The sequence below is a fragment of the Rhea pennata genome, chromosome 23 (genome assembly GCF_028389875.1).
Source record: "Rhea pennata isolate bPtePen1 chromosome 23, bPtePen1.pri, whole genome shotgun sequence".
Lineage (NCBI taxonomy): Eukaryota > Metazoa > Chordata > Aves > Rheiformes > Rheidae > Rhea > Rhea pennata.
The window spans coordinates 3,993,703-4,119,200 of record NC_084685.1 but is presented as its reverse complement, the minus strand read 5'-3'; the positions used below and the strand labels follow the sequence as shown (position 1 = coordinate 4,119,200).

Below are 125,498 nucleotides of genomic sequence, written 5' to 3'. Positions count from 1 at the left end.
TCGGCGCTCGAAGCGGCGGCTTCCTGGGGGCCGCGGCGAGCGCGCGAGGGTTTGCTCGCGGCGGGTGCCGCGCGCTGCCGTTCGCTCCCGTCTGCCTCTGCCCGTTAATAACCGCTGCGGTTAATTACGAAGCAGCGATTTTGCGCTGCATTGAGTCGAGCGATTCCCCCTCGGTCCCGTCCGGGAAGCGAAAGTGCCGCCAGCGAGGCGGTTGATGCGTTCGACGCCGCTGCCAGCGGCCTCGGCCATCGCTGCCTCCCCCCTTCTAATAAAAAAAAAAAAACCCCAAAGCGAGCGAGCCGACGCCGGGCGGCCAGCGGCGAATTGAGGAGAGCTGATGCTTCGCCAAGGAGAGGAAAAAGGCGGCTTCATGCAGCTGCATAAATCAGAAAGAGCGCGAGGCTGATGGCAGTTCCGGCTGCGCTGTTACCCACCGACTCTGCCTGTTGCAACAGCCGCCGTGAGGCGTCACCCCGCATCCCCGGCGAGGGCGGCCGTGACGCGTCGCCCAAGGTGCTGCAGCGGAGCCGAGGGCAGAATAAAGCCCCCAGACCGCAGGGTGCTGCTGGCCCCGTGCTGGGAAGCAGCCGCCTTTGGTGGCCGTCTTGCAGCGTCGCTGCCGGGGGGAAACCGGCTGCTGCAGAGCGACGCTCGGCATTCGGGGTCGATCCGGAGCTGGTGCGACTCAGCACCGTTCCCTGGCTGTGCTGGAGCGCACGCTCATGCACGTGCACAAGGGCACACACGTGTGCACGCACACATTCATAGTGCACACAAGTGAACACACACATGCACACGTGCGTATGCATAATGCACACATGCACAGAGATGCGCAGAGGCACGCGCACACATGCACACACATGCATAATACACACACACGCATGATGTACACACACATAATGTACACACACAGTGTACACTCATGCGCACACATGCACACACGCCCATGCGTGATGCACGCACATGCCCATACGTATACATGCACGCGTGCGTGCACGCACACGCACACGCACTTGCATGGGTGTGCGGGGGCCTGCTGTCTCCCCGCCCGCAGTTGCAGCAACGACCGGCCTCGCAACCAAGAAAATCTCAGGATTTTCAGAGATCAAATGTTTTATGGTGGAACAAACCAGAAAATCACGTTGCAGAAAAGCAACTAGAAAATGCTTTAAAGTCAATAGATTTCTTCAGAGCTCGGGGCCTTAAAAGCCACCACGCGAATTCACTGACTAACGGGGTTTTCTTTGTTTTCCTCTTGCTGTTGCTTTTCCCCCGTCCCTGCACCTTCCTCTGCCACTCACATCTGGCTTGTGCAGAACCCAGCCACATGCACGAGCCCGGGCTCGCAGCAGCGATTAATGCAAAATTCATTGAGCCTGGGCACGTGTCCGGGCAGTGCGGAGCCGGTGCCCGGGGTTGGGGGTCGCTGCTGCAATGCCCGCGAGCTGCCGTGCAAACCCCTCGTGCCTTCTTTTTTTTTTTCTTTAAAAAACTTTTTTTTCCCCTTTCTGTTCTGCTCTAGGGCTGGAACGGCTGGAGCTGTTTGGAAAAGCACCAAGCCGGAGCCGTCAGCGCTCGGAGCAGGACAAACGAGGAGGAGGAGAGTCGTCGCTCCCGCCGCGCGGGAACACGGATAAAATAAAACAAGCCGTAAAAACGGCATCTCCCAAAATGTAAGGAGGGGGGTGTTAAAAAATAAATACTTAAAAAAAAGAGCCGGACACGATGTTGCTCCGTCCTGCGGCGCCGGCTCAGCTGGGAGTGCTGCGGGAGCTCCCGGAGCACGGCCCGGCCGCGCCGCGAGATTTGAGCCCTGTCCAAGGGCCGGGCTGGAAGGAAACCGAGTTTGGACGCGTTCACAGAGCGAAAGCGCAGAGGCGGATTTACAGCCGGGGATTTATATCCATTTCCTCTTCCCCTGCGCAGACTAAATCCGCCTCCTCCCTTAAAAAAAAATAAATAAATAACATAAAAGTTGCATTTTGGCAAAGTGCAAAACCCCGCTACGTCCTGACAGTTACATCCGGCAGGGATTTCCAGGGGAGAGTGGGGGAAAAAAAAAGGCGGAGAGTCTTTTGGAGGCAAAAAAATGACCCAAAACGAGATAAACAAGAGCACCTTCCCGGCTCTGCTCCTCCGGGAACGCTCGTTGCATCGAGCGGGAACGCGGGTGGCTCCGGCGCTTTACCCGGAGCGAGGCCCGGCGGTGACTTTGCGCCTTCGGGCCGCGATCCCTCGTCGAACGGGGCTCCCGGGGCGGGCGCCGGGCCAGCGCGCCTCCGCCAGCTCGCCCGTTCTGCCCCCTGGGGCAGAAGAGGGTTCGGGGCAGCAGCGGGAGGCAGGAGACTGGAGAAACCGCCAAGCCTTGGGGCCCCATCGCAGGGCCCCCAGCCTTCCTCGTCCTTGTCCTCATCCTCGTCCTCATCCTCGTCCTCATCCTCATCCTTGGCGGGATCCGCCCTCCTTCCCTCCCCGGGCCCCCATGGCACCTGGACAGGGCAGTGGCTGTGTGTAGGGGCCGTGCTGTGCCATGCCGTGCCGTGCCGTGCCGTGCCATGCCATGCCATGCCATGCAATGCCGTGCCATGCAATGCCATGCAAAGCCGTGCCATGCTGTGCAATGCCGTACCATGCTGTGCCATGCTGTGCAATGTTGTGCTGTGCCATGCAATGCTGTACCATGCCGTGCCACGCCATGCCGTGCCATGCTGTACCATGCAATGCCATGCAATGCTGTGCCATGCTGTGCAATGCCATGCTGTGCCATGACGTGCCATGCAATGCCATGCCATGCTGTGCAATGCCGTGCTGCGCTGTGCAATGCAATGCCATGCCATGCCGTGCCATGCTGTGCCATGCCGTGCAATGCTGTGCCACGGACCAGCATTGGTCACAGCGTGGCCCAGACTCCTGGCAGGACCCCGGCATCCAGCGACAAGCCCCAAGAGGTGTCCCCACCCTGCCAAGGCAGTCAGCTTGGTTCCACGGCCCCCAGCGTGCCAGCTGACTTTGTTACCGTTATGGTTAATTAAGCATCCATCTCGACAGGCCTGCTGGGGGTGGGGGGAGGATTTTAAACCCCCAGAGCTTCATTAACCTGGACGTGGGCAGCACTCGCTGGGCGGGAGCCACGCACGCCACACCGCAGCCCCCAGATGGGTCCATCCAGACCCACGTGGTCCCTGGCAGCGTGTCCTGCCCCACGCGAGGGACCTGCCTGAGCAAAGCTGCCCCTTTGGCACCGAGGTTGGCCCGGGTCAGCTCCCCACCAGGCCCCTGGGCGCCAGGCAGGTCTCTGGTGGGTCCACAGCGGGTCCGTGGTGGGTCTGTGTCAGGTCCATGGTGAGTTTGTGGAGGGTCCATTGCAGGTCCGTGGGGGGTCCGTGGCAGATCTGTAGAGGGTCTGTGGTGGGTCCCTGGCAAGTCTGTGGTGGGTCCAAGGTAGGTCCATAGTGGATCTGTGGTAGGTCTGTAGAAAGTCTGTAGTGTGTCCATGGGGGATGCACGGTGGGTCCATAGTTGGTCTTTGACAGGTCCATGGTGGGTCCATGGTGAGTCCATGGCTGGTCTTTGACAGGTCCACGGTGGGTCCATGTTAGGTCCATAGTGGTCCATGGCTCGTCTTTCACAGGTCCATGGTGGGTCCATGGTGGGTCCGTGGCAGGTCCATGGTGGTCCATGACCGGTCTTTAACAGGTCCATGGCAGGTCCGTGGTGGCAGTACGGGGCTCCCTGTCCCCCACCTGCCGTGAGCACGCGACACGGCCGGGTCACGTGCGTTGGCCCCGGCGCTAACGCGGCTCCTCAGGCTGCGGGAACAGAGCGCGGGAAATTCCACTCGTTCCGTCCCGCGCTCCGGGCCGGGCACCAAATCCCCAGCTGCAGCCGGCGCAACCGGGACCATTTTCCCTCCTGTCCGGCTGTACCCGCTTCCTGGGAATTGCGGCCTTAATAAACACCGGGGCATCGAACTCGCCCGCGGCTTCGCTGCCGGAGAGGCAGGAGGCCGGCGGCTCGGGGGGCGCTGAGCCCGGGAGCCTCCGCCGGGCCCTTGACTGCCGTGGGGGAGATTTATTCCTGGAGGGAGTTCTGTCTCTCCGTGGTTCGGCTCTCTCCTGGCACGGCTGCCGGCGAGCCCAGGTTTGCAATGCGCCTAAGCGGCTTAATTCCTTTATCGGGCATTATTTTAACAGGCTTTCGGCGGCGTCGGAAGGGGATTTGCCGGGCTCGCGCGGCGAGGGGCACCGCAGCCGCTCCGAGCAGCGAGGAAGGGGCTCGGCGCGGAAGCCGTCGCGCGGGACGAAGAAAAGGAAAACGTTTTCCTCCGCAAACAGGGCTGGAGAGGATGTCGGCGAACAAGGAGGCTTTCATAGCCCTTGGCACCCGCGCCCGGCGCTGCGCCGTCCCCGCGCTCCCTCCGGAGACGGCGCCGTGCCCCATATTCCCGACGTCTGTGGCAACCGGGGGGCCCTCTGCAAGCAGGACCCCCATGCCTCACTTGGGGACCCCTCTGCAGCCACGCACCCCCCCCCAGCAGCCAGGCACCCCCTTGCAGGACGGATGCCCCTGCCACTGGGTACCCCCCCCCCCCCGCAACTGGGCAACCCCCTGCAGCCATGCATCCGTGGCAACGAGGGACCCCCCGGCAATTGGGGACCTCTTTGCAATGTGGGACCCCTGTGCAACATGAACGCCCCCAGAACCGGGGACCCCCTGGAACTGGGGACCCCTGTGCAACACGAGACCCCTCTGCAACCGGAGTCCCTCATGCAGCCAGCCCCCCCCCGTGCAACGCGGGACCCCCCCAGAACCGGGGACCCCCCTGGAACTGGGGACCCACGTGCAACTACGGACCCTTGTGCAATACGAGCCCCCAGCCCCCGCAACCGGAGCCCCCCCGTGCAGCGCGGGACCCCCTGGCACCGGGGCCCCCTGTGCAACACGAGACACCCCCCCCACCCCGCAGCCAGGGCCCCCTGCGCAGCGCGGCCCCCCCCCCAACCGGGGTCCGCTCTGCAACGCGGGACACGCCTGAAACGAGAGACCCCCCCCCGCCCGCCGCCGCGCCACCGGAGACGGCTCTGCAACGCGGGACCCCCGGGCAACCCCCCCCCGCCCCCGCGCGGCGCAGCCCCGGGGCGGGGGCGGCTGCGGTGGCGCGCGGCGGCCGGCAGGGGGCGGCGCCGGCCCGGCCGAGGCGCCGCGGCGGCGGCGGCGGCGGCGGCGGCCCCGCGCGGCGCTGACGTCACGCGGAGCCGGTCGCCGCCGCGCGGCCGCCGCTATTTGAGGCGCGGGGCGGGCGCGCGTGCCCCGCTGCGCCGCCGCGCCGGATCCGCGGGCCCGCAGGCGGCGGCGGCCCCGCGCCCCCCGCCCCGCGCGCGCCCCCGCGGGCTGCACCATGCGAAGCGCCCGGGCGCTGCTGCTCGCCCTCGCCCTGCGGGTCTGCGCGCTGGACACCGAGACGCCCGCGGGTGAGCGGGGCACCGCGGGGGGGGGGGGGGGCAGCGCCGCCGCCGCCGTCGGGGGAGGCGCGGAGCGGCGGCGGCGGGCGGCCGCCCCGGCGGGACGAGTTCGCCGCCGGCGGGACGAGCCGCGGCCCCGTCGGGGCTGGCGGAGCGGCCGGGGTGCGCGCAGGGCTCCCGGCGGCGTCTTGGGGCTCCCCGAGGGCTGGGGCGCCCCGGCGTGCCCGCGTGTGCGTGCACTCGCGTGCTTAAACGTGTGTGCGGTCGCACGTTTGCTTCCGTGCACGTCTGTGCTTGCGTGTTTACCCGTGTGTGCATGCACTTGCGTGCTTGCACACGCATGCATGTGTGCCTGCCTGCATGGGCACACTTGCATATGTGTTTTCTTGCGTGCTTGCACACGCGTGTGTGTGTGCGCGCGCCTGCCCGCACGGGTGCACCTGTGTGTGTGTTTTCTTACGTGCTTGCACATGCATGTGTGCGCACTTCCCTGTGTGTGCGCTTGCACGCCCACGCGTTCTCCGGGCCGTCGGGGCAGCGGGGCTCGGCGCCCCCCTGCCCCGCGCAGCCCCCGCGCCTGCTGCCCGCCTCGGCCGCCGGGGCAGGTTTGCGACCGGGATTTACCGCGGGGGCAGCGTCAAGCCCCCGCCGCCGGGAGCGGGGGCCGCCGGCGCGGCCGGGCCGCTTTCGGGGCGCTGCCCGGCCCTGCCCGCTCGGCACCCCGAGTCCCTTCCCCGGCGGTTCTTGGGAGCGTGGCGAAGCGCCGGGGGCCGCGTCCCGTCCGCCAGCCCGGCGCGGGGCGCCGCGCGTGGGGGCCTTTGCCCGCTGCCCCCCGGGCAGGGCTCATCCCGCCTCTGCAGCTCCTCCCGCTCCTAAATCCCCCCTGCTCGGGGGGGGGGGGGGCCGTGTTGCTGCAATCCCAGCTGGAGGGGACTGACCCGGGTCCCCCCTCCCCGCCGCGTCCGGGGCCATCGGCCTCGGCGTCCCGCTCGCTCCCAACTCGGGCTCTCGCTGCCTCCGCCATCGCTCCCTCTTCCTCCTTCCCCGCAGCGCAACCAGGAAATAAAACTTTATTCCAGCAGCGGCGGCGGCGGCGGCGGGGGGATGTTCGCGGGGGCCGGGGCGGCGGCGCCCGACGGGCCGGCGCTGCGCTGCCGCGGCCCCGCCCGGGACGGAGGGAGCCCCGCGCCGCGCCGCTCCTCTTCTCGGGTCCGTCGCGCCTGTTTTGCTTTCTTTTTCTTTTTTTGTTTTCCGTTAGTGTTATTTTTGGAAGCGCCTCTTGCGCCGGCGGGAGCGAGCAGCCGGGATCTGGGATTTGGGGGGGGGGGACGGGGACAGGTGGCGTCGGAGGCCGCGGCAGCGTCGCCCCCTCCGGCAGGCCCCTCCGGCTGCAGCCTCTCCCCCGCGTGCTGCTTTCTTTTTTTTTTCCTCTTCATTTTACTGAGATATAATTAGAGTTTTGCTAAAGCGTCATCGATTTTTTTTCTTCATTTTTTTCCCTCCTCTCGCCTTTATCCCCGGGGGGGGGGCGGGGATGTTCACGGAGGCAGCAGCGGGGCGCAGCCGGAGCCCCCCCCGGGCTGCAATTTGGACCCCCGTAGGGATTTTGTGCGTTAACGAAGGCGACGCTACAGCTGCTGCTGGCTCGAAACGGCAGCGCTGAGAGCCCCCGGCAGCAAACGGCTTCTGGCGGGGCGCGCTGCTCCTTTTTTTTATTTTTTTTTTTATTTTTTTTATATATATATAATATATATATACACACACATATATGTATATATATTTTCCCCCTTCTTGCTTAAGGGGAAAATTGCTTAAAAATGAAGCAGCTCACCTGCATGCGGTGCTGGTGCATTGATTTATTGATTTTATTATTAATATTATTCCCCCTGCTTGGCTTAGCCTATGGTCCGGATGTAATAAGTGCACATCCCAGGAGGGAGCTGGCAGGGCGACAGCAGCACCTGTGGGTGCAGCTAGCAGCCAGCCGGCTTGCAGAGGCGCTCGGCCCTCCTTCCCTGTCCCCAGCCGGGGAAACTGGGACCCCGGCCCCACGCGCGCCCTCCCCTCCTCCCCGTGGCGGGCAAAACTTTTTTTGCCCTTCGTTAAAATGCGTTTGGAGAAGGAGCTGCAAGGTCCCCGGCAGGCGGGTGGGTGCTGGAAGCAAACGTCGACGCTCCAAACCCGCTCAGTAAAATGCAGCGGGCTCAGACCTCGTTGCGGCCGCTGGAAAGCTGCTCTGTCGCCTTTGATTTCAAAGAGCGGTGCAATTTTTTTAAATTTTATTTTTATTATTTCCTCCCCCCCCAACTCCGCTGCAGGCGACCGGGTGGCATCAGCCTTGCAGCAGCTTTTGCTGCCCCAGCTCCGTCTTCCCCCCCCCCCCGCCTCCGCGCCTCGGAGTTTTATTTATGTTTTTATTTCTTTATTTATCTCTGTCCCCGCCGTAGCGGCGAGACTTGCTGCGTTGCGCCGATGCATCCCGTGAAACTTCAGTGCGTGCGGCCTTTCTCCGAGTCTCTGTCCGCTCTGGCTCCGTTTCCCTTCCCCAGGATTTGGGGGGGGGGGAGGCGGGAAAATGCCCCCCCCCGGGGCTCAGCGCCCGGCCGCGTCTCGCCCCTGCGAACGGGACACGCCGCGTCCCTTGCGCCGTGCCTGGGCACGCGGGGGGCCGGGCGCCTCTTGCACGCTTCTCTCCCCGGCGCTGGGGACGTTTTACGCCCCCGAGAGCCCCGGGGGTGCTGGCGAGCTGCAGGGTCCGGTGTCCGGCGCGCCGTCCCGCGTTTATTTTCCTCCAGCCTGGGGGAGGAAAGCTCCATCCTGCCGAGGTGCTTGAGGGTTTTTTTTTTGTTTGTTTTGTTTTGCTTTTCCCTCCTCCTCCTCCCCTCGCCCCCAGCCCGGTGGTCGCGCGGTCTGTGCCGAAGCGTTGCGTTTTTCCCGTCGGTCGGCTCCCTGCCCGGGGAGGGCTGCTCCCGCACCGCGCTGGGGTTAAACGCCCTCGGTGCGGCAGGGAGCAGCGGCCGCTCCCGGCACGGACAGACGGACGGACGGATGGACAAACGGACGGGCTGTTGGGCCTGCCCCGGCAGCGGGGACCGGGGATCCTCGTGAGTCACCTCCGTGGCCTGCAGCGAGCTGGATGTGTTTTTTTTTTTTTTTCTTTTTTTTTTTTTTTTCCCTTCCCTCCTCTTTGTTTTCCAAACTATCCAACCTCCGGCTTCCCCGGGCGTTTTGCCTGCTCCGGGCCGGCAGCAGCGGCGCGTCCCGGCCGCCGTCCTTGCAGCACCTCCCCGGGGATGTCGCCGTGGGTCCCCCCCGCCCCCCATCTCCCCAGCCGGGAGGGAGCTTTCCCGGGATTGGCGCCGCGGGCGAATCCCCCTCCGGCACGCGCGGAGCCGGGAGCGACCGAAGCGGGCGCTGCCGACCCTTAGCGACGCGGCCCTGCCACCTGCCTGCTTAAACCTCCGTAAATAAGCTTTTAAATAATGTATTATTAACGTGCACTATAATTGTCTTATTAGGCATGTCTGGGAACCTTTAGTTATTGCTCGATCTAAACGCCGACCTCCCCGGCGGCAGAGCTTCATGGCGCTCCGTGGGCGCCGTTCCCGTTTTCGCTGCTAATTTTTGTTTTTCCCCCTGCTCCGACCTTGCAGTCCCTGCTGGGACATTTTTTTTTTTTTTTTTTGTGGGTGTTTTGGGAAGCAATCCGGATCGCAGCGTGTCCCGCTCGGAGGACCGGGCCCCGCCGGCCGCCCCGACCGTCGTCCTGCTGCCGGCAGAGCCGAGCCGCCGGTGACGCGCGCGAGGAGGAGCCGGCCTGGCGACGGGGAGGGTTTGCGACCACCTTGAACGTCACCGTCCCGTGCCTCAAGTCGGAGGTGCGGAAAATGCCCTTTGCAGAGAGCACGAAGGAAGTGTTGGGCTTAAATTGCAGCGAGAGAGATTTAGATATCAAGAAGGTTTTGTTTTAGCTCTTACAGTTGTAGAGTTTGGTCACGGGTCCCCTGGGAGCCAACCCGCACCCCGAATGGGAGCTCGGGGGGCGGATGGAGGATTTTCCCGTGTCCTACGTGCTCCTTGGTCGCTGCTGGGCTCGTTAGGGAGGGTGATGCGGTTGCCTGCTCGCAGGGGAAGGAGCTGCTGGGGTTGTACCCAGCTCTCAGCTTGGGGCCTGGGTAAGACTCGAATAACCTGTTTTTATTTGATCCACTTCCCGTAGCCCCTGGTTGCACACGGCTCGGGGTTGTCTCCTCGCTCCTCTGCTTCCCAAGGCTTTCGGAGCTCTGCCTCCAACGCTGTCTCAACCAGCCGCTGTCCCTCCACGGGGACGACGCGCTGGCCAACGTGGTCTTGTCGCTGCTGGCGTGCTCCTTCTGCTGTCCCTACCCGCTTAGTCCCGCTCCAGTGCTTTGCATAGGGCACCTTGCACGTGGGAGCCTGGCTGGTGGCCTGTGGTCCTCGGCATCGCTGCTGCGGGTGCTGGAGTCAGGAGTGGTGGTGCTGTCGGATGTGGGTGAGATGTTGGAGGTGGTGGTGCTGTCGGACGCGGGTCAGATGTTGCTCCTCAGACCTGCGTCCGCAATGCGCATCTCGTGTTAGCTGAGGCTGCCTGGAGGTATTGGAGATGTTTGAGGATCCAGCTGGTGGGATTTGCTGCTCCTCTGTGCATCGTCTGCAGCACGTCCTTTCCCATCAGCTCTTCCCACCCTGCTCCTAACACTTTTAATAATGTCTTAAGCAAACATCGAGAGCAAACCTAGGTGTAGTAGCCTTCATTGCAGCTTATTTTGGGGAGAAAGGAAGCGGAAAGTGCAGGGCGACGTTCTCCGTGCGATCGCCCCGATGGGCTTTTCCATCAGCGCCGTGCCAGAGACGAGGCTGTGCTGGCGGCTGGCGCCTGCAGTGCACGGCGCTGCACGTGCCTGCAGCAGCTCTCGCCCCTGAACGCCCGCGCGCCGGCCTCTGCTCCCCGAAGAGCCCGACCGCTTTCTTTGCCAACTTTCTTATTTAAAGATTTTGAGTTATTTAATGCGGAATCGGTGCGATCGGCCCAGCCCTGCGCGTCGTCCCTGCGCGGAGGACGCTCGGCCGCCTCGCGGGGATGCTCCGCCGGGGCAGAGCGGACGGGCCGGCGGGTCTGGGCGGGCAGTGCCCGCGCGCTCCCTTCCTGCTGCGTCCGCTGCCTTGGGCTTTCACCGCGTCTGTGGTTTATTTTATCTTTATTTCCCCTCTCTCCCCTCTCGGGGGCTTTGCTTTGCAAAAGCAAGAGGGTGGTGGTGGTGGGAATAACAGGTTGGAAGGGAGATTAAGCGAGTGGCTGCGGGAAGCCTGGAATCGCAGCGGAAGCAGCAGGACGACGGGGAAATGGGCTCCGGGTTTGAGAGCCGTCGCAGCGAGCCCGGGCGCGGGGGGAGCCCGACGGCGTGCTGCGTTTGCAGCCAGGACGATGCCTTGGCCGGCCGCGCTGCCTCGGTCGCGCTCCGCCTGCGGGCACCAGCCCCTACGCGCGTCGCGGGCGCGGAGAGGAAAAGCTGGAGAGATGCAACAGATGGAGGAGACGAGGAGGGGAGTTAAGTTCGGCGGCGCTGCGGTGCAAAACAAACCTCCCGCCTGACGGAGCGGCGATGCTTTCGGCACCGCGACCGAGTCGCTTCTCCATCTGGGCCGCGTCTTGGGTGTTTTATCTTCGCTGGAGCGCGTGGCTTTTCCGCTGGGCGCCCTCCGCTGCGGGCTCGGCGCTTCCCCGCGCAGGCTTCTTCATCGAGGAAAACGGTGTTTTTTCCGCTCTCAGGGCGTTGGTGCAAATCTAGCGATGCTGGGCACCGAGTCACGGGGTGGATGCCCCGGGGGTGGTGGCCGCCCGAGAGCTCGTTCCTATTCCGCAGGAAAGGGGGAAAACTCAATTTTTTTGACAAATGACACAGGCCGTTTGCAAAGCAAACGTAGCTTTGCAGGCGATGCTGGGAGCAACGGAGGAGAAGTATTAAAAGCAGTAAATAAGGCTTTTGAGGAAAGGCATCCGTGGGCTCTCCAGATTTACGACGGCCCCGTGCGACGGCTGCTTTCGGACCCGACGTCCGCCCGGGCGCTGCACCCCGGGGACCCGAAGAAATCCTCCGCCGGGTTGAAGGAGCGCTGTTGGAAGCAGAGATGGGGGCTTTTGCACCCTGTTTACCGGATGGCAAAGCTAGTAGCGCCAAAGGGCTGCGGAGAAGGGGAATTTGGAGTGTGCTGCAGGGCACGGCGCCTTAGGTACCCCGAGACGAGGTGCCGGCGCTCGAGCCGAGCCAGGCGCCCGCCTCTTGCTCGCCTCCGGCCGAGTTTTCCCGGTGATTTATCTCGGCGGGAGCCCAGGCTGAGCGGGGCCAAGCTGGGTGCCTCTACACCGGGTCCTGGGGGTACGGGGGCTGCCTGGCGTCACCGGTTCCCCGGGGGCTTTTAACCTCCTGGCGCAGCCTGCGGTGCCTTTTTGTTTTTGTTTTGTTTTTGTTCTTTTTCCGTTTTAAAAACGGTGTGCCTCGTGCAAACCTCCCAGCCGGGCAGGGAGACGCTGCCCCGCGTTTCGCCTTGCGGCGAGACCTGCTCCTCTGCTCTGTCCCGACCTTCCTCCTGCCTTTCCCTTCTCCGTGCTTTTGCTTTGGGCGCTGAGCTCCTGCACGCCGTGGCCTTTTTCCCGGCTTCTGTGGCCCCTTGCAGCGGATCCATTGCTGCTGCACAATGTTCCCGGAGTGCCGGGCTCTCCGCTCGGGAAAGCCAAGGGCTTCCCTCCCTCTCTGCCCCCTTATCCCCTGCAAAGGGCTGTCTTTTTTCTTTCCTTTAGAGTAGAGGACGCAGCCCTGAGTGCATTAATTAAATGAAAGTTAATTATTAAGCACTTGTATTGCAGGTCAGCGGCTTCACAAGCCTGGTGTGCAGCCAGGCTTGTCCGGGTTGCTCCGGGGGGGGGGGGGTTTCGCTGCTCCGGGGGGTTTTGCTGCTCCGGGACCTCTCTCCGGGCGTTTGGTATAAATAACGAAAGCGTCGCAGATCCGTCCCGCGGGGACAGCGGCTGGCTGGGGACGGGGCGCTAAACGCGCGCGTCCGCCCTCGGCGCCACGGCCGGCGGCATCCCGAGGCGTTGCGGGCCCCTTCGGAGCTGCGTCTCCGAGACTCGGAGGCAGTCTGCAATGACTCCGGAGCGGGGCCTTCCGGGTGAAAACCAGGGATTTATGCCGTGCGTAGCCGCCGATAGCCCAATGTTGTTCCTCCCAGTCTTGTGCTTTGAAAACACGGGGGTTATCGGGCATAAGTGACTTATTATGCAAATCCTCTCTCTTAATATCTGGCTCCTCTCTCCCTGGGATTGCATTGGCTAAACCCCGCGTCTTTTTGGAGCCGCTAATGTTTACACATTAGCGTCTTTGGCTAATATACAAGGCTTCAAGTTGCAAATTGATGTTTCTTACGGCCGAGCAGATTATTTTTCTATTAAATGCAATATTTAGAATGAGTTGGAAAAGCAAAACAAACTACTGGCAAGAATTTTAATGGAGCTGCTTTCCATATTCTTCAGATCCGCTTATACTGGGGCTGGGAAATGAGTGCTTTTTAAGCATTTCTAGTTTGCAAAAGTGGGGAAAAGAGAAGCTCGGCAGCCTGGAAAAAAACGTGAGGATGCGAGCGATTCGCTTTTCCCTATTGCTAGGTCTTTACCTATATATAGGGAGACATATATTTTTTTTTTTTCTTCTTTCCCTCCGTGAATCCTCGGTTCCTCCCTCTGCTCCCCGCCTCGGCGGCGGCATCCGAGCTTTTGTGCCAGACCCGTCCCGGGGCCGTGCCTGGCCGCAGCGAGAGCCCTGCCGCGTTTCTGCATTTGGCCCCGCTCGCCCCTCGCGGAGCAGCGGCGCCTCGCGTTTCGGGGTGATTTGTGCCGGTTTGAGGCGCCCGGGCTTTCTCAGCCGCGTCGAGCCTTGCGGGCACCAGACGCTCGCACCTTGCACGGTATTTTTATCCGCGCTCGCTGTTAGAATCGCACCTCCTCCGGCATCTGCCGCATTTATCCCAAGCGTGCGGATCTCCCTCTCCCTCTCTATTTTAGTCCGTGCCGGCCGTGGATGGCCGCGAGGGGTGGAAGTAGCTTCCCTCCTGGGCAGAGTCAGCCTGGCTGTGCCCTCCCGGGCTTCAGCGGCGCTTTCCCACGCTCGCGGGCACGCGGCACGGCTGAAAGGACGCGGGTGGACATTGGTAGGGCTTAACGGTGCCTTGTGCCGGTTGTACTCTTGAACCTACTGACAACGGGCCACGTGTGGGGCAGCGGGTCCCAGCTCTGCAGGTGCTTTGGGCAGCAGCAGGCTGCTGGAAAAGGGGGTAGGATCCAGCAGGAGCGTAAAGGTGACATATCCCTTGCTCTGTCTGATGGGGAAGCGCTCTAAAAGGCTACCTATATATGCATATACTCCTATAAATATATATAACATACATAAATGTAAATACAGACGCAAATTGTTGGAGCGCCCTGCCGAGCCCCTTTGCTTCCGAGATCAGGGGAGCAGAAGGGAGGAAAGGCCCCGCGCCCAAAAAAGCAGTAACCGTAAACCTGTCCGAGGAGGGGAGACGGGTGGCTTGGACAGCTGCGCATTTGCCAGCAAAACGTCCCTTCTGCCTAACTGTGTTTTAAGCTTCTGCCAGTCGCTAGCAAAACAATAAAAAAAAAAAAAAAAAAAAAAAGATCGTTTCGTTGTGGCAGCGACGGCCAAGCCTCAAAAGCCTCAGATCTGTTCTTGCACTCGCAAGCGTTGGCAATCGTGGTTTTACATGCACCTTGCAATCTCGCGGGTTCTTTCGCAGCCTTTGGGCTCGGGATGTTTCGGGGATGCAGGCAGGACGAGGAGGGATCCCTGGCGTGGGAACAGCCCCAGCTTTCCCGCTGCGCTGGGGGAAGGTTCAGGCTGGGCTGGTCCCGTCGCCCCCAGATCCCTTGCGGGAAGCGATACCCGGCACGGGTGGCTTTGCACCCCTGAGCATCTCTGTGCGTGGCGGGCCGGGGGGAATGAACCTGTGCGGTGTTTTTGGGGGGATAAAATCCAGAAAAGGAGTGGGGGGGGGGGGAAAGAGACGCGGGCTGTGCTCCCATGCTGACCTCTTCGGGGATATTCGCCTTTGTTCTTTCTGCTTGCTCAGGGCTTTCTGCCCGCGCCCGGGGGTCTGCGTTAATTATTGCCAAAGCCCCGGCCCCGCTCGTAATCCGTGGTTTTAAGGGGACAATAGGTCAGTGTTTAACGAGGCGGCTCGGACAGGCTATACGGACAAAACGAGCCCACGCGGAGCCATCGGCTCTGCCTGCTGCCGCGGTGCTAACCAGCCGGCCCGGCGCTGGGGCGGGCAGTGCGTGCTACAGCAGGCTTTCCCTCGCTGCAAAGTAAAAATAAAAAGAAAAAAAAAACATAATAATAATAAAAAAAGCGAGCTTCACCATCCTGGAAGGTTTAGCGAGGGGATGGCGAAGGAAGGGCTATTGCATCCTTCCTCCTCTGCTGCTTCGAGCCCTTTGCCAGGTTCCTGCCCTGTGCCGGGAGCTGGACGTGCCGCCCCGGGGATGGGGGTTCCCTGGCACCCCAAACCCTCCCGACCGGGGAGGCGAGGAGCTCGGGGCCGGACCTCCCGGAGGTTTTCCAGGTCCGGCTGCCTCTGGCGCCCGCTCGCGCATCGGGCAGGCTGCCGCTGGCAGCGCCAATCCTGGACTGCGCGGAAAGCCGTCCGCGGCCGGTGCCTGCGCTGCTGCGCCCCGCGTCCCCGGCCGCTCCGCTGCCTCCCGGCCTGCGCCGGAGGCTTGGGGGCGTCCGGGCCTCGCGCAGGCCTCCCCTCTCCCTCCCTGCCCGCCCGGCTCCGGGGTTGGTCCGCGTTTGCTCCTGGGCGCTCGAGGTTTCCCGCCGGGGCTGACGCCTTCTGCCTCCCTCCTGCAGCAGGCTGCACCTTCGAGGAGGACGGCGACCCGACCCAGTGCGAGTACAGCCAAGGCGAGGACGATGACTTCGGCTGGGAGCTCATCCGCAGCTATATGATGCCTCACTTGACTGCGGACCTTCCTCACGGTGAGTCCCGTCTCCCCGGCGGGCTCGCGCTCGCTCCCCTCGGCCCCGGGGCGCAGCGACGCCTCCCCAAAAGCGTCGTTCTGCTCCGAGGCTCGGCTGCAGCGTGGCGGGTCCGGCAGGGCTGGGACAGGGCTCGCGTTAGCGGTGATGCTCTGAGCTTTGGCATCCTTCTTGCTGCTTTCTTACACCCCGGCCCTGCGATCGCCAGCTGCTGCGGTCAGAGGGAGGAGAAGGGATTTAACGGCGCGGTGGGGAAGAGCCGCAGCCGCCCGCTCCCGGTGCCTCCGGCCCGCTGCGCGGATGCGCTGACTTTGCCACTGGCGCAGCCCGCCCTGGCGCGCGGGGCTTGGGTGAAGGAGCCCAAGCATATGGTTTCTTGGTTTTGGGGTTTCCAGCTCCTCTCTGCCCTCACCTGCCTTTGACTGCTGCGTGGAGGACGTTCCCCGAGGCTAGACGCCCGGGATCTCCCTGCCGGGAGCGGGCTCCGGTCGGCTGCTGGAGCGGGATGCAGCATCTCGCGCCGCTCCCCCCGGCTTCCCGCGGGCCCCGGCAGCAACGCGGGCAGCAGTGTGCGGGTTGCCAAATTCCCCATCTGTCGCAGAGCGATGCATCTGCAGTGACTGCTCCGTCTTGCCAAAAAGGGAAGAACCCCCAAAAAAATTTTTTTTTTTAAGGGATGTCTTCAGAACGGTTATTCCCGTTGAAGGATCTGGCACCGGCCGCTTGCTCTTTTCTCGCTGGCATGTTGCTTGTCCTAGCGTCGTCAGCTGGTGCCGGTTTTGCCCAGAGCTCAGTGTTTGGTAGTTTGTGTGTAATTCCTGTCTCCTGGAGTCATGTGAAAAGGAAAAGGGTGTTTCTGGCACTTGCGTGTGTGGAGAAAGACTCGTGGCTGTGAATGAGAGGCATCCCCAAAGCTGTAAGAACGCGAAAATTACAGATTGACTTTCTGCAATTTTTTTTCCAAATCTCGTGGCTTTTAAGCCAGTTTCCGTTGTTTTCTGGAACCAGCTTGTCACCCCAATAGCCAAGAGGTGTCTGTGTTTCCAGCTCTCCGGTTGGGGGGAAGAGTTAGCCTAGGCGCTGCTGGGAGCTCCCGCTCCCTCGTGAGGATGGCGTGGGCAGTGGGTCCGGTTGGGATTCGGCGGTACTGCTGGTTCCCCAGCTCCGGTCCTTGTCACCGTGCCGTATCGCTCCTTGGCACACGTCCGGCTTTGTGGGGTCCCCTGTTTCCGGGGTGCGATGGGACAGTGTCGCTGGATCCCACTGCGCTGCCCGGTCCAGGAGCTCCAGCTCCTCCTGCCCAGCTTGGAGGTCACGTCTGACACTGAACAGAAAAGCTGGTTTATAGCTTGACAGTAAGAATGATTTTTTTTCTTTTTTTTATTAGAGCATTAACTGCTTTATAGAAAGCTCTTTACTGCTCCATCAATCTGCCTCTAGGTGTTTATCTTGCTGCTGTGCTCGTGCTGCTGCTTTATTTGGCTTTCCTCTCTGCTAATCTCCTCTTCCTTTATCTTCTCCCCTTCCCAAGACCTTTTCCCTTCTTGCCTGGAGAAGGGCCTTCTTCCGGGGTCCGTGGAGCGCATCCCCGAAGGCAGCAGCCACAGGCCTTTATTTGCCTTCGAAGAGCAGCCCTGCTCTCCAAAGCTGAGGAACCATGTGCGTGCATCATGCTTATAGCCTGCCTCTAAATAAATACCCACCTGAGAGCTGAGCGAAGCAGGGTATGGAGAGGTCCAAAATGATGGAGGGGAAGAGAAGCTGCTCCCGTGCCCCTGGGTTTGGAGGTGGCTGCTCTCCATTCTCCCTCCTGCAAGGCCGGCAGGGAGTCCCACGGCAGGAGCTGGTCCTTGGGGACCAGTGGGAGGATGAGCTGTGCCAAGCACGGAGGGGCTCTTTTGGGTCTGGGTGGTCGGAGGCCACCACTGAGCCCAGGTCCTTGTTGTCCCCAGGATGGCCCATGCATGCACTGTGGAGTGACAGCAGGGAAGGTGGATGGAGATGGGGACCACGGAGGGGAGTGGGCTGTGGAGGACACAATGTCTCTCCATACCCTTCTCCTACATGCATGGGAGGAAAAAGTCCCCCTGGAGCTTGCTGGTGTGGTACAGCTCTGCTGAAGTTCCCACCACACCGAGGGGTTCATATTCTTAGGAGACACCTCAGCTCTGTAGTGTTGTGCATGGGTTGCCAGTGGCCCAGCCACAGCATGATGTGCTCAGTGGAGGTTTTAGCCTGGATTTGGCTCCCACTTCGCTCGCTTGGGCAGCTCAACCTCTCTGGTGGGTGCTCATGGCTGCATGTCTTCTGCAGAGCTGATAGGGTTTTTTTTGGGGGGGGGGTGGCTGTATATGGAGGGCAACTCATAAGAAAATTAGGAACTTCCAAAACAAGTTGTCACCAGCATCTCTAGATGCAGCTGAAGAGTTTGCCCGTGCAAGTTGTCCCCCATGAAGGTCGTGCTCTGTCCTCGGAGCTAACACACTGCCCTTGGGGGAAAAAGCTTCCCGCCACTGCGGGCGCGTTCAGCATCTCTGGCCGTGCAGGAGCCTTCAGAGCGGCAATTAAATGTATTAATCAGCAGCGGTCTGACATGCTGGGGGCTGAGATCAAAGCCAGGAAAGGCTGGCACTAAATAGGGCTCATCAGAAAATCAAACAGCTCTTTCCTAGTCGATTAATCATGGAAATTATACTATTACTGTTGTTTTTATTTTCTTTTCCTCTGGAGGTAAGAAGTAGCAGCAGCTCTGCGCTGGAGCACGGTGGGATCAGGGCCTGGGGGTGCCTCCACTGCCCCCATTTCAGCCCAGCTCAACTTCCCTGGGCTCAGGGAGATGTGACAGCATGGTGGGGACTTGTCACAAGGCTGAGGGCAAGAGAGCTCCGAGCTGCCCGCCTGGCCTTGCAGAGCTGCTGACAAATCAGCGCTCCTCAGCTGATGATTTTCCAAATAATTGCTTTAAAATGAACTAACCTAATTGGAGTCTTTCTCGAGGAGGGGGAAAAGGCAGAGAGAGGATTTTCCCAGGGGCAGTGTGCTGAGAGCGTGCCCCACATGGGGGAGCAGAGCCAGCAGAGGGGCTGCTGGGGATTGGGACATCTAATGATGCAGGGTCTTCAAATCCATAATTAGTTGGATTTTCTGCTCAGTTTTTGACTATAATTAAAGACTTGCAATGAAATGCCTGAGTTGAAAGCCCGCTGTCCCTGGAGGGGTTTCCAAGGGATTGAGGGGTCAAACTGGGAGCGGGGAGATGCCACCACCACCAAGCCAGGCGAGCTCCCACCTGGGAGCCCGCAGAAACCCTGTTTAGACACAAAAACAGGGCTGCTTTTTCCACTCAAGGAAATGCACTGGATTAGCAAGAGGTCTTAAATGAGTGTATTTACCGGCAGGCGCTGGGGCAGCAGGAGGGCAGGTAAATGCAGGATGAATGGACCTAATTTTTACGTGGTTTCACACCGATGCGGGGAGGGTGGGTGGGAAAGCTGGCGCGTGCGGCTCCTCCAGCCTTATCGCACCTCTCCGGTCCACTCCAGCCGCTGGGTAGATGAATAATATTTCACATCGCTGTGGCCTCTCCAGGGAGCACTTTACAAAGGAGTCTCGTGGTCTTAGATTAAAATGAGTTTTTATTGGAGATCAGCCAATTTCAAGGAGTGTGGAATTTATTTGAGCAGATGCTGGCTGCTGGCCACCCACCTCTACCTTTTCTTCCCTCTTTCTTTTTGTTTTCGTGTTTTGTTTGTTCGTTTTTTTTTCCCTCTCTTGAGTTGTCTCCCTCTTTCGCATAAAGAAGATGGATGGCTCTCTCCCATGTTGCAATCTTGCTTTTTCAACTCTTTATTGTTGGTTTTTTGTAAAGGGATGGTTGCAGCAAGCTGGGTAATGCAGAAGTGAGACTGTGCAGCTATTCTGCTTGCGCTAAAATTGTTCTCCCTGGATGTGTGAGATGGTTTCATACGCTCTCCTTGTTAAAACTTTACCTGTACATACAGCCTAGTCCGTGCTTGCCTCCACCTTCATCCGGGGCATCCTGGCTGAGGTTGAACCACAGCCCTGGGTGAAATGGTGGAGGACAACTTGGTGCTGGAGGCGCAGGGTAGCGGGGATGGTCTAGCTGACATGGACAGGGCAGGTGACTCGTCAGGAGTTAAATCGGGCAGGTTTATTGAGCGCTTGAGGTGAAATACGAATTGGAGTTACTTAATGGATGTCGAAATGGGAGAGGGCGTTTGGATGTCTGGGTTTGCTTGCCACCGGTGAGCAGTTGGCCAATGACCTAATTTTTATGCGGTTCCGCACCGATGCGGGGAGGGTGGCTAAAAGTAGAAATCCAAACGCCTTGGCAAATGTGGAGCGAGAACAGGCAAATCCAGCAGGAGCAACGCTGATGACCGCTCCCTTTGCATTTGCCTGCCCGCAGAGTGTAAAATATAGATGGGCTAGCTCGACGGAGGCGAGCGATACTCGGGTTTGCTGCAAGGTCGCTCTCGGGAGCGTCCAAGAGGGGCTTGCTAAAATGCCTCTGCCCCCTCGGAGTGGGAGGGACACCACTTCATGCTTTCCCGTTTAAATCGTCCGCGGGGAGGGCACAGCAGCAGCTTGCACGTGGCTGCTGCCGCCTGACAAGCCGGCACCTTCCTGACCCTTTGGCGCTGCTCGCTCGGCTTGAGTTCAAACCTTCCCCGATTCCAGCCGAAGAGCTGGAGGAAGCCCAAGGAAGCGCTCGCGGAGCAGAAGCGCCGGGCCGCATTGCTGGCTTGCAAAGCAGCTGGATGCGCGGCGGTGGTGCGTTCGGAGGCGAGCGCGAGAGCCGCTCCCGTCCCCCGCGGGACGAGCCGCGGGCCTGCCCCGTGCCCCGGGCGCGATGGAGAGCACGGCGTCTTCTCCCCCGTGGCGCCCACCGCTGCACGGGGTCAACCCCGAAGTGAATATTGAGCGGAAGAGATTTTTGTTGCTCTTTTTCCGAGGCTTTGATATTCTCTGGCGGGTTCTTAGAGCTGCTCAAATGCACTCTGGCATAATCCATCTTGGCATGCTCAAGGTTTCACTCTAAAGCTGGGCAGTTTTTGGGAACGCTTTGCTTTGCTGTGCTGCTCACAAAGGTTTTCAGAGGTGCCAGGTTATTCTTGGAGACCTAATTTGACTCTATAGAAGGGTTGATCCCCCACTAATCAAAAAATTAGGCTAGAGACCTTGCACAAGGACTTCACTCTGGCAGGCTCAAGGTTTTCTGTGTACAGCCAGAGCTGATTTTACAGTTCAAACTTCGAATGAGCCTTGCAATCAACTTCTGCATAGCAAATTGATGCCTTTCCCATAGGAAATGTAGCCAGAAACTTCTGTTTTCATTAATTTTAGTCAAACACTATCCGGCTTTTTTCAGTTTTTGGTTTATGCATTGAGCAGTTGGCCTCTGCCTCAAAAGCCCACCTCAGAATTAAGTATACTACTGATCTCAGCTTTCCTGAGCCAAGCAAAGTGGGGAGAGGAGATCTGTTCAGCAATGGCACTGGGAGCAAGCCTGGCTTCTCGCTCACAGTGACGAAGCAGCGTGACGGCACGCTGGGCTGGCCCATCAATTAAAACTGACCTTAAATTGGATTGAACACCAGAGGAAGGAATTAACAAATGAAGCATGGTGTTGATTGATCTGTCCGTGCTAATGGACTCTCCTCGGCCGGGGAGAGTGGTGGTATCTGTGCGCAGGGGGCAGAGCGGATGGAGGGAAGTTTCTTTCCCCTTCTGCAGTGACTTGGGTCTGGGGAGGTTGATGCCTCCGTGGACTCTGCAGCTTGAGACAATATTTGGACCAAATCAAAGCAAAGTTTGGGCAAAACCTCTGTTTACACCCAGACAAGTCCATATTGTTATGCTTGCGGAGCTTTTTGCTCAAGACCTGGTGAAGCTCTCCCATGGCGTCTTCTGCCCTTAACCCTGCTGTGTCCTCCTCTCTATCCTTTCTGCACCGAGGAGCCTGTGGAAGGGGACGTGTTTCTCAAACGAGCCCTTTTGCAGCCGCTGAGCCGCTTGGGAGGCGTTTGCTCCCGCGGGATGACGCCAGCTTTGCCTTGGGCCAGGTCATGCTCTGACTTGCGCTGCGGCGGTGTTGCGAATCTCTGTGCTTTGCTGCAAGGCTGTACCCTCAGGAGGCTGAGGATGCTGTTTTTTGCCTCTGCTCCTCTGATTTTCCAAGGCCACAGGAGATTTTAGGCAATGCTGTTGCTTAAAAGCATAGTATGTCCAAATCCCATCCTTTACCTTTGAAATCTCGACAGAGCGTGTCCCCAGTGGCTGGTTCGGTGAAGATGGCCATTTCATGGTGGGTTCAGAAATGATTCCTCTGTCGTGATTTTTGGAGCAGATTAATGGTCATGTCAACATATGGGCAGGACTTAAACAGCTTGTGCTGATCAGCTGCAATATTGCATCAACGCCCCTGGCTGCCTTGAAATGTCCTGTGTGTCCCCCCAGGCTCTGTCGGACCTCTCTGGGACCTCCCCAGGTTGTAGTGCTGGGAAGCAGCAGCCCTGGACGCCCAGTGGAGTGGGGCAGGGAGGCAGCCCCCTTCCCCTTGCCATCTCCTGCTCCGTTTGCAGGAATTGAGGCAAGCTGTAAAAAGCTGAATTTGGCAGCTTGCAGAGCTCTTGCTGTGACTCTGCTGTCGCCCCGGGTGAGAAGGCTGGCTGATCTTCATGGAAGCTGGCACAAGAAAGAGGCTGAGCATGCAGTGGGATGGATGCTCTCTCATGGGAAGAGAGTTCCCAGGTCGGAGTGGCGCCTCGGCAGTGGTTGTGGATTAACAGGGAACAAATCCAAGGGGTCTGCAGTCATTTGCATTGCCTAGCGGTGAGCGCTCTGGGCCACGCCGTAGGGGATGCTGTGAGCCCTCCTGTTCCACTGGGGCTGCGTGTCATGCCGAAGCGTAGCGCTAGATGGCTTAATCATAGAATCAGTAAGGTTGGCAGGGACCTCTGGAGATCGTCTAGTCCTACTCCCCTGCTCAGCAGGGTCACCTAGAGCATGTTAGACAGGGCTGCATCCAGGCAGGCCTTGAATAGCTCCAGAGAAGGAGACTCCGCAACCTCTCAGGGCAACATCTTCCAGTGCTCCGTCACTCTCAGGGTGAAGAAATTCCCCCTCACGTTCAGGAGAAACTTCCTGTGGTTCAATTTCTGCCCGTTGCCTCTTGACCTGTCACATGGGACAACTGAAAAGAGTTTGTCCCCGTCCCCTTGACACCCTCCCTTCAGGTACTTGTACACATTGATAAGATCCCCCCTCAGCTGTCCCCTCATCCAGATCGTTGATGAAAAAGCTGAACAGAATGGGAACCAGTACTGAGCCCTGGGGGATGCCACTAGCCACAGGCCTCCAATTAGACTCCATGCCACTGATGATGACCCTCTGAGCTCTGCCTTTCAGCCAGTTCTCAGTCCACCTCACTGTCCACTCGTCTAACCCACACTTCCTGAGCTTATCTAGGAGGATGTTAGGGGAGACAGTGCCAAAAGCCTTGCTGAAGTCAAGGTACACAACGTCCACTGCTCTCCCGTCATCTGCCCAGCCAGTCATTCCATCATGGAAGGCTATCAGATTGGTTAAGCAGGATTTCCCCTTCGTGAATCCATGCTGGCTACTCCTGATCACCTTCTTTTCCTCCACATGTCTGGAGATGACATCCAGAAGGAGCTGTTCCATTGCCTTTCCAGGGATGGAGGTGAGGCTGACTGGCCTGTAGTTGCCTGAGTCCTCCTCCTTGCCCTTTTTGAAGACTGGAGTGACACTGGCTTTCTTCCAGTCCTCAGGCACCTCTCCAGTTCTCCATGACTTTTCAAAGATGATGGAGAGTGGCCTGGCAGCAGCATCCGCCAGCTCCCTCAGTACCCATGGGTGCATCCCATCCAGGCCCATGGATTTGATTTGTTTATTTATAAAGATTTATTTATTTATTTATAATGATTTATTGCAGTTCTTATTATGGAACGCTATTGATTTACCCCAACGTAAGTGTGATCTTCCCACTGTTCAAAGACCTAGAGGGCAAATAAATGTATGAGGCTAACAAATAATCTCCTGCGGCTCAGAGAGCCCCAGCTTTCCCATGGCTGCTGCGTTCTGGGGACGGTCAGTGAGCAGTAGAGACTGTGCATCTCCCCTTGGCTCCTAGTTATCCGTATTATGGATCTGGAAGCTGTGGTACCCAGGGCTTTGGGAGCATGCCAGTGGAGTTTCACAGCATTGCCTTGGCTTTGGCGAGAGCCTGAGGAGGAGCGGGTGGGTGCCCAGCGAGGTTCTCCATCCAAGGGGGTGAGTGGTCGTGGTGTTCATGCTGGCTGTCACCCTGTTGACACCTGCAACCTGTGTGCTGCTGTCTTACTGCCTCGTTGGGCCTCTGTATGCTGTTGCTCTCGGGAGTGCCCCGTCACACAGCCTTTCTTATCAGGGTGCTTTAACAAAAAAATCCAAAAGACTCCTCAAAAAATATCAGATGAACCTTCAAACTGGCTTTCGGGCAGCTTTGCCACCTGCCCTGCACTGTGGGTTTGTTCCAGGGCGTTTGGCTGCGTCCTTGGCTGGAGATGGCCAAGAAGAATAAACTGCCCTTTACCCGCTGGGTGCCGGGCTGCCTCCCGGCGTGCTGCTTGCTTGCAATCCTCTCTTTTGCTCGGAGAGGCAAACCTAACCCTCACGCTTTCAATAATTCCCTGGGGCCGGAGGATGTATCACTTCGGCCAGAGCCCAGGATGCCTTTGCGATAACCGGGCCTAATTAGCAAGCTGAAATCCAGACGGGTGTTTCGCTTCAGCATGCTGTGACCCGAGGATGGTGCCTGGAGCAGGATGATGCTCAAGATGCCTGCTTGGAGCTGGTTTGTTAGGAGCCCGCCTGTCCCTTCGCTCCATCCATCCGTTTTAAGTGGTTAAATACTCCTGCAGGCGTCTGGCAGTGAAAATGCCTGGCTGTTATTAACCTTTTAGAGATTAAAAGTTGGATGTTGGCTTAAAGGGTGTTTGTATATCCCGAGGAAGGGCAGACCGTTGCCAGCTGAGCCTGGCCGTTGTCTTTCAGGTTCGATAGCCAGCTCCCCGTGGTCCAGGTTGCATTGGACAGCACTGTGGACTGTAGCGCTTGCTCTTCCCTAGGAAATTATTTTTCTTGCTATCTTGCATTAAGAGAAAAAAAACCCAACCTGTAGCCTGAGGCTTAAGGTGAAGTTGAGGCTGGGAGTTAGCAGCAGTAATTTGCGGGGAAAAAGACATTGCAGGGATGACATAATTACTGCAAAACCGAGCAGCATGAATCTGGTTTCTCAGTTACGGCAACGCTGGGAAGAAAATACTTAAGGGGAAAAATACCGAGCGCGGGAACCATTTTGCCGGCTTGGCTCTGCCGCCGCGCTGCACGAATAACTGTGGTGTCGGCGTTAAGACCGAACAGACGCGCTCGGTTATTGGAAAACAGCTTTCCCCTCGGTGGCGTCACCCTGAGGCGTAGTTTCCCCCCGATATTTTCCAGCGGCTCGGGACCGCTGTCCGTGCCGGGGACCCCCCGGGGGCGGCCGTGGGGTCCGGTCCGGGAGAGGGGGCGGCCGCGTCCCTCCGCCGCGGCGCGTCACCCCTTTGAGGGCCGTTCAGCGGTTTAATTTTAGCCTCAATCTTTTCCTTTTTTAATTTTTTTCCCCTAGCTTTTTTTTTTGTTTTATTTTATAATTTTGCAGAGAGGGGAGGAAGAAGGGCCTCCCCTTTGGGAAGGGCAGCCCTGGCGACGGGCCGGGCGGCGCTGGCTTTCGTGCTCCGTCGCGTTAGTGCGGAAATAATATTTTCCCAGGGCGGAAAGGGGAATAAAAATAAAAAAAAAAGGGGGGGGGGGGGAAGAGGGAGAAGAGATATCCGCGTGCTCGCTCCCGCCGGGGCGGTTTTGACGCCCGTCCTGCCTCCGGGCCGCAGGTTCCTACCTGATGGTGAACGCCTCGCAGCACGCGCCGGGCCAGCGCGCGCGCCTGCTCTTCCAGACGCTGAGCGAGAACGACACCCACTGCCTCCAGTTCAGCTACTTCATGTTCAGCCGCGACGGCCGCGGCCCCGGCGCCCTCCGCGCCTACGTGAAGGTGAACGGGGGCCCGCTGGGCCGCGCCGTCTGGAACGCCTCCGGCTCCCACGGCCGCCAGTGGCACCAGGCCGAGCTGGCCGTCAGCATGTTCTGGCCCAACGAGTACCAGGTGAGGAGCCCCGCGCCCGGGCCGGCGGCGGGCGCCGTCGGGGCGAGCTCCGGCGTGACCCCCGCGCCTTGCTTGGTGCCCCAGGTGCTGTTCGAGGCGGTGGTCTCCAGCGAGCGCAGGGGCTACCTCGGCTTGGACGACATCTTGCTCCTGAATTATCCCTGCTGTGAGTACGGCGGAGCCGAGGGGGGCGGCGCTCGGGGAGCTCGTTGCCCCCACGGCGCGCTGCTGGCGGGGGGCGACCGAGGCCGGTTGCTCCTTCCCGGGGTTCGGGGGGGAGCGGGGCACGGCCGGCCGGCGCCCGGCTCCGGGGCCCGGACCCTGCTCCCTCCGCCTCTTGGGCTCGGACCTGGTGGTGGCACCTGGGTGCCCGGTTGTCAGGTGGGGTCGCGAAGCTCTGGTGGTCTCGCGTAGCCCCCAGGACTCCGGTTTGGGAGCTCCAGGGGACGCGTCCTGCGCTCGACGCGGAGCCCCGATGCTGCCTCGGCCCCTGCGCGGTTGACGCGCGAGCTTGGACGAGCGCAGGCCCGGAAACGCCCTTCGAGAGGGGCAGCCCTGGCGGGTCCGGGTGGGCCCCCCCCGAAATCCCCGCCGGGAACGGGGAGCTCGTGTCCGGACGGACAGACGGACCAACTGCCGCGTCCCGCCTGGAGCTCAGCTCTAGCCGCCGGCGCCCCGGTCCCCGCGGTGGCTTTTCAGGCCCCGCGGCGGGGTTTCGGGTGGAAGCGTTACGAGACGCGCGCGGGGTTCCCGACGAGCCTCGGTCGCCCGGTGACTTTCCCGTTTCCGCCTCTGCCGGCAGCGAAAGCGCCTCATTTCTCCCGCCTGGGCGACGTGGAGGTGAACGCGGGGCAGAACGCCACCTTCCAGTGCGTGGCCGCCGGGAAGGCCTCCGAGGCGGAGCGGTTCCTCATGCAGGTAAGCGGGTGGACGGGCTGGTTCCCCGCAGGCTGTCTCCGGCCGTGGATGAGACCTCACTAACCTTTCTTTAGACCCCTTCCTACGGGAGAAGATAACGAACGAAGGGGAAATCTTCCTCCTCTAACCAGATGTTCTTCAGAGCCCTGTTTCACGGCTCTGGAGGTCGTGTCGTGCCTCCATCTAACATCTTTTCTCTCTTGCCGGCGGGCAGCGGCAGAACGGAGAGGTGGTGCCAGCCGCCTCGGTGAAGCACATCAGCCACCGGCGCTTCCTGGCCGCGTTCCAGTTGGACGAGGTGTCCAAGAGGGAGCAGGACATGTACCGCTGTGTTACCCAGTCCGTCCGGGGCTCGGGTGTCTCGAACTTCGCCGAGCTCATCGTGAAAGGTGAGCAAGGCGCTGGCGGGGGTGCTGGGCTGCTCTCCGCGGCCCTTGTGACATGGGGAAACTGAGGCCCAGCGGCAGGAAACGACTCGCTGCGAGGCAGAGCCATGGGCTGGGAGTAGGGGGTCGTTGCTGTGTTTAATTCTGGTCGTGGCTGGTACTTTCAGCAAATCATTTCCCCTGTATGGGCCTCTGTTTCCTGAAACTTAAAACGTGGATAATTTCCTCCTGGTGCTCTCAAGCTTGAGTCTGGATCGCATCTGGGGCATGAACTTGGTTGTGTGGTCTGTTTCTGCTGCACTGTTTGCAGAGGAGGAAGGAGTTCCCCTTAAGACAAGGGATCACACTTACTTGCTCTGACCAGCGTGTATGAATCAGTAAACACAGACAGATGAACTTAAAGCAAGGAAACTACCTTTCCCAGTGGCCTTTTCTCGTTTATTTTTAATTGTAGTATCTGGGAATTAATAATTACCAGGAAACTTCGCAGTACCTTAGTGAATGCTGTGCAGTATATCGTATAAAAATAATGAAGGTTTGATCAGATGAAACTGGATTGCTGCCTGGGCTGTTAACCTTCACTAAAAATGATGTGTGCAGGGACTCGTCTCACAGGCTAAAATTTAAGGACTGAGTTTGGCTCTCAGACACTTCAGTGCACATCCCCATCTTGGCTTCACTTGTACTCTGTGCATGAGATCCGAGTTTGTCCTGTGTCCTGAGGTGGAAAGGTGGTTAGTTTGTGTGAGAAGAGAGACTGCGAATGTCTTGACTGTAGCCAAGAAAAAGATTGTTTCCAGTGGTGGAAATCCAAATGAAGTCAAGGGGGCTCCTCTGGTTGAGAGAGACTCTATCTGACCTGGTGTTAGCGAGGCTCAGATAGACAAGGAAGAGAGGAGTCTGAATATTAGTTGATTATGGGATTTCAGGTACTTGCACTGCAGATGCACAGCAAAAGGTACTTCTTCCCCAGAGATGGTTTAGAACCTGCAGCCGAGAGATTGGTGCAAGGGGTCACCTAGGGAGATAATTCTGCTTGTGCAGGGTGGCTTGGCTTGGCTTCCTAGTCCTTGGGCCCTACAGCAGCAGGAGTGCTGGCTCTGGTTCCATCTGCTGCCTCTTCCCTCTCTTCCAGAGCCGCCAACACCCATTGCTCCTCCGCAGCTGCTCCGCGCGGGCTCCACCTACCTGATCATCCAGCTCAACACCAACTCCATCATTGGCGACGGCCCCATTGTGCGCAAGGAGATTGAGTACCGCATGACCTCGGGACCCTGGTCAGAGGTGCATGCAGTCAACATGCAGACCTACAAGCTCTGGCATCTGGATCCCGACACAGAGTATGAGATCAGCGTGTTGCTCACTCGCCCTGGGGAAGGAGGCACAGGCAAGCCGGGGCCCCCTCTCATCAGCAGGACCAAGTGTGCAGGTAGGCACTACTCTCACTTCCCTCTGCCCCACGCTGCCAGCTGTGCTTCGCCTGAGGTTGTGTTGCCCGAGGTCAGCCAAGTGGCGTGAGCAGAGCTCACTTGGCATCTTGAGGGGCGACTGCAGGAAATTGGGAGTGGAGAAGTTGTGGGAAGGCTTATTTCAGACCTCCCACAAGTCCAGGGAATACCAGCTGATTCTTAAAATTCACATCCTGCTTTTCTAGTCCATGTGCTGGCTGGGAGAAGGGACTAGGGCCTCGTGGAGAAATGCATGTTGCCAAAATATTGGGTCATGCGATGGGTCATGCAATGGGGCTGAGCAAGGGGTAGAGCTGTGAGCCTTGCGTTGCTGTTGGACATGGCTAGGGATGACATGCTTCTTCTGAGGTGGCCCCTGGAGACTTTCTCCAGGCTGCTTTTATACTAGGTTTATCTAGCCTGAAGTCTGTTTGAGGAAGCTAGAGGTAGATGGCGGAGGGATGATGCTGCAGCTTCCTGCAGCATTCATCCTGCTCTGCTGTTCCTCAGCTGAGAGCCTTTTGGGGAGCTGGCAGGGCTGGAGGAGCCCAGTGCAGGGGCGTGGAGTCAGTGCCTCTGAAGGTTGGGCCATAATTAGCTAGACTGTAAAAGCAGCAGCCCAGCCTGAAGCCATGCCAGCGAGCACAGCCTCCAGGTTGGGAATTCCATCTCCCCTCTCCCAGCCTGGCAGAGCCGTGTCTTCGTTAGCCGTCCCTTTCTGCCTGAAAGCTCTGTTGCCTTGCTCTGTGAGGAGGTGCGGGGCTGAGCAGCCCAATTTAGCAGCTGTGCGCAGCGTCTCAGGAGGGACCTCTAATTAAACCAACTTCGTGATAGGGCTGGTTGGAGGGTAGAAGGGTGCGCTGGCGGGAGCTAAGTCTTGAGCTGATGCCAACAGTGTGTACGAAGGGGCTGCGAATGGGCACTCAGCCTGAAAATGCCAGCTCGAGTCCAGGAGCTCTGACTGACAGCGGATTTTTGCTAATCAGAGTCAGATAAAGTAGCATGACCTTGATGCAGAAATGCACAGCAACGTGATGCACAAACTTATCAGCTGCATCTGCTGCTAGTTTCAGTCCCTGGTGGTGGGAGAAGGCCAGGAGGAGGAGGGCAGGAGATGCAGCTGCTAACCCTCCAGGCTGAGCTCAGACCACAAGATCTGGGCCTGATCTAGCTTGGGGCATCCCTAAAGCCAAGGACTGCTGGGAGGGAGCGATGTCACTGACTGCTGTCTGTCTCTTTTTGGGATCTGCTTGCTCTTGGAGGATGTGGCTGCTGGGGCACAGTGGTACCCAGGCTGCTCTGCCCCAGCTGTGCTTCCAGCCCAGAGAGGAGCACTGGCCTGGGCATACAGCTCCATTTTAACACTGAAATACCCTCACAGCTAGATGAGTGGGGTGATAGGGGAAACAGCTGCGAGATACTTTGAAATGTCACCTGGCCCATTGACAAGTGATGGTCTGGAGTTGGTGTAAAGATGTATTTGAGAGCATTCCCTCTGCCCTTGTGGTCCTGCAGAGGCAGGGGACCTGGTAGGAGTGCAGTTAACTAACATCTCATGGATATTGCAAGCGTGGGTCCCTGACTGAGGCTGCTTCCAAATGGTGGAAACATCCCTGAGAGTCCAAGGATATGCCAGGTCCCGCTGTGGCAGAGCTGGGAATGTCTACCCGAGTGCCATGTCAGGCTGGACGCAGCATTCTGGATGGTATTTGCTAATTTGGGGCATCCCGTGTCCCTGCCAAGTCTCCTTGCTGTCATCCCTGAGGATGGCTGGTGAGGAAGGAGTGAGCTGGAATTTTTCTTCTAGCACGTCTGGAGCTCACTGCTGTTGAAAGTGCCCTAGCAGAGCCTGCAGTGTGACTTAGCGCGTTGTGTCTGGTGTCCCCACTACTGGATGACAGCGGTAATATTTCTTCAGTGACATGGGTCTGCTGGTGAACCCATTTCTCCCTTGGGAGTTTGCCCTCAGATTCTTCCCTGTGGCAACCTCAAGGGGATTGCCCAGGTTCAAGGACATCCTCTGCTCTGGTTGCCTTGACAATAGGTTGCACAAGGTCTCGAGATGGCAGGAGGTGTCCCGATGCTGGAGCTTCAGACATGCCATGGCAACCGCCTTCCTTTATGTGCTGGAGGTTTAACTGCTTGGTAATTGAACAAAGTCAAAGGAACAAGGAGATTATTAAGGATGGACATGATTGTTGTGCTCCTCAGCCCTTTGCAGGAGCAGTTTTTATGACAAGGCCCTTAACTGCCGTGGGCTGGGCAGTGATTGCAGCCATAATGACAGGCCAGGATTGCGCTCTTCGGTTGCTCTTCCTACTTCAGCCCTGGGGTCCATTGGTGACTTTAACTGAGACGTATAAATTAAATACTCAAAAATCAGAGATCCTTTACTTTGGAAGCAGTGGAAATGGGAATTAGCATTTCTGGGAATTAGCTTATTTTTTGCTTTTAACTGACAAAGCCTGACTGCTGTTTCCAGAGAGATGAGAGCTTCCCTGTGCCATCCCCGGGGGCGTGAGTGTAGAGGGTTGCTGCTAGTCGTGGGGCTGCGTCACAGCGACTCGTTTAGAAATGGCTGCGGAAAGGCCAGTGCTCAGCTTCACTCAGAGCTTTGCTGCTGTTGGCCAGAAGCTCAGATGATCCTTGGTGGCATTTGTTTCTGTCAGTGGGCAATGCCCCTGAAGCCCTCATTTGGCCGTGCTCGGCTCCAGGTGCTTGTTCTGATGTCCGATGATTTGGGGAAGAGTGAAGATGCTCTTGGAACAGAGTGAGGCATGGGGTTGCCATCTTCCCATTCCCGTCTCCAGCTCCCTCATCCCGTGGGTGCTGTGGGCCTTCTCTGGGGAGGTTGCATGGGCAACTCCAGTTCTCTCCAAGAATCACAGCAGCCTCCCTGAGCTAGGGCAAGGGAGTGGGCTTGTTGCTACATTGATGTTGCATCATTTACAGCATAATAACTCATTCATCTTTGCTATGTGATACATGGAAATTGCTGACTATCTGTGCGCCTCATGAAGTTAGTGAGCTGAGACTGAGCCAGTAATTAGACCTGGCCCATGGGTACATCCTCCTTAGACTGGGGCTCCAGCAGCTCTTGTGAGCTGGGTGAGATAAGTCCAGGTCTGGAGGGCTCTGAGTGGTCTGGGCTGGAAGGCAGTTATTCTGGCTGTTTTGCTGGGAAGTCTGAGCAGGTCACCCTCTGCATGGTGTCCACTCACCCCTGGGGGCATAATCAAGAGTTCTACAGCTGCTCCACAGATGCATGTTCAAGTCTTGCTCTGCATTGGTCCCAAAGGCTGTCTTCATTCAACTTGGCTCTCATGAGGTTGCTCCAGGAGCCCAAGGAGGCCAGGCCACCTCTGATGTTCCTCCTTGGGTGACACTAGCTGCAGACACTGAAGCACTTGGTATGCGAGGAGAGTGGTCAGTGCGCACTCAGGAGCGGGTTGGGAGACATAAATGCTGACCCAGAAGTTGTGGCAAAGTGCTAGCGAGAGCTTTTCTCCTAGAGTAACTTTCATAGGCATTGCTATAAAGCTGAGATCTTATTATTGCCTTCAAGCCAATGATGGGCACTGTTTGAAATTGTCAGTGTCCTCATATTTCATTTCATATAGTTATTTGCGTTCAGCAACCTGCAGTCCCTGTCGTCTTCCCATGCGATATAAAAACATCTTTCACCCTCTGTGCTGAGCTGGTACAGATCGGTATTACAACGGATGAAGCTATTGCTGTTCTTCCATTGAAAATGTGGCTGTGTTGTTATCCCCAGCTGTGCTTTCTTTGCAAAGTGCTGTCTCTCCTAAACACCAGCACCTCTCCGCAACATCGCTATCGCTGGATCAGCTTGTGATGGCAACGGGCTCTCCAGGATCCAGCCCTGGAGGACTCCCTGGAAGGAGCTGCCAAATAGACACGTGTGTGCAGCATCTTGCACCCGAGGCGGCCCTGGAGCCAGGGGAGATTCCTGACGCTGCTGGGTGCTGTCAGCTGTGATTGACGCTGCTTGTAGAGGCGTGTCTGGGTGTAATACAGCTGTATTAGCAACTGTAAGCACAGGCAGCTTGGCGCTGGCGCTAATTGCATGGATATATTCAGCGATATTAATGCCTGCAGACATCCTTGTTAGCTGATCTCTTGCTGAACCACTCTCTGAATCTGCTTGTGCTGGCCCGGGGGTGCCAGACTGTCTGTTTCCCACTGATCATTTAAATACACTGGAATGAAAAGGAGGTGGGAAGCTCAGAGCCTGGCTCTGTACCAGCACCACATGTAGTGCTTCCCCTGGGATGCTGATGGAGGCTGTGCAGGAGCGGGGGATATGCAGGTGGAGAGGTGCCACGTGTCCAAGAAGATCCCCTTCGCAGCCCAACACAAAGGACACCTGTGGGCATTGGGGCCAAGATTTGTCACCCGCTCTTGCTCTGTGGTTGAATGTACTGTCTTGCTACTGTGCTGCTTTTCATGCGCCTCTGGGTACGTATTACGGGTGGCAGTTTTGCACCAAGGAGTGAGTTGGTCAGAGAGAAAGACATGCAAACACAGTAGAAATACAGTTGCTTCTTAAAAAGAGCTCTACTGCAGTGGCAGCAAGGATGTCTCCAAGATCTGGTTGCCTCTGTGCACAGTTAGGTGGAAATGGTGATTGGGGTCACCTCCTTGTGATTCCCGGATGGACAGCCGATGAGCAATATCCTCCTTTTGCAGCGACGGGGTGCATGTCATCTAGTTTGAAACCTCCCCACCTGCGTTGGACATGCAGGCTGGACATCCAAGAATTTATCCCGTGGTCCCCAGTGCGAGGAAGAGGGTGTCTTGTTCGCCAAAGAGCAGTGGCTCTCAACAGCTGGCATTTGCTGGCTGGGGCAAGGGTGCTGCCGATGAGTCACAACCCTCGCAGGTGATGATGGTGAAAATCTTCTCTCCTATTAACGGCAACGCCAGGAGCTGACTCACCGTGTTCCCTCCCCGGAAGGTTTCCAAATGCTTTTCTGTGTGTCTGGCTTCGATGTGTCATATAGACAAGCTTCATCCCTTCCTCACCATGTTCCCCCTTCTCCAGGGCTTGTTAAAACTTGGGGCCAATGGGTGTTAGACAAGGAAAAAACATTGGGGCAGGGACGCTCAGGGCTGCCTGGAGATGCCTAGGACCTGGAGACCTTGACTATGCCTGACCAGGCAGAACTTGTCTTTTGTCCTTGTCCCTGGTGAGTAGTTACTCCTGGAGATGGCTGGGGACAGGAGTAGTGTCCCTTTGTCAGCTGAAACCAGCGCCTGGAGTTATGTGCATACAGGCCATTTTTGCGGGATGTGGTGCATACTTGAAGGAAAGAGGCTGCCTTGAAATACCCATTAGGAGTGATATCTGGGGAGGTGATTTGGCCGGGGACCCCTTTGGCCCCACAGGGTTGTCCGAGTCCTCGTGAATGTGTCACCAAGCTACAGCAGAGTGTCACTTGGGCTGTGAACTGCCGAGTCCCAATGTGGAGCTCATCCTGTGAGTGTAGCCTTGGCCTCCTGGGCATCCTTCCCACTGCCATTAGATAGCTAAAGGACTTTATTGGTGCTCGTACAAACCACCTCTGTGCACGCTGTTGGCAAAGGAACTTGGCTCCTCATTAAATCAAACTTCTATTGGTGCCAATTATGCTAACCAATTAAAGTTCTTCCCAACGACTGCATTCCATCTCTGCCTCTTGAGAGCCTAGCATGAGCTCGATGAAAAGGTGAGCGCTCCCATCATGCAGGCCTATTATGTCAATGGTTGAAGACTAACCACAGAGCCCCATTGGGGTGCTGCGTACCACTGAGTGCTCCCGGACCATATGCCAGGAAGGCAGAGTCCCCCCAAAGTGGCCACAGTCACCTTATGCGTTGGGTGCAGCATGTGGTTTGCAAGCAGGTTGAGCCCTCGTGATGGTTTGTGGAGTGGGGCTGATGTCTAGTTCCAGGTTGGTGGGGGGAAATGAGCCTGAGGGGGCTGTTGGGTCTGGCAGTATTAGTTGCCGTGAGAGCTGGCGATGTGCCTAGCCGTGTTTTGCCGGGTGACAAGTCATCTCGTGCCTGGGACTAGTCCCAGTTCTGAGTTTGGGGTTGCTTTTTGGACATGCCTATCTTGCTCCTGTGCTATAAGGAGCATTAGTTGACAACATGTGTGATTTACGTGGGATGAATGTGGCCTCAGTTTAAATAAGGACTGAGCTCTGGGCTCTTCGGTATCAGCTGGTGTGAGGTGTTGTTCCCTCTTGAGCTGCTCCTTGTCTCAGCTTTGGGTGGGAATGAGATGGAGATGCCAAACTGGGATCCCTGGTGGTCCTTCCCAGCTTTGTCATCCATCCTGTTGGGTGTTTTTTTGATGTATTGCTCATCTTTCCCCATCTCTCTTCCCTTGGCAGAACCCATGAGGGCCCCTAAAGGCCTCGCTTTCTCTGAGATCCAGTCCAGGCAGCTGACGCTGCAGTGGGAACCACTGGGCTACAACCTGACTCGATGTCACACCTACACTGTCTCACTGTGCTACCGCTACTTTGTGGGCACCAGCCACAACCAGACCTTCCGGGAGTGCATGAAGATGGAGCGCAACGTGAACCGCTACACCATCAAAAACCTGCTGCCCTACAAAAACATCCATGTCAAGCTTATCCTTTCCAACCCTGAGGGCCGCAAGGAGGGCAAAGAGATGATATTCCAGACAGATGAGGATGGTGAGTCCATGCAGCTTGTTATGTGCATGAGGCATCCTGGGAGGCAGCGGGACAGCTCCCGTGCCAGCCTCAAAATGCTACTGTGTAGGCTGGAGCAGATGCTGCAAGAGCAAGCGGGTATTTACCTTGCTATGTTTGCCATGGTGCAAGTTGGTGACTTTCTTCCTGGTGTGTGATGGGAAGATCTCCTGTGGAGACTGGTGCTAACAAGGGTGGTGCAAGGGGGGAGGAGTGAAGGCAACAGTGATGGCAGCAGGGGAGGAGAAGACCTGGGGGTAGCCTGGGAGGACAATAGATAGACTATGCTATGGGGCTGGTGCCAATAGCTGTGCCAGAAGTGATGGACAGGTACTGGGGACTGTGGAGGCAAACAGCTAAAAAGCCTCAGTGATGCGAGGACAGAGTATGGAAAGATGAGTGAGAGAAGGGACAGAGGAAGAGGAGACCCAAGGAGCCTGAGAGCAGTCCTCGGAAACACCTCAGAGGTGTCCCCTCCACCCCATTGCTTCATGGGAAGAGCTTGATGGGGCAGCGCTGCTTGTGTAGGAGGAACCTTCTATGAAACCTCAGAAACGCAGCTCTTGTCCTTACAGCAGAACTTGTTAGCTCTGCTCTGTCTGATGAAGGGCATAGGAGCTGGCCATGCGGGGTCTGGGGCTGTGACTTTCCTGGCCTGAGTCGTGCCCACTCATGCTTTTGACCCGTATTTGTGAGGGAGCTTCCTTGCCTGCTGCTGGCTGATCAGGTCAGGCTGGGTTGCCCTGCTGCATCCCCTCGCTGCAATACTCTGGTGCTGCCTGCACAACATGTCCCAGCATGAGAAGGTCCTTGTTCATCTGGTACTGTGGAATCAAAGCCTAATCATAATGATTAAAACAATTAATAGGCTTGCGTTTAGGTAACATCTTTCATCTGCAGAAATCAGTCTCTGATTAATTAAGCGTTGTGCTATTCCTCTAAGCGCATTGTTAACCAGAGGTCAACGTGCCTCCGATAGCGGTTTTGTTCAGCTTCCCCGACGTTTTTGCCCCAGTTAAGTTCACGCTCAGGCAGACTGAGGTCCCTGGATGAGTGTGCGTGTTGAGGAGCGCCCTGTCCTGGTTGTTCACCAGCAATATTGCTCCTAGACTGAGCAATACGATTTCTCCTCTCTCCTTTCTGGCCGTGCTGCAGGACAGGCACCACTGCAGAGTCTCCATCCTTGGAGATACTCCAAAGCTGTCTGGACCTAGTCCTGGGTAACATGCTCTAAGTGATGCTCCTTGAGCAAGGGGGTTGGACTAGATCATCTCCAGAGGTCCCATCCAACCTCAATCATCCTGTAATTCTGCGATTCCCGCTGCCAGCTCCCATCACAGCTGGGACCTCCAGAAGGAGCCAACTCTCTTGCCTGGGCAGCCAGCGTTGGCCATGGGCTGCTGTGCATTTCCCTTCTCCTGCATGCCGTGCCAGGTGGGATATTCACTGAGTGCTCTAGCCTCCTGCAGGTGGCTTTGAGCTCTGAATATCCAGATGACGTGCTGTGAGATACAAGACCACCCAGCGTCGTAATGAGGTGGAACTGGCTCAGTATTTCAGGTGCCGGCCGCGGGAGACGTGCTGCATCCCCAGGGAAGCCAGGCGAAGTAGCTTCTGCTAGTGACTCGTTATGCGTCTAATGTCCCAACTCCCTCTTTGCTCCTGATTAGCATCTCCCCCTCTCGCCACAACGACTGGGCTGCCTTCGAGGACCGCTCGGGCAGGTATGCCGGAGGCACGGCTTCTGCTCTGGCCGGGCCTGGTGCTGCCTGGCATCGGGCTGGGTGCCGGGGCCAGCTGAGCGTGACGGGCCACCGCGAGGTCCGAGGTGGGAACGGCCCCTGCGGTGTGAACGTCCCTCCGGCTTTTGGAGACTTGCCCATGGCTTACAATTGACCTGACTCAGCAAGAACCCGGGATGAGCCGTGTAACTGCGATGAAATTACCCTCTTGTTTCTGGGCAAAACCTTTTTCTGCGAGCTCACAGCCACCGCTTGCAAGGTAATTAATCTCCGAGGCACATTTTAGCATCCAGAATTAGCAATTAGTGTGGAAGAGCTGGTAATTGTTGAGGGCCTGGCTGTGCGGGCAGTTAGTGGGGGACTTGCTTCACGGGTGGTGGGACATCAGTGTGTCCTGAGAGACAGAACAGCCAAGGTGACTTTATTTTCCGTGAAAACATGAGGTTTGTCTCAGCAGGGTTTTCCTGGGGGGAAAAGCTGCGAATTTGCTGCTACTGGTATTGGAGCAAATGCAGAGCCATTCCTGGGGCTCTGTGGCATCCACGTCTCCAAAAGCTTTGGGGAAAACTAGAAAGCTCTCTATTTTGACCTGTGCCTAACTGAATGTTTTTGACGCAAAGAAGAATAATCCCTGGCAGGCAGCAGCTGTGTCGCCGCTTGGGTTTTCCACGTCAGAAATGCAAGCCTGGAGAAGCAGAGTGAGCCCACTAGGCTGCAGCGGAGCGAGAAACTCAACCTGGGGCTTTCGGGTCCTGCTTTAATCTCTTAATGCTAAAATCAGCGGGTTTTCTCTGTGCACACCCATGGGACAGTGCTTTCGCTGTCCCCGAGCCTGCCTCACCGCGGTGCATCCAGCTCCACGCTCCCGGCGGTTTATTTTTCAACTCTTAATTGCCCCAGCTGGTTTTATTGCACTGTTTGTGCTCCAGCTGCCTTCTCGTTGCATGTTAATACAGTAGCTGCAGATGTTTTCTTTGCTATATTGCAGTCGCTCCAGCTGTTTTTCCACTATATGTTGATTAACTCGGGCTTTCCACTTCCGCCTTGGATTGAACTCGATGCAGCACACGCTTTCCCCCTCTGGAGGAGTCAATAAATCTGTGTATGGATATATTGTAAATGTTACATGTAGGTCTGGCTCAAGTCACCTATCTCTTCAATTTATCTAAATTAGCTAATGATTGCGCGCAACGCTTTGTTCCTCTTGCTGTAATGACTCGCTCGGCGCGTTCATTACTGCATCTAAATTTTGGTGGAATTGTAATATTTTTTAATTCCTTTAAAGGCTTTTTCGGTGACAGAGTGCAGCTCTGTTCTGCCAAATACCTTGTTAAAAGTTGCCCTTACTCAGCCAGCAAATTATTTCTGTTTGAGTCGTCAGTCTTGGGAGGTTTTGGTATTGAATCTGAAGGGTTTAACACCAAAATCCCTCTTTGGTGCTGTTGTAGGAGTGCATCTCGTGTGGCAATGCCTCTGGCTTGTGCTTAGCTTTCTCTAGGGGTTAAAAGATGCCTGAATTTTGGATGTGACCATGGTTGTGTGTCCCAGGAACACACTGGCCCGGGGATGGGGAGCAACTCAAAGCCTCTGTGTCGCGCAGTGATGGTCCCTTTGCTCCTAAAGGGAGGGATGTGCTTTTTTACTCAAGGTTTTGTCTCTGTCCGGGAGCTTGGAGGGACGGCGGTGGCCTCTCTCCCTGCGGCCCGCTTTGAGGAACGGTGGTGGCCACGTCCCTGAAATGCTGCTAACTAGCAGGCCGAATAACTGTAAAATAAAGTGCATTGGATCTGGAGGGGGCTGCAGCGTAATGAACATCAGGATCCGCAGTGCTTCAGAAAATGGCAGTTTTTAAGCAACGTGAGGTGGCGAGAATCGGTTTGATTGCCTCTCTCGCTACCTGCCCACCCCTCAGCGGCTGGGACCTGTGTAATCGTCTGATTAAAGCTCCTGCAACTTTGTAACGAGCATCTGCCCGTGCAATTAGGGAAGGTGGGGAAGCTCCGTTAATCATGGGATTCTTGATTGCCTTTTATTTGGCTCTTTTTGACACGAGGCAGCTGCATTTGCATCAGCTGTTTGTGCAGCCTGGAGTGTTTCCTGGGGCAAGAAATCCGTGTCCGGACCCAGGCAGGGCTCAGTGGGTGTATTCCCCTCTGTTCTGGGCTAGAAAACCTGTTCCCAGTGCTGTAACGGGCAACTCTTAAGAGGTGGAAGGGTGAATTTGCTTTCCGAGCTCCTCCCAGGAGCTGCATTTCTTATGCACGTGGACGTGCTGCGGGAAGGTGAGTCAAAGCTCTCCCTTGCAGGCAGAGTGCATGCAATAAAAGTTAAATACACATACGAGCATGTATATACATGCACACACACATGCATGTTGTATATATATAATTTACATGGCAGAGGGGTGCGGCTGTGAGCAGTCGCGGGCCGCCGCTGGTCTCGTGCGGCTGCGTGCGGTGCGCCGGCGCGCGCTCGCCGCGGGCGCTTTCTCGGCGCTCCGAAGCGCCGCTCCTGCTCCCTGGGAAATCACTGCAGCTCGCTTGCGCTGCGCAGGGGTTTCTATGAATGTCACCAAGGGAGAACGTGCGCTGGGTGCATGTGGGGACGGAAAAGAGGCTTCCGGGGAGATGCCGGCACGCTCGGCTGCGGTGCTCTGGCCCGTTTGCAGCCTGGATGCTGGTGTCCCGGGCGCAGCACGGAGATTCGGCACGCTCGAGAAAGGCGCGGGAGAAATATATAGATGTGTATGCACCCTGCTGCCCTAAAGGTTCCTATAATTCTCCATGAATTTAATAAGTGTCTCATGTACACGTGTAGGACATGGTGCCTCTGATTAAATTAGCTTGTAAATCAAGTGGAAATTGTGTATTTGCACGGTGGGAAGAGCGCGGAAGGCGATCGCTCTCCCTCGGCTGTGATGTACGATCTGAACGAAAGCTGCACAGAACCCCTCTGTATCGGCGGCATCCTTCGTGCTCGCCCGCGCCTCTCCCCCACCCGGCTGGCACGGCTCCGCCGAGTATAAACCAGCTGGCAACGATCTAAATGGAGCCTGCGTCGCGCGTACCACCCAAAGGCCTATTTCCAACCAGGCAGTTTGAGGAGGACCCGGCTAATAGCTGTTAATAACGTCCTTGGTCCCTGCTGTTACTTCATCCTCTTGGTCCTCTTATGTAGCATCTTGATTTTTATCTTTTTTTTTTTTTTTTTTTTTGAGTGGTTAATTGCTCTCTCTGCCTGAAATGAGAGGGGGCATTTTTATTTTTCAGGCGTTACAGCCCGCAGCAGATGCTGCTGCTCGCGAACGGTGATCTTTGCGGAGCGCTCGCCTGCTCCGTCCTCCTTAACAACCCCCTTGGGCTGGAGGGAGCTGCTGGGGGGGCGAGGAGGAATGAAAAAAGAAATCCATGGTAAATAAGTGAATATCGATCCCAATGTCTTCGAACGCTGTTTTTATTTGTGATTTTTATTGCTGTGGCCGTTAATTAGAGGGAACGGCTGGGGCCTGTCGGACCTGCCGGACCGTGTTCCGGTCACGTTTTGTGTCATTGCCTGGCTCCATCTCCCAGCCTGGATGCGTTAAGGGACCTGTCGCTTTGTGGGGTCCCCGAGTGCCTGGTGGCCCATGCATCCGCCCCAGTGCTGAGCGAGCAGAGCCGTCGCTCCGGCTCGGCCGCCGAAGGCTCGTTTGCGCCCCCGGTCTCGCTTCCAGCGCCCGTGCGGCCGGGTGTCCCCACTGGTCCCGGGGAGCTGTGACCGCGGTGCTGAGCCCTGCCATCCCGTCTCTGTGACCTGCTCCTCCGGCATAAATTCCTCTTTACGGAGTTCACGTGAGCTTTCGCTGACCTTCCTCATCTCCCCATCTCCCTTTCTGCCAGCTCGGCAGGGAGCTGCAAGCCCTGGTGAGGCTGGCTGCGGCGCTGCGCAGCCCGGGCGCTGCCGGCGTGTTGCTCTCGGCTCTGTGATGATGGCTGGTATTCAAGCCACATGGGTATACATATGTTTTTCTGGCTTGTTTTTAACGCGTGTGAGACCAGCAAGAGCTTTCAATGGAGCTCAGAGGCTTCTCATCCCTCTGCTGACTTCTCTCCTCCTCTCTTTCCAAGTCCCCGGAGGCATCGCTTCGGAGTCTCTCACGTTCACCCCCCTGGAAGACATGATATTTCTGAAATGGGAGGAACCGGTGGAGCCCAATGGCCTCATCACGCAATACGAGGTACGTCCCGAGCCCGGCCCGGCGCGGTGCTGGCGTCTGCAGGATGGAGCCACCAGTAACACGCATGCGAGGCTCCCTGCCTGTGTTGGGCTGCGTCGCTGTGGATCTTGGCCGCTTGGCCAGGAAAAGCTGCCCCACTATGATACGAAGAGCTTTGGGCATGCTGCATATGAGAATAGCTGGGGTCTACGTTGGTATATGGTAGTGGTGGTTATTGTTAGTGCCTATTGCATATCTAGAAGTGTTTTAAGCTGTCCATCCAGCCAGTGTACTGGCTTCAGTTGAGTCGCTTAGGATAGATCTTAAGAGGAGCTCAGGCAGGGGTACCTGGGTTTTTTTGGGTGCAGTAGGTGAGGTGGGTCCCACCTCTCCATCCAGAACATCAGAAGCAGCAAGTCACCAGGTGCCCCTGTTTTGGGCTTCAGCATTAGATCCTAGATCTGGTTTCTGAATGCGTGATCACCTCCTCCTGGCAGGAGTTTTGCTGGAGCTGAGTATGTCTCAGATGAGACCCGAGTCCCTCTGGGAAGCTGGTGGTGCAGAAAGGACCCAAAGTCATGCCCAAAAATATGCCTGTGCACCTCTCACTGCATGTTTTCCTTCCCGGGAACGATGCTGCTCCACTCAGGGCCCATGTCCTTGGAGCACGCAGAGCACGGCGCGTTGGTCCTCTGGCCACTGCTGTGCCCAGCACTGGGGCTCCCTGAGCGATGAACACCCTGTGCTGGTCTGGCACCGCAGAGGTGGCTGGTGGCCGGCCGTTATCAGCTGGGCATTGAGGAGAGACCTGCTCCACGTGTCTCCGCAGAGCGCCGAGCCCGGGCATGCGCGCGCGGTGGGGAGCACGTCTCTCCAAGAGCAGCCAGGCGAGGCTCGCCCTTATCTCTGTGCATTTTTTCCTTCTCGTGCTCTGGCCTCTTCAGCATCAACAAAATTATTAGAGCACAGAAAGAGACAAATGAAAAGCTGATTCCTATCTCCGCTCCCGGCGCTGCTGCCCGGATGGCATCTTCGGGGAGTGGTGATGGAGGCTCTGCCTTTCATTCAAGAACCGCTGCTTTCAGTCGCTGAGATTAAGGGCAACTGTAGTGTTATTGCTACCCCCGAGCCCTTCATGTGGAGCGCAGATCCAGCCTGCTTTTTATTTGCTTTGCAGTAGGGTCTGTCTCTCCTTGTGAGTCTTTCTTTTGTAATTATTCAGCAATGGCTTTTCAGATGAGCCTCTACTTTTGATTTATCCTAAAAGGCACAACACTGGCATGCACCCCCAGCCTTTGCGACTGCTCCTATGACCACTCCGCTCCTATGAATTAATTCTTTTCCCTGCCCGTTACGTTAATTCCTTTTCTGCATCTCATCTGTGGTCTCGGGCCTTGTACCTCTCCTCTGCTCATAGGGCTGCCGCGTGATGCTCTCCCCTGTCCTTCTAGATTAGCTACCAGAGCATCGAGTCCTCCGACCCGGCCGTCAACGTGCCTGGCCCGCGGCGCACCGTCTCCAAGCTGCGCAATGAGACCTACCACGTCTTCTCCAACCTGCACCCTGGCACCACCTACCTCTTCTCAGTGCGAGCCCGCACAGGCAAGGGCTTTGGCCAGACAGCGCTCACTGAGATCACCACCAACATATCTGGTAGGTCCAAAGGGCTCTGTTTTCTCCTGGGAGGGGAAGAGAAATGGGGAGGAGGCTGCTTTTTCTCTTGTTCCCTGCTGCTCTGAGGAACAACCCTAGGATACCAGCTTGGCATCAGCCCTGCAGATTTGGGGGCTCTAGGTTCCTCACTACAGATGTTCTCCAAGCCTGTGGCTGGAGCTGGGCTCATGTCTGCTCACCCTGCATGTCGGGAGCAGCCTGGTGAGCACTGTTAACCCCCTAGTCTTTGGGAACAGGAGCTTAGTGCTGGGGCTTTGACAGTGCAGGAGATTTCTGCTCCGGACAGGTACAGCATGGCAGCGCCAGAGCCTTTGTAGCAGACCTTTGGGCCCTGTAGACTATCTGCCACATTTCTAGGATGCCCAAGAAACCCCCAGGTAACCCTGCCAAACACATCCCCTGCCTGAGCTGCATTTCAATCTGTAACTTATTGCGAAGTCAAAAACCTCTTTGTAGCCTTTTTGGCCATTGCCTCTCCTCCAAAGCAGTCTTAGTCTTCCACATGCCTTCCCTCCTCCTCCTCCTGCTCATCACTGCTGATGCAGAGGGCTGCCCACCCTCGGGGACTGCAGGAGAGAGATGCCAGCACCGAGGCTGCTCCACAGCAGTCGAGCCGAGTGGCAGTGTAGGATGCAGAGCTTGTCATCACATGGTCGGGCCCTTTTCCTCCCTTCACTCCCTGTGTGCCCACACACTTCCTTACATCTCCCCCGAAACAGGTGCTCCGTGCCCTGGAGACCCCCTCCATGGAGGCAGGACTCGAACGGCAGCAGTCTGCACTGCATTTCCAGCTCTGCTGGGGAGCCTGGGTGTGCGGCAGCCTCCGAGCTGCCCTCTTTGCATCGCAGCGAGCCTGGGCACGAGCTGATGCAATGCATTTCCTAGCTCGCTGGAGCAGCTCGGACACAATCCATTAGTGGGGTGGGCTGAGGAAGGCAAGACTGAATGCTGCCGGCCTTGCAGCTTCCCTGAAACGGCCTTGGAGAAAAGATATTATTTGCATGAGTGAGAAGTGGTGTCTGAGGTGGCATAGATGAGATATAGTCCTTTTCAGCACAGATTTGGTGCATGGTGCGAGGTGGTCCCTGCTCTGCCCTGGAGCGCTGAAGAGCTTTCTTGATTCGAGGGCACATGGGGATGGGTAGGATGGAGAGGCTGGTGCCCTCCTGTCGAGGTGGTGATTATAAGGCAGACTGAAGAGGTGCTGGATGAGGAACCATGCAGCAGTGCTGTGCTGTTTGCATCTGCCTGACTCTCAGCTCCGCTCCCTTGGCTGAGTATGCAAGTCAGACCTGCTCTGAGTCCTCCTTGCATGAACCCTCAGCTTCTAGGAGAAAGGTCCCTTAAGTCTCTGTAAGCTTTACGCATCTGGAGAGTGAAGCTAGACTGGAACAAGACATCCCTGTCCCAGGAAAGACTGTGCCACCTGGCCTTGGCCAGGGACCTTCTCTGCATTTCAGAGAAGATTCACCCCTTTACTCCGAAGTGACCTGAGTGGGGCACTGGCAGCAGCTGGTGAGATGGGGAGTCAGAACTGGATCTGTTGGGATTAAGGGGAAGTCCAAGACCTTTTGTGCCAAGTGGAAAATATAGCTGCAGAGTCCCTGGTCCCAGAAAAAAGCCCAGCATGACTATGGGATGGGAAGGGCTGAGCTGGCACGGGCTCCCCCAGCTGCTTGCACCGCATGTCCAAAACGCCCTCCAAAACGCCCTTGGGAAGTGCAGATCTGCCTGCTGCTCTGTCACCCGGGTGTTGCGACAGCTCGTGCGCATTCAGTAAAAGGCTGGGTTTGCCGCGACGCTCCCGGTGCACTGCAGACCTGGAGGTTCCTCTGGCACCGTCCCTGCTTGGCATTTCCAGCCCTCTTGTGCTGCTCTCTTGGGGCTGGCATGCAGCTGTCAAAGGGCTGTTTTTTAGCGGGTACCTTCTGAGAAGGTTCCTGGGGCCGAAGCTGCTTCAGCTTTGTCACTGGAGCTGAAGGATGAACCTGTTGAAGGATGAACCTCCATCTTCAGGATGGTCTCAGCACACGACAGCAGTCTTGCTGGGGGCGTTACAGCAGTGCAATAATCTGAGACTTAAATGTGCAAATGAGGGATTAATTGGGCTTCATTAACAAGCCACACAGTACTTAGGGCTGTTTGCTAATATCCATAGTATAGCTGTTAGCAGCACCAAATGGGCTGAGATGTTCCCTAATGGGGGCACAGAAATTGCCAAGCAGCGCCAGCCAGGCCCCAGCAACCACTAATTAATCAGGGACTGCGGGCGCTGTGAGCGCAGGGGCCTGCGTCGGAAGGGGGAATGTTCCCCGTGTCAGTCAGAGTATGCTTTGGGTCTGTGGGTTTCTCGAGGCTGGAGCACTTGGGTCCTACCTAGGAAAGATCGCGTGCTCCTCCTTGCTTGTCTCCCACCCTCGATTCAACAGCACAGTCCAACATTTATTCAGCACCTGGTGGATTTTCTTTCTTTGCAGCAATCTGCTTTTCACCTCGTTGTTGCACCTGCTTTGGGGATTGCTTCCTTTGCTGTCCTCATTTTCCAGCTTTTCCTGCCAGCAGAGGACTCTCAAAAGCATTACTCTGTTGGAGGTCTGAGTCCTTTCATAAGTGACCCTCTAGCTGGATGCAGAACAGCCATGGAACAAAACATGCTGAATAGCCCAGGGCTTGAGAGAGGATCGCAGAGAGGCTCCAGCAAGGAGGATTTGGGCCTGGGGCTCGATCACTGGGTCCAGCAGAAGTAGAAGCACTGGAATCCATCCCTGGTGCACGACGAGGGTATGAACAGTGCAGGCTTGGGAGCCGGCATGCCTGTGGTCCACCTCAGTTTGGCTGTGGCCGGGAGCACTTGTGCTTCAGTTTTCTCCCTTGCAGGAAGGCCCTGGGGCTGCCGAGTGCTGGAGCCGCGTGCTCACCGCTGCCTGCTCTCTTCTGCTCCCTCCGCAGCTCCCACCTTCGACTATGGGGACATGCCGTCGCCGCTGAGCGAGTCGGAGAGCACCATCACGGTGCTGCTGAGGCCAGCGCAGGGCAGAGGGGCTCCCATCAGGTAGGCACCGAGGATGGGCTCACTGGGAAGACCCTCAGCAGCTGGGGGGGGGGGCAAATAGCTCATCCCCCTGCGTATGAGCCCTTGGTGGCCCTGGGCTATGTGTCCCTTTCTGGGAGGACCTGCTACGGGCTCCGAGTCCTCCGCAGCGTCCACTGTTGCTGAAGTGTTCCCGAGCTGGAGGCGAGGGGACGTGGGAAGCACTAACCTCTCCCAGCGACAGCTCCTCTAGTTACAGCCTGGTAAATCCCTTCCCACGAAAGGAGGATTTAGAGGCGCTGCTTGGCAGTGCACCACGTGGGCCGGATCAGAAAGAAAACTTCCGCTGGGATTTTCTTCCTTGCTTTAGCAAGGGCTGCAAGTGTTCTTGCACTGAGGACCTAAAGCTGGTCCCTCGCAGGGTGGATGTTATGGCCCAGCCCAACTAAGAGGTCTCCCTGTGATGGCCCGATCTGTCTGTCCTCCACCCCTCTTCTGACACCAAGGGGGAATCAGCCCTGGCAGACCTCTGGGGACGTCATCTCTGGGCACCTTCCTGAGAGCCTGATGGTGGATTTGAGCAGTTCCCTGAGGCGGGGTGGGGATATTAGAGCATGATGAGGCTGAGAGAAGGTGAGGACCCTCAGGCAGGCCAGATATCTCCAGAAACTGCAGCAGGAGCTTTTATTTCTGCCTCCTTTGCTCGCCTGTTCCCTGTCAACAAAGGAACGTTGCATCTGGCCACCTCGTCCTGTCCAGGTGCTTGGGCGATAAGTGCAAAGAAGGGAGAGAAAGAGCGGACTAGCTTGAGCATGGAGGAAGGGCAGGACAGTCCCTTTTGGTAAAGCTGACTTGCATCTCCCCCTGCCCAGCATCTACCAGGTCATCGTGGAAGAAGACAGGCCCAAGAAGATCAAGAGGGAGCTGGGCGGGCAAGAGTGCTTCCCGGTGCCACTGACGTTCGATGACGCCGTGTCCCGGGGCTCCGTGCACTACTTTGGGGCTGAGCTGCCTGCCAGCAGCCTCACCGAAGCCAAACCCTTCACTGTGGGGGACAACCAGACCTACAGTGGCTACTGGAACCCCCCGCTGGAGCCCAAGAAAGCATATCTCATCTACTTCCAGGCCATGAGCAACCTGAAAGGGGTGAGTTGATGGGTAGCTTGCTCTGGCCCTGTAGGAGCAGCAAGACCCTGGTTCATCTCTTGGGGCATTGGGAAGTGGGAGTTGCACCAGACGTGAGCTGGTGATGAGAGTTTGCAGGACCCAAGTCTGGGTATTGCCCTTCGCAGCTGCTATGAGAACGTTTTTTGCCCATGGAAATGCTGAATATCCAGGCTGATTTCTGATGGGCAGCCTGTGACCCTGTGAGGTTTTTGCCATCAGCTGTGGCGGGGAGAGCATCAGTCCCCGAACCGATCTGTGCATCTCCTCTGGCAGGACAGAGTGGAGCGCTGCGTAGGAGGCAAACAGCCAGCCCCGACATTGGGATCCCCCTGCCTGTCAGCACTTTACAAGGAAGTCAGGTGTTTCCCTTCCTTCTTGCTCGGCTGCAACAGCCCTGGGGCACCAATCGAGGCACAAGAAGGATGCTGAGTGGTGTTGGCAGTGGCTCTCACCACCTGCTGTGGCTTTCACAGCTCTTGTGAGCTCCGATCTCAATTGTGCTTTGGTCGCAGAGAGCCTGGACCAGGTGCTGCTCTGCCGGTGATGGAGAAGGAGGGCAAGGTAGCATTGTGCAGTGGCTGGAGGTGGCTATATCCTGGCCAGCCTTCCTGGAGACGTGATGATGTTGCTGGCGGAGGATTCCCCTGGCTGGGGCAGCTCCAATCTCAGCAGCCCACTCTTGAGCATCGTCATGCTACAGTAGTGGGAAAATCCAAACTAGCTCCCTGCCAGCCCTTTTGGTAGCCAGGAGGCACAGCTTTCCGGGGGCAAATCCCAGGGTGGAAGAGGATGGTTTGGGCAGGGAGAACCCCGCGCGTGTTAGCACACGCTACGGACGCAGCTGTGGATGCAGCTGCGGAGCTGGTGGCTGGCAGCAGCTGCGGCGAGCTCCCCGGAGGCTGCCGAGTTGCTGCGTTGCCTTTTATCCCTGCGGCAGCTGCGTCTCTGTCACCGGTTGCTGCGTGTTGATCTCGGAGACGCGCCGCGCTGGCTGCGCTTTGGCAGCCGGAGCTGCTCGGCGGAAGCTGATCGGATCCGACTAACAGGAGGTTCTGCTCTCCGTCTGGGCTCCTTTCCTTCAGGAAGCCAGCAGAAGCAATGGGAGCACCTCCAGGAGATCCTTGTCATCTTCACGTGCTCTGGCAGCTTCCGTCCTACCCGCAGGGGCGATGAGCTGTCAGGTGCAGCCAGGCAGCACCGCGACGGCCTCCCTTACGCCACGTGCTGGCCTGGCGCAGGCTCGCTGCTGGCGTGGCGCACGCAACGCGGCTGTCTTGGCCGAGCGCTGGGGCAGGTGCCGGCTCTCGAACCCATTTTCCCTGGCAAGGTGTGAGCAATCCCACCTTGCCCGGCTGTAATTAGAGCTGAGACAGGTGGGAATATCTTGGCTCCAGCTCGTTTGAGCCCTGACGGCTGACGCTATTTTACAGCTGTCCTGCTGGGAGGTGATGGATTTGCCCTGACTGCTGTCAGGCAGTGTGAGAAAGCCTGCATCCCAGCGCGGGATTTCCCGGGCTGCGGTGCCAGGTGGACCATCGCGTCGGAGTAACCTCGAGAAGTGAGTGGGTCCACTCCAGCTCACAGCCCTCGGCTGCACCAGGTGCCGGCAGCTTTTGGCCTCGTGCTCTGAGGTGTCCTGCAGAAATGGTTTCTTGGAATAGAAACAGCAGGCATGGAAGTTGGAATATTTTAGCTGAACCCTTCCCTAAAAATGCAAGTGCTAAGACTAATCCAGTTGGATGGCTGAGCTGAAGCCCTCACGGGACCCTTGGCAGCACACGCGAAGCACCGGCAATGCGTTTTGAAAACTTTGACAATTCCCGGCAGAGCTATGAATGATGAATTGGGAGTGTTTTAGCCGCAGTCAGTGACACGTTGGTGAAACAAGGCTCATTTGGGTCCTCTGAGGTCCCTCCAGGTGCTCAGTGAGGGCTTTTCTTTCATGCTGCAGAGCTTTGCCGTCCCCTCTGTGCCAAGAGTGGTGGCCTTGGTTAAGCCGAAGGACGGGGGACAGAGAATTTAACCGCGTGTCTTAGTCCCTCCAGGAACTCCTTTAGCTGAGCAACGGGTTCGGCTAACACAGCTCACGAGGAAACTCCCTTGATTTGGTTGTAGAAAGCGTCAGCAAACCAGATGTGTGTCTAGCCTGGGTCTCGCTGGACCACGCTGCTGAGTGCTGACCTTCCCAATCTCTTTTCTCTGCAGGAAACCCGCCTGAACTGCATCCGGATTGCCCGCAAAGGTAAGCATGCCCCGGGGCCGGGGCTAGCCACTGGCTTTTCTCATGCACACTTGTCCTGCTGAGGTTGCAGCCACTCCTGAGACCGGGGCTTGCGGTGGGTGGTTGTCGGCACACGGGGCTGCCAGAGGCCAGGATGCGCATGATCATTTAGTAGAGCTCAGTCCTGGGCTGGGATGTTGTTGCCGAGTTTCTTTGGCTTCTGGCTGAGTTTTCACAGTGGCGCTTGGAGGCCAGGCTCAAAGGCAGGCGTTGGTTGTGTTGGCTGTTGGATCTGGAGGTGGACAGACTTGCATTTGGCATTGCAGAAGGTGGGACGAAGCGATGGTTATCACCGCTGTTTCATCACCTTGGAACTGAGAGATTAAGGGATTTGACCAAGGTCACAGTGCGGTGCTGCGGACACTTGAAGTCAGGTCTCCAGGTTTCTGGTCTGATGCCTGACCATGGCACAGAGCAGATCCCCGTAATGTCTCCTTTGGACCAAACCGTCTGCAAAGAGCCGCATGCATCTCGCGAGAGAAATAACCAGGGAAAGAAGGCGGTGAGGGAGATTTGGGGCTCTTTGACCTTGGCAGCATCCTTGTAAATCAATGATTGAAACAATTGATCTCGGCTCCTCTGAGCCCTGGGTGTGCCTGGCGTTTCCGCCGTGTCGGGGGGCATCAGGAGGGCGATCGTGCTGCTCGCAGGGGCCATGCCAGGAACAGAGTGCGACTGGGGATGGGGAGAGGGGAAATCATCATTCTTTCCTCCTCCTGCTCTGGGAATTTCACCAAACACCCGCCTGCTGTAGTCTTTCAGGGGGATTGAACTTGGTAGCCTTGTGTATTTAATAAAATTCCTCGTGCTTGTCTAATATATTTCGCTCCCTGTTGGATTCAGGGAAGAGGAAGGAGGAAAAAAAGAGTAATAAAGTGACTTAAAGTCCTGGCTCAATGGGAAATGAAAAATGGGTATAAATGCTTGCCTGAATAGCGCAGAATATTAAAAAGGGACAAAAGGGGATTTATAACCTGCTAATAGCCTGTATTGGAGATGAACACGGAGCTGGCTGTGCGGAGGCATCAGCGAGGAGGTAAACGGTAGGTGAGATAACGTGGCCGTGGGAGCACGGGCCCTTCACGCTCTCCACACTTGGCGCCCCGACGGCGAGATGCCGGCTGCCGCAGGAAAGCCGTGTAGCAGCCCGGGGGCCTGTTGGGTTGAAAGAAGGGTAGAGCCCCCCGGTGACCTTCCTCTGGGAGGAAGAGGAGGCCGATGCTGAGGATGCAGAGCGCAGCCTCTCCCAGAGGGTGCTCGCTATCTGGCGAGTCCCCGGGCGATGGTTTATTTGGATCCGGACCTTAAGGGGGAGGCGCTGGCAGCCCGGAGCTGGGCACGGCGGGTGCTGGATCGCTTCGTGCACGGAGTGCGCGCGGGGACCTGGCGGCCAGGTGCCTGTCAAGGAGATGCCGCGCGTTTCGGGCGCAGGAGGACATGTCCGCGGGCGAGCTCGGCGGGCGGCACGGCGAGCGTGGGTGCCCAGCAGCCGACGTTCCCGGGACACGTGCGCACGCTGTCCCAGCGCCCCGGGCAGCGCTGCTTTTCTCCTCCCCTGCCTGTGTATTTTCAGCTGTTTTCTCAGTGCGCTATCTGATGTTGCCACTTGGGTTTAAGCTTTCTTTGCTCCCCCCCCCCCCCGGGGCTGTGCAGGGAGAGGGAGAGGAATGTGCCAAATCCCATCGGAAAGAAAGTAGGTCGGAGCTGAGCGCTGACCCTCCCATCCGGGCTTTTCTCCTGACAGCTGCCTGCAAGGAAAGCAAGCGTCCGCTGGAGGTGTCGCAGCACTCGGAGGAGATGGGCCTGATCCTGGGCATCTGTGCCGGAGGCCTCGTCGTCTTAATTATCCTGCTGGGAGCCATCATCGTCGTCATTCGGAAAGGGTAAGGAAACCCTCGGCGGCTGGCGTCTCCCAGCCCGTCCCCCAAGCTCTGTCCTTGGCCGCTGCGCGGGGGGTTACGGTGCTGCGCCGGAGCTGTCCGATTTGCAGCCTTCCTGGTGGAAAGGGCGATGCCGAGAGCTTGGGGCGATGCACAGGGCAAAGACGCGCTGAGCAAACCCAGCAGATTTCCCCGGCCGGCCCGAGGGGCGAAAGGGCTGGGTGCTCGGGCACGACTCCTTGCGCCGGCGGGTCCTGCCCGGCGCTTGGGGGCTTCTTGGCAATGGGAGCTGGTGGTGCTGAGCGCCCGTCGGCTGGGCAGGGTGCGCTGCCTCTGGCCTTGCGGTCACCCCTTTGCGACCGGCTTGAGGAGAGCAAAGCCTCGCTGAGAACTAGCCAGCTCGTTCCATCCGGGCGAGCGGGACGGCGAAGGGCAGCTCTTGGGAAGCCCGCTGCTGATGTCCGCGCGAGGCGAGCGGTGGTGGGGGCTGCCCCTCCTCGCCGTGGCGCTGGGGCGGGAGGGGGACCGAGCTCCGCCGGAGGCGCCCTCCGGGGCGCTGGGCTTTTCGTGCGCCCGTTGCCGTACCCCGCTGCGATCCCAGCGCGAGGGGTGTCCGAGCAAGGAGAAATCAGGGTGGTCGGGGGAGGGGATCGGTGTCACCCGTGGGTCACTCCTGCAGGGAGATTGTCAGGCAAGATGTAGCAAGGACTACCCGTCTGCAAGCCATGCTTGCCCTGACGCTTGCCCGGCTCCCACCTGAATCGCGATGGGCCTTGGAGGCTGTGGGAAAGCCCTGGAAGGTGCCCAGGGCTCCTGCTTCCAGGCTGTCCAGCCTCATTCCCAACGGCACCTTCTCCGAGCAGGGCACGAGCCACAGCCCTGGCTGGTGCCATCGCCCTGCACCGAGCACGAAGGTTTCCAACGCTTCGACTTTGCTGCTGGAGGTGAACACGCTCCAGTCCTCGGAGGGAGCTTGTTGGCACGTGGCAGTGGAGAGCGGGGAGCCTCCGTCTGGCTCCGTTTCCTTGCACCGCGAGCCAGGACCAGCCCGTGGGCAGGCCGGAGCATCCCCATCCTGTCGCGAGGCGCCTCCGGTGGACTTGGGGAGCAGGAAGGAGCGGAACCGGACAAGACACACATGGCTTTTTGCCTGCCTCCATGAGCTGGATCCGGACCGCTGGGTAGCAGTGAGGAGGGAGTGCAGCCATGCGCCGAGCCAGGCACGGGGCGATGGGAGCCAAGGAACAAATCCCAGTGGGCTCGTCCCTGCCGTGTGCAGGTCGGACCTGCTCCTCACCGGTTCCCAAGGCCGTGGGCTGCTGCTCCATCCACAGGGCCTGCAATCGTGGAGCTTCGTTCTGCCGTCGACCTCTCCGTGCTAAGGAAGAGTGCTGCGGGAAGCTTTACGTGGATGCCAGTTCTGTAACGCGCTTCGGGCGTGCTCTGCGGCGTGCGTGCAGACTCGCCGGCACCTTTCCTGAAGCAGAAACTGGTCTTGCGATTTCGCTGGTCCCTGCAATCTTCTGCCCGTCTCTGGCTGGATCTCGCTGTCAGTCCTTTACGACGGAGCAGCAGCATCAGGTCTGTGAGAGCCATTAAGAGAATTTACCTCTCCTGGAGGAGGCTCTTGAGTCAAATTGGAATATATGGCGCTTTGCAGCAAAAACTGTTTCATAATTCTGTATCGATTAAAATGCTTCTGGCCATGAAAAGCTACTTGAAGAGCAGGACGGGGCTAGGAGCGGGCCTTGGGGTAGCGTTGTGCCTGTCTCCTGCTGCCGCTGGCTGTCCGTCTGCAATGGAGCAGCGCTGGGGGCCTGCCAAGGGCCCCCTGCTTTTTCCCAGAGATGGAGACCACCATCCTTACGGGGGCTGAGCATCCTGCCGGCGCTCAGGTCCAGCCTGCGCTTGCTGTGAGGAGCAAGGGCTTTGCTCTTGGCTTGGCATGAGGGCAGCGAAGGCGGCCGAAGGAGTTTTGGGGGAGACCGAGTTTTCCGCTGTTGAGAGCGCAGTTTAATTGCAGTATTGGCAGGTGGATCGTTCCCAGGCTCGCGAGCTGTGGGAAGGTGGCTCAGTGCATCTCCGTGGAAGTGAATGTAAACCCCAATGTGGTCTTGCCCAAACCTGCCTCAACAGGGGCATCAGAGCAGGCTCTGGCACCTGCCTCCCAGCCTGGCTCCATCGCACTCTGCCCGGCAGTCAACCAGCCCTCTCCTCCTCCTCTCGCTGCCCGCTCTCCCCAGCTGGCAGCCATCGAGGACGCACTGGACCAGTCTGCTTTCCGATTCCCTCGACTCCAGGTGGGATGTTTCACCTCCTCGCTGTTGCTTCCCTCTCTGCCGAGGTGCAGATAAGCAGAGAGCAGCAGAGAGGGGCGGCTGGACTGGCAGCACCATCGCTGTGGTCCCTTGGTGTCGAGGAGGAGTTCAGACTGCATCAGGGAGATGTTCGCAGTGAAGGAGGGATGACGGGAAAGCGATGCTTCTTCTCACCATCGCTCCTTGAGCCCTCCTGCGAATGAGGGTGAGCTCCCAGCACCTCCAAACATCGGTGCAGAAAGTTTCCAGCCAGATGGGTCAGATCCTGCTCCCTGTTACACCAGCACATGGATGGACTCATGGCTCTTACCAGGGCAAAAATACCGGAGAAGCATGTGCCACTGAAATACCTGGACAGACCCTGGCTCTCAGCCCCCTCTGGTCCCCTGGGAGGCGGGGAGGAAGGTGCTTGCAGCCCGTGCGGGGCTGGGGGCCTTTCTCGGCCCTCCCAGCTCCCGGGCAGCAGGCGCTCGGTCTGGGCAAGCAGCTGCAGGGCCCGGAGAGGCCGGGCTCTGCTTTGGGCTCGTTTCCTGGTGGAAAAACTGAGCCGGCAGTGAAACGTGAGCAATGACTCACTGCAGGCCTGCAGCGTAGGTGGCTCCGAAGGAGAGGTTGCAGGTTCTGCCCACGCTGGAGGGGAGGTTTTCCCAGGGCAGCTGCAGGGCTCGGTGCTTTGGCTGGATGCTCCAAAATCACAGTGCGTTTCCCTAAGAAAAGGTTGAACTTTGGGAAGAAGCGTGGCTGGGGGCGCAATCAGCGTTACATGCGTGGGCGCCCGTTCACCGATGCTTTTATTCGGGAGCCAAGCGGGCTGAGAGTCGCTGCGAGGGAGGACGGCGAAGGCTTTCCAGGACGCTCGGCGCTGGGGGCCGTCGGAAAGCGGCTGCCGCTCGGCTGCAGCGCTCCGAAAGGCGTCCGTCCGTTCGCCGCTCGGGGCCCCAGGCAGCGCTGAGCCGGGGGTGTCATTCGGAGCAGGCCTGGCATGACGGGGACGAAAGGGCAGCAATTAAATGCCTTCCCCTTCCACGGCTCGGGAGCCGTTAAAGGAAAGTAAGCAAAGAGCCGGGGGGGAGGGAGAAAAACAGTGGGGCAGAACCGCAGCTCGTATAAATCTGCAAATCCCCGCTGGCTTTATGGCTGCGCTCACCCAAAAGGAGTCGCGCTGATTTACACCCGCTTGCAAAGCAAAGCTCTAGCGTCCCACCGGAGCTTTGCTGCTGCGCGGCGCTAGGGACGAGCTCAGCGGCTGCCTCGAATAACCCCGCGCGCCTCCCTGCCGCAGCAAATGCCACTGGCGTCGTGATTTTCGAGCCCTCTGAGTGACTCTGTCCCGAAGCAAAAGGCAGGTCGGTGGGCAGGACGCGGGGTGCGCGGGCGCTACCTCTCCATGGGGCTGCCCCCCACCCCTTCGCAGCAGGAGCTCGCTTGGCTTCGGCATCCCCGAATGAACCTGTGGAAGGCTGGGTCCAGGCTGCAAATCAGCTCCGGTGCTGAGCGCCCCCGGTTCGGGGCTGTGGGGAGGCTGGGACTAGCTCATAAATCTATGGGGTGTTTTGCTGTTGGAAAAATGCTGATGCGCTGGAATCGAAATGTTCCCCTGGAGTATGTTAGCCTGTAATAAATGGTAACAGCCAAGCTGGGTGCACGGGCGCAACGGGGCCCCTGGGAGCTCCCTGGGAGATGCTCAGGCCGCCTGGGCATCCGCTAAACCGCTATAAACTTCGGATGCATTCGCCGTTCGGGCTTTCAGATTGCAAAATCCGTCCGGCCCCGGCTCTTGGTGATGCTCTGCTGCCCGCCGTCACCTGGGTTAGTGACCGTCCCACGCGGGAGGGCGCGAGCTGGCCCAGCCGGCGGGGCGCCGTGAGAGCCGCTGCGTGGGTGTGCGCTGAGATAGCCAGGTTTCTCCTCGGAGCCAGGTCTCCCGGGGCCGGAGACGAAGGACGAGCCGGCGACTGGCTCGCGCATCGCGGTTTGGAGGGCCGCAAGCACGCAGGTGCCCTCCCCACCCGGCGCTCCGCTTCCCGCCTGCTCCTCTCCTGCTCTCCCCCGCATCCCCGCAGCAGCACCCGGCCGTCCCTGGCCTTTGGCAGCCGAGAAGCCCCGTAACCCAACCCTCCCCTTCCCTCCCTTGTTCCAGAGAAAAGCTGCTTATGCAATTTCTGCTGTTCTTTGTTTGCACGCTCGCCAGGAGGAACTACTATTCTTATTCCTATTACCCGTAAGTAGTTGTCATTCTCCTTCTCTTTTCCTCCCTCGCTCCCCCTCCTTGCTCTGCTGCTCTCTGCTCCAACAAGTCTTTTTTTTTTCCCCCCCTCTGTCAAGTACGTTTTAAGGGCCTCTTTGGCTCGGGAAAATAATGCTGCTGAGCTAGTTAGAGCCCGAAGGCACTGAAAGCAAGAGGGTCAGGTTTCCAGAAGAGCTCTGCTCCCTCTGAGGCAGTCTAGCGGGAGGCTCAAATTCAGGGTTTTGGCAGCATCTCGCAGCATCCCGTCCTCACCAGGGCACAGATGCTTCAGAAGCGCAAGGACCGTCAGTCAATGTGGGACCAAGTCTGCAGCTCTTCCTTCCCCCGGTTTTGTCTCTGCCCTGGTTTCCCGGGAGCCCGACGTCGGCTCTCGGGAACGCTTGCTGTGGTTTCTTCCCCAGAGCTTCGGGTGCGAGGCTCTTTCGTCCCATCAGGAGCACCTGGGCTTTCCCCAGCTCCTTGATTAGGCGTTTAAAAGGGAGCAGCAACAAGAAAAAGCCTCGGATGAGGCTGCAAATCCAGCCCGGCGGGTCCAAGCCGTCGCTGGAGGCTGGGGCACAGCGCTTGGGCTGGCTCGGACCCCCCCCCCGCCCGCTCTGAGCTGCGGCAGCCCTGCTGCCCTTTGCTTCGCGGACCATCGGCGTTGCAGCTGGACGGCTCGGGACGCCGAAGGGATCCGCGCTGCGGCGAAGCCCGGGCAGGAGGGGAAGGTGTAACGCCAGGAGAAGGATCAGGCCTGGGATCGATGGGGTCCCATCAGACTGGAAGCCCCGGGAGGAAGCCGGGTGCGGCGGAAGGGCTCGGGCAGTCCTGCGCACCGCCAGCCGGCAAACGCCATCGCTTGCTGCCGAGCTTGCAAGCAGGGCTCCGGGGAGCTGTCCCACCTTTTGGGGGTGAATTGAGCAAATCCCGCTGCCTCTTCGGTGGCCTGACCCCGTGACTCGTGCCCGCAGGGAGGGGCCCCGGCTCCAAGGCGCCCTCGGGAGCATCGGTTTCCCTCTCGCGAGGTGACTCTCCCTCGTCTCTGTCCTGCCACCTGCGGAGGGTAACGCTGCAAAAAATATATGGGAAATCCACCGTGCAGCGGGGAGGCAAAGGAAGGGGACGGTTAGGACGAATAGCCGGGATTGCTGGGGGCTGGGAGCGGCTCAGGGCACCGCGAGAGCGATGCGAGGGCACGGGAGAGTTGCGGGGCTCGCTGCCCCGCTGCTTTGGTGCCTTGGCACGGCCGTGCGGCGGCAGGAGAGCGGGGAAGGGCTTGGGGCTTCGCTAACAAGTCGCTGGCCGCTTTGGCCCGGGTTTGCAGTGGGGCGAGCGCCCGCCAGCTAATTTGGTGTCTCAAAGCATGCGAAACTTCAGCGGACATCAAACCTAGTCCCTGACATAAACTGAGCTGGTCTGGGGGGGGGGTTCTAAAAGCATCATCAGTGCAGCCATGCTTACGTGTTTTCATTCCTCTCCCTGCTGCCTGTTGCAACCGCCCTGCAGAAAACCCGTCAACATGACCAAAGCGACGATTAACTACCGCCACGAGAAGACGCACATGATGAGCGCCATCGACCGGAGCTTCACGGACCAGAGCACGCTGCAGGAGGACGAGAGGCTCGGGCTCTCCTTTATGGATACGCACAACTACAGCAACAGGGGTAAGGACCGGGAGTCGGGGCGTCCCCCTCCCTGCCTGCTCCCACCCAGCCTGGACACGGTTTCCCTTTAATTAATTAAGGGCTTGCTCCGTGCATCGTATCGCTGCAAGGTTTTCCTTGTGCGTTGCCACCCGGGTGTGTGCTGCCGGGATTTGTGTCTCTTCTGAGTTGTGGATCTGACCCCTGTTTTCCTAAGTGTCCCCAGAACTGCTGAAATATTGACTTTTCCAAGGCTCAACCACAGATCCTTTTCTTCTTTATCAGCTTGCAGCGCTTAACGTTGCAGGCTTTTCCATGCTCTGGGGGTGAATAGGTGCGCAGGTACATAAAATCGTCTACGTCAAGGGCATCAATCTAACCTGTGTCCATAATAACATTTATTATAATCCATGCTCCGCTGAAGGAAAAATACTAGTGGGTGGCTAGAGCCAGATAAACTATCTGTGCGTCTTGACCTCTCTGGAGGCAGAGAGCTGAGCAAAGACTGAGGCTGTTCGCGGTGTTCAAGCTCAGACGCCAACTCAGATGCTGGATGCAGCCTCCTAAAGTTTGGGTAAGCCCCAGCTCCAGCAATTTAGCTTAGGTTGCAGTTGAAAGCTTTACAATAGCTTTCAGGCAACGAATGCAGCGAGGCGCTTAAGCTGTAGTATGATTTTCTGTGGTTTGAGCAGCCCTGGGATTTGAAGGGTTAAAGAGACACAGCGTTCGTATTAGAGGGAGACTGATAATATAACACCCACTGGAGTATGCGTCTCTGGGCTGATTTAGTTGTAAAATAACTTGTTCAATGCCCCAGTTTCAACCATATGCTAATAACATCTGTTACAGTAACTTCAAGATGCTGCTTACACACATCTCTTCTGTACGGACTGCTGGATTAATATGATTCCCTGCATTGTCTCGCGCATAAGAGAAGCCCAGAGGGCAAACTTTTCCGCCTTTTTTGTACATCTGTATAGGTGCATTATTTTTTAGTGACTATCCTATTGTGGCTTTTCAAAGTGCTCTTCACCAGGCTGATTTATATGCAGATTTTCTCACTCCCTGTCTTGCAGCGGGCTGCTCAGACCTGCCACCTCCTTTTGGTGTGGGGGAAAGTGAAGGTCGGTGGGAGCGAAGCCGCTTGTCCCAGCTGCTGCCTGGGGTGGGAGCCCCGAGATATGGACGTGAGGCGAGGGGCTGCTTCTTGCAGAGCAAAGAAGCTTTGCAAATGAGCCGGCAAGGGTGATTTTAGAAGTGTTGTTAGGGCAACAGCACCCAGAATTCGCTGTTGGAGCAAAGCTGCTTGTCAGCAGTGTGCAGACGGCCAGAGACTGGTGCTGGGGGAGAACAGCATCAGCTGCATCTCTTGGCAGCCACGGAAAGCATCAGGTTTTGTACAAACCCAGATTTAAGGATACTGTGCGTTGGCCAGGCAGCAGCTGTGCGGTGAGGTCCTGCTCTGGCTCCATCTCTGCTGTTGATTATATCGCAGAAGCATAAACCAGGTAAATTCTGCATGAGTTACCCCGTTAAACAGCAGCCAAGTCCATTTGCGTCAGTGCTGGAAATAAGGCACTGGTATCTTGCAGTAAGGAAAATCAACCATTAGGGCTGGATTCATCAGCGACACGATCTCTGAAGTTGAGGCTTGAAGTGAAAGGTGTTTGTGTGCCTGGCTTTTATTGGGCTGGATGTGAGTTAAGTGCTCGAATCGATGGGAAATAAGCATGTAAACCCCTTTAAAGTCTTTCCTGCAGTCTTTCAGGAGGTCTGCTGTGACTGAGGTAGGAGATGGGCAGAAAAGATTGATATTATCCTAAAAGGCTCTAATGGGCCTTTCTAGGTTGATAGTGCATGAATAGCTGCAGAAGCGATGCCCCCAGCCTTGCAAAGAGCCCGCGGGGTCTGGCCTGCCTACACAGCTGCTGGGGTCAGCAGCAGCTTCTGCCCTGGGGTGTTTCCGAGTCCCCTCTCCAGCCTCCTCCGCGTGTGCGCAGAGCTGAGCAGGGATGCAGTACAACCCTTTAGTCTCTGACAGCCCCCGTCTCTCCCGTCCGTTCTGCAGGTGACCAGCGGAGCAGTGTGGTCAACGAGTCCAGCAGTCTGCTCGGTGGCTCTCCCCGCCGGCAGTGTGGCCGCAAAGGGTCTCCGTATCACACTGGGCAGCTCCATCCCGCCGTGCGGGTGGCCGATCTCCTCCAGCATATCAACCAGATGAAGACTGCGGAGGGCTATGGCTTCAAGCAGGAGTACGAGGTGAGAGCATCAGATGCTGGAGTCTTGGGTGGTGGGAAAAAGTAGGAGAGGCAAGTCCCCTGTGACTTGGCAAGGTGGCATGTGTGCGTAGGGGATGTTCCAGCCCTCTCCTACCTTCAGCAAGTCATCTAGGCTTTCCCGCAGCTGCTGGAAATGCTTCTCCCTTTCTCAGGTCCTGCTGGGCATCTGCACAATAACATCAGATCCCTGCCAAGTTCTCCCTCTCTCCAGTGTGCTTGTCCTGTGATAAAAGGACTCTCTTCTGCAATCTGGCAGCATCCAAGACCAGGGAAACCCCAGGGAGGGGATACAGGAGAGGGTGATACTGTCTCTTCCAGGGGGAAAGAAGTCACCTCCAAGAGTTACTGGGTACATCATGCCCATCCCACTCTAGTGAGCTGGAGCACTTGTAACGGAGCAAGATGTTTTGCAAGGCTCTGCTGCAACGCACCCAGCAGGGTTGATCTCCTGATTCCTTGGTGTCCTACAGGTCTGGCGATTGAAATTTCCCAGTGAAATTACTGTTTAATGCTTAGTTGTTTCAAGTGCAGGAGCTTTTTTCCCCCCTTTTATGTATTGGACAAACCAAGGCTGGCTATAATCATTAGTGCTCCTTGAAAAGCTGCTGTATGTTCTTGGAACTAGTCATTTGAAAGCACTCAGATATTATGGGAGGGGAGAAAACATGTAATTTCCTTCCACTTTCCTCCTCTTATGCCAATCTATGAATGTTACTGTTATTACACACAAACCTATTCTGTGCTGGGCAGAGAAGGGGCTTGGGAGGTAAAAAAGGAACCTGGAAAAAACAAGCAGCATATAATTTGCTGGAAAATGGGGCATTTTGTGGATGCAACAGAAGCGTGTAGCTTGCAGACAGTGCTCCGGAGCCATGGTTGGGGCTTCAGGGCAGGCAGGACCTAGCCTCAAGGTGGAGGGGAGAGCTGCTGGGGCTGCTGCTTTTGGGGAAGATGGTGGGGAATGGGGCCAGGGAGACCCCGGAGCCCTGCTCCTCGGGCCGTGACAGGCTTCTCTTCTTTTCAGAGCTTCTTTGAAGGCTGGGATGCTTCCAAGAAGAAAGACAAGACTAAAGGGAGACAGGATCATATGTCAACATGTGAGTGCCTTCCGCAAAGGCTTAGGAACTCTCCCACCCCAAACCTGAAAAGCCTTCAAAAGGTCTGGGGTTTTTTTGTTTGTTTTTTTTTTTTTTTTTTTTTTTTTTTTTTGTAATTGCAAGATCTATGGCAAGAATTAACTGTGGTTGGGTTTATTTGGTCAAGGGCAGAAGAGACCTCCTTGTTCAGCGCAGGGCATCCAGGCCTAAGAGCTCCCATCGGGCATGAGCCACCAAAACAAGTGCAAGGGCTGGAGCATAACCAATACTGGCTCCTGGAGCTGCATAAGTTTTGAAGACAGCACATCCTGGGGTGGTTTAAAAAGTGGCAATAACATTGCTGTTATACTTTGCATGGTGCTGAGAGGCTCTAGATAGCCTGAACTTTGTTTCACTATATATAATTAAGAGAAAGTCCAGCTGGCCCCACAGAACTTCTGATGTGGAAGTCCAGGCAGTGGTGGATGAGGCAGAGAGGATAAGTGATGAATTTTAAGGACCTCCAAACCTCTCCAGAGTGGCAGAAACTCAACTTCCTACATCCAAACTAGGGAGCAGGTGATCTGCTTTGGATGTAGGCAACGAGGACCTTGCTGTTGTGGATGGGGCATCCGTTCCTCTCCCAGGCTGGTGCTTTCTGGGGCAGCTAGGGCTGGTGCACTGCCGGTCCCATGTAGGACCTCCCTTCTCTGCTGTCTGTCCCACCACTGCGAGCCTCTGTGGGCCGGGGGTCCCATTTCCAGTCCCACACATTTGAATTACCAGCCTGACTTAAAAGCAATGACTGGGGAGCAAGGGGCTCTCGCGGTATTTTTGGTGACAGGTGGGTGCAGAGCCCAGAGACTGAACACGGGGTGTGATGCACAGTCGCCACGTGCACCCCTCCATGCTCTTATGGCACCTGCTTGGGCTTGCTTTCCAGACGACCGCCACCGAGTCAAGCTCCATCCGCTGCTGGGAGATCCCAATTCGGATTATATCAATGCCAACTACATTGACGTAAGTTGGGATGGGGCCTGCTGGGGCGCGCTCAGACCCATGGGCCGCTCCTGAGGCCACGGGTGCTGGCGTGAGGTCTGGGTTGAGAGGAGCAATTCTCGAGGGAAAGGGGCTTGTCCCCAAAAAATCAGCAGCATGAGGGAGCTGAGACAGCCCAGAGCAGGCTTGACAGGGGCTGAACTGCACATCCCAGCAGACTTCTAGCCCGCTATGTTGAAGAGCCCATCTGGCTTATGCCCGTCAGCAATTTCTGCTTATTCCATGTCACTGTTCCCTAGAGCTCCTCCGTCTCCCTTCTTCTCTCCCGTGCTCCTCTCTGTTGCCCTCCTTTCTCATGTGCTTTGCTGTCCCCTCTTTTCCACGGGCTTTTCCTGATCCTGTCACCCGAGGGGTCTCCTTTCGCTCCCTGATCCCAGCAGCATGGGTGAGTCTAGGGGGCACTCGGCCTGGGGTCCCCCTCGTTGGACGGCTCTTAGCGGTGTGCCGTGCCGAGGACCACGGCTGTGGCCTCCCTCCCCGGGAACACTAAGAGCGAGGGAGGCATCAATCTCAGCTTCAGTGAACGCCGGCATCCGGCACGGTGAGGAAAAAGAGGCTCCCTCTGATCTCCAGCGAGAAGCAGCAAATCCCACTATGCTCTCCTGCCCGGAAAATCGCCTAGCAGAGGGGACCCATCACTACTGCTGCGGGTTGTCCCCATCCCTGCGTGTCCTTTCTTCCTTGTGGCCTGCTCTGGCTGGTGACGGTGCTCTAACCTGTCTCTTGAACTGTGCCTCACTAACGTCTCTGTCTCTGATCTTTTTCTTTTGAACCTGTGTCCGATTGGGATCATTAAGATCCGGATTAACCGTGAAGTAAGTAGCCAGTTCACCTTTCCTTTCCCCTCTCTCTGCTCCTGCTCTCCTCCCAGGTGCTGCACCTTCACACTAGGCAGCAAAGTGTAAAATAGCATCCGGATAAAGTTTATGGAGAAGATGGATACGGCTCAGGGAAGGGAGAATTTCTGCTCTCCATGGCACAGCTTTTGCAAAGCATGGAGTCCCTGGGGTGATGGGGAGCAAAGGTCCTCCTTGGGTCAGCTTCGGTCACTTGGAAAAAAAGTCAAATTTAACCAGAGCAAATCCCTCGCACTGGTGTAGAAGGACTCACAGGGTGTAGAGGAGCCTCCATCACCCCCGTCTGCGGGAGACAGTCGAGGCTGGGGCTGCTGGCCGGCGTGGAGGGGTGCCCACGGTCCCTTCGGTTTGGTGTCACCACCGATTCCACGGAGCGGCGGGACAGGATTTGAGCGCCTGGCCAGCGATCTCGTGCTGTTGAAAGGGCTCTGTGTTTTCGCATGCTTAATTCCTTACCGATCTCCTGAGCGAGCCCGGTCGAAGCATGCTCAGGATCGCTCCTTCCCCGTGGGGAAAAAAAGACCCCGTGTGTGAAAACGAACGCCGCTGAAATGGCTCGCGGTGGGCGCCGGCAGCTGGAGCCTCTCCTGGCCCGATACCGGCTGGCTAAGACGCGCTGTGCTGTTGGAGCTGACATGTCCCCGCTGAGCATTAGTGATGTTTGCAGCAAGCAGCTGGGGAACGAGGGGAGCGGGGCCGTTACTCGGTGCTCTACGGCTGCTTCCGACTCGGATATCATTAATAGTGCTCTTGCGATGGTGTTACCCGCCGCCTTCCATGCTTGGCAGTGGGGTGGGCGAGAGCCGGCGTGTGTCGCGTTGCTGGTGATTTTCTCTAGGAAAAGGGGTGAGGGTCACGGGTTGCACCAGCCTTCGGTGGGCTCAGACCTTTCCTAGGATGGGGTGTGCCAGGTGCGTAATGATGGTTCCCTGCGGTTTGGAGGATTCGGCCCTCCGGCCATGTGTAGTTTTGGTGTTGCCGGAGGTTTTTGCTGTCTTTGTGCTGTTTTTGAAGGGCTCGGGCTGGGCAGGGATTGGTTTCAGCAGGGATCAGCTGGAAATCAGGTCCAAGCCTGCTGCATCCTGAGGAGTGGTGAGCTCCAGCTGGTGGAGCTTGCGCTGGTAACCAGAGCCTGGCCGCAGACTGTGGCGGACATACACAGTTGTCGCCGGTTGGGTCACTGGGAAGCATTTCCCATGGCAAACCTCTGTGGGGCTGGATCCTGATGCCGCAGCATCTTTCCCTGGGGACTGACATTTGTCTTTGCCTTGCAGGGCTACCACAGGTCCAACCATTTCATAGCCACCCAAGGTGAGTCATCGCCTCCCTCCTGTCAGCACCAGGGAGGGAGAGGGGGAACCTCAGCGGCGTTTTGGACTGCAGCCCTTTGGGGCAGGGGGCTTCTTGTTCCCCCGAGTAGCTGAGCAGCGAGGAGGCTCGGCTCTCGACTTGTTGCTGCTTGGTGTTGCCCCGCATCCATCGCAGGTCTCTTTCCTTCCCTGCCCTGCAGGTCCCAAGCAGGAGATGGTGTACGATTTCTGGCGCATGGTGTGGCAGGAGCACTGCTCCAGCATCGTGATGATAACCAAGCTGGTGGAAGTGGGACGGGTAAGGCCCCGTTCGGTCGCTCTCCCTCCCAGCTCTGCGAGAAACCCCCTCCGTGCAGCTGAGACCCCAGCCTGTCTGCTTGCTTGCTGCAGGTGAAATGCTCCAAATATTGGCCGGATGACTCCGAGATGTACGGGGACATCAAGATCACCCTGGTGAAGTCGGAGGCACTGGCGGAGTACGCCGTGCGGACGTTCACCCTGGAAAGGGTAAGCTGCCGGCTCTCCGCATCCGAGAAGCGTTATTACCGGGGTCTTATTTATCTACCCCAGCTTTCCCCTCCACAGAGGTGGGACCTCTGAAGTTTCCTTCGCATCTTCCACCATGGGCAAATGCCCTGAGGCCTCATCCCTGCCCCGGAGTCTGGTCCCCCCGCAGTCCCTGTGCCTGGGTGCCAGCCCTGCTTTTGTTTTTGGGGTCAGTAGCAAGCATTTAATTCCAGGGTAGGCGCCAGGTAATTGCAAAGGGGGATGAATGATGGTTTTTCTCCTCCAGTCTGGAGCGGAGGTTATGTGGCAATCACTTTCCAGCTTGGCACCTAGGGACAGAGCCGGTGTAATTTACCCCTTAATCTACAGGAACATGAAATTACTGTCTAGTTATGAGCAAAGATCTCCGTGGAACAAATCCAGTCCTCCCCGAGGCAAGCGTTGCCACCTCGGTGCTGGGTGGTCCTGCGCTCATTTTTAACCTGCTTGCAGCCGGCGAGAAGAGAGCTCGTCTGCGGTGCTCTGCAAACGGCTCGCCGTGGCTCAGCTGGGTGCAAACAAGGCGAAACTGGGGACCTGCCCGGGAAGTCCAGCATCTTGGTGGCCCCGTACGAAGCAAGTGAAGCTTTGGTAGCTTCTCGCTCCCCGGGGCCTCACGCTGCCCGGTGCTTCCCTTGCAGAGGGGCTACTCGGCGCGGCACGAGGTGAAGCAGTTCCACTTCACGTCGTGGCCCGAGCACGGCGTCCCCTATCACGCCACGGGGCTGCTGGCCTTCATCCGGCGGGTGAAGGCGTCCACGCCGCCCGACGCCGGCCCCATCGTCATTCACTGCAGGTGAGAGCGGCGCGCGGCGAGGAAGAGGAGGGATTTTGCTCGCGGCAGCCCGGGAGCCCCAATTCGTGTTGCTGCGCCTGGTCTGCTTTGAGAGCCGAGCCAGGCTTTGGCAGGGTCCCTTTCGGGGAAATTTGCTGCGTCTGTATTTCGGATAGATCCTCGACATTAAGCTCGGCACATAAAAGCTTTGAAGGACACTGAAATATTTAATGAGGAAATAGGAAATCTCTGAATTGGCAGAGAAGGAGCCCTGGGGTTATGGCGGGGGTTGCCCATCCCTGGAAGAGCACATCAAGCCGAAAGGGCGATCGCACCCTCTCGGGGAGGAGCTGGAGCCGGTGCCTGCTGGGGGTGCTGAGCCCTCTGCTCCAGCACCCTTCATGGTGCTGGGGCTCTCCCGAGACCTTCCTCGTGCAGGGGAGGACGGAGGCACCGTTGCCCGCGGGGTGCCGCCGCTCGCCCTCGGCGCCAGGGGCTTTCCCCGGGGCTCTGGCCGCGGGAGAACGGATGGAGCAGCTGGGCAGAATTGGAAAGAGAAGCGGTTGCTCGGTGTCCTCCGAGCAGGCGTCGAGGCTCCCCGCGCGACAGGTTAATGGCTCTTCTTGTGCTGGGCAAACAAGGAGGAGCTGATGAACAAGAGGGATTTTCTATTTGATTTCTCCCTGCCAATTGCCTCATCAGTATTCATTCACCGGCAACAGCAAGCGTGATTAGTTCCCGGAGTCTGTAATCACTGATAATCACGCCGAGTGATTCATCAGCCCCAGAAATTAGGATTTCACTGTAAAAGAGTCCGTAGAAAAGGAGCGGGGGGAGCTGTTCTGCTCCCGGTACGTCCCGGGAGCTGGCAAGGCTCAGCCGCCGCAGCTTTTCAGCTGTGGCAGAGCAAATGTGCCAGGATTCGGGATCTCGCTGCTGCTGCGTCGTGCCGTGCTGTGGCTCCGGGCGCCCTGCTTGGCTTGGCGCAGGCAGGCCCCGCTGCCCTCCTCCTCTTCCTCCTCCTCCTCCGTCCCCCGCGTTTGGGACGTTTCCCTCCCTTCTCGGGCTGGATGCTCGGCCGTCTCCTCCCGCCAGCCCTGGGTCGCAGCGGCGTCGCTCGGCCCTTTGAGGTTGTGGCTGTCGGCGCTTCCGCGAGCTTGTTTTTTTATTGCCCGAAGCAGGGATTCCCGGTGTGTTCCTTAAAAAAAATAAATAAATAAAATAATTAACCTTTGCCGCCAGTGCCCAGTCTCGCGCGCGCAGCCCGAGCGGTGGCCCAGCCCCTGCAGAGCCCCTGCAGCGGTATTTTTGTGCAGACGGTGAAGAGGGTGGTTTAAAGCAAAAGCAGGCTCTGGGCTGAGGTTTCGGAGGCGTGAAGCCCTGGCCGATGCACGTGTGCGTGTGTCTGTCCCTCTGGTCGCGTCCGTACGTCCGGCCCTTGCCCGCCTGCACCTTTTGCTGTGCCGGGCCATGTCTCTGCTCTCCTGCGGATGCCGTATGGATTTGGGAACGCTTTTGGTGTCTTCTCCCCTGCTTTGCCCCCGCCAAGCGCCGGCACGGGCAGAACGGGCTGCTACATCGTCCTGGACGTTATGTTGGACATGGCCGAGTGCGAGGGCGTCGTGGACATTTACAACTGCGTGAAGACCCTGTGCTCGCGGAGAATCAACATGATCCAGACGGAGGTGAGCGGGGAAGCGGCTCTGCCGCCAGGGACGTGTTTGCCGTGATGGCACTTCTCCGTGCCACAGCAGTGCGAGGGAAAGACCCAGGAGGGGACTGGGGCGGCGAATCCATTAGTGGCGGAAATGCAAGATGGGGAAGGATAAGGGCGAGATGTCCCAGATGGCGTCAGCCCTTGGGGTTTCCTCTCGCCTCTGGAGAGGTTGTGGGGTTTGGGAACGTTTGGGACAGTGTTGCTGCCAATGCTGGCAGGTGGTGGAGGACTCGCTCTCGCTGCACCACCCCGCTGCCAGGGTTTAAAGCTCTTGCTGCCTAGTGTATCGATTGGCATCGCCACCGCTGACATCCCCATGGAAACCCAGCACCCTGTCCTGCTGTTTCGGCTTGTCAGGGCGTTGCAGGGTGGCCTGCCTGGGGCAGGCAGCGCTGCCGTGGAGAAGTCCCTGCAGGGCAGCAGAAGCAACCCTGGCCTTGCCCAGAAGAGGAATGGGTGATGGGCTTTCCTGGGGACCACGCGGACGGTGGGAGAGGTGGGGAGACCCTTCCCTCCACGCTTCGCCGACTCAGCCTGTTCCCTTTCCTCCTGCAAAAGGAGCAGTACGTCTTCATTCACGATGCCATCCTGGAAGCCTGCCTGTGCGGGGAGACGAGCATCCCGGCCAGCGAGTTCAAACCCACCTACAAGGAGATGGTCAGGATAGAGCCTCAGAGCAACTCCTCGCAGCTGCGGGAGGAGTTTCAGGTGAGCGGCGCTCCGACTCGCCGGGCTGTGAGCTGGGGGAGATGGGACCCCGCTCCAGGTGGGAAAAGGAGGGCGTCGGAGGCCGCTAACTGGAGCCGTGTGTCCCTGCAGACCCTCAACTCGGTGACTCCCCACCTGGACGTGGAGGAGTGCAGCATCGCCCTGCTGCCCCGCAACCGGGAGAAGAACCGCAGCATGGACGTCCTGCCGCCAGACCGATGCCTTCCCTTCCTCATCTCCGTAGACGGAGACAGCAACAACTACATCAACGCGGCCTTAACTGATGTAAGTGCGTGAGGGGGCAAAGGGCTGGGGCTCTTTCCTGTGTTATCGCAGCACTGGAGAGCCCTTAGGGCTCCCTTTGCCACCAGAGGCAGCTCCGCGGATGGTGCGTGCCTCCGTTAAGGAGGTTGGATGGGGAGAGCCTGAGCATCCTTGTTGGTATAAATGCCGAGTGCCTTGGCTGGGATCACCCCGATGGTGGGATCGGGTGCTTGGAGAGGGTGCCTGGGGGATCCAGGGTGCAATGTGGCACCCATTGCGTCGCAGGAGCACATGGGGCTGTGTTCGGTGGGTTGTCTCGGGCTGCAGGGCGGCTTTTCAAGGCTGGACGTGGGCTCAGTTTGAGTTCCCAGGCTCGTTTCACACAAATGCCCCAAGATGCGGGCACGTATCATCTCGAACTCTTGTGCACAGGGTGGGGATCAGTCAACGGCGTTGAAGGCTGGGGCAGGGGAAGGACTGACTTAGCTGGGTCCTTCACCTCATCTTTTGTGCAGGGACGTCTTGCTCGCCTCGAAAGCGTTTTTCATCTGCTCTCACAAGACGCACACAAAGAAAGGTCAGGGCCTCATCTTCGTCTATATTGCAGGGAAACTAGAGTACGGAAAAGGGAGAGAAATCTCTAAGGAGAGAATCGTTAGCGCCGAGCTTCCCAGCGCTCCGCCGTGCTCCCGTGCACGAGTTCCTCTGCTCCGATCGGAAAAAAGCGCCCGTAATGCAAGAGCCTTCTCAAACCTGGTGGCCGTTGTAAACCAGAGCAGAGGGGCCACAGCCGCCAGGAGCTCCCGGCGTGCCGCCGGTGGCACAAAGCGAAGGGTCGTTTATCACCGAAACCAGTTTTGCCTCCCGACCGGAGTCGGGGCGCTCTGCGGAGCGGTGCGCGGGCAGCGCTGAGCCCAGGCGCAGCGTGCGGGCTCCGAGCAGCCTCCCACCCCCTTCGCCTCCGTTCCTCTGATTGCATTTGGGCACCCACATGTTCTGGCTGAGCCCAGCGTTTTTCACCCCACAGGCAATTTATCACATTGCTGCTGCTTCGTACAGCTCTCGTCTGCCTGTTGGCTGCTTCCGCTCGCAGCAAAAGCGGTGCGTAAACTGGAGGCGGCTGGTAAGAGCGGCTCCGGGGCACCAGCCAGCTGTTTGAAGCGAGCTCAGGGCTTTGACTTGTGTGGCATGTGAGCTTTGTTTCTAGCTTGCTCGAGGTTTGCATATCTATTTTATTTTTATACATCACTGAGCCTCCTTTCCTTAATCTCTGCTACAGGGACAGCCCAGGTCAGAGAAGACAATTTGCTTTACAGGCAGAAAAAACCCTTTGAATGATATTCTCGCTGAAGGGATAAATTCATTTTTCTCTCTGATAAAACATCTCATTTCCTTTAAGTGCCAAAGCGGCTTGCTCAGTCAGTCAGTCCATCCGTCCATCCGTCATACTCGATCAGTCTCTCCTGCCCCTCACCGTCGTGCTCGGACCGCTGCAACATGGGCGGGCAGAGCCAGCGCTCGCTTTATCGCCAGCTGCACCTTCTGCTGGCATTTATGCCAGTGCAGAAGGATTACGGGTGCCGGAGGCTGAGCCGATAAATACCTGCGCGAGGTGAGGATGAACGTCCTCCCTGCTCCCGTCGCCATCCTTGGCGGCAGAAAGCTCGCCGTAATCCGGGCCCATGGCAGTCACCGCTAGGACTGGAAGGTGTTTCAGGCTCTCTCGTGGGCTCTGGGACTTTTATCTGAACCGAGCACTCCTGAATATATTTGTCATGTGAGACTGGGGCGAGGAAGTGCTCTGCTGTGCCTCTGCGGGGAGCCGAGGGCTGGAAGAGCTTGCGCAGGCTCGCGCAGAGTCGGCACAGATCGGCCGAGTTCTCCCGTTCAGCCTGGGGATATCGGGGAAGGGCTGGCACAGCCGCTGGGGCTGATGCACCACGAAGCAAAGGATGGAGCCAAATAGGTCGTTCCCTTGCGCTGCTTTCAAAGCCGCATGGCCTTCCAAGGAGGTGCTCACCAGCCCCAGCGTTGAGTTTATCAGGTCAGGAGGGGCTTTGAAGTGTTCCTTCTCCCTGTGCACCTTTTGTTGCTCCCCGGCAAGGAGAAGAAAGCCGCCGTGCACAGAAACACTTCACAGAGATGCTCCCTTGCTGTAAATACGCCTGGCAAAAGAGCAGCGACATAAGGCAGATGCTGCTGGAGATGGAGAGCTACCCTGAAAGCACTTGGCACTTTTGAAACCCTAGCAAGAATCATTTATTTTTTTCCCCCTCTTTTCTTTGGTTGCCCTTAGAGAGTTTTCATTCCAGTCCCCTTTCCTCCTCCAAAACAAGGAAAAAAGAAGCTGTTGGTGCGTTATGGAGCCAAAGCAGAGCTGGCGCCTTTCGAGTTGCTTGTCTCTTTGCTTCTCTCAGTCCCTAGAGATGCCCGAGCGCTGCAGCGGCACAGGGGCACATTCGTTTGGGGCCCTGTTAGCTGCCATGCAGCTCTTGGGGCCGGGCTGCCAGCCAGCATCCACGGCTCATGCTTGTTTGTGGATCAAAGGTGGGTTTTTTGGTACCTAGTTAGGTGTGTGAAACGCGCTTCCTCAGGAGATCCGAGAGCCTAAAGCATGTTCTTTCTTCCCCTCACTGCAAGAGCCAAATACGGAGATAATTTAGGCGTGTTTTTATAGTGTTGGAAGCACTAGGATGAGCCTTGGAGGAGGTTAAGTGCTTCTGAGGTCTTGAAACAGGTTTGCTCCTAGTGTCGGTGGAGTTAGTGGCAATTAGAGCAGGGAAACGTGGTCAGAGTTGGGCCCGTCACCACGCTGGCTGCTGCTTGCAGAGCTCTACAGGAGGCAACCGGAGGGCAAAACTTGTCCCCTGCACCAGGAATTGCTGTGCCCAGTCCTTCTTCCTTCCTCTTCTTCGCTGAAGCCGGTTTGGGAGGGGATCAGGCTGGGACGTGGGCCTCGGGCGATGCAGTGACCTCTGTAAGGTTGTCCCTCAGCGGGGATGGGAAGGTTGGACTAGATCTCCAGAGGTCCTGTCCAACCTGAACCATTCTGTGAGTCTGTGATGCTCGTGGCTGGAAGCCGCCTGCCCACCCAGAGGGTTTGGGTTGCTCCTCGTGTCCTGACTCTGCTCCTTTACTCTCTGCAGAGCTACACCAAGAGCGCTGCCTTCATCGTCACCCTGCACCCGCTGCAGAACACCACCACCGACTTCTGGCGGCTGGTGTATGACTACGGCTGCACCTCCATCGTCATGCTCAACCAGCTCAACCAGTCCAACTCCGCCTGGGTGAGTGCACACTGCAGCCCGGCTGCCCACCCAAGCAGACCACCCTGCTCTGTGGACATCCCTGTGGCTTTTGGTAGCATCAGCACAACTGGAGCTCTGGCTGGAGCTCTAGCTCCTCTGGAAAAGGAGACAAGACCGGCTGTGGGAGCCAGGGTTTGGCCTCCTTAAGCAGTGTTGGCTAGTTGCTGCCAAGATGCAGCCACCAACCAGCCTGACTTCTTTTCATGACTATCATGACATTGTCTTGATATTACTATACTGTAATTTTTGTGCACGCATGGGTTAAGTCAGTGTATGCCCCAGGGAGATCTAGGGTTAACAAGACACAGGAAAGCTTGGAGTTAAAAAACTGATTTTATCCTCCTCTTGTAGGGGGAAAACTGAGGCACTGGGTCCTACCCTAGTTCTTCAGACAGGTTTTGGTAAAGCTTGGTGCAAAATGGAGTTTCCCTGCTTCTCATTTAGGAGATGCACCTCGGGGACCGCATTTCCCTAGCGAGATGCGTCCTTCCTCCTTGCTCCCTGCCACAAGCGGTTGTACAGTCTTACTGGGTCCTGTCACCCAGCTTCAGCGCTCTCCCCCAGAGGAGGTTGCGTTTTGGAGTTGGGTCAGCAGGCTTTGACTTTTCCAAGAGCGCCAGTGGCTTGTGAAGTCAGCGTGTGTCAAAGTGGGTTTTATGGTGTGATGGGACAGGCAGATCTGCTGAGCTGGAGGGGAGACGTTACCTGTCACCTGTCCTCCAGAGAGGGGGACAAAAATGCACCTCACAAGGTCCCGTGGGAGCTAGAGCCCTGTTTCAGCCTTGTCTGAATGCACCGTTCCCCAGAGGGATTCCTGCAACGCTCCTGCCGCCACCGGTGCAAGTTTAAGAGTCCATTACAGGTCCATAATGTTAATTCAATGAGGAGACATATTGGATTTTTACATAAAATTAGCATTATAGGCTCTTAATGGATGTCTGGAGAAGACTTTATTAGCTGGATTATTTTACGAGCTGAGATCAGATATGCCATGTGAATGACCCAAAACGGCAGTTGTGCTGTTTGCAGGGCGGACGCAGACAGAAGAAGTGATGGCCCCGTGTGAAATTACTTCCCTCTTCCACGTTGAACCATGGGGACGATGGAGGGAGGTGTCCTATAAATATATGTGCTGGGCAAGAACAGAGCTCTGTGGTTGCATGTAGCACGTGCATACGTGTTGAGTTAAAGCTATGGGCTCAAAAGGTCCTTTGGACAGGATAATGTTCAGCGGGCCCTGAGCATGGAGCAATGTCCTGGGGGGTTTCTTGCCCCATGGAGGTTTGCCGAGGGGGAGACACTGTCACTGAATGCCCGGAGGCCTGGACGCTGGGGAGATGCTCCTGCCCCTGGCCACAAATGGGCAGGCCTGGCCTCGAAGAACTTCCTGGCTAGTTTGCTAGCTCAGAGCAATTTGCTGCTCTTTGAGCAAGTTAATATTTAACCAAGCAAACTGCTGGTGGACACACTGAACTGAGCAGTTGTGCGTGACCAGGGGGGCTAGAGAGGCCTCTTCCAGCACCAGTATCCAGGAAAATTAGAGAAACCTGGACTGTGGCTAAGGTTTCATTGGAAAGGTTCAGGAGAAAGCAGGATTTGTCTTGCCATTGCTGCCTGTTGTTTGCAGTACTATGTGGCTCTGGCATAGTGCTTTTCTTCCCTGGGCTTTAAAATGCATTACAAAGACAGGTGAGTATTGCTACCTGCACTTTACAGATGGGGAAATTGAGGCACAGAGTGGGCGGAAGTGACTTTGGCAAAGCCACGCAGCAGGTCGGTGGCAGCAGCCAGGACAGATCTCCAGTTCCTGGGTCCAGTCCCTCGACCAAGGTGGCCGCCCCTGGTCTCCTCGTGGTGGAGAAGGCGCCTGGCACATCGCTGGGTCAAGCAGACGGCTGCCTCTTCCCCTGCGTGGAGGGGGGAGGAATGGCTTTGCTCCCTTGGGGACAGACCTACCTGACTTCTCTCTTCAGGCAAAGAGGCTTTAAAGCATGGAGGGTTTGGTCTGCAGATGTGGCTGTGAAGGAGAAGGATGCAATTTTTGGAGCTGAAGGGACAGGTTCAGCTGAAGCAGGGGAGCTGATGCCAGTTAATGCATCCTGCACCCAAATTTGCATTTACCCTTATGTGTACACAGAGGTAGGATGCCAGAGATGCCGTGTCCCTTCCAAAATCCAGCCCTGCAGCACCATGTCACCGTCTCTGCTGTGACTCTACAGCACCTAACGTCTGCAGCAGCAGACAGGAACCCAGCTGCATCCCGACCGGGGCAGCGAAAGAGGGAGCAGAAACAATTATTTTTAATTATCTCTATCTGCTGTTACATTCCCTAGTTCAGAAAAGCTCTGCAGCATTGCAGGAGCTTCCCGGCTCCCTGCATCCTGTTAGGATGCTCTTCCGCAGAGCCCTTCTCACCGGCTCCCCGGGGCTGGCATGGGAGGGCAACGCTTTGCTCTCCGCCTTGCGGCGTGGGCGCCTCTGCACCCCATCGGCTTGGTCTGCAGTGAGGTCCCGGAGCAGATTGTCCCCTGGCACCATCCAGTGCTCCCATATTTTTTCGTTGTTCAACCGTGCTTCTCTGTGGACATCTGGATCTTAAATGTTTACCAGTTTAAGACCAACAGCTAATAAATCAGCCTTTACAGCATGCAGCTTTGAAAGGTGACTTAGAGGGTATATCCCTCACTTGAACTATGTCTTGCCGAAGGAAGTTTTAATATCCAAATTATAGCTCGGAGTCTAGAAGGCTTAGAGATCTTGGAGATTTATAGCTCCTATTAATAACCAATTATTTCTCAAACACATTTGCCATGCAGTTAGGCCCAAGCCGTTAGATGGCCTGAAATGCTAAATGTTCTGTTAAAGTGCAATGACAAACATCATATATTTTGTATTGATGCTGGTTTCCCAGCAGTCATGGTGTGAAAACAATTGCATCCCCAACCCTTGGATTGAGCAATCTATCAGTGCTCTGCCGGATGCATGCGGGAAGAGCACGGCGCGAGGGATTTGCTTTCCCAGAGCATCTGCACCTTTCAGGGGCTGCTGCTTTGCAAGATGGGATCGGTCCCTCTTAGAGAGGGGTCAAAGCGGTGATCTTAGTGCCAAGCTGCTCTTGTGAAGCTCCTTCCAAAGTTAGGAATCAAAATGGTCTGAGTCAGGAGATGGCTGCATGGATGTAGCAGAAGGTGGACCTGAGCTTTCAGATCTGAGCTCTGCCAATGAGCAGAGGCCACCTCCATCCAGCCATGTGCCGTGATGGGAACTGACTCTCTACAACAGGTACTCCTGCCCCAGCCCAGCCTCCGGGCCACCGGATGCCAGGAGCCCGTCTCGGTGTGCTGTCTCCTGCCTACTGCCCATGCCCCTGGTCCCACGTCCACACCAGCCCGCTGTCCCGCTTGGGGTTGCCTGCGGCGCATGGCGCCTGCTCCCTGTGTGCCGGTGCACTTTGTGGTGAGCTGTGCCTTTTCTCTCTGCAGCCCTGTTTGCAGTACTGGCCTGAACCTGGACTCCAGCAGTATGGCCCGATGGAAGTAGAATATGTTTCTGGAGCAGCTGATGAGGACCTTGTGTCTCGTCTCTTCCGAGTCCAGAACATCACACGGGTGAGGGTCTTTTCGCCAGCTCCATGCTGCTGCAGTGGGCTCATGGGGATTGTGTGTGAGCGCATGTGTGCAGGTGCTCTCCTACCTCCAGGTGGTCACCCAGGCCAGAGATGGGAGCCTCCTAGGCTGTGGTGGCTAAGAGAACTTGTGTGGAGGGACTGGGTCAGTTTTGTTAGCTGCTGCTTTGGAGAAGGGTTGAAGTGTCAACCAAGGTTTTGTTCCTATGAGCAAAAACTTCCTTCAGAGAGAAGGATGATACATCTAGGGAAGCAACGCAATCCTGAAGATAAGCATTGCATGGCTGGGAAACGTATCAAATAAACTAACTGAATGGTGATACAGATGCTGGCACCTTCTTCAGCCTATCCAACTTCTTCCAAAGGATGCAACCCAAGCTCTCCTTCCAGCAGAGAGGAACTTGTCACAATCCACTTGGCTTAATCCAAGTTTTCTGAGTTCATAACTCCTTGCAAAGACTTGAGATAACTCTGTAGGAATACCTTTCTCCCTCTGACTAGAGGTCCGTCCATACCCTGTCATACCTACACCTCCTGGATGGAGAATTCCCCAAATGGCTCTGTGGTGTCCATTGAACTGGTAAAGTAGTTTTCCTGCTGGCCAAGAAGATTTGCTCAGGTTTTCATTTCCTTCTTGTTGCAATAATCACTCCATACCTGGCTTTTACGCTTGACCAGTTCTGCTTTCCTGTAAATGAAGAGAAAGGTAGCTAAGTTGGGAAAGGACAGTGATCATGATGAGCAGCACGTGCGGAGGCAGAGTTGTACACAAGGGAAGAGATGGGGGAGAAAGAGCTGATTTACCAATAAATGCCAGCCATGAAGAGATGGTGTCCCTGCGGTCTGTAAATCTCCTGAGGGTTGCTGAGAAGCTGAGGCCAGTGCGCTGTTGGAGGTCATTGGGCAGATGAGAATTAGAGAGCTGAGAAGGGAACAAATGGCTTGATTGACAGTCTGGCAGGGAAGAGTGCTTCGGAGTGGGGAACTGAGGTCAAGTAAGATAAATGCTGGCTGATTATCTGGAATCTAATGCAAAGAGGGTTTTGATTAGCACTCCCCACGGGAGCATCTGGCCTTGCCTGGGTGTCAGCAAGAAATCCCTCACCAAATGTGCTTTACTCTCCAAGTATTGAGTGCAGGTTGCTGAATATACCCATTGCTAAATTAAAATGCAGTGTGAATGAAATCTCTGGATCTAGGAAGAAACTTCTCCGGGGAACAGACTGTCAAGACAGTGCCGGCGAAATGCAGGAAGCCTGGTTCTTGCCAAGTCATCCCAGCTGGCCTCGCCTGGAGGTGGGAGTCAGGCTAGACCTTGGCTTCGGGGTGATGTTGCAAGTCCTCCTAAGAGCCAACCAAAGCCTTTATCTGAGCTTCAGAACGCGTCTTGAAGGTTTTCTTCTTTCCTCTGCTCATTTGTTTCATCCTTCCCTCTGCCTTTCTGGCTTCCAGCTCGAAACCAACGTGTTGAGGCACTGGGACGGCAGCCTGTCCCAGCCAGATTGCTGACCTAAATTGGAGCTCCCAAGAAGCTGAAAGAGCTTCAGAAAAGCCTCTGTGGTTTCGGCGTGCTCCTCAGCAGCTTCGTGCCAGCATCCCTCTGTCACTAGAATTTAGCCAAGGCTTGAAGCAAGCCCGGGCCCGATTTAGCCCCTTTGATGTGTTGGAGCCAAGCTTGCCAGCCGGGCCCATTAAATCAGCCACATTTTGATTCCTTCGCTTGCTGCCCTGTATAATTAGATCAGTGCTGAAACAGCCCCCAACCTTCCTGCTTGCTCCTGCCCAGAAACCACAGGGGCTGGTTTTAATGGCAATTGGGTGCTCCCAAAATATCCACCTTGCAGCTGCCACCCGTCTTGCAGGTACCTCCCAGAAGAGCTGCTGGCTGGTCCTGCTCAGTGGAGCTGCCCTGGGGCGAGGGGCTAAATGCTAAATGCCATGAAAATCGGTTTTGGCTCCTTTCCAGAACTCACAAGCAGCCCTGGGTGGCCCAAACGGCGAAGACTGTTGGTGCGGAAAGGACTTCTTCTTATCTCCTGTTCTGCTATCTGTAGCTGGAAAGTTTTATTATGTGTTAGACACAGCTTAAAAAACGACCTGACCATCCTCTCCCTGCAAACGCCATGATCCTGGTGGCTCCCTTCAATCCCTTCTGATACCGAGCAGGTGTTGGGGTGGTCGCGCGCCTGGCCGTGACCGTTTGTGCAGTGGGGTGGATGGGGGAGCATGTGGGTTTGGGGGATGGGATGTTGGTTGTGCTGGTTGTTGAAGTTCGGTGCTTGCCCTGCATCCACTGGGCATCAGGAAATGGGTGAACGGAACCATCCAGAGCTGGGAATCTCCCATTTGAGTTTGATCCCCCCTTTGCCCTCTTATGTGTGCTTCCCAGAGCATGTCACTTGTGTGCTGCTCGAGCCACTGTTGGCAACTCGAGTGTGTGACCAGCTATTTTGTCCCATCAAAATGCCTGGAGTGTTTCTGAGTAAGAGCAGAGCCTCGCAGCCGGCTAAACCTTGGCCTCGTTTCACTTTGTGGATGTAATCCTTCTCTGTTCGGAGCCTGCTAACCAGATTAGATTTCAAAACTAACTAGATTACCAGGGTATTAAGGCGTGCTTCCACTGCTCTCTGCCTCTGTGGATGGGAGCACCCGTAGCAGCAAATACAGATGTACCTAAGGACAGCGCAAGGCTGGGAAGCTTGCTGGGGTCTTACCATAAGCTTGGCTTTCTCTGGTGTGAGTGCTCCTGTTGTCCCCTCTTCCTCTAGCGTTAATGTGTGGCAAATCCCTTCCATCCCCCATTAAACCTCTGCGGAGGGAAATGAAGGCAGCCGATAGGTTCAGGCTAATGAAGTTTGTTTTTTCCTTTCTTTTCGTAGTTGCAGGAAGGGCACCTGATGGTCCGGCATTTCCAGTACCTACGGTGGTCGGCCTATCGAGACACCCCGGACTCCAAGAAGTCCTTCCTGCACCTCCTGGCCCAAGTGGAGAGGTGGCAGAAGGAGAGCGGCAATGGGAGGACAGTCGTGCACTGCTTGTGAGTGACTCCCATCAGCCTGTTTGGCTGTAGTCCTACCGGAACAACCTCTGAAAAGCCTCACTGGGGCAATTTCATGCCTAGATGAAAATTGAGCCACTTTGAGCCGCATAGTTTGGGAGAGTTTAAGCACCAAAGCTCATCTCACTTAGCAGGGTGCTCAGTAGAAGTGATACCTGCTTATGCTGAGCAGCATCCCCTCCTTCCACCATGGTCCCCTGCCTTTGCAACGAGCCTCAGCAGAGACCCAGACATGCCACCAGGTCCCACGCATTCAACGGGTGACAGCGTTGTGATAGAGGGGTGGACAGGAGCTGTGCAACCAGCCTGTTTGCTTCTTGTTGAGGCTGCAGCTCTCTGCCTCCCCCTCATCCCCGTTGGCTTGCACACCTGCCTGGATGTGCTCAAGCAAACACACATGCCCGCTCTCCTCATATGGGACCTAGCACGTTCTCAAATTGGGAGAGACAGCAGGCGAGCCTTTAATCAAAAATTAATTACAGCCTCGTCCATCTTCATTAGCCGAAGGATAATTTGAGAACATGCTTTATAAAATACTGGCGTCACGTTCTGTCTTCCTCTCCCTAGTCTTCTTTGGCTGCTTGGGGAGCAAACGTGGGCATGTCAGATGATTTCACTCCAAGATGGGTGGAGATATCCCAGGAGCCTCTGTGCTGGGCAAAATATGGGACGTGGACATTTCTTTGGTTCCTGCAGACAACGCTCTGTAATGAGTTATGAGTTCTGCAAACAGTGCAGAGACACCCTGCAGATGGGGGGAGTCCCAGAGGACAAAGTGACCTCCACAAGGTCACATGAAGTATCAGTCCATGGCAGGGCTGAACCAAGGTGACCTGAGACCCAGCCCAGAAATGGTCCAAAAGGTCTTGCTCTATTATTCCTTTTGCAAAGCTCTGCTATGAGCGGGTGCAGAAAGTGCCTGGCAGGCTGCAGATTCGAGGGCAGGATCTGATGCAGCTCCTGCTGCCACGTGGGACCTGATTCAGGCCCCCCAGGTTGGTGCTGTCTGGTCAACGTGGTTGAAAAGGGCAGCTCCTCTGTGCAGCTGCCTTCAGGCCAGTGCAGCATGCTGGAGAGGGGGTGAAACCCCTTCCTCACTTCACTGGGAGGCTGTAGTGCAATCTAGGGACACCCCATTGCTACTCAGGAGCTTGGTCTCTCCATGCCTTCCCTCCCCATAATGGGGCAGTGGGTAAAAGCTCTGCTTGGCTTACCCATGATATGATGACAAATGCTGGGTAGGTACAAAAGAGAGACAAATTCTGCCAGATTCATTAAAATTGAAAAGCTTTCTAATGTGGATTCCTCATTCCTCCTCTTGTTGTTTTTCTTCCACTAGGAATGGGGGTGGCCGGAGCGGCACCTTCTGTGCTTCCACCATGATCCTGGAGATGATCAAGTGTCACAACGTGGTAGATGTTTTCTATGCTGCAAAGACCCTCCGCAACTACAAGCCAAACATGGTAGAGACTTTGGTAAGCGTCGGACACTGCCAGCATCCATCCCGATCGCCAGTCCCTGTGCCGGTCCCTGCTGGCCCCCGCTTTTAATGCATTCACGTGTAGTCTCTCTCCCTGCTGAGCAGGTCTCATGGAGCAGGCAGTGCCGTGCTCTGTACTCTGGCCCGTGTGGGCGGAGAGATGAGTCAGGTCTTGAAAATGGCCTCGAGGTTGCTTTTATCTGGCAGCGCTGATGTGCCCTTGGCATCAGTGCTGGGCTTGTTGGAAATCCTGCCCTGCAATAGTAAGGCATTAACTCATGGGATGTAATTCCAGCTCTTCTGAGGGCCTCTGGCGTGGCAGTGAGGGCAGGAACAGCTCTGCGCATCGCTTGCCTGCTTGCGGGCTTGGCTTGACGGCCTCCCACGGGTGAGATGCTGTATCAGAGCCCACCGGAGGCAGCGTCCCTGGGTGCCTGGTGGTGGCTTCCCAACATGACCCTTGGATGAAGGGAGAAAGGGGACAGGAGCAGAGTTTATCGCTGGAGACATCAGGAGTGTGACAGATACCTGAAAACTGCAATTTGTGTTGCAGGAAACATAGAAAAGAGCCATAAATGTGATTCAGGTGTTAGAGAAGATGTCCCAGAGTTAAATGTATGCAGCTGGATGTGCGGGCTGGCTCTTGGCTCCCAGAAGGGAGCTGATGGCTGGGAGGTGAGGTCAGACAAATTCCCATTGGAGTTACAGAAAGGAACCACATTTTGAGCAAAACTAGTTGGCGAACAAGCCGACAGAGACACGTTTCATGACGGTGACGCTGGGGATGGCAGTGGGGTCAGGCAGGAGAGGGAAAGGGCCATGCCCTGTTGCAGGCTTTCACTGTTGGGATGGAGGAGGGAGAAGGTGTGTGTCCATTCCTGCATTTCCAGCACTTTTTTGGAGGGATCCAGGTGGCTTATCGTGTTTTGAAAGCAAGTCAGCCAGAAATGTTTACTCCATTTGGATTATAAAATCCCTAAATTGAAAAAATGAAATGGTTTTGAGGGGGATGTGATTTGCATTAGGAATTAAAGTGGAGGGAGGAAGTGAGGGCGGGAGAGAGCAATAAGAGGGAAGGAGGCAGATAATCGAAAGATGAAGTGACAAGCATGAAGTCACCAGGCCCATTGGGCGAAATTGCAAAGGTATTAAAAAAGCAACATTTCAGATCAGTACACAGTCATTCTCCAGCCTGGAATGAACCTGAAACGTCTATTCCGGGAATCCCAATCTAATGGAGCCACGGGGGAGGCCAGATTCTCACGTGGTGTAAAGGGCTGTAGCTCAGGAGATAGCAGCTAGCGTGTTGCTATTTCATGCTGGCTGCTGATCAACCCATGCACCTTTCCCCGCTGGTTGCCCGTGGGGTTTATTTTTATATTATAATGAATGGAAACAATCCTTCTTCTTAATCCGGAAGCATTATGTGCTTTTCATCTAAGCCCTCGCAGCCTCCTTGCTTTGAAGTCCTTTCTCCTTTGCGTGCCCGCTTGCCCCTGGAGTCCCTGAAGAGCCGCCCACCCTCCTGGGTGAATCCCAGTGGGATGCTCCTACCAGCTGCCCAAGCTGCCCACCGTGCCGGCTGGAGCAGGGTGTTTTCCGGACGAGCCCCATGCCGCTGCGAGGATCGCGGGAGAGGAGATCTGTCCTCCCCTGCCATCCCCGCCTGGGCTCTGGGCGGTAGCAGCATCCTCAGCACCGTCGGTGCCTGGGCTGCTTGCACCCGCTTGCGACGTCCCGCTTGGCACCCGTGGGGCGGGAGGCGGATTGGGGTCCTGCTGCCCTCGGCACAGCTGAACCTGTTCGTGGTGGCAGAGGACATGGCACCGGGTGCAACAGGGGAAAAGGCAGCCAATCCTGTCCAAAACATCTTGTTTTTCCCCCCTTTCCTCCCCCCTGCCCCCGGTCTGGTTTGCTTTTTGGATGCAATTTCTGAGGGTGGTTGGGGATGGCAGGTTGGAGAAGAGGTTGACGGTCACAGAAGGTGCAGAGACGGGGACAACTTTGCCCCAAGCAGCAAGGCGCTCACAGAACATTTGACTTTTCAGCAAATGGAAATGAAAAACGGGGACTTCGAGAAAGAAAAACTCCTAGGCTTCCTCCCCTCTTCTCGCCCTGCAAAGCAAACAGCCGAATACAACAACGTTGCACTTCCAGGAAGGGAAAACAGCATTTTCTTTTCACAGCAGCACTATTTACCGGAAAGCGGTTCCTGGCAGCTCCGGGCAGGGTGTTTCCACAGGCAGCAATTCCCCGAAATGCAGCCCCCAGACCGTGCGCTCAGCAAGGTCAACGCACCCGCGTGGGCACAAAACCAATTTGCAACCTCCTTTGAACTCAAAACTGCCACCGATTTCAGACCCAGGATTTTACTTCGGAAACCTCCTGGTCTCTTATCCTGGCCCCTGCGTCCCCTCCTGGGTCCGACTGTTTCGACAGGAGCTTCCCTGGGGGGAGGAAGGGGGGGGCAGGAAAGGACGAAAGCCCTTAGGGTGGGTTGAAACGTTTCTCGTGGCCCTTTGCAGGACGGTTTCCATCTCCCGCTTTGAAATGACTCTTCGTTCCCAGTGAAGTGTGTAACCGTAGCAAGTGGAAAGCTGAGATTAGAGCAAAAACTTTGGATTCCAGGGACCTGGGCTTTTTTCCTCTGTTCAGTGGGGAGTTTCCAAATTCCTCTGCATGTGTGTGTGTGTGTGTGTGGTTTTTTTTTAATGTTATATTGGGCTGAAGAGCTCTCCGCTCAGAAGTTTTTTCTTAGGGCCGTTGAACGTTGTTTTGCCTTGAAAATGGGCAGCTCTGCGAAATGCTTTACTTGGGCTCTTACCACCCTCTTTTCTCTCTTCCTGCGCAGGAACAGTATCATTTCTGCTACGACATAGCGCTGGAATACCTGGAGTCGTTGGAGACCAGATAGCACCTTGCCAGGAAAGCCAAGGCGAGTGGTTGCTTAGGGGGTTTGTGCCAAACATGCATTTTGCGCTCGGATGTCGAGTTCGTGCTGAAGACGAGGAGGAGGGAAAACAGCAAAGGACGGAATGAAAAACTAAAATCAAATGAGAAACGAAAGGCAGGACGTGGGGACGTGCTGGCCATTCCCGACCTTCATCCTCTGCTCTCCATCTTCCTTTCCTTCCTCTCACCCCCGAGCACATGTTGAACACGGGTCGGACGCCAAGACTCGTCCGTCACTGCAGCAGTGTCACTTTGCCAGCCAGGACTTGGGTCCCGGCCGTGGATTTGGTGCGCAGGAGAAGCCGCTGGGGCACGCTTGGACATCTCTGAAGCTAAGGAGGAGGCCGAGGAAGAGACAGCAGGATCCCAGGCCTGTTTCCCATCAAGGGCACGATGGATATTTGGAGATGAGATGGTTTTTAACGGTACGTGGAGTTGAAGCTGCTCTTCAGAGGAGCCCGGAAGGATGCTGGCAAGTTTTGCCCTCTGCGGCGCCGAGCTCTGAACTGGAGTAAAGACCCTAAAAGGAGCTTTCTGAATTTCACCCTGATCTAATCATGAGTTTGATCTTCACCCTTTTATCTCTGTGAGTGGCCCCTCTTTGGGTATGCAGCCCTGGAGAGAGGGGGCTGTAGGATGCGAGCGCGGGGGGCCCGGGTGGGCGCTGTCCCTCCGCGGGGACCGGTGTCCTTGCAGACCTGTGGAAATGCCGCTTCCCCTTTGGCTTGGCCGATCCCGTGCAAACCTTACACCCGTAGCAGTTAATTCCTCTTGGGGGAGAGTGAAGCTTGGCTGTGAGCGTTGGCTCCGTGATTTCCGGCTACCGTCGGCGGTTAAAGGCCGTTCCTTGCCTACGGGATTATTCGTTTGCAACCAGGTGTCCCAGACGTTTCCTTCCCCTGCCCTCGGGGACCTGCGCTGCCGCTGAGCGCTGCTGCTTTTCCTGACGCTCCAAGTCCTTTCGCAGGCCCCCCCGGGCCTGGGGGTGCAACCCCGGAGACGCTGACCCAGGGGGGTCTGTTTTTGTTGCTTCCCATGGGAATTGCTGGACGTGAGGCACCTTCAGGGTGCAAAAAAGCCTTCAAAGCCTGGCGTCGCGGTGGGAAATTTGGGTCCTTCCCTTACATCTCCTGCGGGGCTCGCGCGGTTCCTTGGGCTGCTGCTTTGCTTCTGCTGCAGCTTGCAAAACTGTTTTTGGTTTTTGGATCGTTATGGCGGTGACGTGCTGACGGGGTCAGGGCTGGTGGCCATGGGTTGCAGGGCTGTCTCCAAAGGTAGGTCCCAAGCTGGAACCGTCCAAATCCGTTAGTCGGGCCATGCCTCCCACACTCAACCAAGTTAAAATTGGAGGTATTTCCTTGGAAACCCCGGGATGAACCCTGCTGTCAGAGGCGTCAGGATTATTCCCGTGATTAGCAGGGCACTGGGGTGAATCCGACCTCCTTAGGTGAAGCCCGTCCTTGCCTGGAGGAGATCACCAGCCTTGATGGAGGGGCTGGAGCCCCTACGGTGGGGCGACCTGGGGCTAATCCTGGGAACTGGCACCAGGCTAATCCCGGGGACACCGCGGAGGTGACGAGGAAGGGCAGAGGGGCGAGCTGCGCCGAAACGCGTTTTTGCCATCTGATACTGTTTTTATTTTTTTTTTTTTTGGATGGGGGAGAAGAGAAAACCTGGTTGCAGTCGGGCTCTTGGAGCGAGCTGCGGTCGGCGTTTGCTCTCCGCGAAGCCGCAGCCGGAGGGACATGGCCCCAACCTCCGCCCGGGCCCCGATACCCCCTTTTGCAAAGCGTAGGTAACTCAACGGGAGGTTTCCAGCCCCGAGTGCCGCGGGATGGAGGAGCACCGGGCGGGCGCGCTCGGATCGTGCCGCGATCCGGAGGGGCTGGATAACCCTTTGGAGGACGTCGTTTGGCCGGTCGAATCCCGGGCTGGAGCGGCTGCGCCCCGGCTGAGCTCACCCAGAGCAAATTTCCATCCGCTTTCCAAGCAGGGACGAGCGCCCCAAGATAAATCTCTTCCCTCTCTCCACTTTGGAGGATTTATTAGATTATTATATCCTGTTGCCCCCGGCTGGTTCCTGCCCCGGCTTTTGAGGCTGTTGAACCGGCCGACATCCGTTCCCGGCGGGAGGGACGTATCCTGGGCAGGCGCTGCGGTGCTGAGGACCCCGGTCTGGAGCCGACGGCTTTGTGCGCGGAGCCGACGTCAGCGGTGTGGACGGCGGATTGGTGCCGGGGTGGCCGCGAGCAGCGTCCGACCTTGTGCCTTGAGTTAAGGAGCCGGGGGGGTGGGGGGAAAGCAGAAATTTCCGCGGGCGGTGATGGGGCCGTTGATGGATTTTGGTAGTGTTGGTTTTTTTTATTTATTTATATATATATATGTATTTTTTTTTAGCCCGGACCTTTGGCTTTCTGCTGTCCTCGCTGCATAATTCACGCCAGCCTGACACTCACTTTTTCCAAGGGCTATAAAACACGTTTCCGTTGGCTCCCTCTCCCGCCTGGCGCCTGCTGCCGCTGGCTCGCGCCCGGGTCCCCTCCCGGCCCCGCCAGCGCCTGCAGAGCCCCCCGCTCCCCCCAGCGCTCCCAGGGACGGCGGCCCTGGCGCCGCAAAAGCGGCTTTGAACAAATCGCTGTCCTCTGCCCAAACCCCCTCCTCTCCGTGGACGCGTCCGTGCCGGGCTCGGAGGTGGGAGCACTGCGGCCGGCGCGGCGGGAAGCCCCAACGGAGGGTCCGGTACCTCTCTGGGTAGCTACAGGGAGGCCCCAGGGTGCAGAATTTGGATTTTTAATTTTTTTTTAATTTTTGGCGGTTGGACACGCGCATTTTCCAGAGGCAGGATGTCCCAGGCCGCCATTCGGACCGAGGGTTTGGGATTGGCGGGGACGGAGCCGCTTCTTCCCGAGGGAGGGGAGCGTCCCGCAGAGACGCTGCCAGGAAAAAATAAAAATAAACAACAAAAAAAAGGAAAATTGAAACCCCATTTAGTCCTGATGAGAAAACAGAGACTGGAGGAGTTGTATATATGTTTTAAAAGTGAGATTTTTTTCTTTCTTTCTTTTTTTTTGATATCTCCTTGCTGGGATTTTTTGAGCAGCTCTTCGGAAGGGCAGACTTTAAAATCAAAGTGTGATAAAAACTAAGTGATTTTTAGCTCCTATCGAGATGCTCGTGTGACATGAAGCAAGGACATGCTGTACATAGAAATATATGTATAGAAATATATATATATAAAATATAAATACCGTTCTTAAGATGGATAATGCTTACTGGTATTACAGATTGGAGTGGTGCTTTCTTTCTTTCTTTTTTTCCCCCCCTTTTTAATAAAAACAAAAACCAATGGAAAAAAAAATCCTCAAACCTAAGAACCACCCCTCACCCCACCACCAAATTGGAAGGATTTCGTCTCTACACCCCCCGCTCCGAGAACGCTGCCCGCGTCGAAGGGGCCGGTGCCGCTGGGCGTTTGCTGGCGGGAGGGACGCGTCTCGTGCGGACTGTACCACGCGCATCCGGCTGTTGCTAACTGCTTTTCTTTTTCTCTCTCCTTTTTTTTTTTTTTAAAAAAAAAATAATTACTACGATGATTATTTTTTGCTTTCTTTTCAGAAAATTCACTTGCATAAATAAACGTTCCCAAATTCGTGATGGCCTCTGGATTTCTTTGCGCTGGCTCTTGGCTGGGCAGCGCCGCAGAGCCCCGCACCTCCCTTCCTCCCAGAGCTTCCTCTGTCCTTCCTCCTCCTCCTCCTCCTCCTCCTCCCCCCCGGCTGCCGGGCCCAGGGGGAAGCTGTGATTTTGGGTGCCGCGGCGCTGTTTCACCCGCGGCGCCAGGTCCGGCCATTCCCGGAGGCTGGAGCCGCCTTTGCTCCCTGCCTGGCTGCGCCTGCGACTGGGATGTCCCGGCACCGGCTAGCAAATAACCACTGCCTGGAGGATCGTATTGACCATATCTTGAGTTTTTTTTTTTTTTTTTTTTTTTTTTTTTTTTTTTGTCTTTTTGCCCAAGTTTTTGAGTGCAGGGGGAGCACGTTTGCGGGACAGAAACCCAGAGGTGCAAAAACCTCCCTGGGAGCAGAGCGGCCGGTTGCCTTGTGCTTGCCGGTCGCCGGTGCAGCTGCAGGTCTCGGGTCTCCTAAAAAAACCCCCAGCACGGTGAGTTGGGACGTTCTCAGAAGAGGGCCCGTAACCATGCAAATTGCAAAAAAATGAATAAATAATAAAATAAAAATAAAATCCCCCAGAAATCAGGCGAACGCTGCCGGCCGACCCGAGGAGGTGAAATGCTCGTCGCTTCGGGGAGCCGAGGGAGCAGCGGGCACACTGCCCGTGGGATCCCCAGGGCTTGCGAGTTGGTTGGAAAGCGCTGGAGACCGGAGAGAGCGAAGAGGGGGAGAGCCCTAGCCTCGATTTCCCGCGTGGAAAGGACAGGCCGTTGCTGGGAAAAGAAACACGAAGGAAGGAGAAACTCTTCTGGTGCATTTCCCAACTGGAAAATAAAAAACGGAGCGTAAGAAAAGGCTGCAGGAAAGGAACGCTCCGACGTTGTCTTTCGTGATTTATTTATTACGAAACAGCCTTCAGTTTAATGTGTTGTGATATTAAACACTTCCAGTAACACTTGAGTCTTAATTTAATGGAGACCAAGGTGTGTGTGGGGGGATCTAATTGACTTGTCAGGACCATTTTTCATCTTTAATTAAGGTTCGTGAAGGATGTGGTAATTACATTTTACCAATAAATAATAAAAAGGGGGATAATGCAAATTAAAGCCAAGAGGTGCGCTTCAGAAGGGCTCCGAGCGCGTCGCCTCCGGGCTGAGATCTCCAGCCCGGTCCCCGGGGCGGCCGCGGGGCTCGGGGCGGCTTTGCCCGCCTGGAGGCTGCTTCGGATTTCGTCGGCGCCTGGGCTGCCGATGGTTCCCCCGAGCCAACGTCACCGTGTTGGCGGCGGTGACCTGGATGTTCTTGTTCCGGGCAGGGGCTCGGTCCCGAATCCCGGCTGACAGAAAGCGCTGGAGGTGCCGGGGGAGCCCGGTGGGGAGCCCGGGTCCTGCGGGACGTCCGTTCTCCCGCCCGGCCGGCCGGAGCACGGACGTTTCCAGCCGACTTCCCGCTGGAAAAGCGTTTCGTTGAAAACCCCGTGCTGCCTCTAGCGGGCAGCTAAAAGCAGACGGTGCTTGAAACGCGGACGAAAAATCAGGAGCGATTTGTGGTTGATTTTTCATAGCATAAACTGCTGATTAATAATCCTGCAAACTTTCCTCCTCTGGAGGTTTCCTGAAACTTTTGAGCCCTTCCCGTGAAAAACAAAACGCTCGCTGAGAAAATGCTGGGTTGTACCGCCGTAGCTCGGTCCGTTTGCCGGAGGCGTCTTCCCACCGCCGGCCGGCGGGATGGAGGAGGCCCTGCGGGTCCCTTGGCGTTCGCTCCGCCGATGGAAGCAGCTCGGTTTCCGTCGCCAGCGCCGCGCCACGTGGACGCGTCCGTCGCCTTTCCCGCGTCCCGGGCTGGAAGGGCCGAGCGGAGCTGCAGGCGCCCGTACGGTGCTCAAGGGCCCGGACGAGGGTTGCGTCGAGCTCTGCAGCGGTTGTGCCCCTGTGGCGAGCGCAGCCGGTGCGTTTCACCGGCGACTTCCCGCCTCTCGACTGCGGAAATGCAGCAGGATAATTTATTTAAGCAGCCTTAATGATACCGCAATCTATACGCTGATAGTGTCACCTCTAAATGTTCCGTCAAAAGGCTCAACGGGAAGAATTTGTATTTCGAAATAAATATTTCCTCACGGTGTGCAAAATATCTAATCATGTATTTATCCTTAAGTACTTCCAAAAGTCAACATAATTATTCTAGTCCCATTAAGTTTAATTTGCAGTAAATTATGCATTTAGCTTTAAGTTGAGGTTGCTGCTTAGAGTCAAGATAAAGCTCTTGCTATTTACAAAGCCGTATTTCAGTGCGGATATAAAATACGAATGGTTGGAAGAGGAAATCCCGTTCCAAAAAAAATTTGGGGAGCATTTCAAACAGGCTCGCGAGAGCCGCCGAGCGGAGCGGCTGCCTCGTGCAAGCGCGCTCGCGCGCTGCGGTAACTCCCAAACTGCTTACAGGAGGTCCGGGCTGCCGTAAGGCTTCTCCTCCCGCTAGAAAAAAAAAAATGTGATATTTCCCTAACAACATGCTTTTGAAAAACGAATTAATTGTATAACTCTGCTCTTAGCCTCTTTGAGGGTTGCAGGACAGGGATGATGCTTCCCCTGGAAGAAGCGGAGCAGCTTTCGTCCGTGATTTACCTGCGCTCTCTGGTGTCCCTGCAGATTAACGGCAGCGTGTAACTGACCCCTTCCCTCCCCGGGCGGGCTGAAGCCCCGAGAGAGCCGGCAGGAAAGCTCCTCGGGACGGCGACGGATGTTCGATCTCCTCCTCCGCTTCGTTCCCTAACGCAGGGCGCGGAGGGCTCGTCAGACCCCGCCGGCCCCTGCTTCCCCCTCCCACCACCACCACCGCGGAGGAGCAACGAGCTGTTTTGGAGGGACCAGAAACTACGTTTCTCGTAGCCCCGGGCTTCCCCTGGGAAGGACAGGGAAGTCCTGCCCCAGGTGCTCCCCCAGGTGAACCCGCACCAGCGTCCAGCGAGCCGTCAGTCCCTCCTTCCCTCTCTGCCCCCGTCCTTTTCCTGTACGATTGCATCTGGCCACACGTCTGGCCACAGCTGCGCGGAGGAAGGAATCAAACCCAGCAGCGAAGGGCGCCGGCGAGCGCCAAGGGCATTGGAGGCGACGCCGGAGACGCAGCCTCACCTGCAAACAGCGTTCGCTTGGGTGAAAATGGGCGAGTGACCGGAGAGGAGCGTTTGTGCCTCGGAGCAGGCGGCGCCTCGCCGCGAGCCGGCCTCCTCCCTGATTGCTTCTCCCCAGCTTTGCGCGAAGGTGTTTTCAAACTAATGTGCCACATTTGGACTTGACAGGAGCCTGCCAATCTCTACAGCGGCTTCCAGCCTAATTCGGCCTACAGAGCCTGCTTCTGATTTCGGTCACAGCGCCGCACGCCGGCGCCGAGGCTCCGGCACGTCCCGGCGGTGTGAAGCCAGCGCAGAGGAAATCAGTGTCAGCTCCGGCGAGGTTTTCTTTGTAGGACGAGCGCTACAGCAAGTGTCTTTGCACCTGAATACACCAGCTAGCAGATTTATTCTGTCGGATTTGTGCCCTACAGCACGACTCACGCAACGTGCTTGGGCTGCCCAGCCCCGATCTCCGTCCTGGGAGCAGGGCTGGCTGGCCGGGAAGCAGCGGGTGCTGCTGGGAGCAGCGGTGCTGCTGGGGGTGCGAGCAGGCGGGCGACCACAGGCCGGATCCTGTGGGATCTACTCCTGGTTTGCTCCGCTGCCCCGTGCAGGACGGACGCCGGTGTCTTAGGGCCACGCTGCCAACCCGATCTCTACGGTTGTATCAGGAGATACACACCAAGCCGGTGTGTCTTAGGTGACCTTCAGACTGCACCGTGCTGTTGTCCAGCGCCAAGGTAGGTGCTTGCAATGGAATCGTTTCCACCTCTTCTGCTTCCTCATTCCCAAGAGCTTTTGGAGACGATAAAGAGAAGCAAGAGGTGTTTGCAAGGTTAAGAGACTCAGTGTCTAAACTTACCATAAAGGTTTGCAGTAATTTACAGCTGTAGGCAGCAGGCACTCTTCGTGGGGGGAAGGGAAATGCAATTTAAGAGAACAGAAATAAATAAGAAGCTGCAGCAGCTAACACTCTCTGATTTAATCCCCAGCCCACGAGGAAGATTTATTTTGTTATCTGACAGTTTGATCACTCCAGGAATCCCATAGGTCAACCCATATCTGCTGTTATTATCTCTGGGCTGTTTCCACCAAGATGCACAGGGGAGATTTGTTAAAGAAATGAACCAAAGGGGGTGCTGATAAGAGTGTAATAGATGGGACCTCCAGAGACCTTTGGCGTGGAGATAACCTAAACGAGACCTTCCCACAGTAGCCTATTCTGGCTGCTCTGCACTGTGGAGGGGCATGAAACCCTGTGGGGTACGAGGAAGGCGTGAACACCAATGTCTGCCTAGAGAAAGGGAGGGAGAGGAGCTGGTGTTGAGGCGGTTCACCAGACAAGGGAACCGTGGAGGGTGCCGAGAGGTGGAGAAGTGAGGAAGCTGAAGGACTGAGCATGAAGGTCATTAATTTTTGTTAATGAAGACTGGCAGTGCTCAGGTGTTCACAGGTGACAGCAATGAAGGAGGCAGGACCCCTGTGGTGAGAGAAGCTTTTGGGTTGGTGAAGTCTGGTGACTGTCATCCCAAGGTACCTAAATAACTGACTGATGAGTTCTGGGGGACAGGTGAGGCACCTGCAGAAGGTAAGAGGACAGTGTTGCATCCATCATGATGCTGTGAGAAGGAGGCTTGTGCTCTACAGTGTGGTTGTGCCAAGGATGTCCCCTCCTGAGGACATCACTGCTTGCTGATGCTCCTGTCTTATTTCAGTGCCCAAATGGCAGGTCTGTGAATGGGACTGTTGGATATTCAAGTTGCTCTTCTTAAAAGCTGCTGCTTTTGGAGTCACTGCTTGGAGGACCCCCCTGCGTTGAGAAGAGCCTTGGGCAATACTGATGGGATGCTGGCATGGAGCACAGCACTCCTGGGCTGTGTGGGTGCTGCCTAGACAGGTTTGCTGCTTTTAGTATGGTGTTAATATCCACTTTTAAGATAAATCTTCCTTCCTGAATGAAGGTGTGTGCTAGGGGACTATAAAGAGAGGCAGAAAGTGTTTTTGGAGTTGAGATCTCGGGGGCTGTTGTCCCTGGTTCTTTAACTTATTAGGCTGGTGTTAGTCTACTGGAAAGATCCTAATTTCTGCCCTTGGAGCATCACTGTTACGCTCTTCAGTCACTGCCTGTCTCTTGTCCCTCTTTGCTGGCTCCTCAACTCTTCCAGGGTGTCAGTGGGAATCTGGCAAGGACTTGCATTTCTTTGCTTCAAAGCCAGCAGGAAAAACTTGAGCAGCCACTTGGCTGAGCAAACTGGTTAGAAGAGATAGGTAAAAGAGAGGCTTCAGCGTGTTTGTGTCTCTCACACAGTGAGTTTCAGCCTCTGCCTCCTGCCCTGGGGGCCTGTGGATGCCTGGGCAAGTGGAAGTGTCGCTTCAGACACTTGGTTTTTAGGTGCCAAGAAATGGTGGGGAGGGAAATGCGCCTTTAAAAACCTGATGAGATGTGAATTAAAAGGCTTTCAGTGGGGCACCTGTAACAGGTTCACCTCCCCCCAGCTCTTCCTTTTGTTCTGCTTGGCTGATGGTGCTTTATCTGCAGACCCGACATCCCCTTTTAGATGCCCCAGCTGTGCCCCTTGGCGCCTGGCTGTGGAGGAACCATCAACCACCACTTGTTTCCCCATGCGGCTCTGCTCTGCAGGTTAAGCATTTCTTGGTGCTTTCTCTTTTCTTCCACTGTGGTCTAATAATTTCCCAGTGCAGCATGTGCCTTTTGCTGTTGGAACTGCCTGGGAATGGCCACAAAAAGCTACAGGAGCTCTCCTACACAACTGGGCACGTAGCCACAGAAACATATGCAGAGGGAAACACAGCTCATACCAACAAACAGGCAGAATGCAGACACACAGACACAAATAAACAGGCGTGCACACCCCTGGCTAAGCCAAAATAAATACACACAGGCAGATGCTTTAGCAAACCTGTACAGAGACACGCAGATAAACAGAAATGCACAGGCATGTGCAAGTTTTCTCCTTCCAAGCACCTAGAGCAAGGGCATGCACAAAGACAGACACAAATGCCTTAAAATACACACACACACGCATGCATGCACGCACGCAAAGCCCTACGGATAGGAAGCTTGGCAAAGGTCTCCCCCGTTCCAAGCTTCTCTAGCCAAAATGAAATGTGTTGCCGAGGTCCAAAAGCTGAAGTTCTTTTTCGAGCCTCTCCTTGCCCAATTGCACAGGCTTTTTCTCTCTCTGGTGAGGTTCTGGTTAATGACAGCGCACAAGTGGGCGGAAAACTACTGAGCAGGGAAAGGGTGCGAGAGATGTGCATGCAGAAGCCTAATTAGCGATGTTGTCCTAATTGACAGGAGGATGAGGAGGTTGGGGACTGAATTACTCTGTGGGCAAATATTGACCCTCTTTTGTTCCAAGGGACCTCCAGCATTTACCAAACAAGTAGCAACAGCCCAGCTGGTCCTTGTAAGCCATGCCAAGAGGGGAAGAGGTTTGGCTTAGCTACAGGAGTAATGATTTGGCACAGGGGAACCTGCTAAGGTCTCTGCCCTGGGATACTATCTGTGCATGGGAGCACAGCATCCGGGCAGTGCTGTGCTACTTGGGAGCTTGGCTCTGGTTAGAGCTGTGAGTAGAGAGGCGGGAAAACTGAGACTCCAAAATGTGGCTTTATTTTACAGAGGAAAAAACTACTAAAATACAGGAAAACCTTTCCTGAGCATAAGAGGGCACATCTTTCCTGTGAGCGTGGTTGGACGCTGGAACAGACTGCCCATATTGGTTGTGGCATCTCCATCTCTGGAGATGTTCAAAAAATGACTGGACACAGTCCTGGGCAACCTGCTCTAGCTGGCCATGCTTGAGCAGGGAGGGCTGCGGTAGATGATCTCCAGAGGCCCCTTCCAACCCCAACTATTCCATGATTCTGTGAACCTTGCAAGAGTGTGGAACCCAGATGTTTTCCTGATTTTTGTGAAGCTGGGGATGTTTCCGGTGCAGCTATGAGGAATGATTTCCAACTGCGGTGCTGGCTCTCTGCATTGCCCCATATCCAACCGCACCATGTTTCTCTGCTCCTTTTCCGGTTGAGCTGAGCCTAGCACAGGAGCCCCATCCCAGCTGCTCGGCGCTGTTGTGGCTGAAGGCAGATTGCACACGGGATGCCCTGTGCTGCCGAACGAGCCCAGCGCAGGCAGGATAGGAGCGTGGGCTGCTGCGTTGCAAGGAAGGGAGCAGCAAGGGGGGGAAAAGCAGGCTGGCAAGGAAATCGTTCACGCCGCAGAGCTGCGAGTCTGCAGTGTTGAGGGCCTGCCGCTCGCCTTCATCGTGTTTTTTGTCGATGTTTATTCTGATCCGGAGCCAATGCTGCCAGATATACCCATTACAGCTGTGCTTGTTAGGTAGCCGCTTCATCAGCGCGTGTGTCTCTGTGCAGATGCTGCGCGACACGGCGCGCAGCCAGGCTTGCAGCAAACCCGAGGGCACTAAGCTCCCAAAATGAACGGGGCCGGCTCTCCCCTCCTCCTGCACGCCAGCTCCTGCTCCGCAAATCAGCTCCTAAAATCAGCAATGTTCTTGTGCATGCTGAGGCTCATGCACTCGCTCAGCCTGTTCCTTAGTCTGTGCCAGGATACCCAGACCTGGAGGCTAGGGTGACCCGTGACGCAAGGAGACGAGCCCAGCTCCTTTGAGGTCCTGCCTCGTAGCCCTTGGCTTGCAAACCAAGTGGCAAGAGCATCTTTTGGCTTAGAGGATGGGTGGAAGCAGTAGTGAAAAAGCATTCCTGCCTCTCCTTAAACTCTCTTCTTTAACTTTCACTCCTTGGACCAACAAGCCCTGTGTCCCAGGGGATGGAGGGTATTTAGGATAGCTCGGTGAGTGATGCTGGTGGGGCAGCATTTGCCAGCCCCTGGCTAGCATTCAGCCTGCAGGCACATGCTCGACCATGCTGCCGTGTATTTGTGAGCAGAATACTGCAGAATTGCCCCAGCCAAGCTGGCTTTAATCTGGCCAGCTTGGAGCACCTAGCTGGAGTGAAGCAAATCTCTGGGCAAATAAATAGCTTGGAGATCTACGTGGTGTCTAGATTGGCTTTTGTGAGCTGTGCTGTTCCCAAACTGCTGTGCTTCACCAGCTCCTCGTCCCCCAACTGCTTAATTTAACCCTAACTCAAGTGCTTGCATGTGCTACCTTGCAATGAGTTCTGCTGCTCAGAACAAGGCAGGTAGGGATGTACTGTATGCTGTGTAGAGGCTCTGACAATTTAAGAGCAGTGAGCGATGTTAGGAGGTCAGGAACAGGGCAGAGCTGAATTGTAGCTCTTTATCAGCTAGTTTTATCATCCACTAATCCCAAGTGATGAGGGTGGCCAGCTGTGGAGCCTGAATAAACCGAAAGCATTGGGAGATATTAGCAGAGATGCCCTGTTGGGAAGGAAAGTGCTTGTCTGATCTGGCCAATGAAACGAAAATTAAGGCAGTGTTCCAAGAGAAGGAGGACTTGAGTGCTTGCACATGGGGCAGCAAGAGGATGGTTTTCTTTGTGGCTAGTGACTTTGGGTGATTCGCTCCATCTCTGTTTCCCCTCTGATGTTTGCCTCCTTGCCTCTGCTGACTCTTCGGTGCAGGTCATCTTGCTTCCTGTAAACAGCACTTAATGCAAGGAGTCTCGGGGTACTTGTGAGTGCAGCAAAAAGGAAAGGAAAAGGCCAAATTGTTTCAAATCAATGTTTGCACAAAGTGCTCCTGCTAGCCCGCTTTCTGGTGCAGCACTCCCTGGGGCCCCTCTGCTCAGCTCCTTTTTGCACAGCAAGAGCCACACAGCATATGCTGGCTTGATGCTCTCAGACTGGAGGTGGCCTTGTGCCAAAGGGAGCAGGGAGGTGGCCTCTTCCTAGGGAATGGCAACCCAGCAATATGTGTCCCGTTTCTCTGCCATTAGCCAACCTTCTCCTCTGATGCATGATATGGGTCTCCCACGGTTCACGTGTACTGATATCCTCATGCCTTACGGTGAGTATGTAACCTGGTCCCCCGTCTGCCTACTTGGGTATTTCTCAAGATCGGAGACACAGGGAAGAGACAGGAGCTGTTTGTGAACTGCTTCTCAACTGGTGTGGAGCAGAGCGATTTTCAAAGCAGTCAAATTTCTGCTTGGAAGAGCTGAAGCATTGGAGAAGTTCCCTTGGATTTATTGGAACATGACCTCCTGGACCTAATGGCCGGGTCATTGATTCAGCTGTGCTAAGCAAGGTATCAGAGGCTCAAAATACCAAGGTAGGAGCATTGCATTGGGCAGAATCAGATGGATAAAGCATGACAAGGCCTCCCCCATCTTGGGCTCCATGTTGGCATCCAGGACTTGCGTTCTCCAGATGAAGCCACCCCTGCTGCCCAAGACTCTCCAAGCTCTTCTAAAACTCTATCCTGTGCCCTTTACAGAAGTGACTATCTTTGGAGACCAATCCAGAAAGAGAAGTCCAACCTCCCTGGTTTCCTCAGCTGTTCCACACCAGTCTTTCCAGTATCACTGGCTTTGCGGACAGAAGGAGCAGGTGAGCAGGGCAGAAATGAGGCTGGAGCAGTGGCTGCGAGTGATGTGTGGCTCTCTTAGCCCTGGCATGGGAGCCCAGTAGTGCGGAGTGGAGGCCAGAAGGGCTTAATGAGGGTTTGAAAGAAACATCTTGTCAACTTTTGAGAGAAGAAGCAATAGTTTGATTTGAACATGTCCACTTGGCAGCGGCTGCCCAGGCCCCTGCTGCTGCTTTTACTTGGGCTAATTAAGCAGATTTCCATCCCGCTGATCACAGGGCACTTCTTCTGGAGGCAGCTCACGAACGAGCTGTGCCCGTGTTAGCTTGAGTCAGCGCTGGGGATGGTGGAGGGGGCTGCTGCATCCTCCTCACCGGCCCCTGCTGTGGCTGGAGCTGGAGGGAGAGGGCTCGTGCCTGCGGGCTGCCGTGCTTGTCCTGCCTAATGCAGCCCAGGTGCTGCGCCGTTCTCCTGGGATGGGGACACGGCCAAAGCCAGAGAAGTCTCCAGACCTGGGAGTGTGTGTCTTGGCTGGGCACCTAACCTTGGAGAAAAGCACTGCTGAAGCAAGGACCAGTAGGGAAACGTGGCAGCTCCCGAGCCCCCAGGAGCCCTCGCTGTGCCGACGACTGGGCAGGCGTTGAACAGAGCACCCAGATTTGCACTGTGCACCCTGGGGCTTGGTCATGACATGATGTGCTGGTATGGAGGAGAGCTGAAAAGCCTTTGCGTGAACACGGCTAATCTTGCTTGTGCTGGTGTTATTCCCCATGCACAAGACTTTCCCTTCCATTGCAACCATCTGCTTCTTTTGAAGCTTGATAAATATTTCCTTTCCCCTGCCGTCTTTCCCCTTCACCCCTCCTCCTGGACCAGATCTTGCAATAACCAAAACATCTGCAATAACAACCCTTCTCCCCCCTCCTCACAAAAAGAAATTTCTGTTTTCTTTCTGGGCACAAGATGTCTATTTGGAGATTAGAAGGGGCAGTGAACGAAAGCTGGGCTGACCTGCATGTGCCACTCGTATGCCAAAGTTTTTGCAGCTGCGTTCCCTGCCGTCTCCTCGCGCAAGCTGTGCGCCGGAGATCAAATCGCTTGAATCGCCCGGGTAATCTATCTCCTTTGTTTAATGTTTGCTGGGAGACAGGTCCCTGTTAATCTATTACAGTGTCATTAAATGGGAAAAATGTTTGCTCCGTAGGGCCTCAAATGGCCTTTTTAAACTACAGTAAAAATGTAATTACCAGCTCACTTTGAAATTTAACCCTTTCTTTCATACTAATCTGCCTGGATTTGTTTCCACGGAGGGGGCAACAGAATTAGAGAGATGGGCCCGAATCAGAAACTGGATTGGGACAGCCTGCACTGGGCTGTGGGGTAGGTCCTTTCATGTCCCTGTGACTCAGAATAAGCTACTGCTGTGATGGAGCAGCCGTGTTTTACAAAACGGCTTGGGAAATGTGGGTGGAAATGTTGGAATTAATGGAACAGTCATCTCCTCCACTGCTTAGAGGTGTTGTGGCTTCCTGAGTTGGGATTCAATGCCTTCCCGAGAGGCTCAGGCTGGAACTAGCCCCTCTGTGCGTGCCTGCCACGCGGAGGAGGCCATCCCGCTGGCCGGCCCGGGTTATGGTGGGAGCCTTGGTGCTGAGCCCCTTGAGCGTGGCCTCCGCCTTAGTGGCGCGACTGCCTCCCCGTGCCCCATCCACTCTCCCAGTACTGTCGTCTCGCTGTCAGGCCAGCTCGGAAAGTCCCACCACGCTCTCGCGGAACGGGCAGACGGGATTTGGAGACAGCCTCCATCCAAGCAGCTCCTCTACCTCGTGGGTGCCAGCAGCCCCAGCCGTATGGGGCCTCCCAGCAGCGACCTGGATGCACAGAGAGGGGCCGGAGGGTGCGTTAGTTTTTGCGCTGCCTAGGCAGCTCCAGGGCACCGGCGTTGTTGCCTTTGGGTCTCCGCTCATCGTAACGGCGCGGCGTGCTTGACAGGCAGGCCGATTCTCCGGGACGTTTGCAACCACGGACACGCCAAGGATGCTTTGGAAAAGGAGGCAACGTAAGGACATCACCTTGATATTTTCTGTTTCCGCCTCAACTAATGCACCTGAAGGCAAATTGCTCTGCTGCAGCCTTGTCTAGCTGGGCTGCGGACTCTGGGCAAGGGCCCCGTCTCCTCCTCTGCTGGAACAGCAAAGGGAACGGGATCTCCACCGGGTCCCGCCGTGGAAACGGTGCTTCGGTGCTGAGCAGGCTCAGCTTGCAAAGGCCGCACTGCTGCCAGGGGAGAAGAAACCCCTTCAGCTGCTAAAAAACACTTTTTTTTTTTTATCGGGGGAGGGGGAAAGGAAAAGAACCTTTATTCACTCTGCAAGAGTGTGTGCGCGCGCACACGTGTGCACCTTAAATTGTAGCCGTAGCACCGTCGAGTGGAATTTAATTATCTTACCGGGAAGCCGGGATTACTTGGTGCATCTCTCCAAGAGATGCACTTCGCACCGTGCGCTGAATATAGCCGAGATGAATGGTTTCCCATTAAAACCAGCACGGCCCCGGCCGCAGCCAGCGTGGGGAGCGGCGTGTCAGACAAGGGCAATTGGCGCCCAGCTTCAATAACAGCTCCGCAGCTGGCAGAAAACCTTGTGCCACTGCTGCTTCTAAAAGAGGAGTTTAATGGTCCGTGACAATAATGTTTCTCCTATTTAAGGCAGTGAGGAAGAGGCTCTCATTTAAAGGCAGGCTCATGTGCTCCCTTAAAAGCTCTCGATGGACAGGAGATGCTCGAAGGTCCTGGTGACCAGTCACGTGGATGAACGTGCTTGGCCAACGCTTGCTCGTGCCTGAAGTGTCAGCTACTCTGAAGCATCCTCTGGATGCTGGAGGTGTGCACGGTGAAGCATGTAAACCTCAGCTAACTTTCAATTTGCCATTAATTTCCCTGAAGAATCTTCTCAAGGGAGAATTCACCCAGAGGCAGAATTAGGCCCCTGGACCCAAACCATGAGCAGTTGTAGGTATCTCACTCCTACTGTAGTGCCCATGATTTTGCGGTAGTAGGACACCTTGCAGGAGCTCATTGCAAGCAGGTGGCTGCAGAAAGTGAGCAGGCCTCAAACTCCAGCTCCCAGCTGGGGAGTCGGCAAATCCCCAGCCTGAGCGAGGACCACCTGGATTTGCCAACTTTGGGCATCTCTGTTCTGGCTGAAGGAAACTTGTGTCCTTCTCAAGCTATCATCTCACTACTCTGTTGTCCAAATCAGGTGAAAATCTGATTTCATGACCATCAGCTCCTGCAAAGAGCTCTTGCCATGAAGTGGTGGTTTTGCATCTTAACAGAATAGCTTGAATATCTGTCATTTTAGTAAAAGTAGTTGAGTTGCAACTAATTTTTTTCTGCATTGCCAAGCACCCCCAAAGGGTAAGAATAGAGCTGACCACCTCTGGAATCAGGGTATCTCCAAAATGTAGAGCTTCAGGCCAGGTTTCACATTCTGGACTGAGGATTCTGGATTCTTGTTTCAATCAGAGTCTAGAAAACACTTTTAGCCCAACCTCACCTATCCAACAAATGATCACGGCCAAGCGCTACTAGCCAGCGTGGGGGCCAACGGATCCTGTGCGCCAGCTGGCTAATGGGATGTGCTCATTCCCCACACTGCCTCCTGTCTTGATAGCGGCAGTTTTATTGCCTGGGTGAAGAGACTACCATTTCCCAAGGCCACCGAGCTCTCAGTATTTTTGCACTCCTATTTATATGAAAAATTTAAAAGCCTATTATGCAAATGAGACTTTTTTTTTTTAGTTTTACTTTTTACTCTGCTGGTTTTGTCTTCGATCATTTCTTGCTGCTTTTTTTTTGCTTTGCTCAGTAGTGGAAAGCAAACCTTTCTCCTCCACTTTCCCCTAGTGCTGCGAGATGGTCTCTGGCGATGTCTGGGGACCTGTGATATGGGGGAAACAGCTGGTCCTTCTAGCTCACAGTAGAAAAGAGGAGAGGAGAAAGGCTACAACCCTTGTCCCCTTGCCATTTTTTAGGGTATTCTGAGTTGTTTTTTTCTTTCTTCAGAGTTTATTTCCAAATCTATATTGCTGGCTCTTTATCCAGCGAAGCTGAGACAGTCTTTCTAACTCCTGCTAAACGTTTCCTTTGGTGTTGCTGTGAGTCAGCTCCTGGAGTTTGCTCTCACCTCTGGCCAAAGCAGGAGAGAGAATCCTGAAAACCCCTTTTTCCTGGTGTGTGTGTGTGACACCTACCTGAGCCCCTTCGCTCTCCCTTGCAATGCAGGATTGTTTTTCTTTGCTTCAGAAAAGCTGAAACTTCTTTTTCCTCCATTGGGAGGAAGGAAGATGGAGTTTGGATTATTTCTTGAAAGGCCTATTAACTGTCATGCAGGTTTGTAGAAAGATGGAGTTCAATAGCTCAGCAGCCTTGCCTGAATGAAGCCCCAAAGACAGATTGGGTGGGTAAGGAGTGCTGCCAATCTCCTCTGAAAGGCTGGATTAGCTTTCATCGCAGTCCGAGGCAGCCTGCCCAGCACCTTCCTGGTAGCACAAAGGGTTGTTGCGGGTGCACTGCACGGAGAGCTGGAGTATTGCATGTGTTCAGCATCGCTTCAGCCAGATCCTTCTCAATGAGGGAAGGAGAAGACATGTGGGAGGCAGGGAGTATGTCTTCTCTAGTTTGACTTAAACTGGAGTTATGGAACTAGAGATGAGGTCTTCTTGGAACAGACCAACATCCAAGACTGGAGTCCTGGCACACCACTGACAGCTGTGAGGACGCAACCAGGCCCAAAGTTTCTAGTAAGAATCATGACTTCATCACACTGAGTTAATGTGAAAGTCATTCCCATAAGCTGAATGTGTATAAGCGAAGTATTTTCAGCAGTCGTGCGGACTGGCTTCATCCACAAAGAGCTGCGAAGTATGGATGTAAGCATGCTGGTCTTGAAGACGAGAAGTGTAGGTCTATCTCACGTCGACGTAACTTCTGATTATGGATCTAGTGTTAGCATCTTGGTTTGCTCTCGTTCTTGTGAACTGATAGTAGTTCTAGCTCCACCTATTGTTACACCGTCAGATGTACTCAAAATTTTTATAAAACTGTAAGCAGATATTTATGAAACTTCCCACATTTCTAACTATGAATACTGCATAAACACATAGATACTGGACTTTCTAGATAAGCCAGAGAGGATGAACTCTCCTGGAGAGTAAATCCTGAGCTTTCAGGAAAGCTTTTGCTCTTTGTGTTGAACTTTTATTTAATCATCTTTTGGTTCTACCAGTTGTTTCGTTCTCCTCCTAGATCCTGTTAACTAAGGGTACACATTTCACTTGTGCTTACTAACACTGTATGCGACAGTCACCTCCAGCTGACCTGAGAACGCTGTTGCTCTGGATCCACAACAGCAGCCTTCCACCCCGCTAGCTGATGTGGGTGTCTGTAAGTACAGTCATGGAGATGTCACCTGAGTGGGCCCAGCTGAGTAGTTTTGGGTCTGCCCTGTTGGGGAGCAAGGGCTTGTTTGTAGGTACCTGCTTACTCCAGCTAATGCCACTGCATTTCATGCTGTTTGTGTTGGTTCAGCCATTGCTGTCAGAAGTGGTTGCATCCCCCTGCATTTGTGGGATGGTGCTGTTAGTCAAGTGTTGAGTCCTCCCTTGAGCGTAGCTGTTCCCCAGCAGTATTCACCCCCCCCTGCCAGACCAGTTCTCGCTAAGCTCCTTCAGAAACCTTTTATGATGGGGAAACGGCTGATGTGGGCAAAACGAAGCCTGCCTTGCTACTAGGGCCAGCTTCCCACTGGTCTGTGTGAGCCCCTGGTGCAAAGCCCGGGGTGCCTTTCCCACCCCCCAAATCCAGGCTCTCTTAATAACCTTCCTGGAAAACAGGCAAGCTGTGCAGGCAAGCAACTTCTCTTGCCTCTCAGCTATACCGCTTGCCACAAGTATCTCATTCCCCACTGAGAGCTTTTAATTAATTTAATTACCTCTGACTTGTTTTTAATTGTTCCCCAATAACATATCCTGATTAGGGAAGGAAAAGTATATGCTATTACAGCTGGAGCACCCTGAACTTTTCCCCCCAGAACAGATTAATTTTTCATGCAGGCAAAATTATTTGGTTTTGTGTCTTTCTCTACCCAGCCAGTGGTTGCTGGGAACATCTCTTCAATGCAATTGCAGTCCAGTTGGGTTGGCGGTTCTTATTCCCAACAGTTTATGACCAAAATAGAGATTGGGAAGGAGACATTTGGACTCTCCAATATCCCACACCAGGCTGGGGAGGAGACATTTGGACTCTCCAATATCCCGCACCAGGCTGGGGACAGCGGTGGGAGTAGCGTGAGGTCTGTCGCTCCTGAGCACCATCCTGCACTGACACCTTGGTGATCGTCAGTCTGCTCTTGGCCTAATCTTTCCTGCCCTCTCCAGCAGTTTTCTGTACAACTGTCTCTTGTTTTTTCTCATTTCCTTTCATACTTAGACATAATAGGATGAAATTAAACTGCTTCAAGTTTCAGCTGTCAGGAGGAAAACATAATAGTGGTAGAGCATGGAATAATCTTCCAGGGGAAATGGTGGGAACTTTATTACATCAGTCACATTGGGATTGGACAGAAATACTTGGCAAAAGAAATACTGGGAAAAAAGCTGTAAATATGAGAGCATCTGAGGGTAAAGCAGCCCTTCCACTGGAGGATGAGTGACCTTGACTTTCTTCTTGTATCTCCTGAGTGCTCATGCCCTGCTCTGCAGGGCAAGGAGGGCAAGGCTGGCAATGGGAAGCGTAAGCTGCTGGTCTTGGCTCTGCTGCCATGGGAAATATACTTTGAACAAGGGTCTTTTTCTGTAACAGTGGGTAAAATTATTTTAGATGCTCAGGTACTGCACTGTTTGAATGAAAACCAAACTGATTAGATCTGTCAGCTTTCCTGCAAGTTAATCCTTGGTAGGATTCAGCTCTTATTTTTATTGAAAATCAACGGTTAGAAATTGAAGCTTGTTTTTAGTTGCTGACATTTATAGCTGATATAACGTATGGTCACTCTTAGGCTCTCTCCTCTCAAGCCTTGAAAACAGCGGCTTTTGTTTTGCTGTACTTCAGTTCCCAAAGGAGCCCATCCTTTGGAGAACAGCAGCGTCAGATTTAGCAGGGGCCAAAGGAGCTTTAGCCTGATGTGAGGAGCATCTAAAATCTTCATCAAGATTATGCATTTTCCCTGGGGTGTTTTTTCCTGGGTGACTGTGGCCTTGATGTGAACAGCAAGATCATCCCGAGACTCAGCAGCTCTGAGGGGGGGAAGACTGAGGGCTGTGTCAGCATGAGGCATCAGGCTGGTCTGACCTCAGGAGCCAAGCCAGACCTGCTCCAATGAGCCAAGCATTGCTGCCTTTGGTCTCCTTTCTCAAGAACTTGCCTGCTGTTTTAAGCCACGTGGTGGTAGGTGGATGAACATCTTTTGCCACACTCATGCTGCTGGCTATCTGCAGTGATTCAGCTTTGCATTTGCTAGAAGGAAACTCTTGGAGTGTCCTCCTGTGGTATGCAGGCATGCTCCATTAGCATGGTGCCTCGAGGCAGAAATCGTGGAGCTGGCTCCACAGGAGGTACCAGAAGCGAAGTAGCCAGGCTAGTAAGACGCCCTACAGAGCTTAGTTAGCTACATCTCCTCAGGACACTGCTCTCTACCTAGACTGAGAGCTGTGCATACATGGACACAATGAAAGAGCAGCCACCAGGCACTTCTCCAGGTAATGTTCTTCTACTGTATTTTTCACTTCTTCACAGCAGTTTTGTGGCTCTAAGTCCATTGCTTGCAAGAGGGAAATGGCTTCCCGCAAGCAGACACTTCTTTGGACTGGTCGGGTCCCAGCCATGCTTGACCCATTTCTGGGCTGCGTGCTTGAGCCTGTGTAACATTTTAAAGAGAGACTCCTTACAATTGGGGTAAATAACCACTTTCATTACTGAACAGCACATGGTCATAGGGTTATAACAGATAAACACCTTCCTTATTCGGGGCAGCTCTGCTGATGGCAGCTGAAACTCTTGATTTACCCCACTACCCGTGAGATGAAGATGGGGAACCACACCTTGGTTCCTGGAAAGATGCAGCACGCTGTACTTGGGGATTTTCATATGAAAAGGGCCAGAAGCAGGCCACCTGTAGATTCATGCCTTTTCTCAGAGAAGTGTTTTGTATTGGAAGGGACTGCGTGTCTTGCTTGTCCCTGCTCTGAGACGGGCAGCAGCACCAAAGTGGGTGCTGTGCAGAGAGTTTGCTTTTCACGGAGACTGGGTAAAAGGGTTTGCGCAGGCAGGAGAGATGCACTGCGGGACAGAGGTGTTGGTGACTCCTTTTGGAAAGGAAAAACCCACTCCTCCGAGCTGTGGACACACAGCAAGGAACAGGAAGGGCGTGCACACCCATTTTTACTAAGGCTGCTGGGCTCTGGTACCCAGAGGCTTTCTACATCTCCTGACATAGTCCGCGCTGGCCAGTGTCACTAATCAGCCCTTCCCTGACTCATGACTTGGAGCAAAAGGTACGGAAGGACCCGTGATAGGCACTTAAACGGGACAACTATGGGGGCAGAGAAGGGCTGGCGTCATGACACACTGAAGAGCAGCTTCAAGGATGCTTTGAACTGAGCAAGGCTGCAGAGCAGGCCAGCAGATTTTGCTGCAGTTTAAGCCCCCTACCGCATTAATAATCCTATTAGTTTCCTAGATTTAGTATTTTGTATTTGGCTGTTTATCAGAATTTAATGGCTATTGACTCCTTAATATTTAAATACCAACATATGCTGCCGTTTCAGCAGTTTGTCCTCCAGAGTAGAGGTGTTCTGGGACTTGCTGTTGCTTTGATTTCAGGACCATAAAATACCAGGGAGACACCTGAGCAGCTGGATGCAGGGAATGTCCGCTGGACATTCGGGTTTATCTCAACTGCCGGCCTCACTCGTCTCTCCTGCACCTCTGTTTCCTCCTCTGCAAACTTCCGTGATGTTGCTCCCTACTTACACCCATGTGCTTGAGCTCTGGCTCAGCCTGACTGTGCTGACACGTATCCACCATCGATCCTAAGCAAAGAGCTGCTTAAACTCACAGGCAGGCATGTGCTGCTGGGAGAGCCCCCTGCCAGCCTGCACCGGGCCAGCGCGGAGGGAGGAGGCCAGGTGACACAGGGATTCAGCAAAAGCAGCGTGTAGTCCACTTACAGGAAGGACGACTAGTGTTAATAGATCCTGGAATCAATAGAAGCACCAACAGATCCATTTTAACTAGCTGCTCAGAGAAGGTGAATGCAAGATCCAGGAATTAATAAAGCAGGTAAAGTGCATTCTTCGGCGAGGTGACAGTTGAAGCTGCATTAAGAAAAAAGTCAGTACAGGCCAATTTGGACAGAGGAGAAAGCTTTGCTGTTTTTCTTTTTCTTTTTTTTTTAAAAAACAAAAGGTTTGCTGACCTCTGTTTCACCACCTTCCAGACACTTCTAGGCTTAGTATTAGAAAAAACCTCATCAATATTCTTAGGAGAAAACTTGTAGGCACTTGAGAGCTGCAAGGAATGACTAAAATGTTTAGCAATGTTATAGCCATAGGAGTTTTGAAAGTGCATACTGTGCATACATGGACACAATGAAAGAGCAGCCACCAGGCACTTCTCCAGGTAATGTTCTTCTACTGTATTTTTCACTTCTTCACAGCAGTTTTGTGGCTCTAAGTCCATTGCTTGCAAGAGGGAAATGGCTTCCCGCAAGCAGACACTTCTTTGGACTGGTCGGGTCCCAGCCATGCTTGACCCATCTCATATTAGGGGTGTGTAACGTGACTTTGTCCAGCTCGACTGACATGAAGCAGATGGATTTTTGGATTTTTTATAACCTGAACCATCTCTTGTTACTTCTCTATGACCTCCTCAGTGCCCCATATTAGACCCTTCTGTTCTAGCTCTGGGTTCCCCCAAAAGCTTTGCATATCTGTTTTTATGTTATTCCAGTAATAATGTGAGTTAATCCTGATTTTTCCCTCCCAATTTACAAAGTACACCCGAAGCAGGCAGCCTTGTCCCTGTCCTTGTGGGTGTCCTTTTGGAGTCCTGTCATTGCAGCTGGTCTCCTGTTCCTGAGGACCAGCCCACTGGCGAAGGATCTCGGTGTGTAGGAGATGGTGTAGATGAGAGCAGAAAGTGGAGACAAAAGCCAGAAGGCACAAACCTCTCTGGAGATGCGGTTGTTGGCTGGTGTGGTTTCAAGATACTGAGGAAATTCTGCTGTCAGCTGTGTGCCCTTGGGAACCCTCTGTTATCTCCATGGTTTTCATGCGTTGGTGTCATCAGGCTCATCGGACAGACAGAGCTGATTTGATTAAGAGCCAGCTCATCTCTTAGCTTCCTCTTGGCAGGCAATGAAGAGATCAGAAGCTCAAATCAGGTTTATCTTGCAGTGAGGGCACAGAATATGTTCATCATAGGAGACTTCATTAGGTCTTTTATCCTTTATTTCTCTTTCCAATTTCTTTTCCGTTCTTAATATTGAGTCTCCAACTTTTCCTGGGACTGATATTTAACATGTCACTTACCTCCACCAAGGGAGAGTCAATTTTCCTTCCAACTCCATTAAAAAGCTTATAACAGAAACTGAAAAGGATGAACGATAGGGCTAGCTACCAACATTAAATTAATTAGAGATAGAAAAATGAGTCTAGGGGTGTTCTTAATGCAGTTTAGTTTTATGGATTGTTATTGCCAGGCTCTCTGCACTCATCCGAAGACGTGCCCTTCAATGGCGTGGCTCCGGGGAGACCGACATACAGGACAGTGCACTGCGCTGAAGCTGAGATCCTCGGGTGCTGCTCATGACAGGTGGTGTGTTCTGGCACTGTCTTGGAAATACATGAAAGAGCAGAGTTAGTGACTCTATGAATGCTAAAAAACTGCATTATATTTTCTGTCGTGTCTGAAGATGACAGGTGATTCAAGTGAAGTTCTTGGTATTGGAAACAAAAATAATCTGAGCGCAAGAGGCTTGGGTGAAAGCTGAAGAGCAGGAAGAAAAGGAAATAACAAATCCCAGCATCTTAAATGGATCTTAACCCAAAGACTTAGATGATAATATGTCCTCAAAAGATACCAGAAATGATTTAAGCAAAAGAACACACGAAGGAAGACATGACTCCAAAGGAGCTTTGCCAGACTTCTTCCCAGCTGGAACTGGGGTCCAACAGAGCCTTTAGTGCTACAATTATTTGCCTTGGGTATGTGTGAATCTGGCCTGCTAACATCAGCTGCCCACACCAGTGACTCTGGTATTTGCTTGAGCAACAGACAACTTTCCTGGGAAAAAGCCAAACTGCTACATTATATATAATCAGAGATCTGTGGATGTGCGTAATAGGAACAACATTACTTCTAGGCAGATTTTGCTGCTCTGACACTGAGCTGTTCCTTATTCCTCCAGCAGCTCCATGGGTTTCTTCGAATTTTCTTGCAGAGCAAAGTGCTATTTGTCAAGGACAGTGACTGCGTGGGAAGAGGCTAGTCCCTCCCTTGCCCCCTTTGGGTGGATATGACCCCACTGGGGTTTGAGGTTTGGAGACCCTCAGACGAGAAGGAAAGAAGCTGGTTTCCCCCCCAGGACCTTCCTATCACCTTCCTTCTACGTGAGTTGCTCACTACTTCCACAGAACTGCTCAGCAGACACTGGTAATCAACAGAGAAATGAGGCTGAGCAGTCATGTCCCAGTGCATCAGCTGGAAAAGCAGGTATGCAGGAACTAGGACACTCTCCCTTCCCTGAGCAGAGAGAAAACCTTTTGTTCTGTGCTGCTGTTACAGGAGATCACAGTGAAGCTGGGAGACAAGCTCTTGTGCGGATTCCTGCTCTCAGAGAATAACAGAGCTGGCTTTTTATTTTTTTTTCTTGCAGAAATACATCCAGTTAAGTCCTTCCATCCTCCTCTGCAAGCGTACAGGTTGTCGAATAGGCTCCTCATGCCTCCAAATGCTGAATAATTATTTAAAGCGTATATGCATAAAGAGACACAGTCTCCACCATGCAAAACCTTTCCTTCTGCTTTGTTGACTCAAGTCAGTCAAAGCATGGATTTGGACCCAGCCCCAAAACGGAGATATTTGCATTGTCAGACACAGGGACGCTGCTTCTAGCAACACTGCTTGCTAGAAGCCTTTCTCAGCAGCATCAACATACTGGCCAAGGAAGGAGAAACATTTCTTTCAGCCTTTCAAGTGATCCTTCTGGGCCAGGACAGAATCACGTTTGAATTCAGAGCTCTTGTCATTCCTGAGCTTGTTTGGTAGCTCTATTATTGAAGTTTTGGGCTTTCTTGTTCAGCAGCTTTAAGCAAACTTGCTTAGAAAATTAGAAAATTGCTATGTGTATATCCATCCTACTTCTGTTGTCAATTCTTATTTCACGCCATAGATCTAGATCAAAGGAGTCTCTAGGTGAGAGCATCTGGTAGTTATCCTCCAAGATGCCCAGGTCCTGAATGCAACCTTTAAACGAACTGGTTTTGGTAGAGAGGAGGGTGGGTTGGCAACAAACACTATTGCGTTGAGTTGGATTGGGCACGAAGGAAAGGCACAGCAGAGAGAGGAGCCAGCATCACTTTGGTAGAAGCTGCTCTGGCCAGAGGAGGTGCTGAACTTTGCAAAGCACCTGCACCTTTTCTCCAGGTATGTTGTAAAACTGGTGAGTACTTATGTTAAGACTATGAGAGTGTCAAGGTACAGTGTATTTCAAAGATAGTTGCCTCTGGTGGAGGTGATAGCTCTGGGACACGGTGCTTAAACCTTCTCTGATGCCTGTTGGGGATTTGCTGCACTGCCACAGGCCTCCCCTGGACTCAGAACTAGTATCTGAAGTCTTCCAATCCCACTCACTTCATGCGCGTGCCCTGAGCGTGCCACTGTGTCCTACAAGAACCTCTTCCTCTGCAGGTAACCTAGCAGGGAAGGGAAGAACAGGTTGTTGCAAATGAACTCGATCAATGTTAGTATTTTATATTCAGATCACTTAAGAATTGCAAGATCCTAAAAATAGCAGGAACCTCGACCTTGCCCTGCCTCTGATATTCATGATTTCTTGGTGGTTTGGCAGATGGGGAAAGTCAATGTCATAGGGCAGAGCTGTCCCTCAAACAGTGACTGTTTTCACCTGCACAGATGATTTCTGTAGGATTTTCCTCCAGGTGAAGCTTAAGGCTTCTGCTCATGGAAATGAATAAAATCACATGTGCATTCGGCTCGGGGTAATGAACACGTGTTAGAAACCTACTATTGCTCTTTTGGGCGGTCCTATATAGGGGAGACCCCAGAACCCCTCCCTGTCCTCCCTGTGCCCCGCTGGGCAGGAGCACCACGCTGGCATACTGGGGCCTGGAACTGGGACTGACTGGTCTTGGTTGCTCCTGGAAGTGGCCAGCAAGGCAACTGCTGCTCTCGGGTGGAGGAAACTGGAGAAAAACATTTGAAATATCCTTGTGACACGTTTGTTTTATTTCAAGGAGTAAGTAATAACCCTGCATCCCCGTATGAAATATTAAGTTTTAAGGGAGACGCAAACAAGTACAAATAAAAAATGTCTCTGATCATAAAGAAAGCATTTGCTAAAATTAAAATAGAATGCATTACTGTCCAGGCCAGAGACAGAAATGTCAACAGAGCTACGGAAGTGGAGGCTGACTGCTTAGGTGACCAGATACATTTATTGTTTTCTTCCCATTAATGCCAGTGGCAGTATAAAAGAAAAAAGTCCAATTGCCTGACAACACTTTAGAACTGAATTAAGTCCAGTCCTTCCAGAGGTCTCCTTACCTTCTGTCTCAGCAGGAATGGAGACTTAAATGGATTCACGTCCAGAGGGACAGTGGTGGAGTGAGGGGAATTAATTTTGCTGAAGAGAAATAATATTGATAATGTCATATTAATCATTACAAGGACAAGTGAAATTGCTCAGGCCCTTGAAGCAATCAATATGGTCCATTATCCAGTTGAATTGGCATTTGATGGGAACGGCTCATTATTGTATTGGATGTGTTTGTGTTTCACATCGTCTAATTCAGAGCCAGAGGTGTATGAATAATATGAGGCCACATGCGTTTGCAATTTGTGGTAGGTTTGTGTTTGGGAAAGTGTGTATATAGCTGATACAAATGCACGCGTGTTTGAGCATCCTCTATGATTCATTTGAATGCCTTTGTGTCTGCACTGGTGGAGACTCTGACCAAACTGACCTCAGCCAGAGCCTGTTGAAGTTAATGAAAAGCATCCGATGACTCTAGTGGGCTTGGGGCCAGGGCCGATGTGTAGACAAACATACTGCTCAGTGATATAAGCACCATCTGTAGGTATGAAAATGCTCGATGTACTGTCATTGGCCTGGGCAGATGCTCTTGTGAAAGTTCAGGCCCAGCCAGATTGCAAAAAGCTTGTTCTGAGGGAATTCCCAGCCTTGTTTTACACCTCCACAGGACTTGGCTGATAGCGTGGAGAAGGCTCTGAAAATGCAGTACTTCCTGCCTGAAGGCACTGGTCCTCCAACCCACGTGGCATGAATGGGGTTTGGTGAGAAGTCAGTGGGTTTGTGGCAGACTGCTGGAGGACGTGGTCTTGGAGCTGATGGAGGAGTGCTTATGTGATCTGTTCTAGCAGCAAAGCTTGCAGCATAGCGTCTGTTGGAAAGCCAGGAACAAACAGCTCAGACAGGACTTTCTTAAGCCTCTCCAGCTGGCTCTGTAATATGCAATATTGCAATAGGGCTGTGACCATTGCCGCAGAGTGGCACACTTCTGTTGGCCATGAGACAGTTAATTTCCCTTTCTCTCCAAGTGAGAGAGAGCATAGAGGTTAAAAAAAAAAAAAAAAAATCAGTGATTCAGTCAGTTAAACTAAAGCCTACTGGGTCTGTTGCTTTTGGATTTTTTTTTATTTATTTTATCTTCCATTTTTGTAAATGAATCTCTACCAGGGCCTTGGAGCACTTACCATGGGGAGTGACAATCACAATCCGCTGCCTTGCCTCTCCCCATGCCGCCTCTCCACGGGGGCTCAAGGAATCTTAACATCCCATCAAAAGCTAATTACATTCTGACACACCAATTGGAGACATCGAGAGATGGGGGAGAGAGAGCAGCTTACATAATGGTTTTAAAATTACACAGAGCGTGCTGAATATTTGGTGCTATGAAGTGCCAATAGCTTGGTGCCTCAGAGGGAGAAGGATAACGGCCACGAGCTGTTATAAGGCAATTCATACTTGAAACTCAGTCAAGGTTGTAGGGGCAAGTCCTGGTCCTGTGCTGTCTTTTCTTTCAATCACTGCAGCCCCTTTCGAAGGCAAAATTGCCCCCAGATGTCTCCCTTTGAGTCTCTTTCTACTAGTGGGACCAAATCAGTATTTGAGCAAAGGGGGCAGTTGTAATCTCCTTGGCCTCTGGAAACTCCCGAGGTCATGATAAACGGACACAGCTCCTGGTCTTTTTCAGGAGGTACCTCAATGTTTCCATCATGTTCTTGTGCCCTTCCTGAGACATTTGCCGTTGGCTACTGATAGAGATAGGATGCTGGTCAATATGGAGTGGGTAGACTTGAGTGTGGAGGTTGTGGCTATGAGGAGGAGGAAGATTGAATAGCCCTGGACTAGGAAGCTCTTCCTTTGGTTCACAGCACTGTGATTCTGGCCTGTTTCAGCCCTAACACATGCTAAGAGGTGGCAAACTTCCACTGTCTGGAGTATGTCCATGTCAGCAGCTCCTAAGGGCCCGTGGCATAGTGATGCCCACCAAGCAAAACTTCTGATATCATTGTTTGGCTTCTTGTCCTCAGACTAGTGGTGAATATTCTGTTTTAGCTCTCAGGTTGCAGCCCTGAACATCTACCCTGCCTTGAGGGAGCAGTAGTGTGCAGGTAAGAGGTTCCTTACAGCAAGCAGGGAGCGGAGGTGCAGCTTGCAGGGTCCTGTTGGTGTCCGTGTGTTCAGGGAGCATGGATGTGGGGCTGCAGCATTCACCCCACCTTGTTCTAGAAAAGATCCTATTTTCTGAATTAAGTGATCCAGGCATAGTTTTCATCCAGCTGCCCTAGCAAGTATTTTTTTCTTAATGCTATTGGCCAGGCTCAGAAGCATGGCAGGCAGGCTGTGGCTGACCAGACAGCAAATTAACTGGAATTTCATTATCCGACAATTTATATGCTGCTTATGTTTTTTTGGCAGGACTCCTTCATTAATAGAAGAGGCCCTCTGTCCACTGACTATTTACACTACTTGCTTCTGAGTGAGCCCATGTGATGCTTCCATTCTTAGTGACCTTCATACAAGAGAGAAAAATATTCCTCATTTCCTCTGATTTTGATGACAGATTTGGTTCCCTTTTGTTTTGTGAGGATTTGCTCCTACAGATTTAAAATGCTACAAGCTTACTTTTCCTTCCATACTGATTTAAACTGGGATTTCACTCCTCAGTACCACTTGTATAGCAAAAGCTGCTAAGCAGCCTAAGCAAGATGCTAGCTTGGGGCCTGTCTCTTGGGTTTGGTGCCCCAATCCCACCACGCAAGTGGGTAAGTGCCAGGATGTGCATGTGAATGCCAGCCAGGAGGGGGAGAAGATCAGAGGAGGAGGTGGGCTGGGACCTGGACATCGTGACCAATATCTCAGCATCTTGTGGAGAAGCCTGTGGAGATGCTGCAGGGTCCCATGAGCTACTGCCACCATGTCACTGCTGTTCAGTCCCCTCCCTCTTGTTCTAGCATGTGGCCTTACCCAGCGCAGTACAAGACGTAGCAGGATGTCACTTGCTATGCCCTATGCGGAGGGTGGTCTTTTGACCGGATCTAGCAAGGACAAATGCACCCCCCTGTGCCTTTGGCATGTTGTTCCCCCCAGATCACTGGCACTCCACTTTTGCTATCAGCAATAGCTGCTGTCCTCCTTTTGAGGAGATGACCGGTCCTCCTGTGGGGATGGTGGCAGAAGCAGAGGGACCTGCCAGCTCCTCAGGGCATTTGAGAGCAAGCTTCTTTGAGGCTTCTCTTAGCTGAAGAAAGCAAAGGCTTCCTAAATCCATCTCTGAGCTCCTGTGATGTGGAGAGGCAACATCAGTGATGTGACTCATAAAATGCAAACAGAAAAGTGACAGCCAGGAGGCCAGGCTGGTGCTTTGAACTGCAGGGAGGGGCGAGAAGGCAGGGGGCACCTTTGAGGTTCTTCTTGGGTGCTTGGAGGCCAGTGCTGCGGTTAGGGGACAAATAGCTACTCCCTCCTCTGTGGTGTCGTGTTCTCACCAAAGCAGCCTGGGGAAAAGCTTTGCTGTAGGCTTGGAAATGTGGGCTGCTAGGCTGGTATGGGTCCACCTGAAGTCTCCTGTAACGGCCCAGCGGCTGGCAGCCCATGGTGCTATTATGTTTTCATTGTACCGTGATCCAGGCAAGCTCGGGTCCATCTCCAGGTGCCAAAGCTACGCAGACCTGCTGCAGTCCCTCCTGCACATAGCGGGGATGGCTCTGGGTGTTAGCAAGGTTTGCTTCCTCCTTTCATGCAAGGGAAGTTTTTAGCCCATGCTGGACAGGACATCCTGGCAAAAGAAGCATGCAGATTTACAGCCCCTATCGTACAGCCCCTACCTCAGGTACCTGCAGATAGTATCATCCAAGCTCTCTGCATCCATGTGACCCGGTTGGTGGCTGCGTTTCCCACAGGTTGGGCTGCTCCTAGGCAGGGGCTAAACTTCTTGGCTGTTTCCTTGCTTAATATCTGAGAGAAGTGACAGTTTTCCCTGAGTTTGGTTGGGAATTAATAAGCTGTCACTGGTGAAGGGCGAAGCCTCCATGGAGTGACAGACGGGGACAAACTGTTCCCCTTCCCATCCTTCCCCTCTGATTGATTTGCAGAGCAGCATTAGCAAGTTGAGTATCTCCATTTCCTAGTGCTGGAGGGCTGCAATGAAAGCCTCTCCTGGAGAGATAAGGGTGCTCCAGAGCACCACAGAATCAGCAGTGCCAACTGGCTTATGACATGGTAATGAGGGCTGGAGAGTGAGCTGAGCTATCGCAGCCTGGGCACACTGGGATCGTGCAGGGCCTCAGACTCGCCGATGAGCGTTTTCTAAGCCCTGTGCTGCCAGAAGGGCTCTCGTGGTCCCAGGAGGACCTCACCGTTAAGGAAAGAGTGCTGCACTGTGAATCTCATCCCTATTGCACCACCGGATGCATCTCCCTGCTGTGAGCATGTGCTTCTCTTCCTTTTAATTAAAGCTGAGAGGAGCGAGGGTGTAAATTGGAGAGAGAGGGAGAGGCAAAGTTTGCCTTATGGTCTCGTTTTTCAGAGGATGGTGGATGGGATTTGGGATGTGAAGGGCTGGCAGGTTAAGGTCCCAGGCCTGCTGGATCTTCCTTACCATTTGGACTCTTTGGAGGACACAGGGTCTGCCAGTGTTTGAATCCAAAGGTGCTACAGCGGCTGGTCATGTCCTCACCGTTGCATGGTTACCTGGGCGCTGCCCCCACCAGCGTTGCTCTAGTAGCCCAGGGTCACACCGTGTGCTGCATGGTGTGATTCAGCCCCGTGCTGGAGGGACGTCCAGCACTGGGCAGGGCACGAACCAGCCTGGTATTTACTGGGTAAAGAAAATGTAAATTATGGCTCAGTCTGGCCTTTTGAAGTAGCGCGCACTGCACCCAGTAAAAAGGGGATAGAGACTTTAGCTTTACTTGGGGTCAGTAATAATTAGGATCTATATTTATTAGAGTCTTATGCACTGGATAGGTCACTGACTCGTTCTGGTACATTCTTTGTTCCTTGGCAGCACCAGTCAGTTTTAATTCTGTAACAGCAACAAAAGAGAAGGATTAAACTGAAGCTGAAACCCAGCATGCATAAACCTACATTTTTCTCCTGAGCAGCAAGAGAACCTGGTATGGACCTAATCAAGGGCCCTTTGATGTCTCTGAAAAGACCTCTACGAGCATCAGGCTGCCCTGAATCCTAGCGTAGGTTCTCCCTATTCAAAGTACCTTCTTTGGTGCACAGTGGGAGCCAGTGTATCAACTTCCAATACACCAGATGAGCAAATTTTTCCAGTTCCACTCTTGCGGGTTGCTTGCCTGTGTCCTCATCGTATGCTAGAACACTGGGGCTGGAATGATAGCTATGGGAAGAAAGGATAGAGATGCTTCTGCAGAGGGGGTAAGACAAGATAAATGCTAATTTATTTATTTTGAAGATGTGCAGACGGACAGAAAAGAGGCTGAAGAAACAGGTAGAAGTGTGTGCAGGGGGAAGGATGAATGGGTGGTTGGAATCACGGCCAGGAATGTGTCGGGATAGATGGGCAGGTTGATGTTGGTTGTACCAGGATTCTCGTCTTCGTCCTAGAGGATAATTCATCTGTGGTCCAGCAGACAGCTGTGGGGGTGGTCCCTCTGCTGGGTGCAGGTAGGGCCCAGTGCTTGTTAATGCCTAGGAGCTGGTTGGTATCATCTGCCAGACGGTGCTTGCTGCTCATAAGGCACCGCTGAACCTGTTTGTGAATCCACTGCTGGCAGCCCCGGTGCCAAATGTCCTTTCCATTTACTGACAGTGATCCAAGAAGCGTGCTGTGCTTTTTCATGGGCTCTGCAGGAGGGGCCTGGGCACATGCCACGCTCATTTACATTTTCAGGCTAATTAAAAGAACCATGCCTGCTTTGTGGTGTGCAAAGCTCTGGAACAACTCCAGGGCTCCCAGTCACCAGCCACAGGCCTGGGCTGGGGCACAAAGCAAGCAAAGGGTGGCCAAGGGATAGGAACTAAAGGATTCTGTAAGAGCAGAGCGTGACTGATGCCTGCAGCAGAACACTGACCCTGCAAACAATGATCTTCCTTCTCTTCCTCGAAGCAACGTTCATTCATATTGCTGTGGCTGAGAGGCTCTCCCTACCTGTCTCTTTTCTCCCTGCCTGCTGTGTGCCTTGAATACTGATGGAGATCCATCTCTCCCTGCCAAAGGAAACCCAGGGCCAGGTTACGCTAGGAGGATCTGCAAATGCATCAGGTGAGGTCAGGTGGTGCCCAAGTATCTTCTGCCCCAAGCAGATAAGATGTGTCCTCCAGAGCCCAGCAGAGAGAAAGAGGCGCTTTCCTGCTTTCCCCTAGCATGTTCAGCAGAAGGGCAGTAGCACAGCACACATGAGACACGTGGGTCTGTTGTACAGGTTGACTGCAAGCGGTATCAGCACTGAGAGGTTCAGAGGTCAGGGAATGAGCAGGGAGTTGCGTAACCAGGTTCAGCTCCCGGCCTCATGGCGGACTTTGATTTAGGGCCTGTCTACACTGTGCAGCGTAATCTCGTGCTGAGATATCAGCTTTCAACACCAGCTCGTGAACATGGTGCTGTGCCTGGGCTAAGGAGCCCTGCATCTCCAACAAACTTGTCTGCAGCACCCTGCTAATACCGTTACTGGCTTCTGAGTCTGTCCCCAGCTTGGGCATCTGCACAGAGTTGCACGAAGTGGTGCGGAGAGGTACACTCGTTTTCAGAGGGCTTTAGCCATCCTTGATATCAGCAGGGGTCAGACGCCAAAAAAATCTGGACTTTATCTTTTGTCCTTAGGCTTTTCTCTCTCTAAACCAGAGATTTGGCTATTGCTTTCTGAACTCCTGGATGGAAATCAGTATTTTAAAGCAGTATAAAATAGTATAAAGCAGAAGCACAGTACAAACTCCTCATTCTCGCTGAGTGCTTCTCACCCTCACATCTCAAAGCTGTCACACGGCCGCCACCAAATAAGGGAGCTGAGGCACCAGGCCATAGCTGTTATTTGCTTTGCAAAAGAGCAAGGGATAATCACCTTTGCATCAGCTGTCTGCAGTTCGGTCCAAGATGACGCCACAACTCTGCTGTTCTTCAGGCACATGATGGCAGCCTGTACATGGCTGTGGTGTCTTGGACTAAACTCCATGGTTTGCATTTTGTTCTTTCTCTCTCTGCATTTTATATTTGTTTGGCTTAAGCACAATGGACTAGATAGTGATTGATGGTAAATTACTTGACGGGAGTACTTGAACTGGAATTGGGATTTTCCAAGACTCGAGAATCAGAAAGTAGTGGGCAGGGAAAGCAGCACTGCATCAGCAATGTGCCACCCCGTAGCACAGGAATGTCCCTCTCGAGTGTGAGGCTGTAAGTATATAACCATGGATACGCTCTGGTCCTCCGCTGGGATCTGTGGGATCAGGCCGATGAGCTCGTTACACGTGCTGGCTGAGGGGTCTACCTGTCTTTACAGCACCAGCGGCTTCTGAAGTGAGCTGCTGTGTTACTGCATGGCGTTGGCATTCACCTCCTTCCCATCTACTAGAGTTCAAGCTGGAGGCACCGGATCCCTTGTGGGACGCTTGCTTTTAGTGACAAAGCACACGAGGAGCCCTTGCATCTAAGGGGAATGAGTTACAAATCGTTAGCAACATTCACACGGCCCTACTGCAAGATGGTGGAGTGGGAGGATGCAATACGCCGAAGGAGGGATTTAAAGATGAACATGTCTGAAGATTTCAGCGGTAGAGGAAGCTCTTTTCAGCTTGCTTGGGCAATTATCTGTGGCACCACAGAACTCGACCTTGCCAGTTTGCAGCTGTATTTCCTTAGTGTGAAATTCACCTCTGTGTGGTTAGGGAACATTTAACTGGAGAGATTTTGCAGCAAGGAAAGATCTAAATTTTTGCAGAAATCAGGATTGCGTTTATGAGCCATTGTTATTTGTGACAAATTTTGTCAGCTCTGTAAACATATGTGTTTAGGATGTGATGGGAATTAATCTAAATCCACATGTAGGGACTTGGTGTGAAGAAAAGAAAGCTGAGTCAGAGAAATGACCAAAATTAATACCTCGACCATGACAGAATGGGAAATAAATACAAATATGGCATTTATATTTTGCCACTGATCCAAAACATTTCAAGGAAAGGAGACCTCAGATCTGCCGGTCATTAAGATCATGATAGTCTTGTTGAGCCGCACAACACTGAGGGTATTTTTCTGAGCAGACGAAGTGGAGAACTGCAAGGAATTCTCTCCTTCTAAGTTATGTTGCAAATTACTGACAATCAGCACAGAAAGTTTTCTAGTACCATTGATTATATTGTGAGGCTTGGAATTGGAACCCTACTGCTGATTTGGAGCAAGCTGGAAATTGCTTATGATCTCACTGTGTCAGATGCCTCACTTGCAATAAATAAATACAGCAAATACACCCTAGACGATTCCTTTCAGATACCAGGAATCATCAGTTAGAGAGGTTCCTCAGAATTCAGTATTTTAGGTCAGCCAGCTTTAACTTATTGGAGACTGCAGGCAGATAAATATCGAGGACTCTTTCTGGGGTATACCAAAGACATTCGGTTGTTCATACGGGGTTTGGGTCAGTCTGTAAATGAAGAAATGGAGTGCAGAACTGAGCCAAAAGCACTGTCATTTTTTCCCCCATGAAATTAAAAGCAAACCTTCCGTTGCTTTCTTTCGCTTCCCATGAATATCAAAGACTGCAAGCTCTACTGGTGAGGTTGGCGGTGGATTTATACGGGCTGTGTAGCGCTGTGAGGAGTGTTCCCGGAAAGGGAAGGGCTCATTTGCAGCAGCTAAAATGGAAATGTAGAAATCTCACTTTGTTCCTGTCTGTCCTGCAGGGCTAGAGATGAAACATGCTGGCAGTGTGCTGTTAGAAGTACCGGTACGAGATATCATTGCATCTCAGCATTTCAAACCGCTGTTAATTTGTAAACATGAGTATTCGCTGTGGAAACCTGATTTGCAGAACTCTGCTTGTCTAACGGAAGAGCAAACAGGATCGTCCAGCCTCTGCGTCCTGACAGAGCTAATCAGCAGGGCTCAAAACCTAGAGCCCAAATCCTTGCGATGAAAGGCTTGTGGACGGCCTGTCGCCTCTGAACCAAAGCTCCTGCTGGCATTAATTCCACTGACGTCAGCACAGACGTCCCCAGCAGAGAATTTGCTCCCCAGAATTATTCCAGGCAATTGTTTAGTGAATAATTCTGGATAATGAAAATGCAGAGGGGAGGAATTGGAAAGTTGTTCACAGCCAATTCACAAAAGAAAAGAAATGGTGGAATTTATCATGTCAATGGTTTGCCTATGAATTATTCACTCACTCTTACAAAAAAAAGGAAAAAGAGAAGAAAAGAAACCAAAACAACCCATATAATCCAAGATTAGGTTCACTGCCATTGTCATAATGTGGTTTTGATGTGCTTGTGCTGGTAATGCCCCCCGACCAGCTCCCGCGTGTTGAATTGCACATTGCACACAGGGCACGTGAGTCCCACCGCTTGAAGGGAGGTCATCCCCAAAGCAGTAAGTGGAAGTAAAACAGCAGCGCTAAATCCAGGAATGATGCCAGAGAAGCTATAAACAAGTGGAAAGGCTATTAACGGCGTGTAACCTGATGCTGCCACACCAATAATGGGAGGAGGCTCCGCGTCAGCCAGGGCCATTACAGCAATGTTTTACTGTCTCCGCGCTCCTGAGCGATCATTTGGCAGCAGGAATAGAAATGCTGTTGAAAAGAGGTCGATGGAGGGAGGTACCAGAAATCTACTGTAGGGAATGATGAAGGACAAGGGAGGGTGGGCTGGGGAAGGGCAAAGGGTTGCTCTCTGCCGCTGGTTTTGTGGTGTGCACGCTCAGAGGCTGGGAAGAGATGAACTGGGCCTACGGATCAGCCCCTTCGTGAAGGGGAAGGGCAGGGCTAAGTAGCAGAGCACGCCTGGGTTGTACCTAGGGTAAACTATGTGCTTCCGACCTGGTCGAGATGAGGGTGTGGGGACTGTGCTCCCAAACTGCAGCTGGGAAAATAACCTAGGGAGTGGACAAATGGTAGGGCTTGTGGTTTTGTTTAGTCTTTCCTACATGACTATCTAAATCTGTGTTGATTTAGCTAAAGATGCAATTTATACCCCATTTGTATTACCATAATAAGAAATGTCCACACAAGGCTTTCAGGGTGCTCACTAAGTTGGTTTAAAACCTTGAGTAGAAAGTGATATAATTTAGTGGAAGAGGCAAGATCTTACTCTCATTTTCATAAAATAACAGTGCTAAAATTGAGCCGATTTCTTAAGAAGCTAAGCCTGTAAAGCTAAACTGAGTTTTCACTGAAGACACACATTTTTAGACTAAGAAATGAGACTAGAAAAAAAAAACCAACTCAAAGTGGATTATCATCTATCGCTTGCATTACATTAGTATTCTCATGCTTTTCTTAAGGTCTTATTATGGCTGGTCTCCCTACAACCATGGAGTGAGATGTGGCTCTTACCTCACAGCCCATATAGAGGAAGGTTGAGGGGCTGCAAGTTCCCCTTTGTTCCTAAATCCACGAATAGATGGATGCTAATTGAGAGACGAGAGGAAGCAAAGCTATGGGGTATCTACAAACCTTGTGCTTTCCAGCCAGATCTGGGCTGAGGACTCCTGGCTTGATGAGATGTGTAGGGGACAGCCTGGTAGTGTCCTCAACCTCTCCAGCATGCTCCGTTTTGCTAAGGTTGGCTCTTATCGCACCACCCATGCAGCCCTGCTGCCTGCCTGGCCAGCAAGGCTGCAGTCAGTGCTTAAGGTATGGTTGCTCATATCCAGACTGCTACCTTTGCTTTCCCTAGGTGGTGGGAACCCCTTTAGGAAAACCTAACCTCTGCTGGAGCAGTGCCCTGCTCTATCCCTGAAAGCAAATGACCAAAGCCTAGGCTTCCCAAAGAGCTCACTAGCTTTGGATGCCTCCGTTTCAGTTGTTTGTAGAAAGCAGGTGCCAAAAAAAGGTTGAGCGTTTTGGAGAAATCAGAGCCCTATGGCTGCGTTTCTGTTTCTGCTCTGGATGCAGGAATAACGAGGGACAGGACCGAAGATCGTCTCTGTTGATTTTTTTACAGTGCTTTTGGTTTCTTGGGCCCAGGCTGTGAAGGAGATGCTTCACTGCAAGAAGAGCAGAGGGAGCTCGTGTGTTGGGATTCCTCCTGCTGAGTAAGAAAAGAGAAACACAACTGCACCCTTCATTAATTCACAGACCAAGGGAGTGCCACGTATTATGGTTCTGTAAATACAGTAGACTCTCCTACATGGTAACAAATTGTGGGAGAGGTGTTGTATTACTCCTAAGTGACTGTTGCTGGGTGGATAAAACAGTACTTAAAAAGGGAAAATGTTCCCAGGGAAGTGTTGCTTGTAAGCGGCTATTGATCTTATGAAGTGTTGCAGAAAACATGTGTCTGAATAATCACGTTCATTTCTGATTTCTGTTTTGATATTGTCCTGAGTGCCCAGAATTCAGCTGAAGGATACTGTGTGTGGGACAAACAAAGATGGGACAATAAGAAGGTTTCATTAGGATTTCGTCCTTGATAATTCAGAAGACTCGGTTTGGTAGTCCCTTGTGCTTTCTAAAGACAAGTCCTAAGATGAAAGAATTAATTACGGATGAATGCCTGGGAGCAGGGCCAGGATGTGCTGAGGGGCAGGTCCATGGAAAAATTTACTGTCAAAAACTGTGGTTAACCGGGCTGAAAACAGCTTTGCAGGCTTTGTCCAGGAAAGAGGAAAGGGTATGTGTTGATGCTCCTAGGTTGCTCTGTCCTATTTAGCAGCAGTCAGATGTGAACACTTGAAATTACCAGTCTGGAAACAAAAACACTTGTTGCCTGGTTTCCAAAACACTTTTGCAGTGTCACTTTAATTAACAGGATGGTCTCAGGCTTGGGCAGGAGATGAGCCACCAGGGTAAAGCTCTGGGAGGTCTGCTCTCTTCCTGGGGCTGTGGTCCAGCAGGTCAGTGCAGCATCAGTAGAAATGTGTGTTCCCACCCGTAAAGAAAGCAGCCAGACCCTTAAGATGAAGGCTGCCCTCGACAAGGACTGAAGAGGGACAGAACACAGTAACTGAGCCTACAGTGCCTTGTACTATGCTTTCATAGCGTATCTTCTCTCTGTGGGTGAGGAAAGGTCACTGCTCTCCAATTATATCTCACTTCCGAACAGAACAAGCCTTCTTCTCGTTCTTCTTGATTCAACTTTGACACCACAACAGAAAACAAGCAATAACAATAATAACAGCTCAGCTCAGCCTGCCTGGCACAGGATCAGTGCACCGCTCTTTGTGGGAACTTTGACCCAGCCAAGAGCAGCTGGTGCCAAACCGGTCCCTCCCTATGCGCTAAATGGCTCCATCTTCATGGCAGGGGATCACCTTCTGCTCTCAGGATCAACAGGGTGGATCTGGAGCAGGACTTTTACTAGGGCATAGCTCTTGGTTTACACCAGAAACAACCAGAAAATGAGCAAAGAGGATCACAGTCAGGTACTGAAATTTTTGTTGCAGCTCAGACCCATCCCTGGGAAGCCTGTGGGAATTTTATTCCCAAATCCAACTGTAGAAGACAGGATCTCAGTACATATTTTCATATAAGGACTTTCCTTCTTTTGTGAAGATGCTGTAGATCAGCCAGAGAAACTTTTGTTTTCCCAAGAGAGCAAGGAGGGAATTGTGAAAGGAAAATGGCTGCTTCTCCCAAAATATGACCATCCAGTTTTCATTTCCTGCAGTCGTTGCCCAGGTTCCACCAAACTATGGGCCAAGAGGAGAATGGATGAGCTGGGACTGAGTGCAAACAGCAGCCTGAAAGCTATGTGTGGAGCTGCAGTATAAAACTGTGTTTCTTTATGCTTGGAAGGCCTTTATGGGGGGCATCACTGCTGTCTATCTTAGATCTGCAACTCGAGGCAGCTGTGTGTGATGGTGCATTTGGGTTTTGTACATAAGGAAAGAGGGAGTTTTAGCTCTGTGAAATATGCATGGAGATGTTTGCTTTGATTTCCCTGTGTTGGGAAGATTTTAGCATAGGAGACTGGGCTTTGTGCTTGCAGATGAGTTAAAAGGAAGGTGAATTTTGTGTGCATGTAGGGGCATGCATGCTTGGAGGGACTTTACAAGGGGAGAAATAAAAAAGTGTCATTAATTTGGGAATATGCTGTGGCATTTGCGATTAAAATGTACCAGGGTTTAGTGTGTTAGGATCATGCAGAGCAGGGATGTTGTGCTCTGGTGCTGTACACAGGGTCGAATGGTGAGAAGTGCATGGTCGGGGGTAAATGCTGGAAGCATGAGCTGATTTTCCTCGGAGCCCTCATTCTCTCCCACCATTTCATCATTGCGTCCTGTGGAGTCTTTTATTGATCCCAGTAAAGGAAGCCAGTTGACTGTGCAGGGATTGATTTTGGAGTAGCACAAAGTTAAACTCATTTCCAAAATGAAAGACTCCATATACATAACACAGACTCCCCTTCACCCCCACCAAGGTAGGTGAGCCTACTTATTTCACGCCATTTCCTTACGGCTCTGGAAACCCTTACGGAGATTACAGTGTAGCTAGAGACTGTACTTTGCCTGCATGTAGATTCAAGGATAAAACGACAGATGTCTTTCATTAAACATCTCCGGAACGAGCTGTTCAGGAGGCAATATGTATTCAGACGCTATCAATATTTCATAAAGCTGTAATAGATGTTATCATAGATCCTCCATCCAATATTTATTGCACCATAATCACTGACACATTGCATCAGAGCTCTCCACTCTTCCCTTCCTTGCCTGTCCCCCCGCAACACATGTGCCCAGGTACACAGGATTTAAATGAAGCACAGCTCTAGTGCCACAGTAAATTGGAAGGAGTTTGAAGTTGTTTGTTACTTCAGGCACTTTTGGGCCCAATGATAATGGAACAAATCTGTTTGCAGAAGGCATTTTTATGGAAGGGTTTCAAACTGAATTGGCTCAGCATTAATCTCTGGGTTGAGGCCATTAGAAAGCATTTAAGCTGCAGTGAGGCAGCGGGTCTCACTCTATCTCCAAGTCGGTGGATGCTGGAAAGCAAAGGCCTAAAATTATTGACTTGGAAGCTATGAGTTCTGCTGGGAGTCTGCTGCAGGTCAACACAGGTAGGAGAGACTCGAGTGCAGGAAGTGGAGCATGTCCTGAGCATGATGGCTCTGAGTATAGCTGGAGCTGGACCCTTCACTCCTTGACCCCACTACTGTCTTACTGAGCTTTCAGAGCAACTCTGGTGATTTCTGGGAAGCTGCATAGGGAATAGATTGGACCTGAAAGATTTATAGTTGGAGCCTATAAAGGAGCCTAACAAATGAAGTTTTACAGCCTGTGTCACAGAGGAGGTCAGAACCCCTTGGCTGTAACGATCCTTTCTGACCTTAAAACCCACCAGTCTAAGGGAGGCCAGCTGTCATTGTCTACACTTACTCTTAAGTTAGTGTAACTTCCAAAAAACACTTGGCTTGGTGTCACAGGACATTCTTTTTGATAAAGCGGAGCCATCCAAAATCAACATAGTGCATCTTAAATGGATGGGGTTTGTTAACTGTTTCTAAACAAAATCCTGAAGGGCAAATCCACATCAAACAGCCTTGTTCCTTGTGGAGACCCCATAGGACTTGTCTTGACCCTTTCTCATTTAGTGTCTCCAGCAATGAGTCAGGAGAAAAAAAGAAAATAGTCCATTAAACCCTCATCGATAAATGTTCAAAGTGACACAAAGATCAGGGAAGAAATGTGGCCCTTGCTGAGCTCTAGTTAATGATACAGAGCCTCATGATAGCTTGGCAGCCCTGGGTCCAGTAAATTCTGCATTTTGGTATGATCAAATGTCACACTATCCATCTCACTTAACTCAGGCAATCTAGAAGTTACTCATGTGGGGTCCCCTTTTAGTCCTAAGAAAGGTGGAGGCACCTCCAGTGCGTGAGCTGTTCAGTATAACTGAGATATCCCTTAGGGTGGGATAGGAGATTCTTCTGGAGAAGACTTCTGGAGATTCCTATTTCTCTCTCCTGATATTGGAGGCAAGCTAGATAACTAGATTAGATTTAAAACATATAACTTTTAGACAGCTACAGTTGGGGAGGGAAGTCTGCCTTTGGAACCAGGGAATGCAGACCATACTGACAGCATGGGATAACTGATGATTCAAAGCAGTCCTAGGAAGAGAGTAGGTCCTTGATGAACAGCTCGTGATCCTGTGGTCAGTACTGAGTAGGAAGGTTACTTTATTTCTGCATTTAACACTGATGTCTGCAGTTCCAAAAGGGTGTGGAAATATTTGAGGAGATACAAAGAAGAGCCAGAAAAATGACTAATGAATAGGATGTCAGACCTTTCAGAGAGCAAATCAAGGAGTGTCATTTGCTTTGTTTACCAAAGAGAAGGTTCACAGCTAGCTGGTGGTACCATTACACCTGCAGGGAAGAAAACCCTAGTACTGGAGAGCTTCACAACATGGAAAAAGCTTCACAAGAATCCATGACTCAAAGGTGTTACCAGGACAACCCAGCCCAGAAGCTAGGTGATGTTTCTTAACAGTGAAGGAAACGATTTGGGCAAACCGCCTTAGGCAGTGGTGGATTTCCTATCATCGGATATTTTGGAAGTAATTAACTCAAACAGGCCTTTTGCCAGGGTTATATGACACAACCTACTTTGTTTCTTCCAGGGGTTTAAACAGGGTCAGGAACTGCTACGAAATGCCTAAGAAATGCCTCAATTACTGACATTATATCGTATCTTCAGGCCCATGAGGGGAAGTAAACCACAAGGAATGTGTGCACGTGTGTGCAGGAGGGAAGGGATGCGTTATTAGGATGTGTGAGAAATACCGGCCTAAAGGCTCACAGTGATTTTGAAATTTGGAGTTTAAATGAGATAAGAAAATGAGATTTTCT

The 125,498-nt window shown here is 54.3% G+C and overlaps 1 protein-coding gene and 1 long non-coding RNA gene across 2 annotated transcripts in view; both read left to right on the top strand.

Annotated features, from left to right (window-relative positions):
* Window positions 1-15,414: 15,414 nt before the first annotated feature.
* Window positions 15,415-84,707, top strand: PTPRU (protein tyrosine phosphatase receptor type U). The gene is made up of 29 exons (XM_062593954.1): window positions 15,415-15,535; window positions 25,492-25,763; window positions 25,848-25,929; window positions 26,566-26,681; window positions 26,896-27,070; window positions 28,203-28,496; window positions 34,914-35,222; window positions 41,089-41,198; window positions 42,629-42,830; window positions 45,801-45,903; window positions 46,755-47,028; window positions 49,255-49,291; window positions 51,075-51,213; window positions 57,265-57,422; window positions 59,470-59,660; window positions 60,705-60,777; window positions 61,700-61,776; window positions 63,947-63,983; window positions 64,183-64,280; window positions 64,373-64,489; window positions 65,170-65,324; window positions 66,853-66,988; window positions 67,579-67,728; window positions 67,840-68,013; window positions 71,139-71,279; window positions 74,783-74,908; window positions 77,805-77,962; window positions 79,323-79,458; window positions 82,315-84,707. Exons 1-29 carry the CDS (start codon window positions 15,502-15,504, stop codon window positions 82,375-82,377), a joined length of 4,137 nt encoding a protein of 1,378 aa, XP_062449938.1. The 5' UTR covers window positions 15,415-15,501; the 3' UTR covers window positions 82,378-84,707.
* A 34,506-nt stretch (window positions 84,708-119,213) lies between these two features.
* Window positions 119,214-125,498, top strand: part of LOC134150369 (uncharacterized) — a 21,929-nt gene continuing 15,644 nt past the window's right edge. The window contains exon 1 of the long non-coding RNA XR_009960630.1: window positions 119,214-119,302. This is a non-coding gene — a long non-coding RNA (uncharacterized LOC134150369). The remainder of the gene's footprint in view (window positions 119,303-125,498) is intronic.

What these genes read in the sequence shown, in the direction of transcription:
- PTPRU (XM_062593954.1), top strand. Translation starts at nt 15,502, where the DNA reads ATGATGCCTCACTTGACTGCGGACCTTCCTCACG. An exon ending in GGCAGAGGGGCTCCCATCAG is followed by an intron (nt 45,904 to 46,754) that starts GTAGGCACCGAG and finishes CCCCCTGCCCAG; the next exon opens with CATCTACCAGGTCATCGTGG. An exon ending in GCACAACTACAGCAACAGGG is followed by an intron (nt 57,423 to 59,469) that starts GTAAGGACCGGG and finishes TCCGTTCTGCAG; the next exon opens with GTGACCAGCGGAGCAGTGTG.